At 45.2% G+C, this 144,179-nt stretch overlaps 1 protein-coding gene and 1 long non-coding RNA gene across 4 annotated transcripts; both read left to right on the forward strand.

Annotated features, from left to right (window-relative positions):
• Positions 1-15,858: 15,858 nt before the first annotated feature.
• LOC105614340 (ADP-ribosyl cyclase/cyclic ADP-ribose hydrolase 1) lies at positions 15,859-75,521 on the forward strand. 3 transcript variants are annotated; one of them, XR_009601102.1, is made up of 9 exons: positions 15,859-16,165; positions 45,190-45,319; positions 47,853-47,985; positions 57,355-57,440; positions 61,013-61,086; positions 62,491-62,577; positions 63,239-63,325; positions 72,257-72,977; positions 73,836-75,521. XR_009601102.1 is itself a non-coding variant. In XM_042251892.2 (8 exons), exons 1-8 carry the CDS (start codon positions 15,957-15,959, stop codon positions 72,291-72,293), a joined length of 843 nt encoding a protein of 280 aa, XP_042107826.1. In that variant the 5' UTR covers positions 15,859-15,956; the 3' UTR covers positions 72,294-75,521. The 3 variants fall into 3 exon arrangements, 2 of the variants coding, with proteins under 2 accessions (XP_042107826.1, XP_042107827.1); XM_042251892.2 differs by having other exon boundaries at positions 72,257-75,521; XM_042251893.1 differs by lacking the exons at positions 72,257-72,977; positions 73,836-75,521 and adding an exon at positions 66,512-69,868.
• Positions 75,522-113,428: 37,907 nt separating this feature from the next.
• On the forward strand, positions 113,429-125,040 carry LOC132660025 (uncharacterized). The gene is made up of 2 exons (XR_009601176.1): positions 113,429-113,972; positions 120,684-125,040. It is a non-coding gene; the product is annotated as an uncharacterized LOC132660025 (long non-coding RNA).
• The last annotated feature ends 19,139 nt before the right edge of the window (positions 125,041-144,179 follow it).

Below are 144,179 nucleotides of genomic sequence, written 5' to 3' on the forward strand. Positions count from 1 at the left end.
TTGAACCCCAGCTGCCCAGTTTCACTACCCTCTGACCAAGTGGCCTTGGGTGAGTCACTCATCTTTCCTGGGTCTCAGTCTTCCCCTGCAAAATGGGGCAAGAATCCTCCCTGTCTCAAAGGTTGTTATGGGGGTTGAATGCATGAATGTTTGTAAAGCCTGTCCTGATGTTTGTCTCCTCAAAATTGTCATGTGAGCATCTCAGATCTAACACTTTCCACAGACGTTCTTCTTTCGTTGTTTTCCTCAGCTCAGTGAATGCATCTCCAGCTTTCCTGTTGCTCAAGCCAAAAATCCTTGAAGTTGTCCTTGACCTTTCCCTTTGTGTCTTTACTCTGTAAGTAAATCTGTCAGATCTATCTTCAAAATAAATCCAGAATTCAACCAACTTCCACAGATGTCAACTTGGCTCAAGGCACCATCATCTCCTCTCTGGATGATGGCACCACAGCCTCCTAAAGGCTCTCCCTGCTTCTGCTTTTGCCCCCCCTTAGTTTATCCCCAACAAGCAGCCAGAGTGAACCTGATAAAACCAAGTCAGAAAAGATCACTCTACTGCACTGTTGACCTAAAAGATAGTCATGACCTGAAAGTTGAGAGTTATGTTTTATTCCGTGGGAATGTTTAGGACTTAAGCCTGGGAGACAGCATCTGAAGTAGCCCTAAGAGAACTACTCTGAGGAGGTGGGTGGTGGTGGTGGTGGAGAGGTCAGGTTATACAGAAGTTTTGCAACAAGGGGCAGGCAGTCTGATCATCAAAAGTATTTTGTGAATTAAAGAAAATCAGATATCCCAAGTTAAGGAATTTAGGACTTTTCTATGTATGGGAAGATGCAAGAGTCTGAGCTCATGGAAATCATTCTTTTCCGAACCATCTCAGCTATCTGGGGCCAGCATCCTGTGTTTTTCACATCCTGAGTTCCTCAGTGCTCACCGTAGGCAGTGGCTGCAGCCTGTTGACTGCTGGATTGTGCAAGGATTGTTCTCCTTCCTGGGTGCCCTTAGGGCTCAGAGATTCACATTTGGAGAGCCAGAATTGCTGATGACTATGACAGCCTTGTTTACTGATATGGCAGGAATACTCCAATTCTCAGTACCATGAGTGCCCACCTACCCTATCACACACCATCACACCTCCACATCTCCAGCCTCTTCTCCCACTTCTTCCCATCTTGCTCTCTCTGCACTTAGCATCTCTTATCTGACCTTTGCTCTTCTGTCAACACACCAGGCACTCAGCACTCGCTCTTTTCTTGCCTCTGCTGGGTCTCTGTTTGCTCCGATGTCCTGTGGCTACCCCATCTTCTTCAGATCGTTATGCAAAGCCTGCCTTCTCAGTTGGAAGGTCTTCATTCCAGTGTTGCCACCCTTCCCTTCCTCTCCCAGTTCTTATCTCATTCCCTCCTTATTTTGTTTCCTAGCTCTCATCACTACCTCACATGCCTTGTGGTTTGCTCACGTTTTTTATCCATTATATGTCTGCTCCCTCCCATTAGAATCTAAGTTCCATAAGAATTGAGTTTTTAAATTCCTGTGTGTGTGAGTGTGTATGCTCAGTTGTGACTCAGCTGTGACTCTCTTTGATGCCATGGACTGTAGCCCTCCAGGCTCCTCTGTCCATGGGATTCTCCAGGCAAGAATACTGGAGTGGGTTGCCATGCGCTCCTCCAGAGGATCTTCTCAACCCAGGGACTGAAGCCAGGTCTCCCACATTGCAGGCAGATTCCTTACCATCTGGGCCATGAGGGAAGCCCTTCAACTTATACAGTGGTGTATATCAGCTATTTCTCAATAAAAATGAGGGGGGGGGAGTTAAAAAAATGAAACAGTTCATGGAACATAATAGGTGCTCAGTGACTAATGCATAAATGAATAAATGAGTAAACAAAGAAATATTCTCATTAAAATGTGATATTCATCAAGACACAGTTTTACAAACACAGTTTTGTGTCTACTAGGTATCAGAGACTTGCTAGTCACTGGGATCACACCAGAGAAAAAGATTGTTAGAAATTAAAGTCTAGAGTAGGGCAAAGAGCAACAAGGAAAATGACCCCCCAAATCCCCAACCGACCAAAAAAAAAAAAAAAACCATATAGGAAGTCTCAGGTGCATATAGACGCTTATGACAGGAATGAGAAAGTTTATGAAAGATTCTAGACATGGGGTGTGTAAGCTGTCACCTAAAAATTCACGAAAGGGCAAGTAAGTCGACCAAAGAGGTGGAGGGTGAGGAGAGCAAAGTTGCCAAATCTATTAGGCTGAGGATAGAGCACTGACCGAGGAAGAGGCTGAGAAGTTGATTTATCACAACAAGCAAGCCAGGGCAGTGCAAAAAGAACACACAGCTCGGAGTGAATTAAAGCAATTCACGGCTTTCTGCCAATTCGTGTTGATTCTGATTCATTGAAAACACAGAATAAAGGGTGAATGACGTGGCTGTGCTCAGTTTCAGGATGTGGGAGATGTCACTGTACAGCTTTTGTTTTCACAAGAAGGTGAGAAGAAAAAAATCCCCAGATGAGAGGCTGTGATGTGTTGGACATCAATGGATGTGTGTTTCTGATGTTTGTGATATTCGGCATCTATTCACCCTTCTGATTTGAAAACACGTTGCAAAGACAAATGCCTTCCAGGAAAATAGGTCCATCCTAAGCCCCTGATGATGCTCAGAGTTCATGGCTGCCGTGGATGCATACCCAAAAACGTGTTTCAAGAAGTTCCCTCTCTGGACAACAAATCCTCTGTAGCAACAGGCTGAGTCTGTCAATGCTGGGCCAGCACATAGTCGGAACCCATTAACTATCTGCTGCTTTAGGGTTATCTGCTGGTTTAAAGGTAGGGTTAGCTGGACAGGCTTGAAATGAGATTGTCTGAGTTCAAACCCCTCCTTGACTACCTAACTTTGGCCAAATTGCTTATCTTTCTAAGCCTCTGGTTCCTCATCTATTTTAGTCCTCATGTGGACTAACAAAGAATTTACACAATGGCAATGCTGCGGGGTATTGTACACAAGTATTTGACAGTAATTGATATTGGCAATCACTGCTGAAGGAGGAAGAATAATTTTGTAGTTAACTGTAGCCTTTCCCCTCCCCTCCCATCACCATTGCGCTTTACTCCTCAGATGACCAACAGATGCTTACTGGATGGATTGGTTTTAGCTGTTAAGTCTTTTTTTATTGGTTTCACTGGGTCTTTGTTGCTGGCTCTTCTGCTCTGCAGGAGAGGAACTTGTCCCTCAGAGATGTTTTGTTACTGGCAGAAAAAATAGGATCCTTGGCTCAGGTGGTAAAGAATCTGCCTGCAATACAGGAGACCTGGGTTCGACCCCCGGATCAGGAAGATCTTCTGGAGAAAGGAATGGGTACCCACTCCAGTATTCTTACCTGGAAAATCCCATGAACAGAGGAGCCAGGCAGACTACAGTCTATGGAGTCAAAAAGAGTTGGACATGACTGAGCAACTAACACTCTCTCTCACTTTTAAGTGGCAGAGATCATTCAGGTCTACTTAACCAGCAAACCCATGCTCTTATTGTTGATTTAACTTTCAATCATTATTTTTACTGTTATAACATGATGGTAAAAAAAATATGGGCAATTAAGTTTCCACTTTGGGTGAAAAATTGAAGTACAGTCGACTTACAGGATTGTGTTAGTTTCAGGTGTATAGCAAGTTGATTCAGTTGTATATCTGTATTTTTCAGATTATTTTCCGTTATACATTATTACAAGACATTGAATACTGTTCCCTGTATTATATGGATAATCCTTGTTGCTTATCTGTTTTATACACAGTAATGTGTATCTGTTAATTCCATATCCCTAATTTATCCCTCCCCCTTTCCTTTTCCCTCTGGCAACCATAAGTTTTGCTTTCCATGTCCCTGAGTCCATTTCTGTTTTCTGAATACATGCATTTGGATTATATTCTTTTTTAGATTTCATGAGTGAGTGACATGATATGATATTTGTCTTTCTCTGCCTGACTTGCTTCACCTTGTGTGATCATCTCCAGGTCCACCCATGACACTACAGATGACAACATTTCATTCTTCTTATGGCTGAGGCATAGTCCATCGTAAATACACGCCCCATCTTTATCCATTCACGGGTCGATGGGCACCTAGGTTGCTTCCATGTCTTGGCTAGTGTGAATAATGCAAGCAAGCCTGCGTTCTTAATTGCCCTACACAGGCACTCCTCAAAGCTGGTTTACTTCCCCGCCCTCAGCAATCCAGCACGGTGCTTGGTGTGTGATGGGTCCTGAATGTCCTGGATCGATGGCATTTTTTGAGCCTGAGTGCACCGCACCATGTGTTGAGCACCTAACCTGCCCAAGGTGTGTATATTATCCCAACCAACCCCCGCTTTGACCTGAGCAAGCATTATATTGTGCCCATTTTACTGATGAGAAAACTGAAATTCAAAAATGCAACTTGCCCCAAATCGTACCATGTCCAGATAGTGTGGAGGGAGGGTGGTTCCTTTTTGTGCCTTTGTAATCTCCTTCTCCCAGGGCATAGCAGGATGTCTGGCATTTGTAGCCGAACACCTGACTTGCAGAAAGAAAGAATACAAGGTGAGAGGGTTCATAAATCAAGAGACTTAGCAGGAGCAAAGGATGAGAGGGTCTTTTTAGATATTATTTCCTCAAGTGTTTGTTGCATTTAACAGCAGGAGAGGCTGAAAGCTGAAGTGCTCCCACGTCACTCCTGATTCATCATCAGAAATTGAGACAAAGCAATCTGAAACTAACTGCGGATGTGAGACTCAATTGGTACAATCTCTTTGACTGGCAATACCTTACAAAGTTTAAACGGTTGTGCTGTTTGACCCAGGAAATCTACTTTTAGGAGTGTAACTACTTGGATATGTGAAAAATATGCTAACACAAAAATTACAGTATTGAATGTAAGAAAGAAATGAAAAGCCTAAATGCCCATTGATACGGGTCTACTTAGATAAAGCCTGGTGCGTCCAGGCCCATCACTTCACGGCAGTGCAGTGCAGTTCAGTTCAGTCGCTCAGTCGGGTCCGAATCTTTTCGACCCCAAGAATCACAGCACACCAGGCCTACCTGTCCATCACCATCTCCCAGAGTTCACTCAAACTCATGTCCATCAAGCCGGTGATGCCATCCAGCCATCTCATCCTCTGTCGTCCCCTTCTCCTCCTGCCCCCAATCCCTCCCAGCATCAGAGTCTTTTCCAATGAGTCAACTCTTCACATGAGGTGGCCAAAGTACTGGAGCTTCAGCTTCAGCATCATTCCCTCCAAAGTAATTCCAGGGCTGATCTCCTTCGGAATGGGCTGATTGGATCTCCTTGCAGTCCAAGGGGCTCTCAAGAGTCTTCTCCAACACCACAGTTCAAAACCATCAATTCTTCGGCACTCAGCTTTCTTCACAGTCCAACTCTCACATCCATACATGACCACTGGAAAAACCATAGCCTTGACTAGACAGACCTTTGTTGGCAAAGTAATGTCTCTGCTTTTGAATATGCTCTCTAGGTTGGTCATAACTTTCCTTCCAAGGAGTAAGTAAAGTAAAGTCACTCAGTCGTGTCTGACTCTTTGTGACCCCATGGACTGCAGCCCACCAGGCTCCTCAATCCATGGGAGTCTCCAGGCAAGAATACTGGAGTGGGTTGCCATTTCCTTCTCCAGGGTATCTTCCTGACCCAGGGATTGAACCCGGGTCTCCCGCATTGGAGGCAGACGCTTTAACCTCTGAGCCACTATGTAAGCCAAAACGTCTTTTAATTTCATGGCTGCAGTCACCATCTGCAGTGATTTGGGAGCCCCCCAAAATAAAGTCTGATACTGTTTCCACTGTTCCCCCATCTATTTCCCATGAGGTGATGGGACCAGATGCCATGATCTTAGTTTTCTGAATGTTGAGCTTTAAGCCAGCTTTTCACTCTCCTCTTTCACTTTCATCATGGCAAATAGATGGTAAACAATGGAAACAGTGAGAGGCTTTATTTTCTTGGGCTCCGAAATCACTGCAGATGGTGACTGCAGCCATGAAATTAAAAGACGCTTGCTCCTTGGAAGAAAAGCTATGACAAACTTAGGTAGTGTATTAAAAAGCAGAGCTGACAAAGGTCTGTATAGTCAAAGCTATGGTACTTCCGGTAGTCATGTATGGATGTGAAAGTTGGATCATAAAGAAGGCTGAGTACTAAAGAATTGATGCTTTTGTGCTGTGGTTTAGGAGAAGACTCTAGGGTGTCCTTTGGACTGCAAGGAGATCAAACCAGTCCATTCCTAAAGGAAATTAATCCTGAATAGTCATTGGAAGAACTGATGCTGAAGCTGAAACTCCAATACTTTGGCCACATAATGAGAAGAGCTGACTCATTGGAAAAGACCCTGAGGCTGGGAAAGATTGAAGGCAGGAGGAGAAGGGGATGACAAGGATGAGATGGCTGGATGGCATCACCAACTCAATGGACAAGAGTTTGAGCAAGCTCCAGGAGATAGTGAAGGACAGGGAAGCTTGGCATGCTACAGTCCATGGGGTCACAAAGAGTTGGACATGACTGAGTGACTGAACAACAAGTAAACATTGGAATACCAGGGTCATTTAAATGAATTATGTAGAATATGTGCTGTTAGCCAATGTCTTCCAAATACATCACTATGTACGGAAAACCAGGTCAGGTCCATGCCAGGGCTACACAATATGCTGTGCTTTTTAATGAAACAATGAAAGCTTACCTCTCTGTTCATATGTGTCTGCATGAATACTCTCTATTTATTATACAGTAAGAGGAACATCCAGGGTAGGAGAAAGAAGGACTTTCTTCATTTTTCCCTGGTTCTATTTGGCTTTTATTTCATGTGTATTTATCTTTTCTTCTAACGTTTTTTTCTTATTTTGGTAAAAGTCAGATAATATAAAATATACTATTTAACCGTATTTAACTGCAGAGATTAGTGGCACTGAAAACGTTCATATTGTTGTGCAACTGTCCCCATTGTCCATCTCTCAAGTTTTTTACATTCTTGAACTGAAACTGTACCCATTAAACACGAAATAACTCCCCCATTTCCAAAAACAAATGCTTTGTTAAAAGGGGTTGTTTGTGTGGCAGATCGTAGATGCTGTAATAACAGAAGACTTAGTTCAGTAAGGAATAGGAGTAACTGATTTTGGATCTTGCTCAATATTCAGTATAAAACAAAGTTCACACCCAGGAGAAGGGAGTGGAGGAAGGCAGGGCACAAGGTCAGAGATCAGGGAAATGAACCCTCAGGCAAAACCAGCTTTTCTCACCCCATATTCATACTATTTCATGTAGATCTGAGATTGTGAAAATAACCCTCTGAATCTAGTTTGGGAAGGATGGGGTAGCAGGGGCCAGAAATAAGACTCTGGCCTGAGATTCATTCATTTATTCATTCAGCCAGCAGTTGTGGACACCAGCTCGAGTCCCAGGATGCTGAGAGAATAAGTACTATTCCTGCAGACCTGGCCTTAAGCAAAGCCTGGTCCACTTGAGGAGGACATCTTGAAGAAATTAGCCCAGGACGTGTTCCTGGTCTAGGTGGTCCACACCAGACATTTGGGGCTCTGTATTGTCACTGGCATCTGTGTTCTGCTAGGAAAGTATACAGCTTGGAGACCTAACCCAGTGTGGGAGCTCCAGGGCATTAGGAAATGCTTCTGGAGGAAGTCACCTTGAAGGAAATCAGGAGGAGCTGGCTGGGGTTGGGAGCAGGGGTGGGGAGACGGGTGTTAGCAGGGGTGGGGACGGGGGTGAAGAGGTGATGGCATCTGGGAAGACCCAGTATCGGGGAAGGGCTTGAGTCTGATCCCTGGTCTCGGAAGATCCCCCATGCCGCGGGGCAGTAAAGCCTGGAAGCTGCGACTGCTACGCCGGTATACTGCAGCGACTGAAGCCCATGTACCTAGAGGCTGTGCTCTGCAACAAGAGAAGCCACAGCAAGGAGAAGCCTGTGCACTGCAGCTAGGGAGCAGCCCCCACCGCCTGCAAGCCCACGCAGCAAAGACAGCTCCGTCAGAATAGAAGAATTCTAAAGCATTACAAACGGCTAAGATGTGGATAATAAAAAACAAAAAACAAAAAGCACTAACTATATGTGAAAGGTTTCCATACCTATGTCTCCAGGACTAACCCCTGGCCTGAATGCCAAATGTTCGTATCCCATCAGTTACTTGGTGTCTCCTCTTGCAGTCTAATAGGTATCTCAAACTTAACACCCCTAAAACCAAATTCTTGCTTCCTGCCTTTCCCCCCAAACCAAATCTATTTCACCCCCAGTTTTCCTTTCGCTGTACGTGGCAATTCTGTCTTTTTTTCTGCTCAGTTACTCAGACCAAAATTCCTGGAAGTCATCTTAGACTTTCCTCTTTCTGGTAAAACCTACATCCAACTCATAAGTAAATTCCCTTGCTTCTGCTTTTAAACTACATCAGGAATGCATCTTCCTTTTTTCTTTGCTGCTTCTGTTGCTCCTCTCCTGGTTACAGTCATCATAGCTGGTGTCCATCTTTCTATCTTTACTTTTCTACAATTTGTTCTCAATACAGAAGCCAGACGGAGCCTTTAAAGTGTCATATCTGATCAAGTCACGGAGTGACTTTCAACAGGTTACAAATAAAATCCACAGTCCCCAACGTCCTTCTTTTGTGCTGCAGGGCCATAGGTGACCTGCCTTCCTCCTACCCTCTGAACTTCTCTCCTGGTCTGCCTCCCTCAGCCCTGCATTCCAGTTCCAATGGCCTCCTTGCTGCTCCCAGAACAGACCAAGAGCTTTTCCTGCTGTTGTTTAGTCACTAACTTTTGTCTCACTCTTTGCAACCCTATGGACTGCACCACACCAGGCTCCTCTGACCTCCACTATCTTCTGGAGACTTTTTTGCCTCAGGGTGTTGGCACCTGCTGTCCACTCTGTATGGGAATTTTTTGCCCCAGGAAGTCACTTTCCTTAGGTCTCTGCTAAAATATCAGAGATGCTCCTAGTGTAGGACCTTGAGAAAGTCAAGGCAGTGGGTGCTGGGAAAAGCCATTGGATTAGTTATTGAATCACTACTTTGAGTTCTTACTGCATGCCAGACACATGCCAGACATGTTCCAAGCAACACCTCATGGGCTCTAGAACTGTATCCTGTCAATAGCCTCAGGGAGTAGGTAGGAACTGCTAACATATATCATGTTAGTGTTTATCATGCAGCTCGCTTAACACTTGATAAGTGAAGAAGTAAAGTGAAAGTTGCTCAGTCATGTCTTTGTGACCCCATGGACCATATAGCCCACCAGGCTCCTCTGTGGAGGGTGCCCTGTCCATGGAATTCTCCAGGCAAGAATATTGGAGTAGGTAGCATTCCCTACTCCCGGGATCCCAACCCAAGGATCGAACCCAGGTCTCCCACATTGCAGGCAGATTCTTTACCATCTGAGCCACCAGGGAAGCCCTTGGTAATTATGAGCTCACTCAGTCCTCATAACAAGCCCGTAAAGTAAGTAGGACTATGGTGCCCACTTTACATCTGAAGCACAGAGAGGTCAAGTAACTTACCCCACATTACTCAGCCAGAACTTACACTGATGCCGCTGGAGAGAAGGCTTAAGCAGAACCTTTACAGGAGGCTGAGCAGGTGTTATTTCTCCACTGATCTCCAGTAGCATGTTGGGCACCTACTGACCTGGGGAGTTCCTCTTTCAGTATCCTATCATTTTGCCTTTTATACTGTTCATGGGGTTCTCAAGGCAAGAATGCTGAAGTGGTTTGCCATTCCCTTCTCCAGTGGACCACATTCTGTCAGACCTCTCCACCATGACCTGCCCGTCTTGGGTTGCCCCGCGGGCATGGCTTAATTTCATTGAGCTAGACAAGGCTGTGGTCCTAGTGTGACTAGACTGACTAGTTTTCTGTGAGTATGGTTTCAGTACCCATCTGTGGATATGACTGGTGATAGAAGCAAGGTCCAATGCGGTAAAGAGCAATATTGCATAGGAACCTGGAATGTCAGGTCCATGAATCAAGGCAAATTGGAAGTGGTCAAACATGAGATGGCAAGAGTGAACGTTGACATTCTAGGAATCAGCGAACTAAAATGGATGGGAATGGGTGAATTTAACTCATATGACCATTATATCTACTACTGTGGCCAGGAATCCCTCAGAAGAAATGGAGTAGCCATCATGGTCAACAAAAGAGTCCGAAATGCAGTACTTGGATGCAATCTCAAAAATGACAGAATGATCTCTGTTCGTCTCCAAGGCAAACCATTCAATATCACGGTAATCAAAGTCTATGCCCCAACCAGTAACGCTGAAGAGGCTGAAGTTGAGCGGTTCTATGAAGACCTACAAGACCTTTTAGAACTAACATCCAAAAAAGATGTCCTTTTCATTATAGGGGACTGGAATGCAAAAGTAGGAAGTCAAGAAACACCTGGAGTAACAGGCAAATTTGGCCTTGGAATGTGAAATGAAGCAGAGCAAAGACTAATAGAGTTTTGCCAAGAAAATGCACTGGTCATAGCAAGCACCCTCTTCCAACAACACAAGAGAAGACTCTACACATGGACATCACCAGATGGTCAACACCAAAATCAGATTGATTATATTCTTTGCAGCCAAAGATGGAGAAGCTCTATACAACCAACAAAAACAAGACCAGGAGCTGACTGTGGCTCAGATCATGAGCTCCTTATTGCCAAATTCAGACTGAAATTGAAGAAAGTAGGGAAAACTGCTAGACCATTCATATATGCTGCTGCTGCTGCTAAATCACTTCAGTCATGTCCGACTCTGTGTGACCCCATAGACGGCAGCCCACCAGGCTCCCCCATCCCTGGGATTCTCCAGGCAAGAACACTGGAGTGGGTTGCCATTTCCTTCTCCAGTGCATGAAAGTGAAAAGTGAAAAGGAACTGGCTCAGTCGTGTCCGACTCTTCGTGACCCGATGGACTGCAGCCTATAAGGCTCCTCTGTCCATGGGATTTTCCAGGCAAGAGTACTGGAGTGGGGTGCCATCAGGTATGACCTAAATCAAATCCCTTATGATTATACAGTGGAAGTGTAAATAGATTTAAGGGCCTAGAGCTGATAGATAGAGTGCCCAAGGAATTATGGAATGAGGTTCATGACATTGTACAGGAGACAGGGATCAAGACCATCCCCATGGAAAAGAAATGCAAAAAAGCAAAATGGCTGTCTGGGGAGGCCTTACAAATAGCTGTGAAAAGAAGACAGGCAAAAAGCAAAGGAGAAAAGGAAAGATATAAGCATCTGAATGCAGAGTTCCAAAGAATAGCAAGAAGAGATAAGAAAGCCTTCCTCAGCGATCCATGCAAAGAAATAGAGGAAAACAACAGAATGGGAAAGACTACAGATCTCTTCAAGAAAATTAGAGATACCAAGGGAACATTTCTTACAAAGATGAGCTCGATAAAGGACAGAAATGGTCTGGACCTAAAAGAAGCAGAAAATATTAGGAAGAGATGGCAAGAATACATAGAGGAACTGTACAAAAAAGATCTTCATGACCTGGATAATCACGATGGTGTGATCACTCATCTAGAGCCAGACATCCTTGAATGTGAAGTCAAGTGGACCTTAGGAAGCATCACTACGAACAACGCTAGTGGAGATGACGGAATTCTAGTTGAGCTATTTCAAATCCTGAAAGATGATGCTGTGAAAGTGCTGCACTCAATATGCCAGCAAATTTGGAAAACTCAGCAGTGGCCACAGGACTGGAAAAGGTCATTTTTTATTCCAATCCCAAAGAAAGGCAATGCCAAAGAATGCTCAAACTACTGCACAGTTGCACTCATCTCACATGCTAGTAAAGCAATGCTCAAAACTCTCCAAGCCAGGCTTCAGCAATACGTGAACCATGAACTTCCTGATGTTCAAGCTGGTTTTAGAAAAGGCAGAGGAACTTGAGATCAAATTGCCAACATCCGCTGGACCATCGCAAAAGCAAGAGAGTTCCAGAAAAACATCGATTTCTGCTTTATTGACTATGCCAAAGCCTTTGACTGTGTGGATCACAAGAAACTGGAAAATTCTGAGAGATAGGAATACCAGACCACCTGACCTGCCTCTTGAGAAATCTGTATGCAGGTCAGAAAGCAAAAGTTAGAACTGGACATGGAACAACAGACTGTTTTCAAACAGGAAAAGGAGTCCGTCAAGGCTGTATATTATCACCCTGCTTATTTAACTTATATGCAGAGTACATCATGAGAAACGCTGGACTGAAAGATATACAAGCTGGAATCAAGATTGCCGGGAGAAATATCAATAACCTCAGATATGCAGATGACACCACCCTTATGGAAGAAATTGAAGAGGAACTAAAAAGCCTCTTGATGAAAGTGAAAGAGGAGAGTGAAAAAGTTGGCTTAAAGCTCAACATTCAGAAAACGAAGATCATGGCATCTGGTCCCATCACTTCATGGGAAATAGATGGGGAAACAGTGGAAACAGTGTCAGACTTTATTTTGGGGGGCTCCAAAATCACTGCAGTTGGTGACTGCAGCCATGAAATTAAAAGACGCTTACTCCTTGGAAGAAAAACTATAACCAACCTAGATAGCATATTCAAAAGCAGAGACATTACTTTGCCAACTAAGGTCCGTCTAGTCAAGGCTATGGATTTTCCTGTGGTCATGTACGGATGTGAGAGTTGGATTGTGAAGAAAGCTGAGCGCCGAATAATTGATGCGTTTGAACTGCAGTGTTGGAGAAGACTCTTGAGAGTCCCTTGAACTGCAAGGAAATCCAACCAGTCCATTCTGAAGGAGATCAGCCCTGGGGTTTCTTTGGAAGGACTGATGCTAAAGCTGAAACTCCAGTACTTTGGCCACCTCATGTGAAGAGTTGACTCATTGGAAAAGACTCTGATGCTGGGAGGGATTGGGGGCAGGAGGAGAAGGTGACAACAGAGGATGAGATGGCTGGATGGCATCACTGACTCGATGGTTGTGAGTCTGAGTGAACTCCGGGTGTTGGTGTTGTACAGGGAGGCCTGGCGTGCTGCGATTCATGGGGTCGCAAAGAGTCGGACACGACTGAGAGACTGGACTGAACTGAACTGAACTAAGCAGGTGTTTCTCAAGGTGCTAAGCAGAGGTAGGCATTGCATGTACACAGGGAGGGAGGCAGACTGTCCCTTTGATTATCTCCAGGAAGCAGGTGACGGTTAAGTGTAAAGTACAGCTTGGGAAAGGGAGCCAACCAAGGTGTATAAAGTTCTACTGTCTGCTCTTTGAGTGTCTGCCAAGTAAGGTCAAGGGCTTCCCAGGTGGCTCAGTGGTAAACAATCTGCCTGCCAATGCAGAAGATGCCGGTTTGATCCCTGGGTGGAGAAGATTCTCTAGAAAAAGGCAATGGCAACCCACTCCAGTATTCTTGCCTGGAAAAATCCATGGACAGCGGAGCCTGGTGGGCTACAGTCCATGGGATCTCAAAGAGTCGCGACTGAACGACTTAACAACAAATAAAGACAAAGCGGTGGCTTCTCCCTAGATGAGGAGCCTGGCTCTCTCTGCTCAAGAAGTGAACAGTTCAGTGCAGTTCAGTCACGTCCGATTCTTTGCGACCTCATGGACTGCAGCAGCCAGGCTTCCCTGTCCATCACCAGCTCCCAGAGCTTACTCAGACTCATGTCCACTGAGACAGGGATGCCATCCAACCATTTCGTCATCTGTTGTCCCCTTCTCCTGCTGCCTTCAGTCTTTCCCAGCATCAGGGTCTTTTCTTCACATCAGGTGGCCAAAGTATTGGCCATTCATTCCTTCCAATGAATACTTAGCACCACAGTTCCAAAGCATCAATTCTTCGGCACTCAGCTTCCTTTATAATTCAACTCTCACATCCACACATGACCACTGGAAAACCATAGCATTGACTAAATGGACCTTTGTTGGCAAAGTAATGTCTCTGTTTTTTAATATGCTGTCTAGGTTGGTCATAACTTTTTTTCCAAAGAGCAAGCATCTTGTAATTTCATGGCTGCAATCACCATCTGCAGTGATTTGGGCACCCCTCAGAATAAAATCTGTCACTGTTTTCACTGTTTCCCCATCTATCTGCCACGAAGTGATGGGACCAGAGGCCATGATCTTCATTTTCTGAATGTTGAGCTTTAGGCCAACTTTTTCACTTTCCTCTTTCACTTTCATCAAGAGGCTCTTTAGTTCTTCACTTTCTGCCATAGGGTGGTGTCATCTGCATATCTGAAGTTATTGATATTTCTCCTGGCAATCTTGATTCCAGCTTGTGCTTCTTCCAGTCCAGTATTTCTCATGATATATTCTACATATAAGTTAAATAAGCAGGGTGACAATATACAGCCTTGACACACTCCTTTCCCGATTTGGAACCTGTCTGTTGTACCACGTCCAGTTCTAACTGTTGCTTCTTGACCTGCATACAGAATTTCCAGGAGTCAGGTCAGGTGGTCTGGTGTTCCCACCTCTTTCAGAATTTTCCACAGTTTCTTGTGATCCACACAGTCAAAGGCTTTGGCATAGTCAGTAAAGCAGAAATAGATGTTTTTCTGGAACTCTCTTACTTTTTCCATGATCCAACACATGTTGGCAGTTTGATCTCTCATTCCTCTGCCTTTTCTAAAACCAGCTTGAACATCAGGAAGTTCATGGTTCACATATTGCTGAAGCCTGGCTTGGAGAATTTTGAGCATTACTTTTCTAGTGTGTGAGATGAGTGCAATTGTGCGGTAGTTTGAATATTATTTAGGATTGCTTTTCTTTGGGATTGGAATGAAACTGACCTTTTCCAGTCCTGTGGCCACTGCTGAGTTTTCCAAATTTGCTGGCATATTGAGTGCAGCACTTTCACAGCATCACCTTTTAGGATTTGAAATAGCTCAACTGGAATTCCATCACCTCCACTAGCTTTGTTCATATTGATGCTTCCTAAGGCCCACTTGACTTCACATTCCAGGATGTGTGGCTCTTGGTGAGTGATCACACCATCATGGTTATCTGGGTCATGAAGATCTTTGTTGCATAGTTCTTCTGTGTATTTTTGCCACCTCCTCTTAATATCTTCTGCTTCTTTTAGGTCCATACCATTTCTGTCCTTTAATGTGCCCATCTTTGCATGAAATGTTCCCTTGGGATCTCTAATTTTCTTGAAGAGATCTCTAGTCTTTCCCATTCTATTGTTTTCCTCTATTTCTTGGCATTGATCACTGAGGAAGGCATTCTTATCTTTCCATGCTATTCTTTGGAACTCCTCATTCAAATGGATATATCTTTCCTTTTCTCCTTTGCCTTTTACTTCTTTTCACAGCTATTTGTAAGGCCTCTTCAGACAACCATTTTGCCTTTTTGCATTTCTTTTTCTTGGGGATGGTCTTGATCCCTGCCTCCTGTACAAAGTCATGAACCTCCGTTCATAGTTCTTCAGGCACTCTGCCTATCAGATCTCATTCCTTCAATCTATTTGTCACTTTCACTGTATAATCGTAGGGGTCTTGATTTAGGTCATACCTGAATGGTCTAGTGGTTTTCCCTACTTTCTTCAAATTAAGTCTGAATTTGGTAATAAGGAGTTCATGATCTGAGCCACAGTCAGCTCCCGGTCTTGTTTTTGCTGACTGTATAGAGCTTCTCCATCTTTGGCTGCAAAGTATATAATCCTTCTGATCCAGTCCATTTTAGTTCGTTGATTCCTAAAATGTCAATATTCACTCTTGCCATCGAGGAAGTGAACAGCTGTAGGCTTTTTAAGACTTTGAGATCCTTATTGGTTGAGCGATAGCCACTGAGGCACTTCGAAAGAGGGGGGAGGAGTGGGAAAGGAAGCGAGAGAAAAGGCGAGCGAGCGCTAAAGGGGAAGTGCAGTTTGAGAACCGGGCTAGCGCTCTCCTCCCCGGCCGCTCGGACTCCAGCGGCCTCTTCTACAAGTCGGTCCGGGAGACCCTCATCGGACGCCATGGCCGACTGCTGCACGAGAAAGAAGCTTTGCTACTGCTTTCTTCTGTGCTTCCTGGTGGCGGGGATCATCGGGGGGGCGATCGGAATCCACAAGTGGTACCACTCCGGGCTCAACAGGTGGCACGGGCTAGGCAGCACCGCCGATTTTCAGAAAATCATCCAAGAGCGATGCGACAACTACCCCCAGCAGATCTGGTCGTATTCCAGGTGAGTGGGCGTCTTAGGCGCCCTGCGGGGCTCCACGCGCGGTGGGGACGGCGCTCGGCGGGACACGCTGGGCACAGCTGGGCACAGCTGGACGCCGCGTGCCGAACAGCAGCCGTCTGGATTTGCTGGCAACAAGGCATCTACTGTCCCGAGTCAGCTGAGAGCGCGCCGGGCGGTGCCGAGTAGGCAGTCCGCGCGCCACTCGCTAGAGGTGCGGGCGGCCGGTGGTCCCAGGGAGCCCGCCGAGAGCGCGCGGCTCCTGGCGCGTCCGCTGGGCTGCTGGAACTTGTCCGAGACGCCCTGAGCCTGGCCTTCCATTTGGGGCCGCAGCACTCTCTGGGCGCCCACCACCCGGCGACTGGTTCGGAAAGCCAACGCGAGGTCGGTGAGTTGCTGGCGTTATCTACCTCGCGCGGGGTTTCTGTTCGCCAACTCTTGCCTCCCAAGTCCCCGGAGTGTTGTAGATGACACTGGATTAAGTGGTTTGCGGAGCCTGGGGTCGGGGGAGGACAGTGTCTGGGGGGCCGGATCACCGACATTCATTTCATTCATTAATATGCCAGCCCCGAGATTCTCCTTGTGCGCCCTGAAATAAATGTGACCAGAGCTCCCGGTAACGACAGAAAACAAAGTAATAGCAAGGTTAAAAATTAATATTCTAACGGCCTCAAAAGTGCATCTGCTTTATGAGTCTGTAGGGACCCTGGAAACACCCAGTCTATGGAAACTTTTGTGAAGGTTTCTCCGGCCCTATCCCAGCTAGCCACTAATCTCTCCCCAAAGTGAACCGATTTCCTGACTTCCATTACCAGGGCTTAGTTTCACCCGGAAAACTCAGTTTTGAAATGGTACATGAAGTAGAATAAGCTAGGAAGTAAAAAGATGCTGGCTGGCTGCCTTTTCCAGACTGCCAAAGGCGGGCAGGCTAGCTGTGATATCCACCTGTGTGATTCAAATCAGTTCTGCCTCTTGACCCGGGGCTGGGGAGAGAGGCAATGGGCAGAGAGACCCCTCTTCCTGCCCCCTAGCCTCCCTGCGGGTGCCCATGAGTTCAGGTTCTAGCGCAGCGGCTGAAGTTTCTTACGTGCAAATTGTTCTAGTCCAAAGATTGCCATGGTCTCAAATGTTTGCTTACAATTAGCTAATTGAGAGAAAATGTAGAAGTTGAGCCATTCCTTTAGATTTCAATTAACGTATCAATTAAATCAAGTAAAGTGCTGTGCTTTGTTGCTCATTTCGTGTCCGAACTTTTGCAACCCCATGGACTGTAGCCCACCAGGCTCCCCGTCCATGGGGATTCTCCAAGCGAGAATACTGGAGTGGGTTGCCATGCCCTCCTCCAGAGGATCTTCCCAACCTAGGGACTGAACCCAGGTCTCCCAGGTTGCAGGCGGATCCTTTACCATCTGAGCCATCAGGAAAGCCCATGAACACAGGAGTGGGTAGCCTATCCCTTCTCCGGGGGATCTTTCCCACCCAAGAATCAAACCAGGGTCTCCTGCATTGCAGGCAGATTCTTTACCAGCTGAGCTGCCCTGGAAGCTCAAATCAAGTGATACACAATCTGAAATGGTAATGATAAAAGTGATCATTTTATTTTTACTTAATTTAATAGTCTTTAAATTGCTGTTGTTTGATCATCTTTAGGGCGTTCACATCCATATAGCAAGCAAGATGCCATAGAGACCAGGTGGCTTTTTAGTGCTTGTCAGGATGCCTACTCAATGTTAAATACACACTCAGTATTCAAAACACACAATATCTAAAAGACACATCTGTTGGCGAATGTATATGGATATATATGTATATTTTTTTAAAAATATTAATGGGGATATCTCCTGTTACTATTTTTTGAACATCTTTCCAGATATCTCTCAATACACATACACACACACTTTGTATAAACAGGTTAATAATTAATCTGGTACTTCCTGTGTGCCAGGCACTTAAAAAATGTCAAACCATTTAGCCCTTTCACAACAATCTGAGACATTACTAGTGCTATCTCCATGTTACATATAAGCAAACTGAATTGGAGAGTTTGAGCAAACTGCCCCAAATTTGGCTGCAGAAACTGAACTCTTAACACTCTGCTACCTATGTAGGTTCTGTAGGTAGAGGGACCATAATGCATTGACTGTGTCTGGAACTTTTTGGAAAGAAAGAGGACACTATTAATAATTATGCTGGGCTTAAACAGAACATACGGTCACTTTATCCTTGGGTAGTTTAAGAGCAGGAACTCTGCACACCGGGTTCAAATCCCAGCTCTGTCACAGCATAACTCTGGGCAAATTACTTTCTTTGAGCTTCAATGTTCTCAGCTGTGAAATGGAATGGAAGTGCCTACCACATGCGGGGAATGATAAGAATAAGGCGGAAAGATCCTGATGTATTCTAAACGTTCAACATGCTATTTTTGAGGGAAGTGCAATATCACAGACATCTTTCAATGATAATGAACATGGACCAAGGCCAACATCAAAACAGATGTTCCTTTACCGTAATTGGCCTATAGGTGACCTCTAAAAACCATTTGCTGTTGGTGCAGGACTTGCAGAGCTCATGGTCAGATCAACCCATACATGAGTTCTCCTGGCCACACTGAGATGATCTTCACTGAAAAAGAACAGATTATTCCTAAATCAGAAGAGGAGGTTGCACAAAAGGAAAAGATATCCCAGAAGAAACTGAAAAAACAAAAACTTATGGCCTGGGAATAAATGCTGCCAAAAAAAAAAAAAATTCCAAATAAAAGTAAAAGCAAAAAACAAAAAAAGCAGGTGCCTAAGATTAATTTAAATCACAATCCACTACATCAGTCTCCAATGATGAAAAGTTTTTCTACTGTAATTATCATTGTTTAATTTATAATTGGTCCCAGAGATGTCTCAGTGTCATTACACATCGGTTGTGCGGGTTACGTTGCTTCAGTCATATCCGACTCCTTTGTGACCCTGGACTGTAGCCCGCCAGGCTCCTTTGTCCATGGGATTCTTCAGGCAAGAATACTGGAGTGGATTGCCATGCCCTCCTCTAGGGGATCTTAAGGACACAGGGATCAAACCCCGTTTCTTACGTCTCCTGCATTGGAAGGCAGGTTCCTTACTACTAGCACCATCTAACAGCTAATAGTATTCTGTAGGGTGGAAATAAATATTTCCTGTGTGCGTGTGTGTGTGTGTGTGCGTGTGTGTGTGTGTCGCTCAGTCCTGTCTGACTCTTTGCAACCCCATGGACTATAGCCGGCCAGGCTCCACTGTCCATGGGATTTTCCAGGGAAGAATACTGGGGTGGGTTGCCATTTCCTTCTCCAGGGGATTTCCCCAATCAAGGACTCGAACCTAGGTCTCCTGCATTGCAGGCAGATTCTTTACTCTCTGAGCCACTGGAGAAGCCAGCATTCTGTAGGGTGGATGTAGATATAACACAGGATTGAAGGACAAAGCGCCCACTCTCATGACGCTACCATGCTGGTTGGGGAGAAACATCCTGCAATGAATATTTTTGTGAAATATACAATTTGTGTTATATATGTTATGTTACATATATATGTAGCTACCCAGGTGTCTCATAAAGAATCTATCTGCAATGCAGGAGACGCAGGAGACAGAGGTTCGATCCCTGGGTCAGAAAGATCTCTGCGAGGAGGAAATGGCAACCCACTCCAGTATCCTTACCTGGAGCTTCCCAAGGACAGAGGAGCCTGGGGCCCTACAATCCATAGGGTTGTAAAGAGTTGGACATGACTTAGAGACTAAACAACAACATATAAGTATATTTGTGTACGTATGGGAGTGTTTCTATAGGATAGATTTACTGGGATAAAGGGAGTATTATGCATATTTTAAAATCTGATAAATATTTCTGAATTCTCTCCAAAGTAGCTGTATCATTTTATACTCCCATCACCATCCATCAGAGGTCATACTTTCCCACAATCTTGTCATTGCTGACTAGAACAACAATAGCAACTAATTGTTCCCTGCCTGTTGATGATTCTTAGCATATTGTGTATGGTTATTGGTCCCAGGGACGGGGGAGCCTGGTGGACTGCTGTCTATGGGGTCGCACAGAGTCGGACACGACTGAAGTGACTTAGCAGCAGCAGCAGCAGCAGCAGCAGCAGCGTTGGTCGTTTATATTTTTTTTTCCTATGAGTTTCCTATTCAGATCCTTGTTAATTTCTACTGAGTTGCTTGTTTATTTCTTTCTATGAGAATTCTTCATATATTGTAGATTATCTATGTGATGTTTTCTTTCTCTCTGCCTGTTGTTCTTGTAGCCCTTCTACTTTCTGTTCCCCCAGAGACTTTAACTTCAAGGTCATGGCTCTTTGATTAATAACTTCCTCGTTCTATGTTGCTGAAAGTCTAGCATGCTGTTTCCCTTGTAGTCACACCCTCTCTTCCCTGATGGAAGCTGAGACCATTTCTGCAATCCTCCCTCGCCTCCCTCTCTTGCCTAGACTACTCTCTCCTGCCTTGGTCATTTATAGTGGGCCAAAGCAGCAATTTATGCCAACCGTTCAACTTGGCATTTCTACTCTGATCTAGCTCTTCTTACCTCTGCAGTACTTGGTTCAAACTATGTCTAACATGAAATTGTGATAAGTAATATCATGCAAAACAAAACCATCATAAAAATTATGAGTATAATAATTGCAGCTATGTAAAATTGAGTGTCAAGGAAGAAAGAATATGGCAGTGCTAGGTAAAGGGACTTGTTAGCTACTGATAATTATTACTCCCCTGCCATCAGCAGGCTTATGGTAGGTCTCTTCCCTTATTACTCTTCAGTTTCAAATGATCTGTAATTGGTATCTGGCTTATCTATTGCCATGTAACAAACCACCCCCAAACTTAGTGTCTTGAAACATAAGCCATTTTACTGTTTTGCATGACTCTGAGGATTGATGGGGCTTAGCTAGGTGGTTCTTCTGCTCCTCGTGATGTTGGCTGGGGCTGAAGTCACTGGGGGGCTTAACTAAGCTGGAGTATCCCAAACAGCGCAGACATCACTTCCATGAATGCCATAGTGGTGGAGTCAGCTGAAAGGCTGGTGTCAGCTGGAATGCTGGAAATGCTGAGTTTCTTCTTCTCCATGATGTCTCAGAGCCTTCCAGTCACACCTCTGAAGTCTTGACCCTGTGAATGTGTTTTATTAGCAGCACCCTGGATGTGATCATTGCCTTGAGGCCATTTCTTGCTTTGAAATTCTTTTACTAGGAAAGACTGGGAATGAAAAGCAGGTTTATTTCAAACCTAACAAATCTTGACTTGGAAATGCTTGCTCTTGAATCTGCTTAGAAATGAACAGTTCTCTTTTGGTTTATTTCTCTCTTTCTCCCTGAATCTTTCTCACAGACAGCTGGAAGAAATGAGTTGGCACTGCCAGCATTCTGCCTGGAAATCTCCATGGCCAAAACCCTAAGGTCACTAGGTCTGTTTCTGTTAGTTCCATTATGGCAGGTGACAGGTCTTCAGAGCACAGATTTCATTTCCCCAGCCTCCAATAACAATTTCTGCCCTGCCTGTTCAGCCTTCACAAACAGTCTTCTTGAGGCCTTTCTATTAATGACTGTAGCTTGTCACCCAGTGCTAAATGCTAAAGCCACGTTGTAATAAGAAAGAGAGAGAGACAGAGACAGAGAGATAGCGACAGAGGGAGAGAAAGAGAGAGAAAGTGCTCATTTAACATGTTATTGACCAGAGACACGGCAATGTGCTTTTAAGAGTGATACAATTAACATCACCGTGCAAAGATGTTAGAGCTAAAAACTGATCAAGGGTTCCTCATACACCTTGTGGTTGTTATCATTCACATTTTGCTCCATTAGGTTTTTGTCCCAACCTTATGTATATCATCAGCAAGTTTATTACCATAAAATTTTTTAAAAGGACGCATCATGAAATTTTAAGTGAAGAGGCATTTTTCGGTGAATTTTATGCAGATACTTTCTCTGATTGTCCAAGCAACATAAATACTAGGATCTCAGAAGATGATAGTTCTTCAGAATATACTTCTGATTCAGACGATGTGACTATTAGGCCAACAAAAAGATTAAAATCCTTCGTGATTCAATATTCACTTGCATAACAAATCGCTGGCCATAGGCATTAGTTTCTGCAAAAATCCTCCGTCAATAATGTTTGAGGAATTGGCTCACGTGATTTGGTGTCTGACAAGGCAAAATCTTCAGGGTGGGCAGGCAGGCTAGAGATCCAGGGAAGAGCTGATGCTGCAGCTCTAATCTGAAGGCCTCTGCTGGTAGAATTCCCTTTTCCCTGGGGGAAGTCATTCTTTTGCTTAAGGCTTTCAGCTCACTGAATGAGGCCCACCCAGACCGTGGATGGTCACCTGCTTTACTCAGAGGGCATCCATTTAAATGCAACATGCATCCAGATGCATCTGACTAAATCTCTGGGTACCACGGGCTACAAGCTGACACAGAAAAGGAACCATCATACACATGTTGGACTGCAAGGAGGTCCAACCAGTCCATCCTAAAGGAGATCAGTCCTGAATATTCATTGGAAGGACTGATGTCAAAGCTGAAACTCCAATACTTTGGCCACCTGATGTGAAGAGCTGACTCACTGGAAAAGACCCTGATGCTGGGAAAGATTGAAGGCGGGAGGAGAAGGGGACGACAGAGGATGAGATGGTTGGATGGCATCACCGACTCAATGGACATGGGTTTGGGTGGACTCTGGGAGTTGGTGATGGACAGGGAGGCCTGTTGTGCTGCAGTCCATGGGGTCGCAAAGAATCGGACACAACTGAGTGACTGAACTGGACTGAACATGTGTTTTAGGTTTCCGTTAGGCCAGGCCTCTCTTCCAGGTGCGCTTTCTGTTTTGGTTATCTTTTGCTGCATCAAAAATTACCCTAACACATAGGGGCTTAAAGCCTCAGCCATTTGTTATCTTTCCCAATTGAGTGGCTTGTCTGGGATCAACTGGATGGCCTGCTTCACATGGTGCCAGCTGGGGCTGTAGTCATGAGCAGCTGACTTGGCTGGAACATCTGAAACGTGGCGCTTACAAGATGGCGCCGTGGCCCGTGGTGTCAGCTGGGGTGGTGGCCTTGCTTTCTCTATTCCTCTCAGGGCCCCTCTTCACCTCGTGGTGTCACCATACGATCTCTTTGTGGTGCAGCTGGATTTCTTCCAAGTTCCCAAACTTTCAGAAGAGCCCTTCCTAAAGCTTTAGACCCGTAACCAGCACAGCATCACGTCCACATTGGTCAAGTCGCCCCTACAACCCAGATTCGGGAGGCAGAGAAACAACGCTGCCCACCCCATGCCAGGAGTGACAGAGGTAATGTGGGCAGCTGCACCCTTTATGTATCTTTATGTTAGCTTTTAAATGTTCATTTCTTTATCATCTTTTTTGTTTTTCTGTTACACCTCTTTCTACTTTATTGCTTTTTAAAAAAAAAAAAACTAGATTTTAAGATGTTAAAAATCTAGCAGATGCTTCATGAAATGTACGGTCATTTAGTCTAGAGACATTCTGTTGAGGGATATACCTCGAGGATCTAAAAGAGTGCCTGGGATATAATAAGCAAAAATATTTAGCTGGATTAAATGAGTGATGTACAAGCTAGCAGGGGCTACAGGGGGCTCAGTGGCGAAGAATCCGCCTGGAATGCGGAATACATGGGTTGGATCCTGGTCTGGGAAGATTCCCCTGGAGAAGAAAATAGCAACCCTCTCCAGTATTCCTGCCTGGGAAATCCCATGGACAGAGGAGCCTGTTGGGCTACAGTCCATGGGGTTGCAAAAAAGACATGACTTAGTGACTAAATAACAACAATATATAAGCCAGTATATTACAAATAATAGAAATGAACAAAATCATAATAAATGATTATTTTTGTCCCTGTCCTGAGACAAGCTAGGGTCCTGGCTGGAGGCCTTGTTTGCTTGCTCATGCTGCCGTGTCCAACTTTTTGCGACCCTGTGGACTGTAGCCCGCCAGGCTCCTCTGTCCATGGGATTTTTCAAGCAAGAATACTGGAGTGGGTTGCCATTCCCCTTGGATGGAGAGGGGCTGTTTAACTCATCTCTGCATTCCCTGTGGTCCAGCATGTCCTTCATCACTTTATAGAGTCTTAATCCGTGCTTACTGACTTGAACCTGCTGAAGTCCACACCGTGCTTGTTGATACATAAGCAATGAGAGCCTTAATCAGAGAAGATTCTTCTTTGATCTTTTCCCAGCTGCTAATGATCCCTTCTGTGACCGCATCCACTGTCTTTTCTGATGCCTTTATCTCTAGTTCATCATTTGTTTCAGCTTCTCTTTCCTTTTCAAAATTTCCAATAAGATTTCTCAGGGCCAACACTTCATTTTTACTTCCCCATGCCTCCCATTTTAATGACTTTAGCATTTCTTTAACTTCCACTCCCCATAAAATGTATGAGCAAAAAACTGTACCCAATAGCAGATTCATACAAACTCTCAGTCAAGGTTTTTGTGTATGTGTGTGTGTAGCTGGGGCGGGACATGGAGGATTCAGGAAGGAAGAGAACTTGAGTCCTGCCCTCCGGGTCCTGCAAGGCAGGTTTAGGAGGACTGGCCTGGAAACAGTAACGCGGGACAGTGCGATGTTCAGCAGCTAAGAGGGTTGTACCCAGACGAGAGGGGCCCTGAGGAGGGAGGGGCCGCTTCTCTGCTATTAGCCCTTTGCTGGATTCTCCAGGGCTGTGTGGGATGTACTCAGGTACCCATCAAATGAGAAAATATTGGTACATGAATTGCCACGTACCAAGGGTCACAGCAGCACCACCGAGATTCAGCACACTGAACCCACCCGGAGCGGCTGAATCAGGAAGGGCTTGATGAAAGAGGTCATGCATGAAGTCTTCCTTTAACGGTAGGGTTTCCACAAAAGGCCGTTCCCAAGAGTGTGTATTAACCCTGTTGAACAAAGTCTGGGAGATAGATAAGATGCCACTGCTTGTGGCAGATTGGCCAATCCGTGGACCAAAACTCTCTGATGGCTGCGGGCCCTCGGGAGGATCTCGCTGGTTAGAGGGTCATGCCGGCCCGTGTACAACCTGAACTTTCTCAGCACACGAGACTGTGAGAGGGTGACCGTCCTTGCAAGGGACAGAATGGTAGTGTGGTTTCCCTTTGTGGTGATGGAATGGCCACCTGCTCATCGCCCCTCTTCCCAGTTAGACCCTGAACTTCATCAGTGCACCCAGGGCCTTGGGTTCACCTGTGCACTCTGTGATTATCAGGTTTCCTTCAAGCCTATCTTCCCTTCTGGGCTTCTGAGGCCGGGACCAGTGGCCAGAGAGTCTCAGGTGAGCCCAACTGAATGTGGAAAATGAAACAAGGGTCCGAGCTGCTGCTATGGTTACGAGGAGGGAAGTCAGACCCTAGAGCTGAGTTATCAGTGGAAGGAAGGGTGGAGTGGAGTACATATGCAAATAAGCTGAGTGTGGGGCCTGTGGGGCTTGGGGTGCTCCCAGGATATCTGGGGAAAGGTAGCTGGGGGTGGGTAGAATCTTCTAGAAGGAGGGGTTAATTGCATGCTCTGGGAGCCCATTAGACAGCTGAGTGAGACAGGATAGTAACAGAGGAGAGAAAGAAGGAGAGAGGTCACTTCCAGGCTCTTTGGCCTGGAAGTGACCTCTTTGCTTCTGATGTTGTTCTTAGAAAGGTCGGTGCTGTTTGCAGCTGCCTGCCGCCCAAGCTCCCTCCCTGGTATCATTATTAATAACCCAAGGAAGTGGCCATGAATAAAGAAAACCTTTATTCAGTACCACAGTGAGCACTGACGTCCTCTCTGCTTCCTCCCTTCCTCTTTGGAGGGAAAAACCCTTGAAAAACAGCTGCCAAAATCCTGTTTAGAAATTTCGAGAAATAAAGGTTGGGAATCCATGTGTATGGGCTGTCTGCAGTGCACTACGAGCTTTATCTTGCATCCTGTCGGGAAGTCTCAAGACACACATTGTAGGGATGGAGCCGAGACAGTTATTATAAATGATTGAGTGATTTCCGACAATTAGAGCTTGCAAGGTAACTTGTGGGGTCCTCGTACAAATAAAGATGACTTGCTCATTGTTCAAAAAGCGGGAGGAAGATTCCCTTTTATTCTGTGATCTTGAGCTTCCTAGGTGGCACTAGTGGTAAAGAACTTCCCATCAATGCAGGAGACGTAAGAGACATGGGTTCCATCCCTGGGTCGGGAAGATCCCCTGGAGGAGGGCACGGAGACCCACTCCAGTATTCTTGCCTGGAGAATCCCATGGACAGAGGAGCCTGGCCCGGTGCAGTCCATGGGGTCGCACAGAGTCAGACATGGTGGTTTATCATTATTATTTTATGTGATATTTTTGCTGTGCTGGGTCTTGGTTGCTACACGTGGCCTTTCTCTAGCTGCGGCCAGAGGAGGCTCCTCCCTAGTTGGTGCCAGGGCTTCTCCTGTCGGGGACCATAAGCTCCCGAGTGCTGGCTCAGGAGTTGTGGAAAACGGGTTTAGTTGCCCCCCAGCGTGTGGGATCTTCCCAGACCAAGGATGGAAGTCATTTCTTCTGCATTGGCAGGCGGATTCTTAACCACTGGCCCACCAGGGAAGCCCTGCCAGGTGGTCTTTACCTGCTCTTGGAGTCTGGTTGTTACCGAGTCCAAACTCACCATGATGAATCCAAGACAAGGCCCTGCAATCAGGACTTTATTTGGGAGGCAGCTGACTGAGAAGATGGCCAACCAGCGCCTCAAAAGAACCATATTGTGGGGCCTGGAAGCCAGATTCTTTAATGGATCAGAGATGCGAGGAGGTGAGGAAACTAAATAAAAAGACTAGTCCTTACAAATGTCCCCCACGATGGCAAGTCAGGCAGGGAGCGGTGTTAGTTTCACTTCCTTGCAGACCTTCACAGGTGGGCGGCTCAGCTCATCTCCCTGAGGCCGGCCACTGTGCACGCAGATAATAACAAAACAGGCAAGATGAGGGTTCCAGTCACAGAAACAGATCCAGCAGAAATTCAAAATTAACCTTTCCTGGTTGCAGGGTCCCCTTGTGCAGGGGGTTACTGGCAGGGAGAATTCAGACCCTCACAGGTGCCGGATTGCTCCCCGCAACTTGGTACACAGGGAAGGGGTGCCTGACTCCACCGGACCCTCCTGCTGGTGGGCAGAGTGAGGAAGGGTCCTCACAGGCAAGACCCTGCCCCAGGGAGGTGGAGAAGCAGCGGATGGGGAACCATATGTGAGCCAAGGCTTCAAGGCCCTGGCGCCCCTCCCAGTGTCCTATGGGGCTTCTCTTGTAGAAACACAAAAGCAAAGGTAAAATTTTTAAGTTTCCAGACAGTGACTTCAGAGCATTAAACTCTAAGTGCAGTCTTTCTGAGCCCCGGGCTCTCTGTGACTGTATCAGTGCATGAAGACAACCTTGAAGTTAGTACAAGGCAGAGTGAGGACCGAAACTCATCTCTTTCTACCCTTGGAATCATCAGGCCCATTCAAACGAGGAGGAAACAGAGACAGGGAGTGCTTTTCCCACGGTCGGAGCTGGCTAAATAGTAGAACTGGCTTTTGAACTGACTGTGTAGCTTGGTGCCGTCCCATTCAGTGGTTTCCAAAAGAGGGTGTTCTAAGCAAGTCCGAGGCCAGAAGCAACCCATTCCCAGTGTGTTAGCGTTTCTGCTGTCTCCAGACGGAGGTGTCCTCCTCCGTCATCTCAAAGGTGAGTCATTAGGCTGCTGGGTGAAGTCACAGGTCTCCATTTAGTGAGGCAAGGTCCTAATGTTTGTGCTTTGGGACATACTACGCATTTCTGCAGGTAAGGCAGCAGAGTACCATGTCTGCGCTAGTTAGCAGCCATAGTCTTTGTGGTTTATCTCACGTCTTGAACCATCATCTCTTGGAACTGGGTCAGGAAGGATGTGGTTCATACCAAGCACACTAATCCTGGGTGCCTACTGATCACAGCACGTGGGGGTGAGCCTGGGTTCAACCTCAGCCTGCCGTGTAGATAGATGCTAGCAGTTGGTTAGAATAGTCCCAAGAGACTATTTGGGTGTGACGTCTATTTGTGATTCTGCAGCAGAATCACATTGCTTATCAGTAGATAAGTGTAAAATACTATTTATTCCACCTGGGGATATTCTTTCCCTTCACTTTCAGATATGGATGCTTAAGTGCACTCAGTTCAGTTCAGTCGCTCAGTCGTGTCTGACTCTTTGTGACCCCATGAATCACAGCACTCCAGGCCTCCCTGTCCATCAGCATCTCCCGGAGTTCACTCAGACTCACGTCCATCAAGTCCGTGATGCCATCCAGCCATCTCATCCTGTCTTCCCCTTCTCCTCTTGCCCCCAATCCCTCCCAGCATCAGAGTCTTTTCCAATAAGTCAACTGTTTGCATGAGGTGGCCAAAGTACTGGAGTTTCAGCTTTAGCATCATTCCTTCCAAAGAACACCCAGGACTGATCTCCTTCAGAATGGACTGGTTGGATCTCCTTGCAGTCCAAGGGACTCTCAAGAGTCTTCTCCAACACCACAGTTCAAAACCATCAATTCTTCGGCGCTCAGCTTTCTTCACAGTCCAACTCTCACATCCATGCATGACTACTGGAAAGACCATAGCCTTGACTAGACGGACCTTTGTTGGCAAAGTAATGTCTCTGCTTTTGAATATGCTATCTAGGTTGGTCATAACTTTCCTTCCAAGGAGTAAGCGTCTTTTAATTTCATGGCTGCAATCACCCATTACTCAATCTCAAAAATTATCAACATCCTGCTATTCTTCTTTAATCTGTCTCCTCACATTTTTTTTTTTTTCCCCTAAAGCAGAGGTCCTCAATCTCTTGGATCTAATGCCTGATAATCTGAAGTGGAGCTGATGTAATAATAAAAGACAAAGTGCACAATAAATGTAATTCGCTCAAATCATCCTGAAACCACCCCACTCCGACCCCTGTGCATGGAAAAATTGTCTTCCATGAAACCAAAAAGTTTGGGGACCGTAGCCATAAAACGCTTTCTTTAAACAAATTCCAGACTTCACATTATTTTGTCTGTAAATACTTCAGTCTGAATCTTGAATGAAAAATAACATTAAAAAAATTCAAGCCCATGTAATACCATACTCTCATGTAACAGTCCATGGGGTTGCAAAGAGTTGGACACGACTGAGCGACCTCACTTGTCTCTAGTCCCTGTGGTGAGCGGGCTCAGTCACTCAGCTGCTTCCAGCTCTTTGTGACCCCATGGACTGTAGTCCATCAGGCTCCTCCACCCATGGGATTTTCCAGGCAAGCATACTGGCATGGCTTGCCATGCCCTCCTCCAGGGGATCTTCTGGACTCAGGGATTGAACCCACGCCTCTTATATCTCCTGTCCCTGTATGACCTGCAGACAGAGAGCTAGGTTAAAGTCAGATTAGATTTGGGAGTGGTCAGGAATGCTTCATAGAGGGAGCTGTAGAATTCCTTGGGTATCACCTCAGGAGACACATAATGTCACGTTGTCTTGCATTTAGGGGCGTTAACAAGATTGGCCGTTAACCACCTAATTCATTCATTATAAAGTTCCACTACAACTTTTCATTGAATTAGTTTAGCAGCATTTGATGATTATTGCCAAGATTGATTATTTCCATACTGCTACTGCTAAGTCGCTTCAGTCATGTCCGACTCTGTGCGACCCCATAGATGGCAGCCCACCAGGCTCCCCCGTCTCTGGGATTCTCTAGACAAGAACACTGGAGTGGGTTGCCATTTCCTCCTCCAGTGCAGAAAAGTGAAAAGTGAAAGTGAAGTCGCTCAGTCGTGTCCGACTCTTTTCGACCCCATGGGCTGCAGCCCACCAGGCTCCTCCGTCCATGGGATTTTCCAGGCAAGAGTACTGGAGTGGGGTGCCATTGCCTTCTCCAGATTATTTCCATAGGAGCTGTAAAATGGATGTTTCCTTTCTTTTCTGTCAAAATGCTTTTACTTAGATCCATAGAAAATGTCCTATTTACTGTTCATCTTGGATCCTAATAGCATTAACATAATCATATATTTTCTTTCATATGTATATATGAAATAATTAAATAATTATATGTACATTATTATTGTTATTAGCAAAATGTGTACATATCATTATGATTCTTTTGGTCCTTAGGATAGAGGCTGCATCCCACTAGTGATGAATAGTGATGTATAGTGATGAATAGTCGTGTACAACTGTCTGACACTGTATTAAAGGGACGCCTCTGGTTGCTGGGTTGAGAATAGATGGTAGGAAGGGTCACGGAGGCCATGTAGAAGTTCCTGTAGGTGCTCAGGTGAGAAGTGATTGCGGATTTGGTCTTGATGGATGGGGGTGAGAAGGGGACATATTCTGGATATATTCTGAAAACAGATTTCATGTGATTTGCTATGGGCTTGAATATAGGATATTAGGGAAAAAAGAAAAAAAATCTCTGAGGTTTGTGGGCTGAGTTACCAGAAAAATGCATTTCCCTATATTAACAAGGGAAAGACTGGGGTGAAGCAAGTTGGGCCCGGAACCACCAGTTTGGTTCTGTACATATTAGCTTTGTCCATTGCCACTGAAGTGCAGACACTGAATAGGATGCCGGCTGCTGTGAGTGAGGGTACTGGGGAGGGGTGTGGGCTGAAGATATGAATGTGAAAGTCAACTGTGCGTAGAAATTCAAGCTGATGTTTCATGATGAGGAAGTGTTCATTGTCTTCTTCAAATGGTTCTGACTGGCTAAACAAGATGAAAGCTGAAAATGGACCAATGGATCAATGACTTGACAAGACGGGTTTTAGAGGAGTGGTCATGGGAAAAGCCTGTCATAATGGACTGAAGAAGAAGCAGGGAAGAGAGGAACTGGAAATTGTAAATAGTCAGCTCTCCCTAGGAGTCTTGCCGGAAAGGAGAGCAGAAATGACATGGTGATTGGATGGATAAGCGGGGCATCCAAGATGGGAGAAATCGGGGCTAGTTTGAGAGACAGCTTCTTTGAAGTGGACTGAGAAGTTGTCTAAGTGAAGAATGCGTCTAAATTTCTACAGTTTTCTAAGGTTTTTGACAACCGACCTACCAATATCAAACTCAGCAGCATTTTTAAAGTGACTCACCTTGGTCATTTTTACCCAAAACTTCAACTTAGCTTTCACAGGAAAAAAGTTTTTCTTTTTCCATGCATCCAATTTAATGAAAGGGTATAATTAAAGCAAAAAGGATAGGCATACACCTACTTAAGAATAGGCAAATAAAGAACCAAATGAGTAAAAATTGAAGCTCTTGGGTATCCTAGAAAGTAGCCTAGTCATTGAGTAGAAGGCAAGCAACCTGTGTAGGGAGAGTGACAAATGGTGGTGTTAACACAGAGACTCTGTTAAATATGGGTCCGGTAGAGTTTCTTTTTTCATTTTTGCAATGAATGATTTTAGAAATGGTCAGGCATTGCTTTTTTTTTTTTTTTTTTTTTTTTTGCCATTAAAGATCTTTTTCTTGCTCAGTTTACAAAACTACCAGGACAAACTTTTCTTTAAATGAAGTGTGGTGTAAAGATCTGCCTGCAATGTGGGAGACCTGGGTTCAATCCCTGTTGTCGGGAAGATCTCCTGGAGAAGGAAATGGCAACACACTCCAGTACTCTTGCCTGGAAAACCCCATGGACAGGGAAGCTTGGCGGGCTACAGTCCATAGGGTCACAAAGAGTCAGACCCGACTGAGCGACTGTCACACACACTCATGGTGTAAAGAACAGATGCAAGATGGTGAGGCTGAAACATGAAACTGAATGATGGATGAAATCAAGAATTGCTTTCGTGTGTGCGTGGAAGGGAACGAGTGATTACATTCGCAAGGTTTCATAGTTGACCTGAGTGGAGAGTAGTGATAGCTTATGGTGAACGATGTTGGATTCGTGATCTCCGAAGAAGATTTAGCTTCGGGACCAGGGACCAGGCTTGATCACTCAAGAGCTTTTGTGTAGCAGAGTTTTATTCAAGTTAAGAAAAGGCTCAGAGAAAGCTTCTGACATAGACATCAGAAGGGCATGGAGAATGCCCCCCTTGCTGGTGTTTGCAAGGGAGTCGTATATTTTTTAAGTAATTATTACAATAAATCAAAAGAATGTCTCAAGGTTGTAAAAAATTTTTCTAGACCCACTCCCATAATTTACATTTTAAGATAACAGGATTAGCCAGAAGGTTTTCAGGAAGGAGAAACTGTCCTCAAGCAGGATACATTGTTGTTATGTAATCCTTAGGACAGAGTTTAAATTTTGTTGTGTAATCATCAGTTCCAGGCTTAAAGAAAAAATGTTTTATGTGACTAAGACTAAGGAATGTAGAGGGAAAAAACTTTGTCCTTTCCTCCTCCTTGAGAATTCCAGACCCCTATCTCCTCCTTGGGAACCCTGGACTTCTTATCAACCTGCCTAGGAATTGACTCTCTCTGTAGGAGATCATGTTTGTTTGTTTTTTTTAATATCACCAGTAAATACCTGCTCTGAAACTGGGAGGGATGATGAGAAGGTTGTCTTTAAAGATAAAAGAGAAAGTGAAACCTGAGGTCAGAAGCTTGAATAAGTGCTGCATGAGAATGACATTCCTTCTCCTTGCAGTGACGTTTCTTCTAATTTTAAAAATAAAACATGACCTTTTTAGAACACTTGGAAAAAAAATTTTTTTAATGTAGAGAAGACTACAAAATAAATCACTTAACCCCCAAGTGAACTGAAGTGAAGTGAAGTCGCTCAGTCATGTTCGATTCTATGACCCCATGGACTATAGCCCATCAGGCTCCTTCATCCATGGAATTTTCCCAAGCAAGAGTACTGGAGTGGGTTGCCATTTCCTTCTCCAGGGGATCTTCCTGACCCAGGGACCGAACCCAGGTCTCCTGCATTGTAAGCTTTACCGTCTGAGCCACCAGGGAAACCCGAAAGTGGAATTCTAAATACTAGTGGGGCATACCACAAAAATTAAGGTGATTCACAAAAGTAAGCTGTATACCTGCTTAAATGGATGGCTTCAGCTAAGTAGTTTTATAGATATAATTCAAATTTCCCCTATAATATGACATTGAAAAAATTGCTGATCTGCATTCTCCACCTCCTACCTGAATGCATCTGTATAGCAGAAAGCTATCCACCTCTTTAGTCTCTGGATGTTTTGAAGCAGTTAGTAAAGCTTGATTTGAAGTGATGTTAACAATTCCGCCCATGCTTTCACTTAGCCAGGATCCATACTCACCTTGCCATGGTTGAGATGCTTCTTTTCTCTTGTGACTATCAAGCAAACATTATAAAGTGGTTTCTGTCTTTGGCACCCACAGTTTAAATATTGTAAAATGCATAATAAAATTTCTTCCTTCAATATCTTGGTTTCTCAGAGTACAATTCTGTGTATGATTAGCTTGTCTATAGCAGTAATCGGGAAGGCAATGGCAGCCCACTCCAGTGCTCTTGCCTGGAAGATCCCATGGATGGAGGAGCCTGGTGGGCTGCAGTCCGTGAGGTCGCAAAGAGTCAGACATGACTGAGCGACTCCACTTTCACTCTTCACTTTCATGCATTGGAGAAGGAAATGGCAACCCACTCCAGTGTTCTTGCCTGGAGAATCCTGGGGACGGGGGAGCCTGGTAGGCTGCCGTCTATGGGGTCACACAGAGTCAGACACGACTGAAGTGACTTCGCAGGAGCAGTAGCAAAGCAGTAATAAAATCTCCTTGGGGATTCTTTAAGAGTAAAGAGAGATGGAAAACATACAGTTTTGTATGGAAACTGGGAGAGATTTAAAACTACAGAGGGACGTGTGAGGCTGAGTTCAAAGGTAACTGTTCGTATATGGGGGATCTGGTTTCATGTTTAAATACTTCTTGGTAAAAATTTTTAAAGTCTTGCATTTTTTTTCTTGTCTAGTATGACTTCTTTGTTCCCACTCATATTTCTTTTTGTACAGCTCTTTGGAGCTCCTTTCTGTCTGCTAAACTGGGTGCTATTTCATTCATGAATTGTTGATCTTTAAAATAAAAAATAATTTTAAAGGTTCGGAAACCAAGATTATGAACATATCTGTTTGTGCTGAATGTTGTGCGTTTCGTATTTGACAGCTCTAGTTTTCTTCACGCTTTTCCTTGTTCGATATTCCTTACTCCTCAGTTCATGTATCCTCTCAAGTCTGTTCTTTTAAACATGTCAAATCATGACAATGCTAAACACACTGAAATATCTGTGGAACAAATATCCGTTTACTCATCATGCAGAATTAACTGACAATAAAATGGTTGTCATATTTCCTTCAGATCTTTCCCCCCTAGTTTTCAAAGAAACATGTTAGAGATAAAAATCAAAGTACATCTTCCTTCAATTTTCTTCTTTCTCAGATGCAAGCAATACTTGATTGACCTGTATCTTTCTAGAAATATTTTCTGAATATATGAGCGCATATGCAAATATTCTTTTTTTCTGCACACAATCTTTCATCTGTATCTCACTTTTTTTTTCACTTAATAGTATATCTTGATTATCAATGTAGTTCTGTCTCATTCTATAATAGGGTTCCACTTTATAGATTTACCAAATTCTAGACTTGTATTGATGGACATTTAGGTTGTTTTAAAACTTCCCTGGTGGCTCAGATGGTAAAGCGTCTGCCTCCAATGTGGGAGACCCAGATTCAGTCCCTGGGTTTGGAAGATCTCCTGGGGAAGGAAATGGCAACCCACTGCAGTATTCTTGCCTGAAAAATCCCATGGACGGAAGAGCTTGGTGGGCTACAGTCCATGGGGTCGCAAAGAGTCGGACACAACTGAGTGACTTCACTTTAAACTTTTTAAACTTTTGCAATAGATTGCAAACTATGCGGCAATAAAATCCTTGGGTTTGTAAGACAGAATCCTAGAAGTCAAAATATGTACCACTCTACATTTTGAAAACATGGACACACTTCTCTTGAAGCAATCCTCTTCATGAGGCAATGAGACTTTATTTCCCTGTCTGTTAACTACGCAGGATATTTTCAAACGTTCTGATTTTTGTCAATCTGATAAGGGAAGATGCTACTGCCTTTGAATTCTAGTTTGTATTTGTTTTGCCTTTTTGCCCTGTAGAATGAACTTTGCTTTTTTCCACTTACCAATATGTTTTGGCGATTTCAATTACATTACTTTAGTGATTTATTCATGTTGCTATATGAGCACTAGCTCATTCATTTTAACTGCTGCATAGTAGCCTAGTGAATGACTGTATCCTACATTTATGAATAGATTACCTTTTTCTAAAGGTATACATTTAATATATTTATTTTAAAATTTTTTCTTTTTCTTTTAACTACCACAGATTGTCCTTGTACAATATTGAGACATGTAGAACAAAATACAGTTATTGGAGGAGAGCTGCTCTCCAGAGCTTTGTGTTGGCCTCTGCCACAGATCGACCTGAGTCAGCCACAGGGACACACACGCCCTTCCTCCTGAGCCTGCCTCGCGCCTCCCTTCCCATCCCACCGCTCCAGGTTGTCACAGAGCCCTGGGTTGAGCGCTCTGTTTTACACAGCAAATCCTCCCTTATTCTGTTTTCGCTGACCTAAACCGTGCCGAAACACACACATCTTCTTGTGCCTGTGTTTTTTCTCAGATGTTTAGCTAGAGACAGAATTCCTCAGCCCTAGAGTGCCGTTTTCACCTTTCCTGGGTGCATTAGTTTGCTAGAGCCACCGTAACAAACCACCACAAACTGGGTGGCTTAAACAATGGGAATTTCTTGTCCCACAGTTCTAGAGGCCAGAGGTCTGAAGCCAAGGTGTCAGAAGGCTCGGCTCTTTCCGAGGACCATGAGGAAGCCTCTGTTCTGGGCTCCTCTCCAGTTTCTAGACACCTCAGGCATTCCTTGCCTAGCAGATGGCATTCTCCCTGTGTCTCCACATTTTCTTCCTTCTGTGTGTGTCTGTCTCTAGGTCCAAATTTTCCGTCCTTTCTGAGGACCCTGGTCATAGTGGGTAAAGGATCACCCTTATTCTCACCTTAATTTGATCATCTGCAAAGATCCTACTTCCAAATAAGGTCACCTTCTGAGGGACTGGCAGTTAGAACGGATACATCTTTTAGGGCACACAATTTAGCTCATAACAATGGATATATCAATGAAGATGCTTTTGGTGACAAGAAAAAGAATACTCAACTATAAGAGGTCTAAAACAAGAGGTTTTTAATAGACACACATAACAATATATACAGAAGTGGGGTGGTCCTTGGGTAGGTTCAGCAGCTCACCCATTACTCAGGACCTTCCATTCCTCCATCTCCCTAGGGTGGCTTTCATCCTTGTGCTTCTTGTCACAAGACGGCTGCTGCAGTTCCAGGCATTATGTCCTTATATCGTGATACCCAGGAACAGAGAGCAGGGGGATGGCAAGACTGCCTCCCCTGCAAGTCTCCTTATCAAGGAATAGCATCCTTCCCAGAGCCCTCCTTCAATTGCCTCTGTGCTTCCTCCTTGAACTTCATTAGCCAGAATTGGTGTACGTGGCTCCCCAAACTGCAGAGGAGGCTTGCAAAGTGAGTATTTGATATTTGGAATCTCTATGATAGGAGACTTGCTTTGCCAGTAGGGAAGAAGAGTGAGGGTATTTATTCGGGTTGGAAAGTAAAGTTGTCTGCTACGTCATATATGGCCAAACAGGCCTCCAAATTTGTGGTGTCAATTTCCCTTCACAAAGACAGTGTGAATTTACTTGTTACCAGGCATCCTCACCAGCACTTGGAAACTGTCAAAATGTTTTGCCCATCTTTTGCGGCTCTAATTTTTGTTCCCCTGATTACTAACACAACTGATCACTTTCTTATGTGTTTATGGCATTCTGGTTTTTTCTGTGAAATGCCTAGTTTTATCTTTTGCTTGTTTTTTATATTGAATTTTTTTCTTCATACTGATTGTATAAAGATTCTAAATTTTTATCAGTTATGTGGCTTGCAAATAACTTCTCCCTATTTGTGGTCTGACCTGACTATTTATCAGGTCCCTTGTCTTACTGAAGATTTTAATATACTCATATTATTTTTTATGGTTGTGCCTTTTTGCATCTTTAAAAAAAATGTTTATTTTGGGGGGGAGCCACACTGCAGGGCTTGTGGGATCTTAGTTCCCTGACCAGGGATCAAACCCATGCCCTCTGCATTGGAAGCTCGGAATTTTAACCACTGGACCACCAGGGAAGTCCCTTGTATCTTATTTAAGAACTTATTTTCTACCAGAGGCCGCAAAATGTCACATATAATAAAAAATTTTTTAAAACATTTGATTTCATTAGTGCTTTATACTTTTGGAATGTATTTTTGTGTGTGATATAATGTAGGAGGCTAATTCATTTTATCCCTATAGTTGGATAGTCAGTTCTGTAAGTTCCATCTATTAAATAATCTATTATTTATGAAGGGCTTTATAATGCCACTTTGGTTGTGTATCAGGTTTATTAGTTCATTTCTGGGCTCTAATATGTTTTATGATCTTTTTGTCTCTAAACCACTCCACATTGTTTAAATTACTAATGTCTTGATATTGAGTAGGGTACTTCTTCTGTCTGTTAGTTTACATTTTTTTTTGAAGTTTATGCAAACAGAATTACATACTCCATATTTTTGTGTGATGTCTTCCACGCCTGTGGCATGATGTTTTCTAATTCATCCGTCTTGTACTAATGGTTCCTTCCCTATTATTGCTGAATTGTAGTCCCTTGTGTGTATATACCACAGTGTGTTTATCCATTCATCTGTTGGCTTGTATGTGACTTGTATTCACTTTTTGGATATTATGAGTAAAATTTCTATGAATATTAGTATACACATTACTGTGTAGACATGTGGTTTCATTTTTCTTGGGTAAATCCCCGGAAATAAAATAGCTGAGCCATTGTGGTTCAGCTGTTTCAGAAGCTGCTACACTGTTTCACAAGGTAATGGCATATTTTTATGTGTTCACTATCAGGGTATGAATATTCTTGCTAGCACTGTTATTGTTGGGCTTTTATGTGTTAGCCATTCTAATGGGCTTGCAGTGGTATTTGAATGGTGGTTTTAATTTGTATTTCCCTCATGACTAATGATATTGAACATCATCTCGTGGACTTATTGAAGTATGTATTCAAGTCTTTTGCCAACCTTTAACAAATTAGGTTTTTGTTCTTACTATTGAGTTGTAGGTGCTTTATTTATACTGAATACAAGTCCATTATCAGTTCAGTTCAGTCGATCAGTCGTGTCTGACTGCTTGCAACTCCATGGACTGCAGCACGCCAGGCCTCTCTGTCCATCACCAAGTCCCACAGTTTACTCAGACTCACGTCCACTGAGTCGGTGATGCCATCCAACCGTATCATGCTCTGTCGTCCCCTTCTTCTCCTGCCTTAATCTTTCCCAGCATCAGGGTCTTTTCAAATAAGTCCTTTATCAGATGTGTCCTAAACATATTTTCTTTCACTTTGTAACTTGTCTTTTTATCTTCTTTAATGGAATGTTTTAAGGACCAAAATTTAAAAAAAAAAAAAAAAAAAAAACCTTTATAAGATCCAATTTGTTCATTTTCTTTTATACAACTTGTGCTTTAGGTCTTTGATCAATTTTCAGTTAATTTTGTGTATGGTGTGAAATGAGAGTCAATTTCTCTTTTCTGCATATGCAAACTTATTTGCTATAGTATCATTTGGGCTTCCCAGGTAGCACTGTGGTAAAGAATCTGCCTGCCAAGCAGGAGACTCAGGTTCGATCCCTGGGTCAGGAAGATCCCCTGGAGGGTAGCATGGCTACCCCCTCCAGTATTCTTGCCTGGAGAATCTCCATGGACAGAGGAGCCTGGTAGGCTACAATCCATAGGGTTGCAAAGAGTCGGCCACAACTGTAGTATCATTTATGGAAAAAGCTTTCCCTTGCCTTCTTTGACTCCCTTCCTGAAAGTCAGTTGACCATGTCTTAGTCAATTTCAGAGGCTGTAACAGAATAGCATAGACTGGGTGGCTTATGGGCAACAGAAATTTATTTCTCGCAGTCCTAGAGGCTGAGCATCCAAGACCAAGATGTCAGCAGATGCAGTGTGTGCTGAGAACCCACTTCCTAGTTCAAAGAAGGCCCCTTCTTGTTGTGTCCTCACAGGGATTAAGGAGGGAGTTCTCTGGGTCTCTTTTATGAGGATGCTAATTCCATTTATGACAGCTCCGCTCTCATAAGCTAATTACCCCAAATGCCCCCCTGCCAAATACTATTGCCTTGGGAAACAGGTTTAACTTATGAATTTTGGGGGGACACAAACATTCAATCTATAGCATCAAGTATGTATGGGTTTCTTTCTGCTCTCTCTTCTACTTCTTTGATTTATATCAATTCTATCATGATTCCTACATTGTCTAGATCACTGAAGCTCTTTAGTAAATCTTGAAATCAAATAATGTAAGTCCTCTAGCTTTTTCCCTTTGATTGGTTTGACTAGCCTGTATAATAAAGTTTAGAATCAACTTGTCAATATTTTTAACAAAGCATGCTGAATCTTAATATTGAGCCTTCCAACCCATAAATATGGTGTATCTATTTCCTTGAAATGTTAATCACTCAGTTGTGTCTGACTCTTTGCAACTTCAAGGACTGTAGCCTGCCAGACTCCTCTGTCCATGGGATTCTCCAGGCAAGTATACTGGAGAGGGTAGACATTCCTTTTTCCAGGGAATCGTCCCTACCTAGGGTACCCAGGTCTTCTGCATTGCAGGCAGATTTCTTAGCTACCAGGGAAGCCCTTAGGCATTTGAAACTTTCTCATAGCAATGTTTTGTTTTCAGAGTATATGTTGCATATATTTTGTTAAATTTGTTAATATTTCCAATTTTTGCATTCCTATGGTTTAATATACACATATATATTCTACTTTGATATAATATGTAGTATATAGTTTTCATATAGTACATAATGTATAGTACTTAATATATAGTTTATAGCATAATAGGGGACGACAGGGGATGAGATGGTTGGATGGCATCACCAACTCGATGGATGTGAGTCTGAGCAAAGTCCAGGGTTGGGGATGGACAGGGAAGCCTGGTGTGCAGCAGTCCATGGGGTCACAGTCAGACATAACTGAACAACTGAACTGAACTGAACTGAACTGATACAATATATTACATATCCTGATCAACACCACCTCGACCCAAAGACTTCTCCGTCCTAGTTCATGGCAACTCCATCCTTACAGTGTCGCAGGCCCCAAACCCTGGAATTATTGACTCCTTAAATCACTGCAGATGGTGACTGCAGCCATGAAATTAAAAGACGCTTACTCCTTGGAAGGAAAGTTATGACCAACCTAGATAGCATATTCAAAAGCAGAGACATTACTTTGCCAACAAAGGTCCGTCTAGGCAAGGCTATGGTTTTTCCTGTGGTTATGTATGGATGTGAGAGTTGGACTGTGAAAAAGCTGAGCACCAAAGAATTGATGCTTTTGAAGTGTGGTGTTGGAGAAGACTCTTGAGACTCCCTTGGACTGCAAGGAGATCCAGCCAGTTCATTCTGAAGGAGATCAGCCCTGGGATTACTTTGGAAGGAATGATGCTAAAGCTGAAATTCCAATACTTTGGCCACTTCATGGGAAGAGTTGACTCACTGGAAAAGACTCTGATGCTGGGAGGGACTGGGGGCAGGAGGAGAAGGGGACGACCGAGGATGAGATGGCTAGATGGCATCACTGACTCTATTGACCTGAGTTTGAGTGAACTCCGGGAGTTGATGATGGACAGGGAGGCCTGGCGTGCTGCGATTCATGGGGTCGCAAAGAGTCGGACACGACTGAGCGACTGAACTGAACTGAACTATTTCTCTAACACTACTTATCCTATCTGTTAGGAAATCTGTAATGAATCAAGAATTTATCACATCTGCTGCCATCCTGGTGCAAATCACCATTGGCACTTGTCGGGATTACTGGTCTGGGAGAGCAGCTCAACCCAGAAAGTTGCTCACCTCTCTCTGCCTCTTCCGATTTTCAGACTATATTTAACAAAGCAGTCAGAGAAATGCTGTGAAGGCTAAGTAATGTCACGCGCCTCCTCCCCTGCTCAGCATGTAGTATGCCTCCCCAGTTCATGAGTAGAAGCTCTCTGAGCTCGGCCCAGTGGGATCGCCTTTCTGACCTCACTTCCGTCCACTGTCCACCTTGCTCGCTGCTCCAGCCACACTGGCTTCTCTGCTGTTTCGGGAACAACCAGGCACGAGGGCTGTTGTGAACGCTGTCCCTTCTGCCCAGAGTGCGGTGGGTGTCTGTGCGACTAACTTCCTTGCTTCCTTTGATCTTTTGCTCAAATGTTATGTACTGTCCTCCCTGTTTAACACCCAACACAGACACTTCCTCCCCATGACTTCTGACTCTCTTCTGTTCTATTTTCCCTCCCTCCGCCCCCATAGAATTTATAAACTGCTGGGATACTCACTATCTTTACTGTCCATCAGTCTTGCCCTGATAGAATGGAATCCACCCAGGGCAGAGGGTCTTGTCTATTTTTTCCACTGGTGTATCTTATTTGTTCACAAATGTGCCTGGAACATAGCAGATGCTCAATAAATATTTGCCAGGTGAATGAATAAATTATTTCTGAGCTTTCCTAAGTCTGAAGAGCCTTCTGATTTTGAGACTCTGCTGAGAAAATCCTCACCACCTCAGTGAATGCTGTCAGTCTTTCTTCTCCCAGTAGCTGGCGGTCTTCGCCTTCAGCGCAGGCTTCCAGGAGCCTCAAATTTGAGAATCCACTGACTCCTGCATTGCAGGCAGGTTCTTCACCATCTGAGCCACCGGATCCTAATTCCTATTAGGACTCAGCTTTGTTCTGGGGATAAGTTGGTATTGTTGTTCAGTCACTCCGTCGTGTCCGACTCTTTGCGACCCCATGGACTGCAGCATGCCAGGCTTCCCTGTCCATCACCAACTCCCGGAGCTTGCTCAAGCTCATGTCCGTTGAGTCAGTGATGCCGTTCAACCATCTCATCCTCTGTCGTCCCCTTCTCCTCCTGCCCTCAGTCTTTCCCAGCATCAGGGTCTTTTCCAATGAATCGTCTCTCCTTATCAGGTGGCCAAAGTATTCGAGCTTCAGCTTCAGTCGTTCCAATGACTATTTGAGATTGAGTTCCTTTAGGATTGACTGGGGATAAGTAGGGACATAATTTTAATTTTCCTGAAGGGGGCAGCATTGTCTAGCAGAAAGAGAGAAGTTTGACGGTAAGACACCTGTCCTGCCTGCTGACTGTTGTTTGGCTTTGGGCAGGTTGCTAAGCTCTGAGACTAGGTAGCTCCAAAGCAGGGAAGAGGGTAATCCCCCCCGCCTCCCCCGCCCCCCATACACAAGGAGAGCTGGGGTAATGGTTAAATTGGATGGTTCCACGGAGAGCAGCGGTGCTCTTCTAGCACTTCCCTGCCTCTGGGCACTGCAGACGCCTGCGTGAGTGGGCCAGAGGTAGGAAGAAGGGGCAAGCGGTGAACAGGAGGGAATACTCATGGCGGGAGGGAAGCTGGTCGGGATCTGTGGGAAGGAGCTGAGTGATGGGAAGGAGGAGGACATCTCAGTGACCTTGAATCCTGACACTGGTGCCCAGCCTGCATGCATCGAGACTCTAGGTCAGCAATTAAGGAAGCAAACAGCAAACTGCTATCAGCCTGGGAGCCCAGCTCAACCCAGAAAGTTGCTTATGACAAATCACTTTTTTCAGAAGCTGCTCCTGGAGCTTGTCGGGCATGAACACTGATGAAGCATGCTGATTTTTCAGTCTTCCCTGGTGGCTCAGATGGTAAAGAATCTGCCTGCAATGCAGGAGATGTGGGTTCGATCCCTGGGTTGGGAAGATCTGATGAAGGGAATGGCTACCCACTCCAGTATTCTTGCCTGGAGAATCCCATAGACAGAGGAGCCTGGTGGGCTACAGTCCATGGGGTTGCAAAGAGTTGGACACAAATTAGTGACTGAACAACAAAAAAACCAGTTCAGATTGCTGGTTATCGTCAACGCCTGCCCACCTACCCCTACACAAGAACACCTGTGGTTGAACAAGGTGGGTTTATTGCTCTTTGCAGAACAACTGGACGCTCACCCTAGGGACACACGGGGGAATGGAGAGGCCTCCATCTAAGGATGTTGTGTGCTAGTAGCTTAGTCCTGTCCGATGACTAAGGCAAGAACACTGGAGTGGGTTGCCATTTCCTTCTCCAAAAGGAACTATAGAAAGAAAGAAAGTGAAGTGGCTCAGTCCTGTCCGACTCTTTGCAACCCTTTGGACTATAGCCTACCAGGCTCCTCTGTCCATGGAATTTTCCAGGCAAGAGTACTGGAGTGGGTTGCCATTTTCTTCTCCATCTAAGAATGTTAGAAGGGACTGAAAGGATTTGGACTTGGTTTATGAGATTTTGGCCAAGTTTCAAGGAGGCTGGTTTCCCTGGATGCTGCCAGGAGGCAAAGGGGATGGGGTTAAGCTTTCATGTGCTAAGTCTCTTCAATCATATTCCACTCTTGCAACCCCAGGGACTGTTGCCCGCCAGGCTCCTCTGTCCATGACATTTCCCGTGAGGCAAGAATATTGGAGCGGGTTGCCATTTGCTTCGCCAGGGGATCTTCCCAACCCAGGGATCAGACCCGTGTCTGTTACGTCTCCTGCATCGGCAGGTGGTTTCTTTACCACTGAGCCACCAGGGAAGGCCATAGCGGCTGGGCCTCGCTGATATTCCCTGATTCCTGGGTTCATCAGGAGGAAGGAGCCACTCGACTTGGCCAGCCTGAGGCCAGAAGGCAGAAGACCCTTGGAATGACAGCTTGGCTAGTGCCCCACAGGCACAAAGCAGGCTCAGAGGGAATGAAAAACTGGAGGCTATCCCTCCCTCCCCTGCGTCCAGCTGTCTGATCTGATATTATACTTGGGATGCCAAGTCCAAAGGCAAGAGTTTGTCCTGATGACGATAGCTGAGCTCTGCCAATGGAAACCCACTCCCTGCCCCCACCGAAGGGCTCAGGTTCACGTGCCACGCAAACTCACAAGGGAAGGTCCAGCTCATCTCCTCCAGCAAACCCCTGTCTCCCCTCCATTTCTGCTGCCTTGCCATCCTGCCTGCTCTCCACCAGGGGCTGTTTGGAGGGGGCGGTGGGGTTCGAGTTTCTATTTCAAAGACTTCTCTCCATCTTTGAGGCCAGCACAGGTTTTTTTCAGAATGATTTTTCAAAAAAAAAAAAAAAGTTAGCAGAGGCCGCCTCCCTGCTTCCACCTATCCACCATCTTCCCCTTGTAATTAGGTAAGATTCGGAACCGTTTCCTTGGTCTAAAAGGCCCGCGTGATCTCCTCTCAGTTACTTTTCTGACTTGACTTCTCCCTTCTGCTCCCCTTGTTCTTCACTCACTTCTTGAAAATCAGCAGGTTCTTTTCTGCCTCAGGGCCTTTGCAGTTGCAGGGCCCTCTGCCTGGACCGCACCCCTCCCAACATCTAGTCTTAGGGAGCCATCTCCTGACCAGCCTTCCTAAGGTGGCCATTGCACCAAAATTCCCCACTGATTCCCTATGCTCCTATCATCACCTGTACTTACTTTGTTAGCTTATTTGCTTGCTTGTGTCCGATCTGTCTCTCTGACCAGAGAGGAACCTCACGAGGGCAGGGACCTTGTAGGGCGGGGAGGCTGATGCTCATCCCATAAGGATGCTGTGCACATGAGACGCAATGGTGTGGATGAACCGCTTGGCACAGAGTGACCTTCTCAGTGAGACTTCTTTGGCGTGTGTGTGCGCTCAGTCGTGTCCAACCCTTTGTGGACCGCAGCCCATCAGGCTTCTCTGTGCATGGGATTCTCCAGGCAAGAATATCAGAATGGGTGCCATGCCCTCCTGCAGGGGACCTTCCCTACCCAGGGATGGAACCCACGTCTCCTGCATCTCTTGCCTTCACAGGCAGATTCATTACCGCTAGAGCCACCTGGGAGGCCTTGTGCTCTAAACATATATTTGAAATCTCATTATTCATCTTTTACTTTGCTTCCTGTCTTATCTCACAGAAGCAGAAACTGCCAAGAGATCAAGCAGGCATTCATGAGTGCATTCATTTCCAAGGATCCCTGCAAAGCGACAAAGGAAGACTACAGACGACTGATCGACCTGGCAGATCCCACTGTGCCTTGCAACAAGGTAACTGGGGCCAAGTTATGGATTTAAAAACTGACCATAAAAGCCAAAGGGAAGAGGTCATAATTGGGGTGAAGGAAGAGGAAAACTGGATATTAGGATGTAGGCTTGACTGGTGGGGAGGGAGCTTGTGGGCCTTTGGGAGACCAGGATGTCACAGGGATTCAGGACACCCCGGGGGACAGGAGATGAGAGAGAGGATTGGGGATGTAGAAAGAGGAAAGGAAAGTTGGCCAAAAATCAGACAAAACAAACCTAGCATAAATCCCAACCCAATCCAAACCAAAGTGATCCACCTGATAAAATTCAAAACTCTCCCTAACCTCTGGTGATAGTGATGATGGTAACAGCAACGCCTTTTTGAATTTTCTGAGTGTCCTTTTTGCTTACAAAGGGCTCTCTGAATCTTATCCTGTTACGTTTTCACTGTGAACCTGTGAAATAGGCAGGTTAGGCATCAGTCTTTCCATTTCACCAGAAAGAACACCGAGGCTTCCTGAGTTAGGGGACCAGTGATGACTGAATTTGATGCTCTTGAAAGTACCCAGCTGAAATGCACAAAGTTCAAGATTTAGACCCAGACAGGCCTGCATTTTAATACACTAATTATACTGGGAAAGGTCTCTAACAGAGTGCATCTTTTCTTTTATAAAAGCTTGATTTATCTTAATTTTAGGACAATTACTTTACAGTATTGTGATGGTCTGTGCCATACATCAATATGAATCGGCCATAGGTATACATGTGTCCCCTCCATCGCAAATCCCCGCACCTATGGAGTGTGTCTTTTCTAAAATCGGCGTTTAAGGTGAAAATTCAGTGTGCCCCAAAGCATCTTCATGTAGCCCCGAAGCCTTAAAGCCACAAATTACAGCGTCTCCCCCAACTGTTAGAGCTGCGGTTACCATGGTGCTCTGGTTGGTACAACAAGCACGAGGCCCTTCACAGAGGAGCTGCTCGTAGATTACCACCCGGGAGACGCTGGCTGAATAAGTGATGGGACCACTGACAAGCGCTTGCCTTGTATTGTCTCATTTCGCCTCAGCATCTCAGGGATTCCTTACCATTATAATCGATGGTGGCTAAGAGGCAAGAATCTGCCTGCCAATGCAGGAGAGGTAAGAGACCAGGGTCTCAGAGCAGGGGACTTAGGAGACCAAGGTCTGATCCCTGGGTTGGGAAGACTCCCTGGAGGAAGGCACGGCAATGCTCAGTCTCATGTCCAACTCTTTGTGACCCCCATGGACTGTAGCCCATCAGGCTCCTCTGTCCATGGGATTCTTCAGGCAAGAATACAGGAGTGGGTTGCCATTTCCTTCTCCAGGGGATCTTCCTGACCCAGGGATCGAACCTGAGTCTCCTGCATCACAGGTGCACTTGTTACCATCTGAGCCACTAGGGAAGCCCCCAAGGCTGGCTGCCCACTCCAGTATTCTTGCCTGGAGAATCCCATGGACAGAGGAGCCTGGTGGGCTACAGTCCACGGGGTCACAAAAAGACAGATGCGACTGAAACAACTAAGCACACACACACCATTTTACAGATGGGGAACTCGAGGCTTAGAGATTCCTTAGTCGCCCGAGGTCGGAGAGCTAGTGAGCACTGATGCTGGGTTTTATAAAGGCAGCGAGACTCCAGAGCCTGGCTGCAAAGTACACACTCCACTGCCTCCTACTGAGAATAAACAGATCCATGGAACAGAAGATGGTTCTGAAATCTGACTTTACAAGGGACCTTTACAAGGGTCCCTGACAAAGCTCACTGTGTTTGTTCTTTTCCTCCATTTGTAAGGGGAGATTTGAGGGGGAAAGTGGGAATTATAGAGCTCTTTAAGAAGCAACGAGCAGTTCTCCCAGAAAATGGCATGTAGCAAAAATTGTTTTGCCAAGAACTTCAGGAATTTGGAACTTCTTAATGCCTTCCCCAGATGTGTTTGGAGCTTTAAGAGTTCTAAGATTAAAAAAATTTTTTTATTTATTTAACTTTGGCTGCACTTTTTATTTTTAATTTTTATTCATTTAATTTCGGGTCTTTGTTGCTGAGCTCAGGCTTTTCTCTAGTGCAGTGACTTTTCTTGTTGCAGAGAAGGGAGTCTGGGGGGCGCAGGCTTTAGCAGTCATGGTTCACAGGCTTAGTTGTCCCTTGACATGTGGGATCTTCCCACATCGGGGATCAGACCTGTGTCCCCAGCGTTGGCAGGCAATTTCTTAACCATTGGACCAGCAGGGAAGTCCTATTATAAGATACCGATTAGTGGCTTTCAGGCTTTTTTCCTGCAGTTCCTGCAGTCCAGAAAAATCACTTCACTTTACATTGTGACCTAGAGAACACACACACACATGATCATGCACACACGCATACATACGCACCCTCTCACTCACACACAGAAATTGATGATGCCCACCCTCCTTACTCTTATACAGGTGATTTACATGATGTCTCCCATGTTTTCTTTCATTAAAAAAGATGCAGATTTGATGTTTTTATTCAGCCTAGTAAGTTGATTCAATAATAGATTGTCTTTATTCTTTCCTAGATAGTCTTATGGAGCAAAACAAAGGAGCTGGCTCGTGAATACGCGAAACCGCGGGGCCTGGTGACCCTGGAGGACACACTGCTGGGTTCCCTTGCTGATGACCTCCACTGGTGTGGAGAGCCAGGCTCTCCTGGTGAGATCTGGGGTCATGTGGGGCGGCCCTGGGGAAGCGCAGGGTGCAGGAGCCTGGGGCTCTGAGTGCTCCTTGGGCTGATGGAAGACAGTGTTCTGTAGGCCAGCTCATGTTTTCTAGAGAAAAAATGCCTTCAGGATTTGGGACTGTCCAAGCTTCCTGATTCTCTCCTTCCTGAGGGAAGGTATAGCCTGCTTTGAAATGGTGGTCTGCTTTCTCTAATGGCGCCATTCAGGACCAAAGAATTCTCAGGCAGGAGGAGCCTCCAAGGGAGCCAGGCAGAAGCCCTTGATTTGCAGAACAGCCCCCAGGGGCCACGTGCCGGGCTTCTCTGTCTCAGGATGTGCGCGGCTCTGCCAGAGGTGAGAGGTCCCTTTATCTTCCCAGAAAGACGGAGAACACCTCCCTGCAGGAAGGTATTTCTGCCGAGAAAGTCTGACTGTGCAATGACTTCTTTTTCTCCTCCTCTTTTTATTTATAATGTGGGTATTTTTGCTTTATGTAGTTTTATTCTTTTACTTTATATATTTTTTTCTTAATATTATTTTATTGCTTTTTACTTACCAAGGAAAAAAAAAACTCAGTGTGATGGCTTCTTCAACCTAGATGTCCACTGTTTCCAAATACAAAAAGGATGCCCTCTTTTTCAAAAAAATTATTTTATTTACTTATTTATTTTTGGGCATGCTGGGTCTTTGTTGCTGTGAGAGCTCTTTTTCTTGTTGTGGCACATGGGGCTACACTCTAGTTGCCGTGTGTGGGCCTCTCACTGCCATGCCTTCTGCTGTTGCGGTCACGGGCTCCAGGGTGCTTGGGTTTCTTTGGTTGGGGTCCACGGACTTAGTTGCTCCTTGGCATGTAGGATCTTCTTGGATTGGGCATCAACCCGTGTCTCCTGCATTGGCAGGTGGAATCTTCACCACGGAGCCACCAGGGAAAAAGTCGGCTTAAAGCTCAACATTCAGAAAACTAGGATCATGGCACCTAGTCCCATCACTTCTGGGCAAATAGATGGGGAAAGAGTGGAAACAGTGACAGACTTTATTTTTGTGGTGGTGAGGGGGGTGGCTCCAAAATCACTGCAGATGGTGACTGCAGCCATGAAATTAAAAGACACTTACTCCTTGGAAGAAAAGTTATGACCAACCTAGACAGCATATTAAAAAGCAGAGACATTATTTTGCCAACAAAGGTCTTTCTAGTCAAAGCTATGGTTTTTCCAGTAGTTGTGTATGGATGTGAGAGTTGGACTATAAAAAAAGCTGAACGCCAAAGAATTGATGCTTTTGAATTGTGGTGTTTGGAGAAGACTTTGAGAATCCCTTGGACTGCAAGGAGATCCATCCAGTCCATCCTAAAGGAAAACAGTCCCGAATATTCATTGGAAGGACTGATGCTGAAGCTGAAACTCCAATACTTTGGCCACCTGATGTGGAGAACTGACTCATTTGAAAAGACCCTAATCTGGGAATGATTGAAGGCGAAAGAAGGGGAAGACTACCAGGGTCCAGCCCCGGTTGGATCCAGGGTATCCGAAGTGGGGACAGAGTCGGCAGTTAAAGAGAGATTAATTAGAGATTTAAAGAGAGATTAGAGAAGAATAATGTAGTGAAAAAATAGAGGAGAAAAGAGACTGTATTCCTTGGTTTACATGGAAAGCCAATAAAGCCCCGAGACAAGGGACTTGCACCGTCTACATAGGCTGCAGGCGCCCGCTTGAATAGCGGAGGGTGCCCCACCTTGGGCCCCCTCTCACATAGGTCTTAGAAGCCCAGGCAAAGAAGTAGACACGGTGAGCCTCTATGCTCCAGATGGGAATTTATCCTGAAAAGGGAGAATAAGAAAAGAATGACATGGGAGAGCCAAGCATCAGTGCAAGACCCACAACTTTATTTTCAAAGGCAGCTTATATACCCTAAGTAGTACATAGAGAAATAATGGAATATGCAGAGTTATGCAGGGGCAGCAGTCCTGACCCTTACTGAGACCAGGCTTTCTTTTTGCACTCCTTCCCGTATACAAAAGGTCTCAGGTGATTTACATTATCTTCTGGCCAAGAGGCCTGTTAACATTTTTATGGCTCTTTTCCTAGATAAATGTCTATCAACCAGAAAACTCATTTTCCCTTGAAGTGTTTTTTCTTTAATCTGCATCACCCTCAAAGTACTAAATAAAGTTACATTCCTGTAGAACAAAGGTGCAGTGGGTTATAACAAAGAAAGTACTCAGCTCAAAGATCTAATGTTGCTAATGCCAGGGCTACTACCTGTTTTTTCTACATACCAACTATATCAACAAATAAAAGATATGAAAACTTGGCAGCAAGTATTGGCTCAACAGTGAAACCCTTAATCAGTTCTGTTCTAATGATTTTGACTCCTCAGAAGGCCCTACATTCCTAGGATCTTTAAGCTTCCTGTGCCTCTTGCGGTCGGAAGGCTGTAAACAATCACATGCGTAGCTATTAAGAGTCTGGATAAACCTATCAGGCAGGCTAGAAAGCCATCAGAGAGGTTTTTGGATCGAAACACTCTTATTATGCCCAGGAGACTTATTATCTAAAAGCTCTAAATTAACTTTTTCCAGAAAAAGGTGGTGGGGGGACAGCCCCCTGTTAATGTCAGAGGAGTTGGTGAAAGGCATAATATAGTAAGGCAAACAGATTCTGGTTTGGGGGTAGATGCTCGAGTAGGTCCAGGGAGGTTCCCTCAAGATCCGACTCGCCTTTGCCTGTCGGGTCTCTTCCTCATGACCTTTGCCATGGGCGGGATTCCTCGTGCTGGCTCCCAGCAGAAGATAGAGGATGAGATGGTTGGATGGCATCACTGACTCAATGGGCATGAGTTTGAGTAAGCTACAGGAGTTGGTGATGGACAGGAAGGCCTGGTGTGCTGCAGTTCATGGGGTTGGAAAGAGACGGACACAACTGAGCAACTGAACTGAACTGAACTGAGTCACCAGGGAAGCTCCTTCAATTTTTGAAACTGACGTATAGTTGATTTACAGTGTTCTGCTGGTTTCTGCTGTACAGCAAAGTGACTCACTTAAACTCACATGTGCATTCTTTTCCAATATTTGTTTCCATTATGATTGATCACGGGAGATCATGTGTGGTCCCCCGTGCTACACTGTAGGACCTTGTTGTTTGCCTAGCTTCGATTTTGAGGCTCAGCATATTTGTGTATTTAATGGTGGACATTTCTATTCCTGTTGTTAACTGACAGCTCATATGGATTAATCCTTTTATTGGATGTTTATTGCTTTCTCAAAGAAGTTCGATATAAGTCAACAGTGATTGCTACTATTTATTGGGACTTATAATAGTCCCAGTCATTGCTCTATGTGCTGTATGAATATTTGCTCATTTAATCCTTCAGGACTCCTGAGATGATCCCATTGTACAGATGAGAAGTCTGAGGCCCAGGGCTGCAGAGTGGGTTGTCAGCTAGTGAATGGGAGAGCTGGAGCAGTCCCAGGATTCCTGGCTGAAGGATCTGTATTCTTAACCACATGACATCCTGCCTGTTTTCTGTCACCTATCTATTTTTCTCAGCTTCTGTTTTTCTTTTAATACTGTTTATATTCTGTGTTTTGTCTATAGAAAGGCAGGGAAGTCTGTCAACCCTGTCCCATTTGGCTACTGGGTTGCCTGTTTTGCTTAGGTTTTCCTCAGGCAAGATTGAAGTCTTCTATATTTTCATCTAGTGTGTTTATTTTGTAATTTTCAATTCATTTTTAATCTAGACTTTCCACCCAGAAATATGACATATAAATATGTGTCTCCATTTTTTTTTTCTTTTTGGCTAACTTCCAGTTTTCGCCATATTTCTTGCTTTCCTTTTAAAATTTCCTTTATTGTAAGTTGGGCTTCCCAGCAGCACTAGTGGTAAAGAGTGCACCTGCTTTAGCTTTTGATGGTCATTCATTTAATCCTTTTAGCTTTTGAATGTGTTTCCTTAAAACTTTTTAGTTTTTTTTTTCAATTTACCACTTCAATTCTTTCTTAAAGTTAAAGATATATAAACATCTACTTCTCATCTGTTTACCATTTAGAGTTCTTTATTATTGCTTTCTTTTCAATTAAATCCCATATAGGTCATTTTATTTTGTCAGCTTCCTTCTTCTTTGGCCTCAGGTTTTACTGATTTTAACCTCTTCCTCTTATTTTGTTTGCTGTCTTTCCATTCCTAAATTTATGTTTTAATTGTTCTACAGTCTGGCTTAAATGCTTTTCCCTTATTTTTTGTTACATTAATTTTGCCTTGTTGCTTTGCTTTATTATGAAAATGGTGGGCTGCAGTCCATGGGGTCTTGAAGAGTCGGACACAACTGAGCGACTTCACTTTCACACATTGGAGAAGGAAATGGCAACATTCTTGCCTGGAGAATCCCAGGGATGGGGGAGCCTGGTGGGCTGCCGTCTATGGGGTTGCACAGAGTTGGACACAACTGAAGCAACTTAGCAGCAGCAGTTTCCATTGTAACCTTCTAATTACGTTTTTTAAAAAACTTTTTATTCTGCTTTTTATGTACTTGGTTTCTCTTTATTGTAAAATTTCTCTCCTTTTCTTTTAATCTAATGAGCAGGTGGCAAGGGGGAGATATCCTTGTGGGCAAGAGGTAGGTGACAAACTCAGAAACTTCTCTCTGGATGTGGTTGTGAAGATAAAAAAGCTTTATGTTCGTGAAACCCTATGAACAGGGGCACCGTTATAGCACCTTACAAAAATGTATGCTCACTTCATTATCATCAACATTTTTGCCTCTATTGGAGATGATTCAAATTTATCTTTCAACTCCACAGTATTTATTTACATCTGTACATGGAAAAGGTTTTGTTCTAATTTGTATTTTGTTTTTAATGCATTTAATTATTATGGAAACCCTCAGGATTACTTCCTCATCCCTGGAAGGTTTCTGATCTAGAGCTTTATTTTCTGTCATTGGCGGTCAAGCCCACATCTGTAGTTATGTTAGTTTCCTGAGGCTGCCATAATGAAGAACCGCATTTTTGCTGTTGTTCAGTCACTAGGTCATGTCCAAATCTTTGTGACCCCAGGGACTGAAGCACACCAGGCTCCTCTGTCCTCTACTATCTCCCAGAGTTTGCTTAAAGTCATGTTCATTGAGCATGTCCGGTGATGCGTTCCAACCGTCTCATCCTCTGCTGCTCCCTTCTCCTCCTGCCTCCAATCTTTCTAGCATCTGGGTCTTTTCTAATGAATCAGTTCTTCATGTCAGATGGCCAAATTATTTCAGCTTCAGCACCAGTCCTTCCAATGAATATTCAGGAATGATTTCCTTTAGGATGGACTGGTTTGATTTCCCTTCAGTCCAAGGGGTTCTCAAGAGTCTTCTCCAGCACCAGAATTCAAAAGCATCAATTCTTCAGCGCTCATCTTTCTTTATAGTCCAACTCTCACATGCATACATGACACTGGGAAAAAACCATAGCTTTGACTAAATAGACCTTTGTCAGCAAAGTAATGTCTCTGCTTTTTAATATGCTGTCTAGGTTTGTCATAGTTTTCCTTCCAAGGAGCTAGAGTCTATTAATTTTATCCTTGCATTTGCTCTCTGCAGTGATTTAGGAGCCCAAGAAAATAAAGTCTGTCACTGTTTCCACTTTTCCCCCTTCTATTTGCCATGAAGTGATGGGACCAGATGCCATGATCTTAGTTTTTTGAAAGTTGAGATTCATGCCAGCTTTTTCACTCTCCTCTTTCACCCTCATCTAGAGGCTCTTTATTTCCTCTTCACTTTCTGCCATTAAGAGTGGTATCATCTGCATGTCTAAGGTTGTTGATATTTCTCCTGGCAGGTGGCTCAGTGATAAAGAACCTGCCTGCTAATTCAGGAGATGCAAATTTGATCCCTGGGTAGGGAAGATCCCCTGGAGGAGGGCATGGCAACCCACTCCAGTATTATTGCTGAGAAAATCCCATGAACAGAGGGGCCTGGCAGGCTGCATTCCACGGAGTCACAAAGAGTCTGACACAACTGAGCAACTGAGAGTGCACACACACACACACACACACACACACACAATCTCGATTCCAGCTTGATTCATACAGCGTTTATTATGATGTACTCTGCATATAAATTAAATAAGCAGGGTGAAAATATACAGTCCTGTCATACTCCTTCCCCAGTTTGGAACCAGTCCATTGTTCCATGTCTGGTTCTAACTGCTGCTTCTTGACCTGCATACAGGTTTCCTAAGAGACAGGTAAGGTGGTCTGGTATTCCCATCTCTTCGAGAATTTTCCACAGTTCGGCGTGTCCACACAGTCAAAGGCTTTAGCGTAGTCAAGGAAGCAGAAGTAGGTGTTTTTCTGGAACTCCCTTGCTTTCTCTATGATCTAATGAATGTGACATCAAACAATATAAATTTATTTTCTCACACTTCTGGAGACTAGAAGTCCTTGATCAAGGTGTCGGCTGGGCTGTGCTCTGTCTGAAGGTTCCAGGGGGAGAGACTCTGACTCTTCCAGCTTCTGGTGTTTGCTGGAAAACCTTGCTCATGGATACCCACTCCACCCCCGTCTCCATCCCCACTTGGCTGTCTTCTTCCTGTGCGTCTCCACAGCATCTTCTCCCTGTGTTTGCCTCTGTAACCAAACCTCCCTTCTCATAAGGACCTCAGCCTTATGGGACTAGGACCCACCCAACCTAGCAGCCTCATTTTAAAAAATTAATTATTTTAACTGAAGTAGCAGTCTCTTTGTGACTTGATTGCATCTGCAAACAGCCTTCAACACATCTTTTGGGGGATACATGAGTTAACCTATAATGAGAGGGAAGCAGAAAGATGGGTGCTTTTGTAGGGTCAGCTGTGCACATACCGGCAGAGGAGACAAGAGGCTGCTATGTGTCTGACTTCTGGGGCACGAGAAAGGGTTCTGGGGTCTCTCCACACCCCCCAGGACCTGCTTGCTGGTGCAAAGCCAAGGTGACACCATGCCAGATTGTGCCTTCACTCTCATTCTGCCCTCCGCTGCCATGCCCAATCAGTCCCCATCTAGTCATTTACCTGGCATTCATCCTTTCCTTCCTGTGTCTGTTACCACTGCCTGAATCCAGCTCACTAACATCCTCTCTTTTCTTGCTGGACAGACTGCTCACCCCTGACCCCTTTAGGTCAGCCTCCATCTGGCCATCCCAATGGGATTGCTTCTGTCTCGTACCTAAAACCCGAACAGCTCTCTTTGCCTCTAAGATAAAGTCTGAATTCTGTCTTTCATACACCTGATCATCAGTCCAGCCCCTCCCCATCCCTTCTGCTCTGCCAAGATCATTCTAAACCCCATGCCTGTGCACTGCTATCTCCTCATGGAGCCCCTTTCTCTAGCTCATCTGTCTGAAGACTCCTATTCATCCTTCAAAACCAAGTTCAACATCACCTTCCCTCCTGATGCTGCATACCACCCCCAACCCAAATTGACTTTTCTCTGATTTATTTGATTATAGCAGATCACCGGGGCCTCTGAAGGCAGAACTTTTATCTAATTCATCTCTCTGTCTCCAGGACATAATACTCAATAAATGCTTGTAGTCAAATGCATTGGATAAAGGAAATGTGATATACACACCCAAAATGGGATATTATTCAGCCTTTGAAAAAAGAAAGTCCCGTCATTTGTGACAATATGATGAAGCTGGAGGGTATCATGCTAAGTGAAATAAACCAGACAGAAAAAGACAGATACAGCATGGTGCCACTCATAAGTGGAATCTTAAAAAAAAAAAAAAAAAAGGAACCCATAGAAACAGAAACTACATAAGTGGTTTCCAGGGGTTGGAAACTGGAGGAAATAGGGAAAGAAGGGTAAAATTTTTCATTTATTAGACAGATAAGATCTGAGAATTTAGTGTGTAACATGGTGCCCATAATTGTTAACTCTGTATTATATAATAGAAATTTGCTGGACAGTAGGACTTCAAAGAAAGTGAAAGTTGCTCAGTCATGTCCAGCTCTTTGTGACCCCATGGACTATACAGTCTGTGGAATTCTCCAGGCCAGAATACTGGAGTGGGTAGCTGTTCTCTTCTCCAGGAGATCTTCTCAATCCAGGAATCGAACCAGGGTTTCCTGCATTGCAGGCAGATTCTTTACTTGCTGAGCCACCACAGAAGCCATCAGTTCAGTTCAGTCGCTCAGTCGCGTCCGACTCTTTGTGACCCCATGAACTGCAGCACGCCAGGCCTCCCTGTCCATCACCAACTCCCGGAGTCCACCCAAACCCATGTCCATTGAGTCGGTGATGCCATCCAACCATCTCATCCTCTGTTGTCCCCTTCTTCTCCTGCCCTCAATCTTTCCCAGCATCAGGGTCTTTTCAAATGAGTCAGTTCTTCACATCAAGTGGCCAAAGTATTGGAGCTTCAGCTTCAGCATCAGTCCTTCCAGTGAATACCCAGGACTGATCTCCTTTAGGATGGACTGGTTGGATCTCCTTGCAGTCCAAAGGACTCTCAAGAGTCTTCTCCAACACCACAGTTCAAAAGCATCAATTCTTCTGCACTCAGCTTTCGCCATAAGGACTTCAAAGTTCTCATCAAAAAAAAAAAGAATGTGAGGTGATGGATGCACTAATTAGCCTGATGGGGGAGAATCTTTCCCCAGTATATATGCACATCAAGTCATTATATTATACCCTTTAGGTAGTTTACGATTTTGTCAATTATTTGTCGTTGCAGCTGTTCGGTTGCTAAGTCGTGTCCAACTCTTTGCAGCACATTACACTGCAGCGTGCCAGGCTTCCCTGCTGTGCACTGTCTCCCAGAGTTTGCTCAAATTCATGTCCATTGAGTCTGTCATGCTGACCAGCTCATCCTCTGTTATACCTCAATAAAAAACAATACAAAAAATGTCAGTGTGTTAAGGCAGGTATCCTTCGTAGAAGTAGCACAGAAACTGTGTTCCTACCTTATGTCTGTGGTTCCTCGCTGACAGCTGAGCCTGTCTGGATGGGGTATGTGTAGGAAGACTCTGAGGGTATCTGAGCCTAAGGGTGTGGGGATGAAAGCAGTGAGGGAGGAAATGATCTCAAATTCTTCCTGGAACTGGAAATTCTACTGGGGGCTTGTCTCTGTCAGATGAGCTTTTGCTGCAGTTTCCCAGAATGATGACTCAAAGCTGGTCACTGTGTTCCTGTCTGGGGCGTGGAGGGTAAGCTGAGAACTTGGAAGGGATTCAGGGGGCACTTGGTTAAATTGGGTCGAGAGGCGTCCGTTCTCCGTCCTCTGTCTTGGCAGTGATGCTGCAGAAAGTGGCTCCACTGTGATCCGACAGCCCACAAAGAACAGAGATGAATTACGCCTTTTCTCTCCCACTTTAAGTACTTTTCTGCAAACCATGTCTTTTAGATTTGAACACGTGGTCTTGTCCAGACTGGAAGAAAGACTGCAGAACAAACTATCTTACTGTATTCTGGGAAGTGCTGTCCAAAAGGGTAAGAACCGGGGTGGGATGGGGCAGAATGGGAAGGAGTGTCTAGAGGGAGGGGATATATGTATATTTATGTCTGTTTCATGTTGTTTGGGCTTCCCTGGTAGCTCAGACGGTAAAGTGTCTGTCTGCAATGTGGGAGACATGGGTTCACCCTGGGTCAGGAAGATCCCCTGGAGAAGGAAATGGCAACCCATTCCTGTACTCTTGCCTAGAAAATTCCATGGATGGAGGAGCCTGCTAGGCTACAGTCCATGGGAACACAAAGAGTCTGACACGACTGAGCAATTTCACTGGTACTGGCATGTTGTACTGTGTGAAATCTACCCAACATTGTAAAGCAGTTATCCTCCAGTAAAAAAATTAAAATAAAATAATTCACTTTATGAAGAAAAACAAACAAAAGGGTAAGTACCACACATGAAATTCTAGAATTTGGAGACCAAAGAGCTTAGGAGGTCATCAATCAGTGGTTGGTTTTAATTCACTTGGAGAAGGGAGCATCCCAGCTCCTTTTAGAAACAAAAGTTTAGGGTTCTTTCCTGAGAAAAATGTTCATAAGCACGTGCCCAAAGACTTTCACATGTAATTTGTGGCCATTCATGGAAGGTCTTGGACTCTAGGTGAAGAGTCCTGCTTCTGCCTTTTTCTGGAGCTTTGGCTGCCAGGCACCTCTGGCTCGGTTGAATCCTCTGATCCAGGTATTGGCCCATCTTAGATTCCTGGAACAGTCTTAATAATCTACATTTGCAGACCATTTACTGTGTGCTAGGTGTAGTCCTCAGGGTTTTATGTGGATTAAAATCATGCATCCTCGCAAGAACTCTGTGAAGCGGGCACCTTGAGTATCATACCCAATTTACAGATGACAAAATGGAGGTGCAGGTAAATAAGCATTCCACTAAAGAGACACAGCAAGTGGCAAACGTGGGTGTTTGTCCCAAGATGTCTGACTCCCGATCCAGAATTCACGCTGGGAAATACCATCTTCCCCTCTGTCTATATATTTCTGGCCTCACTCTAAGCTTCTTTTGTGCTTATTTTTAAAATACTTTTATTGATTTATTTTTTTTTTTGGCTGTGCTGGGTCATCACTGCTGCACCCAGGCTTTCTCTAGTTGCAGTGTGAGGACTTCTCACTGGTGTGGCTTCTCTTGTTGGGGAGCACAGGCTCTGGCCGCAGGAGCTTCAGAAGTTGTGGTACATGGGTTTCATTGCTCTGCAGCATGTGGGATCTTCCCAGACCAGGAATCGAACCTGTGTCCCCTGCACTGGCAGGCAGATTATTAACCACTGGACCACTACAGCAGCCCTGTCCTGGCCTTTCTGTGTGCACCTGCCTCAACCCCTACCAGGTGAAATCCTATTCACCCTCTAGCACTTGGTTTTGGTCCTCCTCTGTTGTGCCTTTGCTGGTTCCTCACTGCTCTCCATCATAGGGTGTTTGGGCATCTTGCTCTCCTTCCCTGTTCTCTGTCCATGGACTTTCCTTGGGCGCCCACCCTGGCTGCAAGGCTCCAGCGCTGTGGAGGTGGGTGCGATGGCCAGGCTCACAACTCTCAGTCCCAGGGGCTAAACCCACGTTAAACTCATCATCACAATTCCCTAGAGCTGGATAATGTGAGAAGGGGATGCAGAGATAGTCCCAGGGGGTCTGGGTGGGCCTCCTGGAAGAAATAGTAGATTGCATAGTGCTTTTATTTTGTATTAACATATAGCCGATTAACAAACAATGTTATGACAGTTTCAGGTGAACAGTGAAGGGACTCAGCCATACATATACATGTATCCATTTCCCCCTCCGTAGATCACATACTTTCGTTCATCTTATTTTCCCCAGCATCTAGCGAAGATTCCAGCTCAATCTTTGTTGCCTGAAGAACTACAACCCCATGTTCAAGAATACCCACTTGTTCATTGTTCTCCACTCCTCAGTATGCCCATGCAGCCTTCAAGGCCACCGTCTGTCACAGTTTCTTTCTCCTTGGCATTTTCTGTTGTCTTTCTTCCTTTCTTACTGCTCAAGGGTCTGCTCCCACTGAATAAGAGGTATGGTGTCTACAGTGCGTGGTGTTAGGAAAGCAATGTTACCGTCCTTCTCTGGCAATGATGCTGTTCTTACTCATCTGGACTTCTGCCTTCTGAACCGCCAACTTAGCAGCAAAGAAGCTGAACTTCATTGTTCAGACACAGATTGGAACAATGGCTTCCAGAACTCTGGAGGGAAGCATATGCCCTCTAGTAAGATGTTCAAGCTGGTTTTAGAAAAGGCAGAGGAACCAGAGATCAAATTGCCAACATCCACTGGATCATGGAAAAAGCAAGAGAGTTCCAGGAAAACATCGATTTCTGCTTTATTGACTATGCCAAAGCCTTTGGCTGTGTGGATCACAAGAAACTGTGGAAAATTCTGAGAGAGATGGGAATGCCAGACCACCTGACCTGCCTCTTGAGAAATCTGTATGCAGGTCAGGAAGCAACAGTTAGAACTGGACATGGAACAACAGACTGGTTCCAAATAGGAAAAGGAGTCCGTCAAGGCTCTATATTTTCACCCTGCATATTTAACTTCTATGCAGAGTACATCATGAGAAACGCTGGACTGGAAGAAACACAACTGGAATCAAGATTGCCGGGAGAAATATCAATAACCTCAGATATGCAGATGACACCACCCTTATGGAAGAAAGTGAAGAGGAACTAAAAGCCTCTTGATGAAAGTGAAAGAGGAGAGTGAAAAAGTTGGCTTAAAGCTCAACATTTAGAAAACGAAGATCATGTCATCCAGTCCCATCACTTCATGGGAAATAGATGGGGAAACAGTGGAAACAGTGTCAGACTTTATTTTTCTGGGCTCCAAAATCACTGCAGATGGTAACTGCAGCCATGAAATTAAAAGACGCTTACTCCTTGGAAGAAAAGTTATGACCAACCTAGACAGCATATTCAAAAGCAGAGTCATTACTTTGCCAACTAAAGTCTGTCTAGTCAAGGCTATGGTTTTTCCAGTAGTCATGTATGGATGTGAGAGTTGGACTGTGAAGAAGGCTGAGCACCGAAGAATTGATGCTTTTGAACTGTAGTGTTGGAGAAGACTCTTGAGAGTCCCTTGGACTGCAAGGAGATCCAACCAGTCCATTCTGAAGGAGATCAACTCTGGGATTTCTTTGGAAGCTGCAACTCCAGTACTTTGGCCACCTCATGCGAAGAGTTGACTCATTGGAAAAGACTCTGATGCTGGGAGGGATTGGGGGCAGGAGGAGAAGGGGACGACAGAGGATGAGATGGTTGGATGGCATCACTGACTCGATGGACGTGAGTCTAAGTGAACTCCGGGAGTTGGTGATGGACAGGGAGGCCTGGCGTGCTGCAGTCCATGGGGTCACAAAGAGTCGGACACGACTGAGCGACTGAACTGAACTGAACTGAACTGAACTGAATTTGGGGTAAACGTCTGAGGTAGAACCCTACGGGCAGCTGCTCTTTCACCAGCTGATGTTAAGAGCTGTTGGGGATGGACCTGCTGGGGACTGGCATTAAGTCTGCACGCTGAGGAATGGTGTTTCTGTTTTTAAGTTTGCAGAAAGTGCCTGTGGTACAGTCCAGGTGGTGCTCGACGGGTCGCTCGAGAACGCCTTTAATGAAATGAGGTACTTGTCCCTTTGCCTCCAGTGGGTCAGGGCTAACACAGTCTCCTGCTGGCTCTTTCACCTTTAGAAGAATATACTTTTCATGTTGAACTTCAGGACTGAATATGTGGGCTGCAAAAGGTAGAATGTTGTATTCTATGGTAAGATTTTTGTCTTTCTAAGTCAACACTTTTGTCCAGTTTCTCCGATGTTTAAAATTCTCTAAAGGTCCTTGCACGGGGTCCAGCTCTTCCTCTTAGCTTTTTGAGACCTGCTCTCTCTCCTGTCGGAGAAGGAAATGGCAACCCACTCCAGTGTTCTTGCCTGGAGAATCCCAGGGACTGGGGAGCCTGGTGGGCTGCCGTCTATGGGGTCGCACAGAGTCGGACACAACTGACGTGACTTAGCAGCAGCAGCTCTCTCTCCTGTACAGCTTCCCAGGTGGCTCAGTGGTGAAGAATCTGCCTGCCAGTGCAGGAGACACAGGAGACATGGGTTCAATTCCTGGGTCGCGAAGATCCCCTGGAGGAGGAAATGGCAACCTGCCCCACTGTTTTCCTCTCCATGGGCAGAAGAGCCTGGTAGGCTACAGTCCGTGGGATCACAAGAGCTGGACATAACCGAGTGACTAAAGCACCACCACCCGGCACTCCAGATGCCCCAGATGAATTTTCCTTCTTTCCTCTCTTTTTTTTTTTTTTTAATATTTATTTGGCTACATCCTGTCTTAGTTGCAGTTGCCCGCATGGCATGTGGGACCTTAGTTCCCCAACCAAGGTTTGAACCCACGTCTCCTGCACGGCAAGTAGATTCTTAACCACTGGACCACCAGAGCAGCCCCTCCTTGCCCTCTGTTACTGTTTGAGTCCAGGGGGAGCCTTTGTCCTCTTGTCTTCTTCTGACCCCAAACTTTCGAGCTTTCGGGTGCAAGTGTGAATATTAGGGGCCCAGGTGCTTGTGACAGGAGTAGTGGAGCCTAATGGGGAGAGCCTAGGGCTGGGGTCAGAACAGGACAGAGGGGTCTTTCAACGACACGCGTCTCAAACTCACTGTGCGTGGGGATCGCCTGAGAATTGTTGGGCTGCTGGCTCTGATTCAGCAGGTGGTGGTGGGCAGAGATTCTGCGATTCTAGTGAGCTCCTTACCTCGGTCTAAGCGAGTGTAAGAGAATTGTATCTTCTTGGAATAGCAAGTGTGTAAAGAATCAGCATCAATGTACAGATGAAGACCCTTATTTTGAGAATCTTACTTATTTGGGGCCATCCTGAATAAGTAAAGGTGGCTGATTCTGATGCAAATCATGGGTCACTTCCAAACGGTAGGTTCTAACCAGTGACACCCAGCCCGATGACTTTTCACAGGGGCTGTGGGTGCTCCAACAATTCAGTCTGGGGTTAACAGTGTTCTGTGTCTCTTCTCTCTTAGCATATTTGGACGAGTGGAAGCCCCTAACTTGAAGCCAATGGTTACGCTACAGGCTTGGCTGGTACATGACCCTGGAAAACCTCCCCGGTATGTGTTATTACTCTGTACTCCTATATATTCTCAGGCTTATTTCAGGAATCAGCTCGTGAAAGAATCCAGAGTCACAGGGATGAATGCGCTGAGAAAAGACTGGCTCAGGAAATGAATGGGGCCTTCCTCTACCTGTACCCATCCCAGCATAGCTCAGCTGGTAAAGAATCCGCTCAGCAGGAGGCCCAGGCTCAATTCCCGGGTTGGGAAGTTCCACCGGAGAAGGAATAGGCTACCCACTCCAGTATTCTTGGGCTTCCCTGGTGGCTCAGCTGGTAAAGAATCCGCCTGCAATGTGGGAGACCTGGGTTCGATCCCTGGGTTGGGAAGATCCCCTAGAGAAGGGAAAGGCTACTCACTCCCGTATTCTGGCCTGGAGAATTCCATGGACTAAGTCCATGGGGTGGCAAAGAGTCGGACACGGCTGAGTGACTTTCACTCACTCGACAGTCTCTTAATTGTATCTCCATGGTAGGTCTCTACCTAGTTCCCACCTTTGACTCTGCTGCGGACCTGTGAGCTCTCTGAAGCTCCCTCCACTTCACATCTTCATCTGAGGGCCTTGCCCAGGGCCCGCCTGGCGGAAGAAACCAAGCGACTCCAAGGAAATGCTTGTGAGCTCTTGTTATTTTAACACTTTCTTTTTTTTTTCCTCCAGTGACTCATGCTCTGGCTCCTCTATAACGAAACTGAAGTCCATCTTAAGTGAAAGAAATGTCAGATTTATCTGCAGGGATAATCTCAGGTAACTGATGCTTTCCCGCCACATGCAGACGCTCTTCCCTTGGGCCTTGACAGCGGTCTGGGTAGTGACCTTCAGTGAACTCCGCCCCTCTCCCAGCTTAGCCCGGAAGCCATTTCCAGCCAGTGGCCTTCAGATGTCCACTCCCCAGCCCTGTTCCTCGTCCTTCCCCACGCAAATCACTCTAGCAGTGATTTGCTTCTAAAGGTGACCCAGGTTTGAGGGCATCTTTCCTGCTTTCCCATGTGACAGGCATGACCCAGAGCTCCTGACTTTCAGGGGTGTAGAAGCACATTTTGCCCAAAGCAAAGGATTTATAAAAGCCTTGTGACTTGCCATATCTTTCAGGTGAGGCTTCTTTGGTTGGGTCTCAGTTGTAGATGCCTAACACTTCGTGGCTTACACACAGACACAAACAGCTCAGCTCACACCCAGGTCAGCTCCCTGGGTGCCTAGCTCCTCTAGACACCAACACTCAGATCTGCTCAGGGGGGCTTTAAGCAGACACTCACAACAGACAGGAGGCCTGACTTCAAGCCTCCACATTTATTCTCCTTAAAGCCCACCACCCTTTCCGGGCTTCAATCCATCATCTATAACACTGGAATGGACTGGGTGATTTCTAAGACTTCCTAGCTTGGCCTTCCTGACCCTTGATTTAGAGGGTAGAGGGTATATCCATAATCTCAAATCATAAAGAGCAAACTTTATGGTTTTCTAATTTAAAAATGTAGACTCTTAAAACTGTTTACCTGTAACACATATTTATTGGAGAAAAGTTTAAATTACAGATATATATATATATTTTTTTTTTCTGGTTTTCAAAAATTTTAGTTATTTGTTTACTTTTGACCATGCTGGTCTTTGTTGCCGTGTGAGCTTGTCTTGAGCTGTGGTGAGCGGGCTTCACGTGGTAGTAGCTTCTCTTGCTGTGGCTCCCAGGCTCCAGGGTGTGCAGGGCTCAGTAGTTGGCAGCATGAGGGCTTATTTGCTCCACAGCATGTGGGATCTTCCCAGACCTGGGATCGAACCCATGTCCCCTGCATTGGCAAGTGGATTCTTATCCACTGTACCACCAGGGAAGCCCCGAGTATATGTTTTTTAAAATCACCTACAACTCTGTTATCATAACTGAGACCCCTCACTATTTTTAAGATGTGTGGTCGATATTTAACTCCAGGCAGAGATCTGTGCCAAAAGCATCTTTGGAAACTTTCCCATATATGACAGATAGATACGGGACAGACAGTTCCCATAAAATAGATGCAGAGAAAAACACTTTCTCAAAGAATGTCGAAGCTGAAATGCTTCCCATCACTTCCCTGCCACCACCCTTTCCCCCCAACCGTGTCAGAAAGGCAGGGGAACAGATTCAAGGAACATTCGCTCAAGGCTTTGTCTCTCCAATGACCTGAATTCCCCATCAGCCAGCTGGCTTCTCTCTGGAAACTGCCAGAGAATAACACAAGCTTTCTGTCGCAGTTAGATGGGAAAACAGAACAAAGGGACACCCATAGAAGAGACATGGCAGACATCTGACCAGTCTGAGTTACTCAAAGGTCTTTTGCATTGAGAGAATGGAATACGAAAACCTGGGGCAAGATTAGGGAATGTTAAGTGAGTCATTCACAAAACGCTTTTGTCTCTTTCCTTACATTAACCTTTCACCCTTTTTTTTTTTTTTTAATGAATGGCCCAAACTGTAGGTTCTGGGTGAGCTCACTCATCCTTCACCTTGCAAAAATAATTAAGTATACCTTCCCACCTGGACTTGTGGAGTGGCCTACATAGGAGGCCAGCGCCTGTCACTCAAGCATCAGTTCATGTGGCCTTAAACTTGGGCACCATATTTGAAATCACTGCTGGTTTGCTCCAGCCATGAGGTCATGATATATTCAGCATAACCAGACCCTCAGGGTCCCCTGTTGTATCTAACAGTTCCCTATTGTATTGAACTGTGGTATCTAACAATTTAGTGACTTTGCAAGAAACTTGCTTGTCTCTAGGGGAGCTCAAAGTGAACGTCATTGATATAGATGTCGACTGTAGACTTCTTCCATAGCATTATTTCCTGGAGGGTGAGGACCCTTTTCCCACCTAGAATGTATTCATGTGGGTTTTCTGGGTGGCGCTAGTGATAAAGAACCCACCTACCAGCGCAAGAGACATGAGATGAGGGTCCAGCCCCTGGGTCAGGAAGATCCCCTGGAGTAGGAAATGGCAACCCACTCCAGTATTCTTGTCTGGAATATTCCAGACAAGAATGGACAGAGGAGTCTGGCAGGCTATAAGACATGGGGTCTCAAAGAGTCAGACACAACTGAGCGTGCACACACACACACACACACACACGTATTCACGTGGGGGATCCCAGATCACAATGTTGATGAGGATGGATGACTCTTCTTAGAGCCAGTGTGCCCAGCTGGTCACGACAGAGGGCTAGAGATGAGCCTGAGATGGTCCATCCTAGAAGCCCAGGGTTGCTGCTAGCTACTTCTAAGGCTCCCTCTCTTTCTTGACTCACATTTAACAAAATCAGATTTGACTGCAATTAAAGGAACCACTTTACCCCCACTAGACAACCCCCTCCACTATGTGCCTGCCACTCCCATTGAACTCTGTTGCTTTGTGATTTGATTTTTATGAAAACTAGAGTCATTCACCTGCAGATAGTATAGGAGGTATTCTGTGCAAAAAATCGGAGTCCTCTCGCTGACGGCAACCAGCCCTCTTTTGGAGTGTCTATGACCTCTTGCTGCCTGATGCTTTGACCCAATACTTCCTCAGGAAGTTTTTGAAGAAGAGAAAACCAACCCTCAATGGAAAATATGGGGTCTCTCCTCTTTGGTTGCTGTTTCTGCTGTTTCTTGACATCAGCGGAGGTTCACAGCAGCTCTCTGTGACATGTGTGAGCCAGACATTCATTCCCGTCTCCACATATCATCGAACATCAGTTATCTATTGCTACGGCTTTGCACATGAAATGAAGCTACACTGGGCTGTGGTTTCAGTCCTTCACTCTTGGACTTGACCTTTCTCGGCATTGTCACTGCCGCAGAAGAAACTTGTGTGGGTGCTAAGTGGTCCATGCATACTTTTGCTATTAATGAAGGGCTTTCTTTCATTGGCAAGTTGACCAGGGGGTGTATTGTACTGCCTCTTGACCTTTCTTCTTTCTCATCATAGCCGGGACGAGTTTCTTGGAAGATTCTGAGGATTTATCTTGCGGATGAGTCAGTCATCATGGCTGAGCTCTGGCAGTACAGATCAACACACACGATTCAGGAGACGTGCTGGCAGAAAGTTGGGACTTTGGGGGGAAACTTTTGTCATAAAATTAACACCAGAGATGGAAACCTTTTCCTCCGGGATCTTAAAATAACTTATGCTATTGACATAGTTTTTATCTTGATCTAATAGTCAAGAAAAATTAATTATAATATAAAGTTAGAGTAGAAATTTTATACAGTTTTTAATTTTATTTTTCATATGATTCTTTTATATTGCTAATATGTTGGTAACATCCTCTCTGTTGAAGAATGACCTCTCCAAACCTATTGGCCGGTCAAGAAAAATAAATGCCCAGACTTTTCAGCAAAGGTCACGTATCAAAATGAATGACCTTACCTCAAGATATATTTTTGTATCTTTCCTACAGATAAACTCTAGATGCCATGGCTATGGGTCATGTTACATTCTGTAGGATGTAAGTTACTCCTGTGCTTGTTGTCTTACCTCTAATCCTTCCAACAGCCCTGTGAGGTTGATATTACTATCCTCCATTTGTTAAATGAGAAGAATAAGTTCAGAAAGTTTATATAATTTCCCAGAAGTCATACATTTAGGTCAAGGCAGAGAATGAATTTGAACTCAACTTTATTTCCAAAATTCACGTGCTTGCCCTTTCTAGGCAGATAATACTAGATTGATAGTCCTTATGTTCTCTTCTAATGAATGTATGTTGGATTAAATTGAATACAATAGAATCTGAAACGTGATTTGTCTGCATGGCTTCAAAGCAGGTACATTTTTTCATCCTCTTCCTTGCTTCTCCTCATCTCCGTGTCTTACTCCATAGGAGTCAGTTAAAATGTATTTCTTTGTTCTTGATGCTGACAGTTTCTTTCTCACTTGAATTTTACTTGATTAGTCTTGCTTGGGAATGATCATTTTTACTACTCTTAAAGAACCAACATTTAACTTTGTTGATTTTCTCATTCTACTTATTTGGGTTTTACTTTTCTCTGTATTATATAGAGATAGAGAGATTCTAGTTTCTTTGCATATCCTTATTCAGCTTCTTAAGATGGAAATTGAGATCACTGAGTTTGCAGAACTCAAACTGTGTGCATGTTAGCACTATAATTTTTCTTCTGCGTGCTGCCTTAGCTGCAGCTCTTAAAATTTTTGATATGTCTCTTTTCCTCATAATTTAAAAATATTTTCTGATTTAATTGTTACTTCAAAATGTGTTGCTTAAGTTTTAAACATCCAGATATTTTCTACTTCTTTGTTGTTCTTGTCACAACAGAAGAAGCATTGAGTGGAAAATTGATAAACTCATTTGGAAATCCTTCAGGGAGCCCAGTAGGTTTGTTGAAAACAGCATACATTTTGGAGTCAGACGTTTCTGGGTCCATATTTTGGCATCAGTCTGTGCTTTAGAATGAAATACCTAACCTCTCTGAACTTCAGCTTCTTTGTCACTTAAATAAGGATTATAAATTAACCCTCATCAGAGTGTGGTGAAAACTAAAGAAGATGACAGAAACTGACAGTCTAACACAGTGAGTCATATGTAAGAAGTCACTAGAACATCGTAGATGCCCTTCTGCCTGCCCTTTGACTGACAGTCCAGTTCCCGTCAGGAGTTCTTGCAGCTACCGCCACCGCCACCAGCGCAGGGATTCTTCACCAGCCCGTTCTCCGCCTTCTCATGGGATATGGTCTTGGCTGGACATGAAAATAGATGCAAGGGACCAGTTCTGGTTAAGGTGCAATCTTGCCTCCTGCCTACCTGTAGAACGTCTTCAGAAATAGGTCCCTGCTAATCCACTGGGTAACCCAGCTGTTTTTCTTCTCAAGACTCTGCCTTATTGCTGAGCTAGCTTGCTGAGTTCCGGGTCCTTTAATGTACCTTCCTTGTTTACCGAGATACCCCATGAGGTGGTTCCCTGTGTCAGGAAAGTTTTGTCCTTAACATCTCCTTTCAGTGATGAAATGGATAGAGTAAAAATCAGTTTGTGAGAATCTTCCCCTCAAGAAGACTCGTTTGAGTGCTTAAGGTCACAGCTGGTGGACACCAAAGAGGAGGCTGGTCCCCAGGTTGTCACACCTGCTGCAGAGCGCCCTGAGGGCCCTGGAGGCGGCCGGCGGCTGAGGTGCTATTTGCTCCTCACCACCTTTGTGTCTCCATTAGCATGATGCTTCATCCATGACTCCGCTCTCCCTGTAGTTCTGATTTTGCATCTTTGCTGTTGACCATGCATCATGGGCCTTCCCTGGTGGCTCAGCTGGCAAAGAATCCACGTGCAATGCAGGAGACGCTGGTTTGATCCCTGGGTTGGGAGGATCCCCTGGAGGAGGAAATGGCAATGCACTCCTGTATTCTTGCCTGGAAAATCCCATGGACAGAAGAGTCTGGCGGGCTGCAATCCACAGGGTTGAAAGAGTCAGATACGACTCAGTGACTAAATCGTGTGTCTCTAGCCCTAAGGACTTTTTCCGTAAGTAGATCCTTATATCCCTCTTCTTATAAGTGACATCTCTACCAAACTGCTGATTGTTTATCAAACCTCATATTTCACTCCTAAACCTACTATGCCTTATCTCCCCACTTCATTCCTGTGTGCTCTAGAAAAATCCTGTTACTATCCCAAATTTTACACACCACCATATTCACCCAAAGGCTCTGGGAATGAACCGTAGCCTCCTTTCCCGTTTCCAGCTCCTCAAGGAGCACTATTTTCCTTCTCTAATGGTTTATGACCTGATAACATTTGAGGCACACTTTCCAACACAGTTCTGCTAGTTGGGAGGATACACGTATGCACGTATGCGTGTATATGTATACATGTGTACACACGTTTTTCTCAGTCCATAGGGATGCTGCATTTAGTAGGTCTTTCTTAGTCCTGTTTGTGTTGACCTGTTTCACACCACATCGTGTCTCTAATATACTTGGCAGGCAAAGCCAAGTACATGTCAAATATTTTGGGAAAATACATTCTTTTCGGCTCGACAACTTTCTGTGCCTTTCCACTCTTGTTGGAAACAAGCTCACCGAAGCCTGCACACTCCCCGCTGGAAGAGATGCCTTGGGAGCTGTGCTGACTTACTTCCTGGCATGCAGTTTCTCCTGAGGACCACTCCCAAGACTGTGACTTGGGCATCTCAGGTAGAATCCACATGGTGCAGAACGACTCTGTGTTTTTGTGGCTTTTTAAAGGGCACGTGGTTATTTATACGAATACAAGTCTTGTATGGCAAGTTAAAATTGTATGAAGCAAAATGTTAAAATAAACCTACAGCATAACTTTGAAAGGCATTTGCATTTATTTATTTAATTGGAGGATAGTTGCTGTACGATGTTGGGTTGATTTCTGCCATAGGATAGCTGGAGTTGGTCATAACTATGCCTCTTCCCTCCCGAGCCTGCCTCCCAACCCCCACCCCCATCCCATCCTTCTAGGTTGTCACAGAGCACCAGACTGGGTTCCCTGAATAGCAGCTTCACATAAGTAAAAGATAAGATATTAAAAAAGAGGGAATATGTGTATATGTATGGCTGATTCACTTTGCTCTACAACAGAAATGAATACAACATTGTAAAGCAACTGTACACCAATAAAAATTAATCAAAAAATAAAAAGGTATTAGAAGAAGACAACATTTTATAAATGCAATGCTAGCCTAACGTTTTCCCACAGTTTTTAAATAATGAAGCAATTAATTTCTTTTTGCTACATTCACCATCATTTTTAAAACTTTTTATTTCCTATTGGAGCATAGCCGATTAACAATATTGTGACAGTTCAGGTGAACTGTGAAGGGACTCAGCCACACATATACATGTATCCATTCTCCCCCAAACTGCCCTCCTGTCCAGGCTGGCACATAACATTGAGCAGAGTTCCCTGTGCTATACACAGTAAGACCTTGTTGGTTATCCATTTTACATAGAGCGGTAGTCTTCCCAAGTGGCTCAGTGGTAAAGAATCTGTCTGCAATGCTGGAGTCATGGGTTCAGTCTGCGGGACAGGAAGATTCCCCTGAGAAGGGAATGGCAACCCACTCCAGTATTCTTGTCTGGAAAATCCCATGGACAGAGGAGCTGGGCTGGCCACCATCCATGGGGTCCCAAAAGAGTCAGACACAACTGAGGGACTAAACAACAACAGGTCAACCCCAAGCTCCCTAGCTCTCCCTCCCTGCACCTGTCCCCAGTAACTTACGATATGCCTCTTTCTCATCTGCCTTCCTTCTCACAGTGTGACGCATCTCCAGGCCCATCCGTGGCGCTGCAGATGGCGTTACTTCACATGCTTTTTAACGACTGAGTGATATTCCCTTGTATAGACATACCACATCTTCATCCATTCCTCTGCCAATGGACATTTAGGTTTCTTCTTTGTACTGGCTAAACAGTGCTAGCCATTGTTTGAATATATGTTTTTTATATCAATCCATCAGGGACTCAGTTTCTGGGTGCTACCCCAAGAGGCAGTGGTTAGCTGGCCCTCAGATCACACTCACAAAGCACAGAAGGGTTTGAATTGATCCCTAACACAGTGTTTATCCTTGAACTTAATTCAAATTGACTCATCATGCTTTTTTAAAAAATCATTTAAGCAAAGTGCAAACAGCACAAGGTAGTGAAAACGGTGGGATTAAGAGACAAGTGACCCAGGGAGAAGATTCATTAACATCTGTGACTCTCCAGTTTGGAATATATTTACAACAGATATCAATGAATTATACAAATACTAAATAATAAAGGACTTTGTGGATTTATTCTTTTAAAAACCATTGTGTCTGGAAAAACTGCTTGCCCTCACTTATGCATGGAATCTAAGAAAGTCAAACTCACAGTAATAACAAGTGGAAAGGTGGCTATCAGAGCCGGAGGGGTGGGGAACAGGGCAATGCTGGTCAAAGGGTGTTGTAAACTTCTGGTTATAAGATGAGAAAGTTCTGGAGACGCAGTGACTAGGGAAGCTGAACTCCAATACTTTGGCCACCTGATGTGAAGAGCCGACTCATTGGAAAAGACCCTGATGATGGGAAAGATTGAAGGTGGGAGGGGAAGGCGATGGCAGAGGATGAGATGGTTGGATGGCATCACCAACTCAAGGGACATGAGTTTGGGCAAACTCTGGGAGTTGGTGGTAGACAAGGAAGCCTGGTGTGCTGCAGTCCATGGGGTCACAAAGAGTAGGACATGACTGAGTGTCTGAACAACAACAACAAAATAAATATCAAGTTTTCTCACCACACACACACACACACATACACACAGGTAACTATGCGAGATAATGAATGTGTTAATTAGCTTAATTGTGATCATCATTGAGTAATGTATATGTAAACCGAAACGTCACATTTTGCACCTTAAATATATGTCAATATTTATTCGTCAATCATATCTCTATAAAGCTGGGGGAAAAAACCTGCCACAATTGTCTATGGGGTTGGAGGAAGAATCAAACAAGCTGGAGATGCTCTTCCAAAGACAACATGGCCGCTCGCCAACCCCACCCCAAGGTTAAGTGAGTCAGGCAGCCAGAGAGAGGGTGGATGTCTTGGGGATGGGGGAGGTGGGAATAGATGCTCAGAGGGGTGCACATAGTCTGTTGAAGACCTGATAAGCCCTCACCATTCCTCTATGCCATCAGAGACATCAAAGAACAAATAGTGCTCTTTGCTTTCCAGCAAGAATCTCAGCTTGGAAGTTTGGAGAATCATGTGATGACACACCTTTGCCCTGTTAAGAAACCTCACTTGAGACCTCCCAGGAGTCGATGTGATGAGATAGTGAAATGCGTGACTATTCATAAGGAACATAACTGTGAAACAATGAAATCGTGATCCACTGCAGACCTGCAGAGAAGAGAAACCGAAGAAGGTTCGTCAAACACGTGTATCAACCAGTGACCTTAGCTGCAACAACTGAATACAGCTCCGGCCAGAAATACATTTTCTAGGGAAGCTCAGAGGCTGGCAGGTTTTCCAGGAGGGTAGGAGAACAGTTTGGAAGCCACTTAGTCAAGAGCAACCTTCCAGGGCTTCCCCGGTGGTCAAGTGGTTAAAATTCCATTTTGCAATGCAGGAGATGTGGGTTCGAACCCTGGTCTAGGAACTAAGATCCCAGATGCCACGGAGCAACTAAGCCCACACGCCCCAGCTACTAGGTCCTTGAGCCCCAACTAGAAAATCTGCAACAAATCCCACGTGCCAAACCAAGACCTGCCACAGTCAAATAAATAAGTAATATTTTTTAAAAGGACTTCCCTGGTGGCTCAGACGGTAAAGCATCTGTCTACAATGCGGGAGACCTGGGTTCGATCCCTGGGTTGGGAAGAAACCCTGGAGAAGGAAATGGCAAGCCACTCCAGGACTATTGCCTGGAAAATCCCATGGACAGAGGAGCCTGGTAGGCTACAGTCCATGGGGTCGCAAAGAGTCGGACACGACTGAGTGACTTCACTTTCTTTCTTTTAAAAGGGCAACATTGCAAGGGGCTCCACAGACAGGTCAGGTCGAGGGGTCATCCTTGCCCCAGGGACACTCAGCCGTCACTTTGTCACTGCCAGATGTGGCTGCTGTTGCTTCTGGGGCCAGAAATAAGTGAAGGGGGTGGTGCATGCCGAAGCACGCTGAGCGTGGCCCTCGCCTCCCACGCCGGCCTCAAGTTCACGGTCACCAGATCCAGCTAACGTCGGATCCTGAGGGGCATAGAATGCCTAGACAAAGCTCAGTTTTTCTACTTGTAAAATGGAGTGATTGTGGTGCCCAGCTCTTTGGGTTGTTTGAACTTTAAGCGAGATGATAGCTGCACAGTTCTCAGACTAGCTCTTGAGGTGGTGGTCCGCGGGTTAGGACTTGGAGCTTTCACCACCATGGCCTGGGTCCTATCCCCTGTCAGGAGGCTAAGATCCTGTTAGCTGCATGGCCTATGTGTGTGTGTGTGTGTGTGTGTGTGTATACATATATATATATATATATATATATATATACAGTGCTTGGGCTGGGAGGTGGGAGGGAGGTTCAAGAGGCAGGCTATGAACATATACCACATATACCTATGGCTGATTCATATTGACATATGGCAGAATAAATAAAATAATTTCTAAAAAAAAACAGTGCTTGACACATAGAGTACCATCAAGTTTAGTTTTTTAAATTCAAAAAAATACTGTTGGAACCTGTTTTCATTCTAGAGTAAATTGCTTGACAAGCCTACTTGGTTTGGAAGCTGAGACTTAGAGACCTCATGGACAGGGGAGGAGAGGACAGGGAATGGCTCTCTTGACAACCAGCTGGGTCAGCCACACTCTCTCATCCTAGGTGGGCTTTGAATCATCCTAGGTGGGTACTATTTGCCCACCTGAAAGGACTGGCCAGAGATCCTTCTAAGACCTTTCACTAAGAGCTGGCTTCCACTCTTGGAAGATCTTCCTGACCCAGAGACCGAAATTGTGTCTCCTGCATTGGCAGGCGGGTTCTTTACCACTGAGTCACACACCAAATGATAAATTGACTCATTGATTCACTGATTCATTCAGCAAGCTTTATTAAGCCCCCATTATCTACCAGTCAGCCACAAGAGGGCTTCCCTTGTAGCTCAGCTGGTGAAGAATCTGCCTGCAATGCAGGAGCCCCGGGTTCAATTCCTGGGTGGGGAAGATCCCCTAGAGGAAGGCATGGCAACCCTCTCCAGTATTCTTGCCTGGAGAATCCCATGAACAAAGGAACCTGGTGGGCTACAGTCCATGGGGTCGCAGAGTTGAACGCGACCATGACCAACCACAGCACATCTACCAGTGAAATCACTACGACCCTTCCGCCTCCTCCCTACCTCCAGGACATGGTTTATAGTGACGCACTGGGCTTCCCCAGTAGCACTAGTGGCAAACAACCTGCCTGCCAGGTTGTAAGAGGTGCGGACTTGATCCCTGGGTCAGGAAGACCCCCTGGAGGAGGAAATGGCAACCCACTCCAGTCTTCTTGCCTGGAAAATCCCATGGACAGAGGAGCCTGGTGGGCTACAGTCCATGGGATGGCAAAGAGTCGGACACACCGAGGCGACTTAGCATGCTTGCTGTTTACATGTATGTTTCCTCTACCATCTCCACCTCTATAGCTTTAGAGACAGACAACGCTTTTCCATCACTTTATTTCCATGAACCTAGTCCTTACTGGTTGAAACAAGTATAGCATATTAAAAACCAAAATTATATCATAAAGGATGAAATAAAGCAGATCTTAAAATCAATACAAACAAGCAACAAACTGACCCTAGTGTACATCTTACTGATAACTCAACTACCCAGGCACAAGAGATGAACTCAAGTCTTGTTTGAACATAATATACTGACTGTGCAATATTATTGGAATATAATCTAAGGATGAAAATAACCACAAATCTATCTTTAACTCTAATCAATAGTTTGTTTTGACATGTATGATGTTTTGCAGGTTAGACCAAATGACTGCAAAGAATGAATGTATAAATTGAGAGAAGACGAATGAAGTGTTGAGTTTGAGTTGATGGGATCACTGTGAACTTATACATATTTGCAGATGTAATATTGTTTAGCTATATTGCTATTTTGTCATATTTTAATTTCTCTGAGGTCCTAATTCTACAACATATGTTGAATGCTTGCTATAATCCAGACCTGGTACTCAGCAGTTTACATGAAATATTTCCTTTAGTTTTCACCATTGCACTTTGTGATTTGTACAACTGTTAACAAAAGGTGACAAATTTGCCCACAATAATGGAAGAGTTAGGTGTGATCTGACCCCAAATTGTGCTTATAATCACAGAGATGGGGAAGACAAGTCATAATCTACTCCATTTTAAAGAACAGCATTCATTTTAACACTAAACTTGATCCAATAACTGAAATAATTTTCTTAACAGGAAAAGCTTTGGAATCACCCAATTTGTCAATAAAAGGATTTGTGCTCACTTGGCATAGAGCATATTTTAAGGGGGTTGGGAAGCAAGATCTGGGTTCCAGACCCATTTCTGAAAAATCCCAGCTCCATGACCTGCAAGTACACCAGACCTTTCTGGGTCTCTGTTTTTGCTTTTCTAATTGAAGGAGCTGGAAGACATGTCGAGTCACAGACTCGAACGTCTGCAGATATCGACTGGAAATATAAATTAGTAAAATGCCCTCAGGACCTGTATCCTGCCTGTGCTGGTGGTGACCTCTCAGCTGCACCCCCAATGTTGCCAGGCAAGAGTGCAGGCCTGCGTGAAGTCCTCTGAACTTCCAGTTCCTCAAGAGAAACCAGCAGTCCAGGCTTATGTGACACTTTCCAAATCTTAAACTAATAACTAACAAAACAAAACAAACAAACAAAAAACCTTGTGTCAGAAAAACAAAAAAAACAACCCATATTGGCTCTCAGATCAACACCTTATACATTTATGGATCAGATAAACTCTGAAGTCCCTTCAAGGGGAGTCTTTGTAGAAAATGAAATGGTCGCTCCAGTCATGGAGATGTTCCATGCCTTAAATTGCGAAACTCAAAGTGGATTACCTGGTTGATCTCAGAACTTTGAGGGAGTGGACAAATCCTAGCGCCTTTTGGGGCCACCATCTTCCAGGTGCAATGAAGAGCCTGAGTGTCTCTGGGGATGCAGGGATAAACCCATTACCCAGTGAGCCCCTGGTATATGTCAGGGGCCTTCATGAATCATACCATTTGTATTAGCTGGGGTTGGGCAGAGAAACAGAACCATGAGTAGGTAGACAGATAGAGGAGGAGGTTGTTAGTCATTCAGTTGTGTCTGACTCTGTGACCCCATGGACTGTAGCCTGGCAGGTTCCCCTGTCTGTGGGATTTCCTAGGCAAGAATTCTACAATGGATTGACATTCCCTTCTCCAGGAGATTTTCCCAACTCAGGGATCGAACCTGGGCCTCCTGCATTGCAGTCAGATTCTTTACCATCTGAGCCACATGGGAGATGGTTAAATTGATGGATAGATAGATAGAAGATGGATAGATGATAGATTAGATAGATGGATAATGATAGATGATTAGACAGATAAGTAGATAAATGATAGATAATAAATAGATCACTAAGAGGTAATAGATGGATAGACAGGTAATAGATAGATAGAGGATAGATAGATAGACAAGGATTTTAGGAGGTTGGTTTGTGTGATTATTGCCGGGGTCCAGCCCCGGTGGATCCAGGGTGATTCGAAGGTGGGGGGACAGAGTCGGCGTCTTTGGAAAAATACATATTTAATCACAGATAGACAGAGATTAGAAACGGATTGTGTAGTAGGAAGATTAGTGGAGAAAAAGAGGCTGAATAACTTGGATTACGTGGAATAGTATCCATGCTCCAGATGGGAATTCAGCCAGGAAAACGGGAGCAAGAAAGAAGCGACATGGGGGAATCAGTCTTTCCGGAAACTGATCCGATGTCTTTATTTTTGGGTTTGCTTATATACCTTTTGTTACACATAGGGATGAATACAGAGTCACGTGGGGGTCATCAGTCCTGACCTTTATCAAAATCAGGTGCTTCACATAAAAAAAAAGGTCTTAGGGATATTACATCATCTTCTGGCCATGAGTGAGACCTGCTGACATTTTATGATCCTTTCTTCAAAAAACTTATTTCTTCCAAGGGTGTTTTTTCTTAAACCAGGCACCACCCTCCAAATAAAGTTGCATTCCTATAGGGTGAGGGTGTAGTGAGTTACAATCAAGAAAGGAATTTATTCAACCCAAGGTTAACATGATTAATCTTAAAGGTTAATACTTATTTCTCCTATATGTTAGTTATATTCATTATAAGGATAGGGAACATGGAGATTTAGCAGCAAACATCAGCCCAACAAATGAAAATCCTTTCACCAATGTTCCCCTTAAGATCTATTTAGTCTTAAGATAGTGATAAAGTTACATTTTTACATAGCAAGGACACAGTGATTTATAACAAAGTACAGTGATCTATTACAAAAGAGAAAATCCATTAACTCAAAAAGTCTAGTATTGCTAACATCAAAAACTACTATATTTCCTTTGCTATACTCCAAATACATTGATTAATATATTCCCAGGTGCCTAAGGATATGGAGGCCTGGCGGCAATCATTGACTCAACAAGAAGAAAAAGCCCTATGCTAATTAAGACTCTCAAAATACTCCAAAACTCTCTGTGCTGTTTATGGTTAAGAGGTAGTAAACAATCATGTGGCAGGAGTATGGATAATCCTGTCACACAAGCTAGTCTGTCAGCAGAGAGGTTTGATCTGAGACATCCTTGTCCCACCCAGAGCTGGGAACTAGCAACAATTATTGACACAACAAATGAAAAAACCCTTCACCAATATAATTCCTAACCAACTATACTAATAATTTCCAACTCCCCAAAATAATTTGCCTTTAGTAAGTCTAAAACATCTCATGCCTCTCAGATTTGGAGGCTGTAAACAATCACATGTGGCCGGACAAACCTATACAGGTGGGCTAGATAACCTTCAGAGGAGTCCGTAAGCTGAAACACTCTTGTCACGCCCAAGAATTTTTATTGCCTTGGAGCTGCACGTTTACTCCTTCTCCGAGAGAAACGGTTATGGGGGAGAGCCCCCCGTCAAGTCAGAGGTGTAGGTGAGAGCATAAAACAGACTCTGGTTTTGGGGTTAGATGCTCGGGAACAGGGGGTTTCCTGAGGCTTGATCACGCCTTTGCGTATGCCAAGCCTCCTTCCTCGTGACCTTTGCCATGGGCGGAATTCCTCACGCTGGCCCCCGGCAGATTATGAAGGCTAGCAAGTCCAAAATCTGCAGGGAGGGCCATCAGGCTGAGATCTAGAAGAGATAATGGTCCAGCTCTAGTTTGAAGGTCACCTGCCGGCAGAATTCCCTCTTGTTCAGCAGAGGTCAGTCTTCGTTCTACTCCTCAGGCTTTCAACTTTTCGGATGAGGCTCACCCAAGTTATAAAGGGTAATCTGCTTTACTTATAGCCCACAGATTTCAATGTTAATCTCATCTGGAAAAAAAAAAAAACAAAAAACAAAACAAAACAGCCTCTCAGAGACATCAAGATAATGTTTGACCAAAAGGCTGGACAAAGTGACCTGCTCAGTTCAGTTCAGTCACTTAGTTGTGTCCAGCTCCTTGTGACCCCATGGATTGCAGCACACCAGGCTTCCCTGTCCATCACCAACTCCCAGAACTTGCTCAGACTCATGCCCATCAAGTCGGTGATGCCATCCAACCATCTCATCTTCTGTTGTCCCCTTCTCCTCCTGCTTTCAATCTTCCTCAGCATCAGAGTCTTATCCAGTGAGTTAGTTCTTCACATCAGGTGGCCAAAGTATTGGAGCTTGAACTTCAGCATCAGTCTTTCCAATGAATATTCAGGACTGATTTCCTTTAGGATGGACTGCTTTGATCTCCTTGCAGCCCAAGGGACTCTCAAGAGTCTTCTCCAACACCACAGTTCAAAAGCATCAATTCTTTGGTGCTCAGCTCTCTTTATAGTCCAATTCTCACATCCATACATGACTACTGGAAAAACCATAGCTTTGACTATATGAAACTTTGTTGCTAAAGTAATATCTCTGCTTTTTAATATGCTATCTAGGTTTATCATACCTTTTTTTCCAAGGAGTAAGTGTCTTTTAATTTCGTGGCTGCAGTCACCATCTGCAATGATTTTGGAGCCCAAGAAAATAAAGTCTGTCACTGTTTCCATTGTTTCCCCATCTATTTGCCATGAAGTGATGAGACTGGATGCCATGATCTTTGTTTCTTTGAATGCTGAGTTTTAAGGCAGCTTTTTCACTCTCCTCTTTCACCTTCATCAAGAAGCTCTTTAGTTCCTCTTTACTTGGCGCCATCAGGGTGGTGTCATCTGAGTATCTGGGGTTATTGATAATTCTTCCAGAAACCTTAATTCCAGTTTGTCCTTCATCCAGCCAGGCATTTCTCATGAGGTACTCTGCATATAAGTTAGATAAGCAGGGTAACAATATACAGCCTTGACGCATTCCTTTCTCAATTTGAAATCAATCCATTGTTCCATGTCTGGTTCTACCTGTTGCTTCTTGACCTGCATACAAATTTCTCAGGAGGCAGGTAAGGTGGTCTGGTATTCCCATCTCTTTCAGAATTTTCCACAGTTTTGTTATAATCCACTCAGCCAAAGGCTTTGGCATAGTCAATGAAGTAGATGTTTTTCTGAAATTCTCTTGCTTTTCCTATGATCCAACGGATATTGACAGTTTGATCTCTGGTTCCGATGCCTTTTCTAAATCCAGCTTGAACATCTGGAAGTTCTTGGTTCACATACTGCTAAAGCCTGGCTTGGAGAATTTTGAGCATTACTTTGCTAGCATATGAGATGGATGCAATTGTGCAGTAGTTTGAGCATTCTTTGGCATTGCCCTTCTTTGGGATTGGAATGAAAACTGACTTTTTCCAGTCCTGCGGCCACTGCTGAGCTTTCCAAATTTGCTGGCATATTGAGTGCAGCACTTTCACATCATCTTTCAGGATTCGAAATAGCTCAATTGGACTTCCATCACCTCCACTAGCTTTGCCTGTAGTGATGCTTCCTGAGGCCCACTTGACTTCACACTCCAGGATATCTGGCTCTCGGTGAGTGATCACAGCATTGTGGTTAGCTGGGTCATGAATATCTTTTTTGTATAGTTCTTCTGTGTATTCTTGCACCTCTTCTTAACATCTTCTGCTTCTGTTAGGTGACTTGCTAAGATGATACATAAAGTTAACTATCATACCATTTAGCTTTCACCATGATCAATGAAGTAGATTACTATCCCCATTCTACAGATGAGGAAACTGAAGCTCTGAGAAGTTTAATGACTTATACAAAAAGCAATTAGGGGCAGAGCTGGCCTTCATACCTGTATGTCTGACTTCCAAAGTCATTTCTTCACCCAGCTCTCTCATGATTCTAGATACTTTTCAATATTTGTTGCTTTTGACTGTGCTGGTCTCCGTTGCTGCACAGGCTTCCTGCAGTGGTGGGGAGTAGGGGCTGCTCTCCTGGTTGTGGTGGGTGGGCTTCTCCCTGCAGTGGTTCCCCTTGTTAAGATCGTGGGCGCTAGGCTCATGGGCTTCAGTAGTTGTGGCACACGGACTTAGCTGCCTCACTGCATGTGGAATCTTAGTTCCCGGTCCAGGGATTGAACTCATGTTCTCTGCACTCTGGGGCCCTGACCTTTCCCTGGATTTTGTATCCTTGGAGGCTAGCATCTGTCTGCATATAGTAGATGGTTAATAAATGCTCACTGAATGTCTCCATGGACAGAGGGGTAAATAGAAATGATCTATTTACATATCTGTGCTTCTACCACACAGTTATCTCCTTCAGTTCAGTTCAGTTGCTCAGTCGTGTCCGACTCTTCACGACCCCATGAATCGCAGCACGCCAGGCCTCCCTGTCCATCATCAACTCCCAGAGTTCACTCAGATTCATCTCCATCGAGTCTGTGATGCCATCCAGCCATCTCATCCTCGGTCGTCCCCTTCTCCTCCTGCCCCCAATCCCTCCCAGCATTAGAGTCTTTTCCAATGAGTCAACTCTCTGCATGAGGTGTCCAAAGTACTGGAGTTTCAGCTTTAGCATCATTCCTTCCAAAGAAATCCCAGGACTGATCTCCTTCAGAATGGACTGGTTGGATCTCCTTGCAGTCCAAGGGACTCTCAAGAGTCTTCTCCAACACCACAGTTTAAAAGCATCTTAAGTGAGTAAAAGTCTCTCAGTCGTGTCCGATTCTTTGAGACCCCATGGACTATACAGTCCATGGAATTCTCCATGCCAGAATACCGGAGTGGGTAACCTTTCTAGGAATCTCTTGCATTGCAGGTGGATTCTTTACCAACTGGGCCACCAGGGGAAGTCCAAGAATACTGGAGTGGGTAGCCTATCTCTTCTCCAGCGGATCTTCCTGACTCAGGAATCTAACCGGGGTCTCCTGAATTGCAGGCAGATTCTTTACCTGCTGAGCTAACAGGAAAGCCCTATCTCTTTAAGGACAATAGCTAAAAATATGGGCTTAGAACTTGGACCATTTGACTTTAATGTCCAGCCACCCTGCTTACTGACCCAGGTTCAATGTCTTTGATTGTCAACTATTGCTAAAAATAATTCTGCTAAAAAAAACTCTGTGTGAAACCATGGACTGCAGCATGCTAGGCTTCCCTGTTCTTCACTATTTCCCAGTTTTCGCAAACTCTGCTGCTGCTGCTGCTGAGGTGATAAATGATGAATGACTCATTTTATCCTGGGCCACTAGGGGGCGGTGAAGTGACGTGAAGTCGCTCAGTCGTGTCCGACTCTTTGCGACCTCATGGACTGTAGCCTATCAGGCTCCTCTGTCCATGGGATTTTTCAGGCAAGAGTTCTGGAGTGGATTGCCATTTCCTTCTCCAGGGGATCTTCCCGACCCAGGAATCGAACCTGGGTCTCCCGCATTGCAGGCAGACGCTTTATCGTCTGAGCCACCAAGGAAGCCCACTAGGGGGCGGAGAGGCCCGCAAATCCTCCCTCTCTTTTCTTCTCTGGGTTTTTTCATCTCAGCTCACAGGTATGTTCCCTTTAAATGCCGCACCAGCCCTGAAACTTTGGGGACCAGGGCAGTAGAATGTGAGGGTTTGGTGCTGTGAGAATGCAGGCCCTTTTCCTCGTGAATTTTCACCTAAATTATTTACATCTCAAATGAGTTGAGAGTGAATGAGGAATTAGCATTCTTCAAAGCTATGCAATTCACTCTTCCTAGTAATAGTTGTTATTGTTGTTGTTCAGTGGCTAAGTCATGCCTGACTTCTTTGTGACCCCATGGACTGCAGGATGTCAGGCTTCCCTGTCCTTCACGATCTTCGTGAGTTTGCTCAAACTCATGTCCATGGAATCGGTGATGCTATCCAACCATCTCATCCTCTGGGATCGCCTTCTCCCTTTGCCTTCAATCTTCCCAGCATCAGAGTCTTTTCCAATGAGTCAGCTCTTCACATCAGGTGGCCAAAGTATTGGAGCTTCAGCTTCATCAGTCCTTCCAATAAATATTCAAGGTTGATTTCTTTTAGGATTGACTGGTTTGATCTCTTTGTAAAAGGGACTCTCAAGAATCTTCTCCAGCACCACAATTCGAAAACATCAATTCTTTGGCACTCAGCCTTCCTCATGGTCCAGCTTTTACATCTGCACATGCCTACTGGAAAAGCCATAGCTTTGAGTATAAGGACCTTTGTCAGCAAAGTGACGTTTCTGCTTTTTAATATGCTGCCTAGGTTTGTCATAGCTTTTCTCCCAAGGAAAACCATGAACACTCTTGTTTTCCCTAAAGTCCTTGCTATACTCTTGTTTGTTCCAAGACCAGAGAAAATCGGAAACACTGTTAAAGGGATCTCCACTTTATCTCTGTGGAGAGATCCCCACTTCCGTGTCTGAGGTTACCCCACGTTAGAGCAGGTCAGATGTGCCTTGGCGTGGAATCACCATAATGGACAGACTCATAATTTTAAAGTGTCAGCTTATCTTTACCTCTCGCCCTTTATTCTGGCTTGGCAGAAACTTATAAACTCCTGGAAAAGATTATGTAGCAATATGTCCATATTTCAATTGCCCATTAGGCAGGTACTCTTGTTTGAGTTCAATCAAAAAAATTTTTGCCTGAAAGACATTAATAAAATACACTTACTTGAGTCATGCACAGAAAAAAAACAACCAAAACAAATGTATTTTGGAGACTTAATAGTATATTCTATATTATTAATAATAGAATATATTTTAAATTAATAATAACATAGAATAATATTGACATTGGGTTGACCAGAAAGTTTGTTCTGACCAACTCAATAATAATATATGCTGTACTGGAAGGATTATACAATATCACAATATAATATTATTAATATAATAACTTATAATAATATTTATCTAAAAATTGTGCCTACATTTTGTCCTTTTAGTCTTAGAGTGAGGATATATTGAATTTTCTCTCTGAACTGAAGACCAAATATTCTCAGTTAAGAATATGTTCTAAATAGACATGTGGCCAGGAAAAACTAGAGGATACAATTTTTGAATGACAAATTATAGATTGGATTGATAAAGAATATCAGGGCATTTAGGGTGTGGTCCCAAACTCTCAAGTCCAGGCTTTGCCTTTCTTCATGCCTGTGGTATCTTTCTCAAAGACTTGATGCTGGGAAAATTTTATATTCCTTTTACCATGTTAATCGGAATGTTACATCATGTAATGAGGTCATCAGGAAGTACCTGAAAGTCCCCTTTTCTAGCTTCAAAATGCAAATGATCCAGAAAACACTCAGGCCATTTATTTCAGTATTGGAGAATTAATGACAACTCAGCATATCCCAGATTTTGAAATTTAAAACTTGCTCTTCAACTTCTATCACATTGACACATTTTATTTTTGAAGGTATTGGGCTTTTCAGAGAATAAAGAGAAGATTTGGGGTTACGTGTAACATAAAAATTACAGTAAATGTTTATTGAAATACTTGATAAAATGAACCTTTATTTATGTAAGGTTGATATATAATTTGTATAACTTTGTATTTAATTACAAAACAAAATTTGGGAAATATGCTATTAAGAAAAAGAAGAAGGCAATAAAAATGACTTCTAATTCCATCACCCAGGGATAATTACCATTCTCATATTTTTGGTGTAATGCCAAGCTTCATCCCTGTCAAAAAGTAGGTCCTCAAGAAGTTTTAGTTCACTGACTATGTCCTTGATCTTTATTATTATGAATGTGTATACTTACATATATTTAAAATTATAGTCATATCATGGGACTGTTCTGTAATCTGTTTGTTAACACACACTTCCAAATTATAAGCACACACTTATTATAACAACACTTCCAAATGATAAAAAATGAGTTTTCTGCTTCAAAACAGAAAACTCAGAAATACGTTCATGACTTCAAACAAGTTGATCAGGTTATCCTTGGGAAATAGACTCAAAAGAAGAGGATGTGAGAGCAGAAAGTTTATGAGCAGTGCTCTTGGGATCAACACTTTGGGAGGGGAAACAAAAGAAGCAGTTTTGACCAGAAGGAGAGATGAATCTGCCAGGCAGTCTTAGAAAAGGTCTAGCTGATCCCAGTGGGAGCTGGGATGGTCCTCCTGGGAGTCCCTCCTGGAGGTAAGGGCTGGAACAATGAATGCTGAACAGTCATTAGAGGCGGGTAAACTGGTCCCTTCATCAGAAACAATCCTGGAGCGGACTCAACTGAGAACCATCAGCTTCCAGCACTGCCAGACGCTGGGGAGGTGAGTAATGAGGGTCTAGGGTTTTCAGGGCATCTGACCACCCACTGGGCTATGCCACACCTGCCAGGGGTGGCGGGGCCTTCTTAGCTTCTGTTTATTTGCATGTTCTATTTATTCATACCATCTGCATTCTGTCAATGTATACCAGAAGGGGCATGTGAACAGGTGAGTACTCACCCCCCGCCCCCTTCAGACTGTCTTCTATTTGTGACTATATGGGCTTCCCCGGTGGCTTTGTGGTGAAGAATCCGCCTGCCAAGCAGGAGACACACAGGTTCAATCGCTAGGTTGGGAAGATCCCATAGAGAAGGAAACGGCAACCCACTCCAGTGTTCTTGCCTGGGAAATCCCATGGACAGAGGAGCCTCCAGGGCTACAGTCCGTGGGATGGCAAAAGAGTCAGACACAACTTAGCAACTAAACAGTAACAAGTTGTGACTACAGCTCAAATGCTACTGGCTCGTTCTTTTGAACATTCTTTGTGAGCTTGGTTTTTCTAAATTGTTTCACTCCTGGTTTGCTGAAGGAAGGTGACCATATTGGGCTCAAACAAAAAAATGAAATGGAACTTTCATTTCACACTGGTCAAAATGACCATCAACAAAAAATCTGCAAACAGTAAATACTGGAGAGGGTGTGGGGAAAAGGGAACCCTCTTGCACTGTTAGTGGGAATGCAAACTAGCACAGACACTATGGAGAACAGTGTGGAGATTCCTTAATAAAACTAAAAACATCTACCATATGACCCATCAATCCCACTCCTGGGCATATACCCTGAGAAAAACATAATTTGAAAAGATATATACACCCTGACATTCATCGTAGCACTATTTGCAATAGGCAGGATGTGGAAGTAACCTGAATGTCCATCAGCAGAGGACTGGAGAAAGAAGACATGGCTCATATATACAACGGAATGTTACTCAGCCATGAAAGGAAAGAGACTTTGCTATTTGCAGAAACGTGGATGGACCTAGAGACTGCCATACAGAGAGAAGTAAGTCAGGAAGAGGAAAACAAGTATCGTGCATTAACACGTGTATGTGGAATCTAGAAAAATACTACTGATGAATTTATATGCAGAGCAGAAATGGAGAGAAAGACATAGAGAAAAATGTAAGGACACCAAGGAGGGGAAGGGGGTGGTGGGATGAATGGAGAGATTTAGCGTGATGACTGTGCACGACTAGGTATAAGGTTGTTGACGACTGAGGAGCTTCTGTACAGCACAGGGAACTCTGTTCAGTGCTCTGTGGTGACCTAAACCAGAAGGAAATCCAGTAAAGAGGGGATATATGTATATGTGGGTTTTCCTGGTAGCGCAGCTGGTACAGAATCTGCCTGCAGTGCAGGGGACCCCGGTTTGATTCCTGGGTCAGGAAGATCCCCTGGAGAAGGGATAGGCTGCGCACTGCAGTATTCTGGGGCTTCCCTGAAGGCTCAGTCAGGAAAGAATCCACCTGCAATGCAGGAGACCTGAGTTCAATCCCTGGATTAGGAAGGTCCCCTGGAAGAGGGCGGGGCAACCCACTCCAGTATTCTTGCTTGGATAATCCCCATGGACAGAGGAGCCTGGTGGGCTACAAAGAGTAGGACACAACTGAGTAACTAAGCACATCACAGTGAATTTTAGGGCAGGACACACACAGCGCTTATGGATACATATGGCTGATACACTTTGCTGTACAACAGAAACTAATGCAACATTGTGAAGCAAGAAAAAAAATTCTTATATAAATGGCTGACTCTGATTTTCTTGGGCTCCAAAATCACTGCGGATGGTGACTGCAGCTATGAAATTAAAAGACGCTTACTCCTTGGAAGAAAAGTTATGACCAACCTAGACAGCGTATTCAAAAGCAGAGCGATTACTTTGTCAACAAAGGTCTGTTTAGTCAAGGCTATGGTTTTTCCAGTAGTCATGTATGGATGTATGGATATGGACTATAAAGAAAGCTGAGCGCCCAAGAATTGATGCTTTTGAGCTGCGGTATTGGAGAAGATTCTTGAGAGTCCCTTGGACTGCAAGGAGATCTAACCAGTCCATTCTAAAGGAGATCAGTCCTGGGTATTCATTGGAGGGACTGATGTTGAAGCTGAAACTCCAATACTTGTCCATCTGATACGAAGAGCTGACTCATATGAAAAGACTCTGATTCTGGGAAAGATTGAGGGCAGGAGGAGAAGGGGACGACAGAGGATGAGATGGCTGGATGGCATCATCAACTCAATGGACATGAGTTTGAGTGAACTCCAGGAGTTGGTGATGGACAGAGAGGCCTGGCATGCTGTGGTTCACGGGGTCACAAAGAGTCGGACTGAGTGACTGAACTGAAGTGAACTGAACTGAGGGAAAATTGTTGAGTTTAAAGGGACCTCAACTGCATGAGACATGACAAAGAGGGCTTCGTGTTTTGGCAAAACTACAGCAACGGTCAAGCTGTCCTGGAACGGATAGACCTGCTCCAAGTTGAGAGGTCTGCGTTGTCGCTCCCATTCAAGGCGAGCTGTGAGATCAAAGTGCTCGTCTTCTGCCAGTACAGTGCACACACCCACCCACCAGGTTGCCATGCCCTCCTCCAGGGGGTCTTCCCCACCCAGGGATCAAGCCCACATCTCTTACATCTCCTGCGGGTTCCTTATCACTAGTGCAATCTGGAAAGCCCTCTAATTGTTTACAAGAGGATACATTTAATAGAGGGATTTACTGCACCAGTAATGAAGGAAGCCAGGAAGCAAGATTGAGACTGGAGAAGAATAACCGCTGGAAGCCTTCACTACTGTAAGGCTGGAAAATCAAAGGAAGGAAAACCTATCACTAGATCCTAGGGGCCAGGTCACCTGGCTGGAGATGGGACCAGGCGGGCCTCTTGGGCAGAAGTAGGGAGTCCCAGAGATGACTGACCTGCTGAAGGAAGGGCTACCTAAGCAGAGAGGGTGGGAGGGTAGCCCTCATCTTGCCCTTTTCCTCACCTTCCTGTCTCCATCAACTCCTGCAGCTACTGAATTTGTCAAGAAGCCAGAAGACACTGAAGCCCTCAGGGGTCAGCTTCCCTGCATACAGAGAAGAGCAGGGCAGTGAAGTGAAGTGAAGTCGCTCAGTCATGTCCGACTCTTTGCAACCCCATGGACTGTAGCCTACCAGGCTTCTCAGTCCATGGGATTCTCCAGGCAAGAATACTGGAGTGGGTTACCATTTCCTTCTCCAGGGGATCTCCCCGACCCAGGGACTGAACCCGGGTCTCCCACATTGGAGGCAGACGCTTTAACCTCTGAGCCACCAGGGAAGCCAGAGTAAAGAATTAATCTGAGGGTGAGTAGAAAGTGAAAGTGAAAGTGTTAGTTGCTCAGTCGTGTCTGATTCTTTGCAATCACATGGACTGTAGCAGGCTCCTCTGTCTGTGGGATTTCCCAGACAAGAATCCTGTCGTGGGTTGCCGTTTCCTCCTCCAGGGGACCTTTCTGACCCAGGGATCGAACCCACAGCTCTTATGTCTCCTGCATTGCTGTGGGTTCTTTACCATTAGCACCACCTGGGAAGCCTGATGGTGATCAGGCCCAGTGCAGTCTATCAAGAGGAGGAAGAGGAACTTTGATGGAACCAATCTTCTCCCCATCAATCATCCGAGAATCCCAGTGGTCTACTCAGGGAGGCAGTAACTCCTCAAAGGGATCCAACTCTTTGTCATACTTGGACAACAGGGCCCAGGCTCAGGCCCCCAGGGTGGAAACACTGTTGTTTAAATTTAAATGCTTAACAAGTCCTCAGCAGCATGGTCTTGGTCCAAGCATGTTGGTTAAGGTGGAGTTCCAGTCTTCGGCACGTGCCTGACACAGTGGGCATCTCCATCATGGGACCTTGGCTTGGAACCCAACATTCCACTTCCTCATTCTGAGTTCTCCACTGGAAGCCTAACCTCAGCCAACATCATTGCAACCAACAAATATCTTCTGTTATCACTGAGCCTCAAACAAAATGGTTTTCAACTCTTTATCTCTGCTCTCCCATGATCTCCCTGGCCCATAAGAAAATTTCCACTTTTAACCCAGTAATCTTTTTGCCTTCTCATGCTATTCATGGGGTTCTAGGCAAGAATGCTGAAGTGGTTTGCCATTCCCTTCTCCAGTGGGCCAGGTTTTGATGGAATCCTAGCTGAGCTATTTCGAATCCTAAAAGTTGATGTTGTGAAAATGCTGCACTTAATATGCCAGCAAATTTGGAAGGCTCAGCAGTAGCCACAGGGCTGGAAAAGGTCAGTTTTTATTCCAAGCCCAAAGAAAGGCAATGCCAAAGAATGCTCAAACCACCACACAATTGCAGTCATTTCACATGCTAGCAAAATAATGCTCAAAATCCTTCAAGTTAGGCTTCAACAGTACGTGAACTGAGAACTTCCAGATTTACAAAGCTGGATTTAGAAAGGGCAGAGGAACCAGAGGTCAAATTGTCAACATCTGTTGAATTATAGGAAAAGCTAGAGAGTTTCAGAAGAACATCTGCTTCATTGACTATGCTAAAGCTTTTGATTGTGTGAATCACAACAAACTGTGGAAAATTCTTCAAAAGATGGGAATACCAGACCACCTTGCCTGTCTCCTGAGAAACCTGTATGCAGTCCAAGAAGCAATGGTTAGACCTAGACATGAAATAATGGACTGGTTCAAAATTGGGAAAGGAGTACGTCAAGGCTGTGTACTGTCACCTTATTTAACTTATATACAGAGTATCTTATGCAAAATGCCAAGTTGGATGAAGCACAAGCTGGAATCAAGACCGCAGGGGAAAATATCAATAACCTCAGATGTGCAGATACGTCTCTCTACAATGCTGGAGACCCAGGCTCAATCCCTGGGTTGGGAAGATCCCCTGGAGAAGGAAATGGCAATCCACTCTAAGACTATTGCCTGGAAAATCCCATGGACAGAGGAGCCTGGTAGGCTACAGCCCATGGGGTCGCAAAGAGTCGGACACGACTGAGCGACTTCACTTTTCAGATATGCAGATGACACTACCCTTATGGCAGAAAGTGAAGAGGAATTAAAGAGCCTCTTGATGGAGGATAAGGAAGAGAGTGAAAAAGCTGGCTTAAAACTCAACATTCAAAAAAACAAGATTATGGCATGTGGTCCCATCACTTCATGGTAAATAGATGGGGACACAATGGAAACAGTCATCGACTTCATTTTCTTGGGCTTCAAAATCACTGTGGATGGTGACAACAGCCATGAAATTTAGATACGTTTACTTCTTGGAAGAAAAGCGATGACAAACCTAGACAGCATTATCAAAAAGCAGAGACATTACTTTGCTGACGAAGGTTTGTATAGTCAAAGCTATGGTTTTTCCAGTAGTCATGCACGGATGTGAGAGCTGAGCAATAAAAAAGGCTGAGCGCAGAAGAACTGAGGCCTTCAAACTGTGATGTTGGAGAAGACTCTTGAGAGTCCCTTGGTCAGCAAAGAGATCAAACCAGTCAATCCTAAAGGAAATCAGTCTTGTCTATTCACTGGAAGGACTGATGCTTAAGCTGAAGCTCCAATACTTTGGCCACCTGATGCGAAGGACCAACTCATTGGAAACGACCCTGATGCTGGGAAAGATTGAGGGCAGGAGGAGAAGGGGGCAACAGAGGATGAGATGGTTGGATGGCATCACCGGCTTGATGGACATGAGTCTGAGCAGGGAGATAATGAAGGACAGGGAAGCCTGGCGTGCTGCAGTCCATGGGGTTGCAAAGAGTCAGATGCGACTCAGCGACTGAACAACAACAAAATTCTACCACGCAAGATTCTCCCTGTTGTATCGCTGGAATTTCAACACTCACTCACACACACACACACACACACACACACACACACACACACACAGAGTCACACAAACACATTTTGGAAATTTTGTCAGTTTTGAGGAGCCTCATCTTGTATTCTCCTCTCAGCTGTGCTAGTCCCTGTTTTTGTGACTTAAGCGAAAGGGAAAGTGTTAATCTTTCAGTCGTGTCCAACTCTTTGCAACCCCATGGACTGTAGCCCTGGGTCGGGAAGATCCCCTGGAGATGAGAATGATAACCCACTCCAATATTCTTGCCTGAGAAATTCCATGGATGGAGGAGCCTGGTGACATACTTTCACACTTTTGTGACTTGGGGTAAGGTAATTAACTCATCTGAGCCTTGACTTTCTCAAAATTTAGTGGCTTGCACAATTACCATTTTCTTGTCCCAGTTCTGAGCAGCTTTCAGCTGGAACAGCTCGTGTGTGCCCCCATGGGGTCTCAGTATGGCTCCCCTGGGACCTCAGGGTTCAAGACGGCCTCACTCACAAGGCCAGAGCATTGGCTGGAGTAGCGGGAACGGCTGGGGACAAACCAGCATCAGTGGGCTTCTCTCTTCCTATAGTGTGGGCTGAAGTCACTCACATGTCTGGAACCTATAACCTAGATTTCTTTCTATGGTTGGTTGGGTTCCCCTCTGAGTAAAAGAAGAATCCATGTGGCTCCTTAGGGTGTAGGCCCACAAGTCCCAGAACATCACATTGGCTAAATTCTATTTGTCAAAATTGTTATAGCAGGCAGGTAGCTAGGGATGGGCAGAGAAGTGAGGCAGGGGCCAGGTGGCAGGAAATCACACATCTTGCAAATGGTGGGGATTGGGAGAGTCCATAGACAGACAAAGAAAAGCAGGAAATTCTAGACTGACAGGAAGCCACACATTTTGGGTGATAAGTGTCCAAGTAGCAGACAAAGAAAGGTGGGGAAAGGTGGGCATCTCCTAAGTCCAGTGTAACCTGTTGTTTATTATACTCGAGAGTGAAAGAAAGTGAAAGTGAAAGTCACTCAGTTATGTCTGACTCTCTGCGACCCCCCTGGCCTATACAATCTATGGAAGTCTCCAGGCCAGAATACTGGAATGGGTAGCCGTTCCCTTCTCCAGGGTATCTTCCCAACCCCCAGATCCAATTGGGGTCTCCTGCATTGCAGGCTGATTCTTTACCAACTGAGCTATGAGGAAGCCCCAATAAGGTTAGCAATAAAATTAGCCTTGCAGATAAGAAGTACCCATTATGTACTGATGCCATGAGCCTTCTGATCTGAGCTTGACTGAAGTGACTTAGCACATGTGTTAGTTATTAGCCACTCAGTCGTGTCCAACTCTTTGTGGTCCCAAGGACTGTAGCCTACCAGTCTCCTCTGTCCATGGAATTCTCCAAGCAAGAATACTAGAGTGGATTGTCACTGCCTTCTCCAGGGCATCTTTCCAACCCAGGGATCAAACCCGCGTCTTCTGCATTGCAGGTAGATTCTTTACCATGGTGAACCCCAAGGGAAGCCCGCAGACACCGTTAATCAATCACAAAGTTTCTAATGAGCTCCTCTTGCATTCTTACCATTTTTCTCAAGACTAGGCTCTAAACAAGAATCATCAATCTAAGTATTTAAAAAAGAGACGAAACCCATCTACCACACTGGCTTATTTCCTGAGGGGTAGGAGGGATGTGAATATTTTGAATACACTCCCCAGGTCAATCCTGACATATCCTGCCCCCTCCTGGTGGAGACCACTGCCTTAGCCTCTTCATTTGGCATAGTACCCTCAACAGTGACTTTCTAACAGGAACAAATTCTCACATCACTTTCTCAAGCAAACAGGATTTGGGTCTCACAACTCAGGGGAAAGGGGATTCAACTGAGACTCAAAGAAGTTGAACAGTCTGTTCAAGTTCCATTAGTGGGTTAGTGGTGGCTCCAGTGTCTTTTTACTTCTCACCCAAAGTCTCAGAATCATAGACCCTGGAAGGTGAAGTGACGCCATCGGATCTAAGCCCTTTGCTTCATGGATTAAGACAGAGTCCCAGAAGATTGAAGGTCTTTCTGCTGGTCAGAGCCTGGTTGGCTACGGTCTATGGGGTCACAAAAAGTCAGAGGTGACTGAAGCAACTCAGCATGTAGCCACTGGCCATGCCCGACAGCAGAGGTTAACCTCAGTGCTAGAACCCAGGGTTCCCTGTTTCTAGGGAACTGCCCTTTACTTCCATTTCAGCAGAGCTAAACATTGCCACTTGGCTGACTTTAGACTCCTGGTTCATCCATTTGACTGATCTGCCCTTTGAAATTAAGTAAGGAAGGGGGTGAATTCTCACAGAATCAGACTCACAGCCCAAAGCAGTTCCTGTACATTAAGTTTGTTACAAAAGCTGCAAAATATTTAAATTAGTCTTTATGTTTAGAATTTGCCTGTCAGGCGGGATTCTAAAGATTTGGAAATATGCTGCTCTGACAGATTTTGTTATTGCCTTTGATTTAATATTGTCATCAGAGGTATTTCATGCAGAGTCCCGAGATGTTTTGCGGAGTGAAATGTCTAAAAAAAATCTGATATATTATTTCTGGATAAACGTAACCTCACTAGCTTCTTGAATTTATCTAATCAATGTACAACCTTATTTACCTAATTAATTTATTTTACTTGCCAGCTCCAGAGCATGCGAGCTCAGTAGGTGAGATGCGTGGGCTTAGTTGCCCCACAGCAGGTGGAACCTTAGTTCTCTGACTAGGGATTGAACCCATTTTCCCTGCATTGTAAGGTGGATTCTTAGCCACTGGGCCACCAGGGAAGCCCCAGACGTACATCTTCTTAATAAAGAGATTTCCAGAGCTGGAAACTGTGTCTTAAGAACAATGAGACAAGGAGCTGTTGTTTTAAAAAATATATTTTTAATTTATTTGGCTACACCAGGTCTTAGTTGTAGCACATGGGATCTTCAGCCTTCACGGCTGCATCCAGGGTCTTTAGCTGCAGCAGGCAGGATCTGCTTCCTCCACCAGGGATCGAAACTCCCCTGCATTGGGAGCAAAGAGTCAGCCACTGGGCCACCATCCCAGCTGTCATTTTTTGAGTACAGCTGGGAACCAGAGGCTCATCTATGTTCACTCATTCAGCCTCTACAGAGTCTGTGTGAGATGAGTGTTGTAAAGTGGAAGTGAAGTCGCTCAGTTGTTTCGGACTCTTCGCAACCCTAAGGACTGTAGCCCACCGTTCCCCTCTGTCCATGGGATTTTCCAGGCAAGAATACTGGAGTGGGTTGCCATATCTGCCTCCAGGGGATTTTCCCGACCCAGGGACCAAACCCAGGTCTCCTGCATTGCAAGCAGACTCTTTACCGTCTGAGAGTCTGTGTGAGATGAGCATTGTAAGCCCCCGTTAAGTACAGATGAGGAAGCTGAGACTCAGAGTGGTTTTCCATCTACCAGCATCTGTATTGCACACTCACTATCTGGGTAACGCCACAGGTGATATCAGAAGCCAGTCATTTTGTGACCAGCTTCTCGACTCAGCTTGCCTCTTCAAGCACATTTTCCTAGACATTCCCCTCTGTTTTCTACAACCTCAATTTTTTTGATCTTTGTTACATTATTCTCATCAGCACGCAAACATACAGTCAATTTCACCATTTAACAAAAACAGGCATATAAATGCAAAAAAAAAAAAAGAAAAGCTGTTGTTGTTTTTTTTTTCTGCCTGCATTGGTGATTTCATTTCTCAACTCCCCTTTGAAGCAAAGTTCCGTGGAAAGATTGATTATATTGATTGCTTATTATTCCTTTCTTCCCGTTCTTTGACCTTACCCCACCTGCTTTTCGGTCAACACTCCACCAAGAGAGGGCTCAGTGGTTGTGGCATCTGTGCTTAGTTGCCTCATGGCATGTGGGATCTTCTTGGACCAGCGATTGAACCCACGTCCCCTGTACTGGCAGGTGGATTTTTCACCACTGAGTCACCAGAAGGCCCCAGGTTTACAGCTTGGGCTTCCCAGGTGGCTCAGTGGTAGAATCCAAGTGTGACAGAAGAGACCCTGGAGACTCGAGTTTGATCCCTGGTCCAGGAAGATCCCCTGGAGGAGGAAATGGCAACCCGCTCTGGTGTTCTTGTCTGGGCAGTGGGCAGGAGGAGCTGGCAGACCACAGTCCATGGAGCTGCAAAGAGTCAGACGCAACTGAGTGATGGAGTACACGTCTCTACCAAGACAGCTCTGGCCACGTGCCCAGGGGTGCCAGTGCTGAAGATCCCGCCTGCCACTGCGGGAGGTGTAAGAAACTCGGGCTTGATCCCTGGGTTGGGATGATGCCCTGGAGAGCACAGCAACCCACTGCAATATTCCTGCCTGGAGAATCCCATGGACAGAGGAGCCTGGCGGGCTGCAGTCTATGGGGTCGCAAAGCGTCGGACACAACCGTAGTAACTTAGCATGCATGCGTGTTGCTACATCCCCTGGCCCTTCACCTGTGTTCACCTTCCTTGGCATTTGACACAGTCCTGTGAGGAGGGTGACGTCAGCACGTGAAGCGCTAGTGGGGTCATGACCCGGGGAGCAGCTGTACTGCACCGCAGTCAGTTGTTGGGTTGTACCCTATGGTGTTGCTAGATCTTCAAGGCTTTTTTGAGAAACAAAGAGGGAAGGCATTTAGATTTTTATGCTAAATTTTTAGAATGCTTGTGACTAATTACAAATGTTAAGAATACTGTGCAGGACTTTGAAACCACATGTCAGCTGGTCTCCCTTTCTTACCTTAGCACCAAGCTCAAGTACCTGCAGAAAAATCTGTTCTAGTTTCTCTTTAGACTCAAGTCCCAGAGACATGTGTTGGTAGTTTTAATATTCTTTTCTTCTTCCTGGTTTGTATGTATCGTGTGTGTGTGTGTTCATGTTTCTTTTTTGGAGGAGAGTGGCTTTTTATTACAGTATAACATACATACAGAAAAACAGTTAATCATAAATATTCACTGTGAGGAGTTTTTCACAAAATGAGCATGCTTGGTTAAGAAACAACTCTTTTTACCACCCTGGAAGCTTCCTTCACACAGCTTCCAGTTCAGTTCAGTCACTCAGTTGTGTCCAACTCTTGGTGACCCCATGGACTGCAGCAGGCCTCCTGTCCATCACCAACTCCCAGAGTTTACCCAAACTCATGTCCATTGAGTTGGCAATGCCATTCAACCATCTCACCCTCTGTCGTCCCCTTCTCCTCCTGCCTTCAATCTTTCCCAGCATCAGGGTCTTTTCAAATGAGTCAGCTCTTTGCATCAGGTGGCCAAAGTATTGGAGCTGCAGCTTCAGCACCAGTCCTTCCAATGAACACCCCAATGAACTACCTCCTAAGGATAACTATATCCTGCCTGTTGCAATGAAAAGGAAAAAAAGAGGAAGGAGTTTTTCTTTTTGCCTTTTCTAAGAACAAAGAAAATAAAGAGAACAGTGAGCAGGCCTAAACATTCCTTGTTTTTTTTTTTTGTTTTTTTTTTTTTTTTTTACTTCCAGTTCAGTTCAGTTCAGTCGCTCAGTCATGTCCGATTCTTTGCGACCCATGAATCACAGCACGCCAGGCCTCCCTGTCCATCACCAACTCCCGGAGTTCACTCAGACTCACGTCCTTCGAGTTGGTGATGCCATCCAGCCATCTCATCCTCTGTCGTCCCCTTCTCCTCCTGCCCTCAATCTCTCCCAGCATCAGAGTCTTTTCCCGTGAGTCAACTCTTCACATGAGGTGGCCAAAGTACTGGAGTTTCAGCTTTAGCATCATTCCTTCCAAAGAAATCCCAGGGCTGATCTCCTTCAGAATGGACTGGTTGGATCTCCTTGCAGTCCAAGGGACTCTCAAGAGTCTTCTCCAACACCACAGTTCAAAAGCATCAATTCTTTGGTGCTCTGCCTTCTTCATAGTCCAACTCTCACATCCATACATGACCACAGGAAAACCATAGCCTTGACTAGATGGGCCTTAGTCGGCAAAATAATGTCTCTGCTTTTGAATATGCTATCTAGGTTTTTTAACTTTAACTGCTCCTAATTCTGCATGTCTGTAACTAAGTTTGCTTTTCTGGCCCCTAACACTGCAGGAGCTACAATTTACATTTTCTCCTTTGACTCTATACTAAAAACATCCCCTCCCTGGTGTTTACCCTTAAAACAGCTTTCCCCTTATAGTCGCATATCAGAAAGAAAACCTCAGAGCCACCTAACTGCCAGACTCAATTACTGGATTACTGCTGAGAGTTTATGACTGTCTTTGAAACAATGAAAGTGGAAGAAATCAAGATCCTGTCACCTTTGTTCCTCATCACTGACTCCTGACTAGGAGCCCTTGCCTTATATAAGCCCCTCCCATCACTTCATGGGAAGTAGATGGGGAAACAGTGGAAACAGTGTCAGACTTTATTTTGGGGGGCTCCAAAATCACTGCAGATGGTGATTGCAGCCATGAAATTAAAAGATGCTTACTCCTTGGAACAAAAGCATATTGAAAAGCAGAGACATTACTTTGCCAACAAAGGTCCGTCTAGTCAAGGCTATGGTTTTTCCTGTGGTCATGTATGGATGTGAGAGTTGGACTGTGAAGAAAGCTGAGCACCGAAGAATTGATGCTTTTGAACTGTGGTGTTGGAGAAGACTCTTGAGAGTCCCTTGGACTGCAAGGAGATCCAACCAGTCCATCCTAAAGGAGATCAGCCCTGGGTGTTCTTTGGAAGGAATGATGTTAAAGCTGAAACTCCAGTACTTTGGCCACTTCATGTGAAAAGTTGACTCACTGGAAAAGACTCTGTTGCTGGGAGAGGTTGGGGGCAGGAGGAGAAGGGGGCGACAGAGAAAGAGATGGCTGGATGGCATCACTGACTCAATGGACTTGAGTTTGCGTGAACTCCGGGAGCTGGTGATGGACAGGGATGCCTGACATGCTGCGATTCATGGGGTTGCAAAGAGCTGGACATTACTGAGCAACTGAACTGAACTGAGACTCCTCATGGAGGGGGTTGGAGGCACGGTTCTTCATTCATGAGCCTACAGTGTTCCCCTCTCCACTGGCTGAGAATAAAAGTCACCTTTCTATTTCCTCCCAATTCTGTCTACATGTTTTTCATTTGGCTTCAGTGCGCAGAGAAGGCCAAGATTTTGGCTGGCAACATGCTTTCCTGCACCGTAGAGTCTTTTTTGTCTTTTTTTTTTTTTTTCTTCCTTAAAACAGTGGAATTGTAGAACATACTTGCTTTTGTGTTTGGCTTCGTCATCTCAACTGTTTGAAGGTCATCCGTGTTGTTTCATGTTGTAAATTTTTTCTTCTTAATTAGTGTATAGTATTTCATTGTGTGAATAGACCATGATTTATTTGTGTATGCTACTCTTGATGAGTAGTATTTGGGTAATTTCCAGTTTGGGGTTGTTAGGAATAATGCTGCTACCTTCTCACACATGTCTCTTAGTGGACCTGTGTATATACTTCGCCAGGTATATATTTAAGGTGGATGGCTGAGTCATAGGTTAGGCGTGTGTTCAGCATTAGTAGTTCCTACCAACAAAGTTTTGCAAAGTGACTGTCACAACAGACACTCTCCCAGTATGTGAGTTCTGGTTGCTCCATGTCCTTGCCAACACTTGGCGTTGTCTAGTGTTTCCATTTTAGCTATTCTGGTGGGTGTGAAGAGATAACGCAGTGTGGTCTTATATCTGTTTTGTTTTCCTTTAAATTTGGGTGCTATGGCTATTATTGTCAGGGGTACCTCTATATAATCTATATACTACTTAAGGAGCTCATTTATTATAAATTCTTTAAATAACTCTCAACTGCTTTCAGCTCAGAGGTTAAAGCATCTGCCTGCAATGCAGGAGACCTGGGTTTGATCCCTGGGTCGGGAAGATCCCCTGGAGAAGGAAATTGCAACCCACTCCAGTATTCTTGCCTGGAGAATCCTATGGATGGAGGAGCCTGGTGGGCTACAGTCCACGGGGTCAAAGAGTTGGACACAACTGAGTGAGTGACTTAATGACTGCTTTCAGGGTAGAGCTAAAACTCTATAACCATTTTTTCCCACTATAAATCCTAAGTGCTTTCATTCAAGTCACACTGAGCATCTCTTCATGCTTTTTTCTCTAGGTTTTTCCTCTTTCATGCTTTTTCCCAGATTTGATCTTTCTGTGTGTTGTTCTCTCTGCCTGGAACCCCATTCTCTGACATCACTGCCTGACTAATTGCTTCTTAGCCCTCAGGATTCAACCCAAACTTTACCTCTTCCAGGAAGCCTCTCTTGACTTTTATAACTTAACTGCTTATACTGTGCCAAAATGGTCAATATGCTTATTAACATCCATCAGTTCTTCATGAGTAAAGGCAATTTACATGGTTGTCATAGTGTATGAGCAGCAAGTGCTTATTGAATGAATGAGTGAACAAACCAGAGCATCAGTAAGAGAGATTTAGAAAGGGGAACAAACTTAGAGATTTGATAATGGTATTTATTCAAGAGGAACTTCTAATAATAATAAAAATTATTATTTTTTCTTCAATTCTCTTAAGCAAAGCATTGGTTCTGGAGAGCAAGGCAACACATTCTTCATTCAATTCAATTCCAGTGTTGAAAAGATGCTTCAGGCTTATGCAAAAATGAGTTCCTTTAATCACAGAGGTTTACTCAGGAAGCCACAGGGAAAGTGATTAAAGCAGATGAGTCACTACTGGGTTTAGTGAGAAGTTGTTTCAAACCTGCCCTGAAGGTCTGGTGGGTGGGGAGATTTGCTTCCTTTCAGCTGTCTTCAGGTTCAAACATGGTCAATATAGGTTTGATCACTTAGTGTATCTTTCCAGATCTCATGTATAGGGAAGCTCTTATAATCCAAGAATCGCCCAGGGAACAATAGGCCACCAATGCGTCATCTGATTCGTCTTTCAGTGTCGTAGCTCTGTGATTCTTAGTGAACAGTAGAACATTGATTGGCTCCAGACTTGAAACATATCGATGGACAGAGCATTGACAGATGAGCCAGACTTAAGCACGCTCTTCTGAAGCAGTGAAATAAAAGAGAAAACCTTGAACCCACTGGTTGAGAGAAAATCACCAGCTAGTGGATCTTATTCATTGTCTTAAGAACGCAATATTATTTCAAAATTATTTTCTTACTCTCAAAAGTAAGATGAAGAAATTAATGTATAATCCTACAAAAATGCTTCTGTCCTGTGGGAGACAACTCACTCCCACCACGTCCCTCCCATTCATACAAGCTCCACACAGGGAGGGACCATGTCTCCATTTCTGTATTCCCAAGGTGTACGTCAGTGCCTGCATTTGATAGGTGCTCGATAATCACTTGAATTAAATAGATTCATAACCCATACATTTACTGTCTCTGATCGTACATTTTTCTTTTGCCCTGCAGCAACTTTGATGTACAACCCAACACTTTTTTACATTGGTTAAGAATTATCGCATTAGCATCAGATGTAGATTTTACTGAAGGGTTTTTAGGAGAAATAGAAAGATTTCCTTACAGAGACTATAGCATCTCATCACCTAGGTCCCCATCAAACACATACTTCCAGTCTCTCTCTCCTTTTTTTTTTTTTTTTTTAAATTTTGGGCACTGTATTCTCTCTCTTCACACCTCCCTCAGGGGTCCATGTCTCCCAAGGAGTAAGATATGAGTCCATAAGAGACACTTTTTGGTTGTATGTGTAATGATTTTAGACCATTCCCAGAAAGAGCATAGCAGCACATCTTGTGATAAGAAAAATATTCCCTTTACATTTTATTCTCAGTCCAATTACAGCAAAAAGAATGATTTCAGTTTGCTGCTATCGTATCGTCTTTTTTTCCTCCTAAAGCCCATCTTCCTTCTTTTATTTTCTTTTATCAGAGAGAAAACAGGACTCACTCACATGAGACAGGGTTTCTAGCTAGACATTTTGTTGTTGTTGTTGTTGTTGTTCTTGTGTGGCTTTCAGGATCCTAGTTCCCTGACCGGAGATAAATCCTGGGCCCTGGCAATGAAAGCGCCAAGTCCTAAGCGCTTGACTGCCAGGGAATTCCATCTAGCTAGGCTGTAAGAACTTGAATTTCTTCACATTATATTTGTTTTCATAATTACTTTCTGTATATATAAAGTTATATTAGCTTTTAGTTTAATGCACGGAAATAAGCCTTCCTTTTAAAATGAATTTAAATTTAAAATTGAATCAATTTAAAGATAATGGTAACTGATAGCTGGTAACTTTAGAAAAGTAGAAAATAGTCATATTTGAGTTTTGGGGAAATGACATAAACCAAGTTGGATTTGTTGTTATTGTTGTTTAAAACAGAAATTTGGGTTTGTGCTCTAGCTAAATTTTGTGTCAACTTGGTTAGGTCCTCGTACACAGGAAGTTGTTCAAACATTACTCTAGATATGCTGGGAAGGTGTTTTAAACACATGGTTAAGATTTAAATCAGTAGACTTTGAGTAAAGCAGATTACTCTTCACAGTGTGGGTGGGCCTCATCCAATCAGTTGACATTTTTGATAGAAAAAGATTGACCTCTCCCAAGAAAGATGCCATCCTTTGGACTCAAACTGCAGCTCTTCTTTGGGCCTCCAGGCTGCATGCCTGCCCTGAGAATTTTGGACCCACTAAGCCTCCACCATCATGTGAGCCATAGTCATTAACCCTTGAGTCAGCATTTTGCTTTAAAAGACAAGGGCATAGGGGCTTATACACACTTTCAGAGATGGCCTCAGAAAAGAGATCCATCAGGAGAAAGCAGGTAAAAAATAGGGGAAATGTATGTGGACAAAGAAAGACTCCACTTGGGTGTCAGTTTTTAGAAAGTCCCTGACAGCATGCAAGGCACACACACACACACACACACACACACACACAAACACACACACACACACACACACACACACCCCAAACACATACTCACAAAACCCAGGTCTAAGATTAGTTAGCTATTAGTATTTATTCTCAGGGCTTCCCTTGCAGTTTAGCTGGTAAAAAATCCGCCTACAAAGCAGGAGACATGAGTTCGATCCCTGGGTTGGGAAGATCCCCTGGAGAAGGGCGAGGCTACCCACTCCAGTGTTCTGGCCTGGAAAATTCCATGGACTGTTTTATTTATTCTCAAGTACTTTTTCTTAGAAAATACCACTGAAATAACTGGTTGATCAGTCAATCCAAATTTCCGTCCTGATAAGGTCTTAATAGAGTCTCAGAGCAGAGAAAACAAAGTTAGGATATTCAGACATTTATGGGTTTGGGGTCTGGTTTAAGGTGGGCCTTTCAATGCATGGTCTTGATTAGCACTGGGCAAGGATCATATCATAATCACATAGGATTAATGGACATAATGAGGCGGGGGTTCCCGTGCACAGGTTTAGAGGAGTCTTGCTATTAACAACCTACTGAAATGTCAAGCAGTCTGATGTTCTCTTAAATTGATTTGACCTCAGGAAGTTCCTGACCCAAGGAGTAAGATCATTTGCAACTTCTTATCTTCCTGGGCAAACAGATGTCTCCTGGATGTCGAGATGGTGACGGCACAATTTGTTTTTGCCACTCCGCAACTTTGAAGCATGACTCAGCAGTTTTTTCCATTCATAAAGAATTTGTTGCTTTGCTGTACAATGATTTTAGTGAGAGCTTCTTTTAAGGCACAAAAGAGCAAAAGGTTTGTCTTGTAAAGTCATGCTGAGGAAGACAGAGAATATGAACGTCAGGTCAAGGCTGACAGCTCGTGGGCATACATAGGCTTGGTTCCCACGATCAAGACCCCTGATTACAACTGACAGAAAAAAAAACAACCCAAACTGGGTTCTCAGCACAAAGAGATTCCGCTGACTCATGAAACTGCAAAGATTCCAAGTCCAGGCTTGTGTAGAAGGAGGGGCTCCCATGATTATATCATATACTATGAATCTACGATCAGAGAACGATATCCCACTATCGTATTTCTCTTAATTTCCAAGTCTTCTGTCCCCTGTGCTGGCCTCATTCTCAAGCTCATAAAGTGAAAAGAAAGTGAAGTCGCTCAGTCCTGTCTGACTCTTTGTGACCCCATGCTTCACTGTCCATGGGATTTTCCAGGCAAGGATACTGGAGTAGGTTGCCATTTCCTTCTCCAGGGGATCTTCCTGACCCAGGGATTGAACCCAGGTCTCCCACACTGCAGGCAGACTCTTTACCATCTGAGCCACGAGGGAAGACCTCAAGCTCACAGGGACAGAGAAAAGGGATACAGTAGGTGATTAAACAGTTAATCCCACAAGGGGATTGTAAGTAGAAAACTATATGGGAGACCCCTGTAAATCAAGTTACTCAGGAAAGCAGGTTTGCTTAACCACAAAACCAAGCAGGCTCGCTTAGCAAAAAAACCATGGGACAGAAGCATGAGGCATGCCCCCAGACAATAAAGCAGCAGTGACCTGAGACCCGCATCCTGCCCAGAGAGCTCGGTACGGTAATGCTTCCTAGTGCCTGCTCTCTGCCCACATGAAACGGGATAATCTGTGGACCCAGCTTGACCATGCTGGGACAAGAAAACCCCCCTGCTCAACCAGGAGGAGGAGCTGACGACGGAAGCATAGTATCTGCTCAAGAAGGATGCAGGGGGTCCTCTGTGCTCCACTCTTCCTTTGATTATAAAGCTGTTACCAAGTTCCAAGGGCCTTGCACCCTCTCCCCTGCCCGCAATAAGCCTCATAAGCACCCATGCTAGTAAATCATTTCTCATCCGTCGTGTTGCCTCTTGCTGAATTCTACCTTTGCTGAAACATAAAGGGCTGTGGTACTGGAGCTCTTTGGAGCCCCTGAAGTGACACCCAGTGGTTTCAAAGCCAATTCTCCCTTTTCAAGGGGAACCTGGAAAATGATGGATGGATGTTACTTTAGAGAGAGGGCTCCAGAAAGCCTCTAGGAAGAGGTGAGTTAAATCAGCCATATGAATATCTAGGGCAGGATTTCTTGGCAGAGGGGAAAGCAAGGAGCAAAGACCCCAAGTGGGGAGTAAGTCTGAGGAGTGTGGAAATGCAAGCAGGCCCTTGTGGACCGGAACAGGGGCAGCAAAATAGAGCAAGGAGTCAGAGCTATTAGAAATTAGAGATGAGACCAGAGAGAGAAACAGATTATAGAGGGATTCACAAGCCATGGAGACGAGGTTGTATTTTATCCTGCCTGTAAGGAAGACTGGAGGGTACTGGGCAGGAGAGTAATGGGTCGGTTTTATGTTTTAAATTATGCTCTGGGTGCTAAGAGGAGAATTACTTGGAGGGGGCAAAAGTCCAATTAGACAAGGTATGAAATGATGGTGGTTTGATGGTAGAACCAGCAGGGCCCCTGTATATGGATTTGAGGTAAGACTAAAGGGGAGCAAAAGATCAAAGAGGGTCCTAGGTTACGATCCAAATAAATGGATAATCATGAGAGTCATCTACAGATCTAGGGGCCTGTGGGAAGGAACCAGTTAGGAGTCAAGTGTTCTTGACATGCTTACTTTGAAATGCCTACTAGGCACCCACATCATGTGTCAAGCAGACACTTGGACCCAGAGGACAGAGTGGTCTTAGAGGCTTTGGGAGGCAGGCACGTAGATGACAAGAACAGGGGTCCCAGGACTGACTCTTGGAACACTTCAGGAGAGAGAGGTTGGAAAGAGGAGATGAAGACAGCAAAGATGACACAGAACAAGCAGTCTGTAAGGTAAGGCAGACTCAGGGCGTGATGCCCCACAGCCTGGAAAAGGGAGTATTTCCAGAAAGATTGACTAACTTCCTGAGAGTCTGGGCCAGACGAGCTCTGAGAACTGGCAAACGGAAATGAGTGCTGTGCAGCTTAGATCTGCAAAGCGCGTGTATTTCCTGTGGACTGAGGGTATTGTGCTTGGAAATCCCTGTTCCTGCTAATGATGGTGGAAGAGGGGGTTAGCAAGGCAGTTAAAGGTTGCTTTCTCTTCTGGGATTTTAATTATTCTCTTTGGAGTTGCCTCAACCTCTATAGGGTAGGAAGTTCAAACATAAGACTATTCATGAGGGTATTTTCTCCCTCTCTTCAGGGGTTTCCTCATGCCTTAACCTCAAAAAGGCACCTGGGGACAGAAGGCAGTGCGTGGAGCTGGGTGGGGTCCTGGTCCTGGGTCTTTGCTACTGAGTGTGGCTCCTGCTGGCTGGTTCCCAGTCCCGGCTCTGTTCCTGACCTCTGGGCCCTGTCACCGTCATCCCTGTCTGCATCCCTCACCCACCAGCTCTCTCAGCATCTTGCGGTCCTCTTCCTCAGAATGGGGGACCACAGCAAGAGAGGTGATGGCTCTCACTGCCCTCATATGCCCCTCAGCCATTGGCTCTGGGAGGCAGGTACAAGGCTCAACAAAGGCATTCTCTCGGAGTCTCGTGATTTGCCTGAGTGATGGCAGCCCCTGCTTAGATTAGCTCCAAGCCCGAGCAGACGCTTCTAGTCTCCTTCACTCCCCTCCGCCCTTGGGGCTTTACCCCCCGGGGCAGCCGGGATACTTGGTTATGACACCTTTGTCCCATTCCTCTCATACTGCTTCCTCCTTCACGGGGGCACATCATTCACATCAGATCTGGGGTCTTTCCTCCAGCAGGTGGTGTGATCCTTGGAGGTCCAGGTTAGATAAGTAACAGGGAACATTTCCAATACAGAAAAGCCCTTCAGAGCTGTTTGTTTGTTTGTTTGTTTTTAAGTTTGGTATTTAACACAACTGTCTTCCTAGGAGCAGTAGAAAGTCAACTTCGAGAGTCAAGGCTAAGAAATGATTTCTAATAGGCTAGGATTCCAAACCAGTCACTCCTAAAGGAATTTCTAATAAGTTAGGATTTCAAACCAGTCCATCCTAAAGGAAACCAGCCCCGAATATTCAATGGAAGGCCTGACGTGGAAGCTGAATTCCAATATTTTGGCCAGCCTGATGGGAAGAAGTGACTCCTTAGAGAAGACCCTGATGCTGGGAAAGATTGAAGGCAGGAGGAGAAGGGGACACCAGAGGACGGGATGGTTGGATGGCATCACCGACTCAATGGACATGAATTTGAGCAAACTCCGGGAGAGAGTGAAGGACACGGAAGCCTGGCGTGCTGCAGTCCATGGGATCGCAAAGAGCTGGACACGGGTGAGCAACTGAACAACAACAAGGAATTCAAAGCAGAGGAATCCATCTGTCCAGCGTTGCGTGGAGCCACAGGCACCATGCTCTGAAAGGAATGAAAACCACAATGATTATCAGGCCCGCTAATTTAGCTTTGGTTGTGCTGGGTCTTCACTGCTGTGTGAAGGTCCTGTGCTCCGCTTTTCTCTAGTTGCCTTGAGCGGGGGCTACTCTTTAGTTGCAGGCTACAGGCTTCTCATCGCAGTGGCTTCTCAGGGGCTCTAGAGCACGTGGGCTTCAGGCCTAGTGGCTCCCAGGCTCTAGAGCACAGGTTCAGTAGCTGTGGTGCACAAACTCAGTCGCCCTGAGGCACGTGGGATCTTCCCAGGTCAGGGACTGAGCACAGGCAGGCTATTTTCATAACGTTTTTGTCTGTCCCCTTCCAACACCCCTTGGTGTAATCTCATGAATAGCATTGCTTTCCCTTCTCATGTGACTTTCAGCCATGTATGAGCAGTTTGTCTCTTGTTCAAACTTCTCCGAGTGTCCATTCCAGTTCTGCTCCTCAGAGAATTCTTGCACAGCTGGGGGAACCTCGAAGCTCTCATATGCACAGATTCTAGGAATCAGAACATGGACATCTTTGGGGGATGCGGCATTCTGCCAACCACAAGTTCACAGGTATGTGGCATCCTATCAACAGTCCCGTTAGGATACAGTTGGAGGAAGGGAGGTGGTTTAGGACACGAGTTAGGACAACAGTCCCTCTACTAGTGAAGCTAAGTTTCAGAGGGTATAAATTTGAATTGGAGAGGGAAGCCATTGCCAAACCTATGTGTCTTCCTGGGTGTGTGTGCCAGGATTGGGGTGAGGGGGAAGCAGATAAGAAATGTAGCTGCAGGGCCCCACCCCAGTGATTCTGATTGATTAGATCAGAGTTGGTGGTGCTGTACTAGGTTCCCCTTCCCGGTGCGGAAGGGTGTGAATTATACTTCCCCAAGCTTGTGACCCTGCCTGTGAGAGACCACGGGTGGATGCTCCTTTTCTTATTCCCCTACTGAAATCTGGCCTCGCAAGGACACCTAGGTGGCCGAGTCATTTCCCAGTTGGTCAGCAGTCACCACCAAGGACGAAGATGCCAGGGAGGGTCAAAATGGATGCTCTTCCTCAGGTGTATGTTCCTGACAGATTTCCTTCCTTTAGGGAACAGGGGTATTATTCATCCACGTCACCTGCCCAAAAAGAGGAGAGCTTCTCTGGTGGCCCAGTGGCTGGGACTCCACACTGCTAGTGCAGGGGACCTGGGTTCGATTCCTGATCAGGGAAGTGGATCCCACAAGTTGCAATTAAAGACCTCACATACCACAGCTAAGACTCAGCACAGCCAAATAAATAAATGAAAGTTTGAAAAGAGAGGATGACAACAAGGGCTACCTGCAAATCATTTGTGGGCAATATATAGTACTTCAATTATACGAATAAATTTCATTAAATTTTTTAGTTGAAAAGGTAATAGAAATTGAAAAAATGCAAATGTGTATAAAGTAAAAAAGATAAGCCTCCCTCCTTAGTTTTCCTCTTCCCCCAGATAGTTGCTATCAGTTTTTTTTGGTCCAGAAATATACACAAGCATATTTATGTAGACATGTCTGCTTTTCTCTTATGCAAATGGAACAATCTTGTGCACACACCATTCCCTATTGTGCCTTTCCCCCTTGGACCTGATTTCATATTCAGTTCAGTCGCTCAGTCGTGTATGACTCTTCACGACCCCATTGACCACAGCATGCCAGGCCTCCCTATCCATCACCAACTCCCGGAGTTTACTCAAACTCATGTCCATTGAGTCAATGATGCCATCCAACCATCTCATCCTCTGTCGTCCCCTTCTCCTCCTGCCCCCAGTCTTTCCCAGCATCAGGGTCTCTTCAAATGAGTCAGCTCTTCAGATCAGGTGGCCAAAGTATTGGAGTTTCAGCTTCAACATCAGTCCTTCCAATGAACACTCAGGACAGCTCTCCTTTAGGATAGCTGGATCTCCTTGCAGTCCAAGAGACTCTCAAGAGTCTTCTCCAACACCACCGTTCAAAAGCATCAATTCTTCAGCACTCAGCTTTGTTTATAGTCCAACTCTTACATCCATATTAGCACGAGAAATTGGCTGCATGAGATCAACTCCTTTTCAGAACTGTACGCCTTACAGGGATGACTGTGACTGATCTTGACTCTTCCATATTAATGCCTTTTTAGATTGTTTCCAGATTTTGCTACTACAAACACTGCCATAATAGCTAGACTTGCATACATGTCATTTCCTGACCATCAGAGTCTAATTTAGGGCAAATATCTAGATACAGATTTGCTGGGTTAAAGGGTTTGTTCATTTCCAAGTCTGATTCAGTACTGGCAAACTTTTATGAAGAGCCTGTGGAGATTTACGACCAGCAACAGATTGTGAGAGTGTCTGTTTCAAAACGCTCTCTTTTGTACCTGCTCTGAGGCAATCCGAGTTTCATTTTGGAGACTCTTTTAAAAGATGCCAGTTGTCCCAGTTCCAGCTGTATGGGTGTGGGGGAAAGGGTACCAGTCTAAAAACTGGAGCAACTAGATCCTAGACCTGCCTTTGTAATTCCCTAAAAGATCTCTGACCAGTTACTTATTTCTCCTGCGATCCAGGCTTCTTATCTGATGACAGGTCTCTGAAATAGACAAGTGCTGACACCATGATCTCAAATCTGTGATTGCCAACTGACACAGCCACACACCATGTCAGTGGTCATTCACCACAATGTCCAAGAGCAGCTCAATCAATAAGCTCTGATCAAGTCCCATTAAGAGCCAAGCTCGTGTGTCACATACCCTGTCAAATACAAGGTATAAGGCATGTAGCAGCTGCTGCTAAGTCACTTTAGTCGTGTCCGACTCAGTGCGACCCCATAGATGGCAGCCCACCAGGCTCCCCCATTCCTGGGATTCTCCAGGCAAGAACACTGGACAAGGTTGCCATTGCCTTCTCCAATGCATGAAAGTGAAAAGTGAAAGTGAAGTCGCTCAGTAGTGTTCAACTCTTAGCGACCCCATGGACTGCAGCCTACCAGGCTCCTCCATCCATGGGATTTTCCAGGCAAGAGTACCAGAGTGGGTTGCCATTGTCTTCTCCAGATAAGGCATGAGCACTCACCTTTTGAGAAAGATGGCTACCAAACCTCAAGGAAGTGGTGAGCCACAAATGATGACATGTGATCAAGTGTCACACTGGGTGGCATGGATAACAAGGGTCGAGAGATTGACATCAGGCACTTAGTGTCAACACGAGGTTCTTTGAAATGTGCCATTTATGTAAGATATAAAGATAAGTAAAAACTTACCTGGCAGCTGTGGTGGGAAGGAAGCTGGGGCATAAGGTGCTGTGAAAGCACCCCCCCACCCCCCGACATAATGAAACATCACGCTGGAGCACAGGAAACACTCCCACACCAAATGTGGGTGTGCCTTATCTGTTGTTCACACAGTGGCTGAAAAACAACAGTGAACTCCCTGTCCCCACCAGCAACGTGTCTTCATAGTAGCTCCTGTCTCAGGTGGAGCAACTCTACTCTTTCAGTTTGGTAAAACCTTCCGTTGCCTTTGACTCCTCTAGTTCATGACTCACGTCCAGTCGGTCACCATTTCCTACTGAGTCTATCTTCAAAGTGGATCCAGAATCAAAGTCCTTCTGTCCGGCTTCACTGCTGCCACCTTGGTCCTGGGCCACCATCGTCTCTCAACTGCACAGCTATGAACGCCTCTTACCTGGCATTTTGCTTCCACCTGACTCCTCACATGTTACTCTGGGGTAGAATGATCCTGTTCAAATGAAAGTCAAACCATGTGATACCTTGGATGGCTTCCGATGGCACCCAGGGTGAAAGTCAGGCTTTACAATGACCTGCAAGACCCTACGTGATGTGACGAGCGGCCCCTCTTCCAGACCTCCAACCATCCCCTCCTCACTCCTCACTCCTTCCCCTGTTTCCAGCCCTACTAGCTTCCCCCGTTGCCCCAGTTACATGCCAGTCTCAGCACCATTGTGCAGTGTACACCCCCTGGCTAGAAAATGCTTTCCTAACACAGCAATAAGCTCACACCTCTGCTATCTTCTCAATGAATCCTACCCCGTGAGAAACGGCGTATTTCCTGCCATATCAGAAAACAGGAAGGTCATCAGCAACTCCAGCCCTCCGATGTGAGCTGGTGAGCCCTAAGGGAACTCAGGTAGGAGAAGAATACCTCCGATCCAGCAACAATCAGACTGCAGCCACTCCCTAGGGTGAGCCCAAGGGAGCCCAGGAATTGAAACGCACAGGATACTGGCCCCGACAGCTAAGATGCACATGAAACGAATGAGTTCAGTGAGCCCAGACTCTTACATCTTCCCATACATAGAAAAGTGCTAAAGTCCTTAACTTGGGATATCTGGTTTTCTTTAATTCACAAAAACATTTTTGACATTCATACTACCTGCCCTTTGTCACGAACGTCTATATAACCTCTCCCTGGCCCACTTCCTCTGGACCAGTTCTCTCAAGGTTACTTGAGATGCTGCCTCCCAAGCTTAAGTCCTAAAAATTCCCACCAGATAAAACGTAACACTTAACTGTTCAGTTCAGTCACTCAGTCGTGTCCGACTCTTTGCAACCCCATGGACCGCAGCACGCCAGGCCTCCCTGTCCATCACCAACTCCCAGAGTTTACCCAAACTCACGTCCATTGAGTTGGTGATGCCATTCAACCATCTCATCCTCTGTCATCCCCTTCTCCTCCCGCCTGCAATCTTTCCCAGAATCAGGGTCTTTTCCACTAAGTCAGTTCTTCACATCAGGTGGCCAAAGTATTGGAGTTTCAGCTTCAACATCAGTCCTTCCAAAGAACTGTTAGGCTGTGAATATTTTTAAGTCAACATCCAAAAGCCCTATTTATAATTGCAATCTGCTCCCACTACTTTGGCACTTTCAATCCCCTTATCATGCTCCACTTTTTCTCATAGCACTGATTTTACTGTACAATTAAATTATTATTTTCTTACATTTATTGCTTATTGCTTATCTCTTCCCACCCTTCACTAGAATGTCAGCTCTACGAGGGCAAGGCTATATGTCTGATTCTTAGGAGAGTGTCTGGCTCATAGAAGGGCTCAATGGATGTTTGTTAACTGAATGCCTAAATAAATCAGACGGTTTTTGGATGTGCTGCTATGAAGGCCAAATGTTCTGGGCAGTTATCATCAAAACGGTATTTTCCTTTGTCCTATCTTATGTCCCCTGAAGGAAAAAATGTTGCCTGGCATATCAGTAAACAAAGAATGGCGCAACCATCAAGCCCGCACTTCACAACCTCTCAGACACTGGGCACTGAGGGAACTCAGGACAGAAACAGGATGTCTGCCATCCAGCTGTCAGCCGCTGCAGTCACCACCACCCCCTCAACAACGCACCTTGAGGAGACTCAAGATGAGAAAACACAGGATACAGGCCCCAGATGGCCGAGATGTGCATCGAAGGAATGATCTCAGTGAGCCCAGACTCTCGCATTTTTCCATACATAGAAAAGCAGATATCTGGCTTTCTTTCATTAATAATCTTGGTTTATTAATAACTAAGGGCTTCTCGACAGAGGATGAGATGGCTGGATGGCATCACTGACTCGATGGACATGAGTCTGAGTGAACTCCGGGAGTTGGTGATGGACAGGGAGGCCTGGCGTGCTGCGATTCATGAGGTCACAAAGAGTCGGACACGACTGAGTGACTGAACTGAACTGAACTGAACTGAACTGAAGGGCTTCCTTGGGAAGATCCCTTGGAGAAGGAAATGGCACCCCACTCCAGTATTCTTGCCTGGAGAATCCCATGGAGGGAGGAGCCTGGCGGGCTACAGTCCACGGGGTTGCAAAGGGCTTCCTTGGTGGCTCAGATGGTTAAGAACTGCCTGCAGTACAGGCAACCTAAATGTCCATCAGGTTCAAGACCTGAGTTCTATCCCTGGGGCAGAAGATCTCCTGGAGAAGGGAATAGCTACCCACTCCACTATTCTTGTCTGGAGAACTCCATGGACAGAGGAGTCTGGTGGGCTACAGTCCATGGGGCCACATGTTGTCGGACATGACTGAGGGACAAACACATTAATAATTAATACTCATTTAATAATCTTTTGATGTTCTGACTATCTGGTCTTTGTAGCAAAAACTCCTCTATACCTTATCTTCTCCTTTACCTCTTCAGAGGGGTCACTCAGAGAGATCTGAGAGTCCTGTCTCCCAGGCTTGAAGTTCTCAGAAAGTCTGCTAAATAAAACATAATTCTCAACTTTTAAATTCTGCAGTTCTTTTCAGTCCACATTCCTCCGCCCACCAAGCTGGTGTGTTCAGTGACAGCTCCCTGCTGGATGCTAGCTGATCCATCACGGAGTAAGAGAGGCGGAAAGGTGCAGCGTTTGCACCAAGAGCTTTGCCTTCTGGCTCTGTTGCTTACTGGTTGCTTAAACCATCATCCCGGGAGCTCAGTTTCCTCATCTGCAAACTGGAGGCAATGATACAAATCTCTTCGAACTGTAGTGCTGGAAAAGACTCTTGAGAGGCTCTTGGGCTGCCACGAAATCAAATCAGTCAATCTTCAAGGAAATCAGCCCTGAATATTCACTGGAAGGACTGATACTGAAGCTGAAGCTCCAATACTTTGGCCATCTAATGCAAAGAGCCATTGGAAAAGACCCTGATGCTGAGAAAGATTGAAGGCAAAAGGAGAAGGGGACGACAGAGGATGAGATGGTTGGATGGCATCACTGACTCGATGGACTGAGTTTGAGCAAACTCCGGGAGAGTGAAGGACAGGAAAGCTTGGCATGCTGCAGTTCATGGGGTCACAGACATGACTTAGGGACTGAAAAATAACAGGCAAGAAGATTAAATGAGATAATAATGTAAAAAGCATTTCAAAAAAAAAAAAAAAAAGCATTTCCACAGGATACCTGATGTTTAGTAAGTACTCAAGAGAACACCCAACAGGGACTTCAGATCTTCCCTAGCTCTAAGGGGAAATTAGGTGGGGGTAGCCTGGCAGTCACACCTTCCTTCCATTGTCTCCACATCTAGGTGATATCCCCCAGGTTTCCAGTTCTTTCTCTGTGCAGTCACCTCCCCTTGACAATCTTTGCCAGCCAAGGGGAAAAAAGCCAATTTTGGTCTCAAGGGGAGAAAAAAAAAAGCTGCCTCAAGGCCAAAATGCCCTGGTGAGGGAGGCTCTCTCATTTTGCCAGCCCCAAGCCACCCACTGACCCCTGGCTGCTAAGGAATTAAGGTTCCTGAGTTTTAAAGGAAAGGGGCCTTTAAAATGAACGGGTTGGGCGAGAGCACGCCAAAGGTGAGAGTCTAGGCCTCCCGGGAAGGCTGGCAGCCCTGTAGGTTTGGGAGGGGCCGGAAGAGCGCTCCAGAGCATCCCAGGGGTTTGCTGCCAGGTGCCCCCGTGTACCTGGCCAGCGCTGTGGCCGTGCTGATTGGCCCGCGCGAGTGGGGCGACATCGGGTGATGGGGTGGGGCGGGGCGGGCCGCTCAGCTGGGTGTGTCCAGCCCCTGCTCGGGTTCCTTTCCCAGGGTGTGTGTTTAGGCAAGTGTGTGAGCCACCAAGGTCCCCACTGTTGCCAAGTGGGTGACTAAGTCAGCCCTGGGTGAGAAAAAGAATGTGCATTTAGAATGATGCAAGTTTCCTAACAGAGGGAAGTTTGCCTCCAAAGATCCAACTCTCCCCGCAGCCTTGTCCCTTAACAAGAGGCGGTTTACTGACCACTGTGTTGAGTACTTTCCCTGCCCTGGGGCTCACTGGATTCTTACAACAGCCCTGAGTAGGAGATGCTTTAATTCCCATTTTATAGATGGGGAAACTGAGGACCAGAGAGGCTCAGAACTGCACACCCACTGCAATCAGTCAGTAGCAAAGTCAGGTTTATAGTCCATAGCCCTTTGCCTTCAAGGGGACAAACGATCATCCTGCCCTTTTTATTTATTTTTAAAATAGCACCGTTTTTTGTGTTTTGTTTGTTTGTTTTCACCATACCGGATCTTATTTGTGCAACATGGGATCTAGCTCCTGCACCAGAGATTGAACTCCAACCCCGGCACTCGGAGAGCGGAGTCTTAGCCACTAGACCAGCAGAGAACTCCTTGTCCTTTATTTTTAAGAGAATGGTAAGTCTCTACTAATAAAACATCTTCTCTCCTTCAGTGAAATGTAGTTGACATAGACCATCATATTAGTTTCAGGTGTATGACATGATGAGCAGATATGTGTCTATTGCAAAATCACCACCACAATAAGTCTGTTTAACATCCATCACCACCCATAGTTCGGATTTTTTTCCTTGTGCTGAGAACTTTTAAGAGCTACTTTCTTCAGCATCGTCTTCCACATCGTAGGTGGTGACAAGAAGACCACACACCTCACCCTCCACCTTCTGAAAACTAGATTTATCCTTCTATCCAAACTTGTTTTTTGAGAATTCCTTAGGTCACTGGAATCAGCAAGTCAGAAATTCAGAAAGGGTCTTCACTGCCCATCCCTCCTGACTGCTCTGAGGGCGGAGAAAGCAGGCTCTCTAAGTGCCCTGTCAGCTGGCTCACCCTTCATTATGTCTTGGGTGGGGAATGGGGGCTTTCCTTGGTAGCCTGGGAGACCCTCCTAAGCCCTCCGCCCACCCCTCCACTGCTGCCCCCAGCCCAGGCTCCAGCCCCTCCAGGCCTATCTAGTCCTTGTCACGTCCCTCTGGGTGGGCTTTGACCCTACTCTGTTGACTCTCAGTCTCAGTGGTCAGAATATCTGATCTCAGGACCTCTTCACAATCTTCAAGATTATGGAGACATCCCAACAAGTTCCGTTTCTGTGAGTCATAGTTGTTAATATTTACTGTATTAGAAATTAAAAATAAGATTTTATACCATTTTTTTAAAGTATTTATTTATTTGGCTACACTGGGCCCTAGCTTGCAGTACATAAGGTCTTTCACTGGGGTGCATGGCTTCTCTTGTGGGCTCAGTAGATTTGGCGAGTGGGCTTAGTTGCCCTGTAGCATATGGGATCTTAGTGCCCTGACCAGGGATTGAACCCTCATCCCCTGCACTGGAAGACAGATTCTTAATTGTTGGATCACCAGGGAAGTCCCCTAAAGCATTGTTTTGAACAATAATAAACCCACAACATGTTAATAGAAACATTTCTATGAAAAATCACTATATTTTCCAAAACAAAAGATAATTAGAAGAATGGCATTGTTTTATGCTTTTGAAAATCTCTTTCCTGCCTGGCCAGAAGCCAGCGGGCTCCCCTCGTCTGTATCCAGTCTGTCACGATATTATGCAGCCTCTGGAAACCCCAGCTGTCCACTCCCGAGGGGTGTGTGAAAAGACATGGCATCTTAGTGTGGTAGGTCAGTAGCTTTGACTTTGTGAGCCCCTGAAAGCATCCCAGGGAATTCTCAGAAGTCTCCAGACCATGGTAAAGGCAGCTGGCCACTTTAAAAATTCTTTGCCTTGTTTTGCTTTGTCCTGTACTAGTTGTTTTTCATTTCAAATTCATTTTCTGCCAGTTATTTCTGCTTGGTGCCAAAGTCTAATAGATAAAGGCTGCCAGTGACCTAGATATCCAATAATAGAACCAGGCAACTTCCTACACTGAACCAAACGGAGCCATTAAAAATTATTTTTTTCTTATTGTAATTCAGTATCTTTTCAATCACAATGAAATCAGGTGATAGTGATTACCCACAACCTTATATGTCCAAAGACAATCATTGTTAATACTTGTGTAGATACATTGACCTTAGACCTTAGACCCAGGAGGGCTCCCTGCCTGTGGCAGGCAGAATAACACCCCCCACATCTCAATATATTCTCATCCTCATGCCTAGAACCTTAAAATATATCACCTTACTGGGCAAAGGGACTTTGCAGATGTGGTTAAGGTCAAGAATCTTGAAATCGGGAGAATATCCTAGATTATCCAGTTGTTGTTGTTCAGTCACTGCTGCTGCTGCTGCTAAGTCGCTTCAGTCGTGTCCAACTCTGTGCGACCCCATAGACAGCAGCCCACCAGGCTCCCCTATCCCTGGGATTCTCCAGGCAAGAACACTGGAGTGGGTTGCCATTTCCTTCTCCAGTGCATGAAAGTGAAAAGTAAAAGGGAAGTAGCTCGGTCGTGTTCGACTCTTAGCGACCCCATGGACTGCAGCCTACTGGGCTCCTCCACCCATGGGATTTTGCAGGCGAGTACTGGAGTGGGTTGCCATTGCCTTCTCCGTGTTCAGTCTCTAAGTCTGTCCAACTCTTTGTGTCCCCATGGACTGCAACACGTCAGGCTTCTCTGTCCTTCACTATCTCCTAGAGTTTGCTCACACTCATGTCCATTGAGTCAGTGACGCCATCCAACCATCTCATCTTCTGTCGTCCCCTTCTCCTCCTGCCGTCACTCTTCCCCAGCATCAGGGTCTTTTCCAGTGACTTGCTCTTCTCATCAGGTGGCCAAAGTATTGGAGCTTCAGCTTTAGTATCAGTCCTTCCAATGAAGTACTGATAATTTCCTTTAGGGTTGACCTCCGTACAGTCTAAGGGACTCTCAAGAATCTTCTCCAGGACCACAATTTGAAAGCACCAGTTCTTCAGTACTCAGCCTTCTTTATAGTCCAGCTCTCATGTAGAAGGGATGTTACAACGTAGAACCTCTCTAAAGGCAGAGCTGAGACTCTTGCATCTTGTCCTCAAGCAAAGCTATATCCATGTCTGTGCAACCCCAGAAGATGCAGCTTTAGCTCTCTTCCCTGCCTCTCCCCTCTCCCTCCTCTTTACCTCTCTGTCTCCCTCTCCAACACCCCCCAACCTTCCCTACCTCCCTCTTTCCCTCCTTCCTGCTCCTCCCTCTTCCCTTCCCCCTCCTTCCTTCACTTGTCCTCTCTCCATCTGCCTCAAGGGGCAGAGGGGATAGATTTGAAAACTAGCAGCTAGCCCATCACGGTTGACCTGGCTTCTTGGGAATGTGCTGCTCTCTAGAACTCTTTCTTGAACACCTGCCCATGTTAGGTACTAAGCTCAGGCCTAGAGAAACATAGGTGAATAAAATACTGTTCCAACTTAGACTTACAGGATTTGTGAGATCAGAAGGGACTCCAAGGAGCCAATAAAGGAGCACCCGCTGTGATCAAGACACTGGGTGCGCAGAGGTGAAGCCAGCTTTCCTCTGCCTTTGGGAAATTATAGCTAAATAAATCCTTGCAGGAAGCTGTCATAACAGAGACAGAAGGGCACTTGGGGATCTTCGATTTGCCTGGGGAGTCAGGAGTCAGGAGAGGAATTACAAAGAGCTTGAAGCTCTGTTTCTAAAATGAGCTAACACCCATGAGAGGAGGCTCTGTCATCCACTCCTCTTAGGAGCATTATGCTGGGGTGCTTTTCAAAAGTGGAGGCTTGGCACAGCCCGCCAGTGTGTTTCCTGGATGGCCTAGTGGTAGAAGGATCCACCCTCACCCTTCAGGTGAGGACAATGCTAGAGGTGTAGGTTCAGTCCCTGGGTGGGAAGATCCCCTGGAGTAGGAAATGGAACCTGTTCCAGTATTCCTGCTGGGAAATTCCATGGACAGAGGAGCCTGGTGGGCTGCATACTAGTCCATGGGGTAGCAAAGAGTTGGACACGACTGAGCAACTGAGCACACACGCACACACACATGTGCACTGGTGTGCAAACTACAAGCATCCCCTGACTCAGGAATCCACCAGATAGGCATTGAGTCTAGGAATTTACTGGTAAAAGTTTGCTCAGGTTCAAGTGTGATGGTGTTCCCTGCAGCCTTTGTCTGTAACAGTGAAATATACCAAGCAAGGGAAAGCTGGTGTCTCATCACTGTTGTTCAGTGGCTAAGTCATGTTCAGCTCTTTGCCACCCCATGAAAAGTAGCATGCCAGGCTTCCCTGTCCTTCGCTATCTCCCAGAGTTTGCTCAAACTCATGTCTATTGAGTCGGTGATGCCATCTAACCGTCTAATCCTCTGTCACCCCCTTCTCCTCCTGTCCTTAGTCTTTTCCAGCATCAGGGTCTGGTTTCATTCCTTTCCATGTCTGTTAATTACCAAGAAGATGCTTCTCTGCTTTCTGGATGGGGAGTCGTCCTCACCTCCTTCCCCACTAGGGGTAATAAGGTTCAAGGATGAGTTCTTTCCTGAGGTGACATGAAACATACCTGCTTTGTTATTCAGTTGCTAAGTCATGTCCGACTCTGTGACCCTGTGGACTGCGGCACATCAGGATTCCCTGTTCTTAAATATCTCGAAGGGTTTTCTTGAACTCATGTCCACTGAGTCAATGATGACATCCAAACATCTCATCCTCTGTTGTTTGCTTCTCCTCCTGTCCTTAGTCTTCTCCAGCATCAGGGTCTTTTCCAACAACTCAGCTTTTCGCATCAGGTGGTCAGAGTATTGGAGCTTCAGCTTCAGCATCAGTCCTTCCAATGAATATTCAGGGTTGATTTCCTTTACATAGACTTTGGTGGTGTTGTTTAGTTGCTAAGTCACGTCCAACTCTTCTGATTCCACTCCTCTGTCCATGAGATTTCCCAGGCAAGGATACTGGAGTGGGTTGCGTTTCCTTCTCCAGAGTATCTTCCTGACCCAGGGATCAAACCCACATCTCCTGCACTGGCAGGCGGATTCTTTACCCTGAGCCACCTGAGAAGGCTTTGGGTTCTGACAAACTTCACTGCAAAATGAGGACACACGGAAACCCGTACTAATTCTCTGTTTCAGGACCTATCAGATGGTCAGTGACTCACCTCTCTGCCCTAAGAATTATTTGGATTTTGTTAATCCAGTGAGACAGAAGTTTCAGGACGCCCAGAGACGGACACTAGTCACTGACCCTTTTCCCCATCCAAGATAAAGCTATGCAACCGTTAGATATTGCCAACATCACTTCCAGCCCTCTGCCCATGGTGAATGTCTGAAAGGGTAAGTTTCATTGTTATTCAGAAATAGTAAGGTACACAGGCCAGGCGATGACTGCCATTGAAAATTACCGGCCAGCCACAGTTCCCAGGGGAAGGGGACGCATCACACCATGTAGGGCCACAGCGGGAAGCACCAAGGCTGGTCAGGAGGCAGACAGTGGGAGGAGAACATGGCAAGAGCCTGTACTGGGGTTTCTGTGAGAAGCTATGGGCAAGGCAGGCTTAGCATTAGCTGCTCTGACTGATTTCATCAGGTTCTGCAGAGTAGAGACTGTCCTGGGTTGTCTGGTACCCAGCTCTTCCTGGGGAGGGGGGGTGGTGCGGAGATCAGAGCAGGGGAATGTTGGCCTGGCGTGTGAGAGTCCTGTGTGAGCCCAATAAGGGAGATGTTGGTGGTGTGGGCTTTGGGTTACTAGGTTTGCATTTGAAAGGAAGACTTGCAGCTGGATTGTTTTCCTCCTTTTTCTTTTTTCAAATTAATTTTATTGGAGTAGAGCTGCTTTACAATGTGTTCATTTCTGCTATACAGCAAAATGAATCCACTGTCTTATACAGACAGGCTTCCCTTTGGGACTTGCTTCTCATCCAGGTCACCACACAGGGCGTTAAGTAGAGTTACTGGTGCTATACAGTATGTCTGCTTTAGTCATCCATTCTACACATAATATCCACAGTGTACTAAGCATGTCAATCCCAATCTCTCAATTCCTCCCACCCCCACTTCCCACCTTGGTGTCCATACCTTTGTTATCTATGTCTGTGTCTCTATTTATGTGTTGGAAATAGGATCACCTATGGCTCATACGGTAAAGCATCTGCCTACAATGCAGGAGACCTGGGTTCAATCCCTGGGTTGGGAAGATTCCCTGGAGAAGGAAATGGCAGCCCACTCCAGTACTCTTGCCTGGAGAATCCCATGGATGGAGGAGCCTGATGGGCTACAGTCCACGGGGTTGCAAAGAGTTGACATGACTGAGCGACTTCACTTTCATACCATTTTTCTAGATTCCACATATATGTGTTAATATATGATACTTGGTTTTTTCTTTCTGACTTACTTCACTGTTGTGACACTCTGTAAGTCCATCAGCTTAGATCCATCTCTAAGTCTCTGTGAAGGACCCAGTTTCGTTCCTTTTTATGGCCAAGTAATATTCCATTGCATATATGTACCACATTTTCTTTATCCATTCCTCTGTCTATGGATATTTAGGTTACTTCCATGTCCTGCCTATTGTAAATAGCGCTGCAGTGAATACTGGGGGTATGAGTTTCTTCTTGATTATGGTTTCCTCAGGGTACATACCCATGGGTGAGACTGCTGGGTCATATATTAGTTCTATTTTCAGTTTTTAAGGAACCTCCATACTGTTTTCCACAGTGGCTATACCAATTCACATTCCCACCGTCCGTGCAGGAAGATTCCCCTTTCTTCACACCCTCTCCAGCATTTACTGTTTGTAGATTTCCATCTCTAGAAATTGGCTGGTCCTGGGAATAGAAGTGTCTTCTGGGCAGCAAGGCCCCAAGATATCAAAACGTTAGGAAATACAGAAAATAATAAAACATGATTAAACAGTGGGTGGTATCCAATCATCCACTGTTGGCTCAAGAATGGGCTCAGGGCAGTTGGTCTGCAATGGCCAGCAAAGCTCGTGACCTCGGGCAGGCGGTCACCTTTAAGGTGCAAGGTGTCCTGAGCCCTGTTACGCCCTCTGTGGACCAGAGTCCCAACTTTCCCCAGTCATCTGCACCAGAGCAGCTGGGTTGGGTGTTTGTTTTTGTCTCTAAGAGAAACACAGCACTCAGCCGGCACTGTCTCCCCAACAAGAGGGCTTTGTGTAGGAGCTTCTGCACACGGCACATTTTCTCCTTCCTCTTAACCATCCTGGGTTTGTTCATTTATTTTCCAGGAAAAGGACACGCAGAGGTTGGTGGACTTGCTTCAAGCTTCTTTAGTTCTACTTGCTTCCCAAGAAGAGGAAGGGCTTTGTCACAGGCCCTTCTCTAGGATCTGGGGGAAACTTTAGAGACCCAACTGAGGTGAAGACAGGAGCTCTCTTCAAGGCTTTAGAGATGTGGGCCTTCTCCATGCCCAGGATATGCTGGGGATGAGGAAGAGTCCAGCCAGCAGCTGTGAATCAGGACAAGGAGGAGGAAGTGATCTCAACATCATTCGCTGAATGGACACTAGTCATTGATACATTAGGTCACTCATTCAACATTGCTTTGTTTATTTATATATTTGCAAACATGGGGACGTCCCTGGTGGTCTAGTGGCTAAGACTCCACGCTCCCACTGCATGGGGCCCAGGTTCAACCTCTGGACAGGGAGCCAGACCCCACCTGATGTAACTAAGAGTTCACATGCTGCAGTGAAAGACCCCGCATGCTGCCAGGAGGATCAAAGACCCCACGTGCCCCAGCTAAGACCTGGCCCAGCTAAACAAACAAATATTGAAACCAAAAATCCCCTAGAAAAACAAAAACCACGATATTTGTTAGTTGCTTTATCATTCTAGGAGGAATATTACTTTGCCAAAAAATGTCCTTCTAGTCAAGGCTATGGTTTTCCAGTAGTCATGTATGGATGTGAGAGTTGGACTATAAAGAAAGCTGAGCATTGAAGGATTGATGCTTTTGAACTGTGGTGCTGGAGAAGACTCTTGAGAGTCCCTTGGACTGCAAGGAGATCCAACCAGCCCATCTTAAAGGAGATCAGTCCTGGGTGTTCATTGGAAGGACTGATGTTGAAGCTGAAACTCCAGTACTTTGGCCACCTGATATGAAGAGCTAACTCATTTGCAAAGACCCTGATGCTGGGAAAGATTGAAGGCAGGAGGAGAAGGGGATGACAGAGGATGAGATGGTTGGATGGCGTCAACGACTCAATGGACATGAGTTTGGGTAGGCTCTGGGAGTTGGCAATGGACAGGCAGGCCGGGTGTGCTGCAGTCCATGCGGTCACAAAGAGTCGGACACAATGGAGCGACTAAACTGAACAGAGCATATTTAGTTTTATTTGGAATGCTAATTCTACTTATATGGCTGTGACACTGGGAGCTGAATTTCCCTTTCTATGAGGGAGAAAGATCCATAGGAGACCAAGCAGGGACATCCATCCTCTTTCCCAAGTGCCTGGAATCCGAGCACTGGGGTGGAGAACCGGAGAGAGTTGCAAATCCCCCGGCCGTCAAGTTCAGTGGATTCTCCCATGGATCCAGGCCAACATGTTTCTGTCCTAAATGACAAGGCAGAGCCAAAAGGAAGAGGGAAGATGTCTGCCAAGAAGCAAGAGGAGTGCCAGCAGAGGTGGGAGGCCTGCTTTGTCTTCTCAGAGTTCTCCAAGAAAAGATTAAGTCATAGATTAGCTGAAGCCATAGTTCTCTGCTCTGTAAAGGGTGTCAGGGAGAGCGATGGACTGAGATGGAGAAAGCTGATGGCTGTCTTCACCACCTGTTTTCCCTTCTAAAGAGGAGGAGTTCCAAGAGGGCTGATCCTCTGCTAGGATGGTGATGGAGACTCTGACAGGCTGATGGGGAACACTAACTTGCTCTGCAAAAAGAAAAGAAAGAACATTACGGATATTGGAGGGGGTGTTAGTACCCAGGACAAGAAAGTGAAGCAAGCTGTAGTAAGGGCACAGATGAGGGAAGAAGAGCTTTGGAGAATGGGGCTTGGTAACCTTGGTAGCCGTATTTTTTTTGTGTGCGATGCAGGACTTTTCCCAGATGCCCTGTGATATCTTCAGTAGAATGTGGACCTTTCACTAAAGGGATGTTTCAGGTTGACCTTTTTGGGATACAAATAAGTGTTGCATCTTTCTCTGAGTTGGGCACAGGGGTGATATCAGAAGTAGACAAGTGGCACGCTCATTTCCACTCCTTTGGCCAAAGCAAGTCCAGTGGCCGCATCCAAGGTCAAGTTTCATTGACTCCATTTGTTTCCTAAAAGGAAGAGTTGTTCATGTCTGTCTCACCCACCAGGACTGGAAGTGTCTCTGCAGTCACTCTTGTCCATTTCTGTGCCTCCAGAGCCTCGCACAGTGCTAACACAGAGTAGATAGTCCGTGAGTGTTTATTGCATAAAATGTCTCTGTAAAATTGCCTCCTCTTTCCATCAGCACGATCTGAAGTCCAGGCTGCCCCTGGATTGTTTCAGAATCTTTTCCATGGCTGCCACCTTTTCGGGTTCTCCCACTGTAAATACACCCTGCACTCCATCCCCTTTGTCTTTGCTCCAACACTACTTTGATTGTAGTCTCCATTGACTTATGGAACTTGAGCATTTCCAACCTTCCTTCTTAGGAAGTTTTTTCTTTTTTAAATTAATTTATTTTTAATTGGAGGGTAATTGCTTTACAGTATTGTGTTGGTTTCTACCAAACATCAAAATGAATCAGCCATAGGTTTACCCATGTCCCCTCCCATTTGTCAGGAAATCTTAAAGGCTCCCAATTATTAGACTCATGCCTACATTCTTCATCCTGAGGTTTAAAATCACATAGGGAGTTCTAAGGATGGAGAGGATTCAGGAATAGAAAGAGTTCTTATAGAACATTCAGAGTGATACAGTTATTATTTTTTGCGGGAGTCATTATTTGCAATTTTCTCCCATGCAGATATATTATAAGATGACATTTCCCACCCCCTTAAACTTGGGTGTGACCACTGGACTTGCCTTGACCAAAAAAGTGGAGGTGAGCATGTCACTGAGTAGCAGCTCTAACGGCCACGCCTGGTTTGTCACGCTCCCACTCTCCCTCGAGGAAAGTGGCCACGGCACCCCATCAACCCACGTCCTGGGAGAGAACCCCACAGGAGACACGCCCTGAGCCGATCTGTGATAAACAAAGAGGAGGAACTGTTACTCCCATCTGTAAAACGAGAGCCGTTCCTGTCTTGTTTGATAGAGGAGGAGAGGAAGGTGAAAGGCTGAATCACTTGCTTGTTTCACTCAGCTACGCAGGAGTAGAACAAAGAGCTCCCCAGTTCTACTGGGAGAGCTCACCTCTTGCCACCCACCCCAGGAAGATGCATAACTGGGGGTAAAGCACAAAGGCTTTGTCATTAGGCAGACCTGGTTCAAATATCAGTTTTGTCATATACCAAGGTGTCCTGCAGATAGTGACTGCAGCCATCAAATTAAAAGATGCTTGCTCCTTGGAAAAAAAAAGCTATGGCAACAGCTTTCCTATACAGCTAGATAGTGTATTAAAAACCAGAGACATCACTTTTCCAACTAAGGCCCAAACAGTCAAAACTATGTTTTTCCAGGAGCCACGTATGGATTTGCGAGTTGGACCATAAAGAAGGCTGAGTGCCAAAAAACTGATGTTTTTGAATTGCAGTGCTGGAGAAGATTATTGAGACTCTATAGGACTGCAAGGAGATGAAATCAGTCAATCCTAGAGGAAATCAACTCTGAATATTCATTGGAAGGACTGATGCTGATGCTGAAGCTCTAATACTTTGGCCACCTGATGTGAAGAGACAACTTATTGGAAAAGACCCTGATGGCGGGAAAGATTGAAGGCAAAAAGAGAAGGGGGTGGCAGAGGATGAGATGGTTAGATAGCATCACCAACTCAATGAACATGAATTTGAGCACACTCTGGGAGATAGTGGAGGACAGAGGAGGCTGATGTGCTGCAGTCCATGGGGCTGCAAGAAGTCACACATGACTTAGCAACTGAACAATAATGACATCAAAGGAGTCTTTGTTCTCCAGCTATAAAAGGGCAACAACAATCTGTCTCATAATTCTGTGGAAGGATGATGAGAAATGGGATTTCCTGCCGTATCAGGAAACAAAGGATATCATAGTCATCAGCAGTTAGTCACCACAGATGGTGAGTTGGTGAGCCCTAAGGGGACTCTGAAGGAAAGCATATCTGCTATCTGGCAACCCTAACATGCAGCCACTCCCTATGGTGAGCCCCAAGGAACTCAGGATATGAAAATACAGGATAGCGGCTCCAGAGAGCTGAGATGCAATAGCAAAGGAATGATTTCGATGAGCCCAGACTCTTGCTTCTTCCCATACCTAAAAGAGCTCTAAATTCCTTAACTTGAAATGTCTAGCTTTTCTTTTATTAACAATAATCTTTTGATGTTCGGATTGCCTGCCCTTTGTTGCAAAACGACTATATAACCTGGCTCCTCCCACTTCTCCTCCTTGGAGCAGTTCCTCAGGATTATGTAAGATGCTGCCTCCCAGGCTTGAAGTCCTGAAAATTCCCATCAAATAAAATATAATTCTCAGCTTTTAGGTTGCGAATATGTTTTTAAGTCGACAGTGAAATAAACTAGGGTGGAGACCCGTGACAGGCATGCATGAGGTCACGGAAGACGTGGAAGAGGTCAGTTAGCCTTGTCTCCTTCCCGTGACCTGGCTCTCCTCTTTGTCATCTGGATTGACCACAGCCATCCTCACCTCTGAGGTCTGGCTCATTCTGTTCCCTCCCCATCGCCTCCTTTCTCCCCTCCAGAAGCCCAGTTGAAGTCCCACTTTCTCCATGCTGCCCCCTTCCATATTCCTGCTCACACTCTCCTCCCCAACCATGGGACTTCTGATGTTTAATCAGCCTTATGTATTTAACTGTTTCACAGATGAGTGGGTTTTCTCCCTAGTGAAAGCAGACACACCCTGAGGCATTGACCAGCTTCACACTTCTTGCATCTTAGCCCTGCCCCAGCTCAGTCTGTTATTGGGTGAGTGGTTTGGGGCACTTCCCTTCACATCCCTGAGCCTAATTCCTCCCCTGTGCACATGGGGAGTCACTGGAGGAGCGCTGAAGGCACTCCTGCTCAGGGACAACACAGTTCAACTGGGCTGAGCCCTCAAACAGGAAGTGATCCACAGGAATCACTGGGCCCTGAGCATCTCCATGGAGCAGGCATTGTAGCAGTGCCTTGCACTTTCTTAATTGTCAGCAGGACCTTATGACTTGGGATGTTGACAGATGGAGAGCACAAAATTTGAAGACATTCTATAACTTAACTGGCAACAGTCAGTTGAGAATGATTTCTTATTAATAACTAAATATTTATGTGTGAGAGTCTGTGCTAGGGATTCAGAGAGGTGAATAAGGCAGAAGTGGTATCTGGATTCAGGCTTTCCAGGTGGTGCTAGTGGTAAAGAGCCTGCCTGAGACCTTATGCAGGAGACATAAGAGACATGGGTTTGAAGCCGGGGTAGGGAAGATCCCCTGGAGGAGGGCATGGCAACCCACTCCAGCACTCTTACCCAGAGAATCCCATGGACAGAGGAGCCTTGGGGACTACAATCCATAGCGTTGCACAGGGTTGGACAGGACTGAAGCAACTTAGCAGGCATGCATGCATGGTATCTGGACTCATGGAGCATACAACCCAGCAGACAAATAAGATGTTCAACTCAATGATCATTCCATCAACCCTTCTCCATCCCGTACATCCCTGTATTATTATATTCCATGTACGAGAAGCACCATCATCATTGTACTGACCTTTATGTCAGCACCTTCCATGAATGGTCACCAGGAAATTCTATATATACTGTCTCATTTACTCCCAAAAGCATTCTGAAGAAGGTGTATTATTATTGTCTTTTGATGTTCTTTAAGTGTGTAGAATAGTGCAGAGGCCAATTAAATTTTACATGAATAAATTGCCATGTCAGAGGAGCTTCATGAAGGTTTGCCTGTCCAAATGGGAAATGTGAAGAAGCCAGAATCCAAGCAGTGAGTGAGTTTTGAGCCACCCTATCACTCCTCAAAATAAATACGAATTCTTTATTTTCCCTATTTACCTTCACTCCCCGCCCCCCCCACCCAAATGACCACAATTCTTGTTTTGGTTTTTTGCATCTTTTCAGCCAGCCATCTTGTAGGTGACTTCTCTGGTTGATCCAGCCAACTGCAAGCCCAAGAAGTTACTATTTCCAGAGACAAGGCATGAATAATGGAGACCACAGTTCACGGAGATGTTGATCAGAGACAAGAACCCTTTCTTCAACTCTCTCTGTGAGTGATCAGACCCTTAGTCACTCTGGGAGAGAAATCCAACTGAAATCCTAAAGAAATGCCTTGAGAAGAAATCTGACTATATCTCCCAACCAAGAGACAAAGCAAGACACACAACCACAGTAACCTCTTATAAGTCAAACTAAATGAGCTAATAAAAATCAGTGCTATTAAGATGTCCAGTTAATCTAAACACAAATATTATTGGTTTCTAACCTCTCTGATTCTAAGCCAGCAACTCTCACCAGAGGGGCCTTTATCCAGCATAATGTGGTTGGGGTTTGGTTTTTAAGTGTGCAGCTGGGAAGTCAGTCTTGGGGATTTCCTTACTGCTGATCATTGCCTTGTTCAGGAGGGCTGGAGCTCTGTTGGATGAGCTCATGTTTCAAACCTTGGCCATCTCATGCACATTGCTCTGATCTTATATACTTATGGCACCCAGCCATCCACGCAATACTCAGCAATGAGCACACCCATGTATCAGACACTATCAGATATGAGCTCCCAGCTAACCAGTGGGGTTTGAGGGGATGGATACACATTTGGGCAATTAGAGTTCAAAGGATGTTTGGCTTTGTTCCCTCCTGATCTCTCTGCTCTGGACTCCATCAGTCCAGATTCTTCTGAAGAATCATCAGTTTCTCTCTCTTCTCTGCTTCTTCTCTACCAGTTCTTTCTCAAACCTCCTTCATATCATAAAATTCCAGTGAGCTGGAGGTCCTCCAAGGTGTCATCTTATCCATCTCCCCTGATCCAAAGTTCTAAGTAATCTGCATTCTCTGTGTGTCCTTCACCTTCACCTCATTCCTCAACCCCTGACAACACATCCACCAATTTCAGTTATAACTGCTCTTTCAAAAGTCACCTGTTGCCGTTGTTCAGTCACCCAGTCATGTCTGACTCTTTGTGACCCCATGGACTGCAGCACGCCAGGCCCCCTGTCCCTCACCATCTCCCAAAGTTTGCCCAAGTTCATGTCCACTGCATTGGTGACGCCTTCCAGCCATCTCACCCTCTGACTCCCTCTTCTCCCTCTGCTCTCAATCTCTCCCAGCATCAGGGACTTTGCCAATGAGTTGGCTGTTTGCATCAGGTGACCAAAGTACTGGAGCCTCAGCCTCAGCATCAGTCCTTCTAATGAGTATTCAGGGTTGATTTCCCTTAAGATTGACTGGTTTGATCTCCTTGCTGTCCAAGGAACTCTCAGGAGTCTTCTCCAGCACCACAGTTTGAAGGCATCAGTTCTTTGGTGCTCTGCCTTCTTTACCGTCCAGCCCTCACCACCATGTATGACTGCTGGGAAGACCAGAGCCTTGACTGTATGGACTTTCGTCAGCAGAGTAATGTCTCTGCTTTTCAACACCTTGTCTAGTTTGTCATAACTTTCCTGCCAAGAAGCAATCATCTGATTTCATGGCTGCAGTCACCATCTGTTGTCATTTGAAAGCCCAAGAAGAGGAAATCTGTCACTGTTTCCTCCATTTCCCCTCCTATTTGCCATGAAGTAATGGGACCGGATGCCAAGATCTCAGTTTTTTAATATTTAGTTTTAAGCTGGCTCTTTCATTCTCCTTCTTCACCCTCATCAAACGGCTCCAACAACCTCTTAATCCAACCGGCAGACATGCTTGTCTTTTTCTTTCTACTGTGTCTAATGCTGCTGATCACTCCAAGAAGCTGCATTCTCCTGGCTCTTGTCTTCTCAAACCTTCCTCCTTGCCTGTCTCCCTGGTAGGTGGCTCTTCCTCTTCTCACCTCTTAGATCTCACGCTCCCCTGACAACTTGGCTCCCTTCTACAGACACCATATCTCCCTGGAACTTCTTGTTTACCCTCATCGATTTAACTGGAATTTGCCTACTGATGGCCTTAGTATCTAAACCTCTGGGCAGAGACTACTCAATGTGCTATGCTGTGCTGTGCTTAGTTGCTCAGCCATGTCCAGCTCTTTGCAACCCATGGACTATAGCCTACCAGCTGGCTCCACGGGATCTTCCCAACCCAGGGATCGAACCCAGGTCTCCTGCATTGCAGGCGGATTCTTTACCAGCTGAGCTACCAGGGAAGTTTGACTAATCAATATTTGGACTCAAATTAGAGTGTAAGCTAGGTATCTGCACTCTGCTGTTCCATAAACAGTTTATATTCAACTTGTTTCAAACAAAGCTCACTCATTACCATTCTCTAAACGTGCTTGTTGTTCCTTCTATATATGTATTAAAATCTCAGTTGCTGGTCCAAGTATTCAGTCGGTCATTCAAATGTGTGTCCTGGTTTTTGTCTTCACTGAGACCCATCAGTTTCTTTCACCATTGAAACAACCTAAACGTCTAATGCCAGATGAATGGATAAAGATGCGGTAAGTATAAATAGTGGAAAATTCAGTTCAGTTCAGTCGCTCAGTCATGTCCGACTCTTTGCAACCCCATGAATCACAGCACGCCAGGCCTCCCTGTCCATCACCAACTTCCGGAGTTCACTCAAACTCATGTCCATCGAGTCGGTGATGCCATCCAGCCATCTCATCCTCTGTCATCCCCTTCTTCTCCTGCCCCCAATCCCTCCCAGCATCCGGGTCTTTTCCAATGAGTCAACTCTTCGCATGAGGTGGCCAAAGTATTGGAGTTTCAGCTTCAGCATCAGTCCTTCCAAAGAACACCCAGGACTGATCTTCTTTAGAATGGACTGGTTGGATCTCCTTGCAGTCCAAGGGACTCTCAAGAGTCTTCTCCAACACCACAGTTCAAAAGCATCAATTCTTCGGCACTCAGCTTTCTTCACAGTCCAACTCTCACATCCATACATGACCACTGGAAAACCATAGCCTTGACTAGACGGACCTTTGTTGGCAAGGTAATATCTCTGCTCTTCAATATGCTATCTAGGTTGGTCATAACTTTCCTTGTAAGGAGTAAGCATCTTTTAATTTCATGGCTGCAATCACCATCTGCAGTGATTTTGGAGCCCCCCAAAATAAAGTCTGGCTTGGCCATAAAAATGAATGAAAGTGGGTCATTTGTAGAGATGTGGATGGACCTGGAGACTGTTTTACCATACAGGGTGAAGTAAGTCAGAAAAAGAAAAACAAAGGTTTGCATATTAATGCATGTATGTGGAATCTTGAAAAATGGTACAGATGAGCTTATTTCCAGGGCAGGAATAGAGACACAGACATAGAGAATGGGCATACAGACACAGCGGGGGTAGAGGACGACGGGATGAACTGGGAGATTAGGACGGACATGTACACGCTACCACGTGTAAAACGGATGGCTAGTGGGGACCTGCTGTGTAACACAGGGAGCTCGGGTCCGTGCTCTGTGGTGACCGAGAGGGTGGGATGGGGGTGGGAGGGAGGTTCAGGGGGAGAAGTGTATATGAACATACAGCTGACTCACTTCATGTACAACAGAAACTAATGCAATCTTGTAAAGCAATTATCCTCCTAATGAAAATGGATAACCAATAAGGACCTACTCAATATTATACAACAACCTAAATGGAGGAAAGATTTTGATGAAGAATGAATGCGTGTACATGGAGAACTGAATCACTTTGCTGAACTCCTGAAACTAACACAACATTGTTAATCGCCTATACTCCAGTGTCACAGCCAGCAGCAATCTCTGGAGTCCAGATGTGAATGAGGGCTCCGCAAACTATGATCCACCAGATGCCGCCACCTCCCCCACCCCAGCCCCACACAGTGGCAGTGATTGCTGAGGAGCTGAGGAAATGCAAGAAGTAGCCATTTGCCACTCCTTAAGGTGAACAAGGAAGCAGGATTTGGCCCCGGAGAGCTGAGGCGCACACGAAAGGAAAGAATTTAGTGAGCCCAGAGGCATGCTTCTTCCAATACACAGAATGCTAAATTCCTTAAACTGATACCCAATCTTTGATGTTCAGACACCCTGCCCCTTTGTTGCAAACTTGCAACCAAGTCTGTATAGCCTGACTCCCGGTCCTGCCTCCTTGGAGCAGTTTTCTCAGAGCTACTGAGATGCTGTCTTCTGGGCTCAGAGTCCTAAACATTCCCACCAAATTAAATAAACATGTTGTGACTATGTTTTTTTCAGTCGACAATTTAAAGCAAGTTGATACTGTCTTGATCGTCATGAAGGCATCCTTGTGTGACTATTTCCCCTGAAAGCACCGAGTCATGAGACGCCAGTCTGGTTTTTCTAACTGAATTCTGAGAGCTGTGAGATCCATCCTGACGCTGGGTGGGGTGGCGTTATCAATGGCCCCCCTATCGTACCGAAAGTGTCATCTCCAAATTCACATACCAAGGTCATAACTTTTACTGCTGATATTTTAAAAATTAGTTACTTCTTTCACATTAGCCTGGATCATGCGGAAGTGCTGTTTTGCGGGTCAAAAATGACACCACGTTGGCAATTTCACAAGATTCCGTCTCATACAAAACACCGCAAACCAACTTTGAGAGTATAAAGGGTCCAAAGGTCTCTCTTCCATTCTAATCCCTGCATCCTCTCCCCAAGGGCAACAGCTGCTGCTTCGACCTGCAGAATAATTGCAGACACTTTGAGAACTATTTTACTTGCATATTAATTGATGAGCATATGGAAGCATGGCCTGCACCCTTTTTTAAAAATTTATTTTTAATTGAAGGATACTTGCTTTAAAATATTGTGTTGGTTTCTGATGTACCTCAACATGAAAACAGTATTTCTTTAGGTGAATCTCTTAGAAATCTTAGATTTCTTAGACTCTTTAAATCTAAATCTAAATCTCTTAGATTCTTTAGTTGAATCTCTCATTCGACTAACTTGTTCATGTTTTTAATCAGATACCTATGGCTATGTCAGTTCTTTCCAGTGTTGTGCTATTATGAACAATACCAAAATGAACACACACACACACTCACACACACACACACACACACACACACACACACACACACACACACTGCTTTATTATATGCAAGTATATGAGGCCTATATCTCTATGTGTTAATCACTCAGTCATGTCTGACTCATTGTCACCCCATGGACCGTCACCTGCCAGGTTCTTTTGTCCATGAGATTTTCCAGGGAAAAATACTGGTGTGGGTTGCCACTCTCTTCTCCAGAGGATCTTCCTGACCTAAGGATCAAATCTGGGTTTCCTACATTGCAGGCAGATTCTTTACCATCTGAACCACCAGGGAAGCCTGCATCTCTGGAAGGGAAATTTCTATGCTAAAGAGCTGGTGTTTTTAAATATTGAGAGATATTGACAAATTCCTCTTCAAATGGGTCGCGCTAATATGCCTTCTTCCCAACAGCATGTGTCTGTGGTCTACACTTTACACTAGTCAGTCTCGTACCTTCCCTCATGATGTGCAGATAATTTTAAAATCGATCGGATATTATTATTCCTCTTATTTATTTATTTATTTTTTGGCCTCTCTATGAGGCATGCGGGATCCTAGTTCCCCAATCAGGGATCCAACCCGAGCCTTCTGCACCGGAAGCACAGAGTCCTAACCACTGGACCCCCAGGAAGTCCCTTGCAGGTATTTTTGAAGCACACAGAGCTTGTGTTCGTTAAGAAACTTCAACTAAAATGGCGATGCTCAGAGTGCTGGTCATCGGCATATTGGCCCTCAGACGAGCTCCCTGTATCAGTGATTGGTGTGGGGGAAGGATGCAGTGTGAGAGCTGAAGCAAATTCATAGCCCAGACTCTGCTGTCCACTGACCTCAGGTTAGGACTGGCTGCTGGAGCAGAGGGGCTGAGTGGGGAACCTGGGGCCTTGCTCACTCTTGTGGACAGAAAGGGAAGAAGACGAATGAGTTTTCCTTTTTCCCTTTCCTGAAAACAAAGAAGATAAAGAGAACAATAGCAGGCCTGAACATTCCTAGTTTTCTGTTTGTTTGTTTTTTACATTTACTGCTCCTATCTCTGAATGTCTGGAACTAAGTTTGCCTTTCTGCCCCCTTACTCTGCAGGAGCTGTGATTCATACGTTTTCCTTTGACCCTATGCTAACTACATCCCCTATCTGGTGTTTACCCTTACAACACCCTTCCCCTTGTAGTTATATATCAGAAAGGAGGCCACCGAACTGTCAGACTCAATTACTGGCTAACTGACACCAGTTTCTAACTGTCTTTGAAGCAATGCAAGAGGAGAAGAAACCAAGTTCCTAACACCTTTGCTCCTTACCAGCGACTCCTGACTGCAAAAGTGAAGTCGCTCAGTCGTGTCCGAGTCTTTGGGACCCTGTGGACTGTAGCCCACCAGGCTCCTCTGTCCATGGGATTCCCCAGTCAGGAATACTAGAGTGGGTTGTCATTTCCTTCTCCAGGGGATCTTCCTGACCCAGGGATCGAACCTGGGTCTCCCATATTGCAGGCAGATGCTTTACCCTCTGAGCCTAAACCAGTGCCAAAACCTGACTGCAAGCCCTCATCTTATGTAAGCCCCTAGACTCCTCATGGGGTTTGGGGGGGCACAGTTTTTGAGGCACGAGCCTACTGTGTTGCCCTCTCCTCTGGCTGAAGATTAAAGCCACCTTTCTATTTCCATACACTCTGTCTCGTATTTTTTAATTCGGCTTCAGTGGGCAGAGAAGGCCAAGATGTTGGCCGGCAACACGCTGTCTGCTTTTGGTGGCGTCTCCTGCAGGCACTGACCCTTTCTTGGGTGGGGAGGGGGTGTTCTGGCTCCAGGTGGGTGCCCTGGCCCTTGGGCTCTGCTTGCTTCACCTGTTGCCTTCATCCCTCCATCCCAGGGCTGCTCGTGGGAAGCTTCTGGCTCTCGGACTCTCTCACTCTGCTTTCTTTGTTCTTGCAGCTTTTCCACTCTCCTTGTCTCTGGCTCTCTGTTCAAAATCACCTTTATTGAACTCTCTGCTTCGGCTTTGTGTGTTTCATATTTTTCCCCTGCAAGGGACACTGAATGGATGCAGCCCCGGTTGACAAAACTGAGAAGTTGCCACCTTCTTAAGCTGATGGTGGGAATGAAAATTATTGCAGAATTTGTTTTTGGCAGGCAGCTTGATAATATCGCCCAGGAGCTTTAAAAACGAGCCTGCTCTTGCCTCATGTTTTGGAGATATGTGTTGAAATATTTATGAATGGAATGATATATGTCTGGGATTTGCTTCAAAACAAGCCAAGGGAGAGGATAAAAGGAGATTGGCCCTGAGCTGACAGTTGTTTAATCTGGGTGAAGGGTGCTTACATGTTCGTGACACTCCTTGCTTTACTTATGAGTGTTTGCATATTTCAGTAAGAAAAAGGGTCTTTCCAAAGCAAAACCTTGGACCTTGCAATCTACTTTCTAAGAATTTATCCTAAAGAAAAAACCTTCTAAACGTTAAAAAGGAAAGATAAGGAAAAAATTCTAAATGTTAAAAAGAAAAGATTTATCATTAGAGATGGTTTCTACGAGCATTGTTTATAATAACAAACAGTTGGCAACAATCTGATCTTCTGCCGGTGGGTTGGTCCTATCCTAAGTTACATGACCCACTGGAAGTGGTTTAAGCTTAGAAAGAGTTTTGTTTCAGAAACAAGCGTAGTGTCAAAGATCTTCATGACTATTTTTTTTGTTCATGATAATTTAAGTGAAAAAACAAGTTATAAGCATGTGATAATAGAATTGAATTAAAATTATTTTTACATGTGTCTAAAGGAGGAGGTGAGGGGTATGCACACAAGTATGAACAGTGTCACGTGGATAGGATTGTGTTCTTTCTTTCTTTTACTTATTCACACTTTCTGGTTGGTTTGTTGTATAATAGTTCTTATTATCATGTACAAGTATCAAAAAGTAAGACTTGTGACCTACTAAGCACACAAGTATTACTTTTGAATTGTCAGAAATGAATGGCACATCCTTTTTTCCCTCTCTCCCCCTTCCCTCTTTTAATGTCCGCTTTTGAATGGACCCTGCCCACACACTGCTATATTTAAAATGGATAGCCATCAAGAACTTACTGTATAGCACAGGGAACTCTGCTCAATGTTACATGGAAGCCTGGATGGGAGGGGAGTTTGGGGGAGCATGGATACATGTATACCTTTGCTGTCCACCTGAAACTATCCCAACATTGCTAACCGACTATACCCCAATATAAAATGGAAAGTTTAGAAACGCAAGCAACCAAAAAAATCAACACTACCCGTGCCTGAAGGGTTGCATGCTGAAGCTGAAACTCCAATACTTTGGCCACCTGATGCAAAGAGCTGACTCATTGGAAAAAACCCTGATGCTGGGAAAGATTGAGGGCAGGAGGAGAAGGGGACGACAGAGGATGAGATGGTTGGATGGCATCACCGACTCCATGTACATGAGTTTGAGCAAACTCTGGGAGAGAGTGAGGACAGGGAAGCCTGGCATAGGTTGAGGGGGAAAAAAGGAAAAAGAAAAGGGGATGCCACGGGAAACGGGAATGGTCATAAACCTTCCCCGCTGGGCTGACACTGTGTTTACCCGTGATCAGGAGCATGGGGGACGGGATGTGGATGACATAGCGGCGCTATCTGCCGTGGTCCCTTCACACGCCCCTGGCCGCCCTGCCCTCGTCCCCTCTTGCTGGTCCCCATCCACTGGACTGCTGGACCCCTCCTGGCCTCAGCCCCAGCCTTGCCCTCCCTTCCCATTCCTGCCGCCCATCCTGCAGCCCCTCAGGGTTTTGACTGATAACTCGTTTCAAGAGATGCTCCCTTCTCACGTACTGTCTCAGCTGCTGACCCATTTTTGGCCACATCATCTAATACTAAGGATAAGCAATCAAGCACTGAACTGTGCACAAAACTGCTCTAAGGACCTTCATAAGCAGCAACTCATGGAATCCTCCAATATTCTGTAAGAATAACAACACCTGCCCCTTCCACAGCCTGCCCCACTGGCCCCAATCCTGCTGATAAGAGGCTGAGAGAATCAAAGAAATGAAATGACTTGCCCAGAATCCCACCCTACAGGCACTGGGGGGGCGGGGGCAGAAGCAGGGTTCAAACCCAGGTCCCTGCTGTTTCTGCTACACAGTGGGTGCCTTCGTGTCTGTAGTGATGCCGGGAAGGCTGGACTCTGGAAGTGGCCTCAGCCTGGTGCCAACTCTCACAGGCCAGTGCTGAGCCTCCCTGTAGCCTGGTTCCTTATCTGTAGGACAGGCGTGACAATAGGGCCGTGCCATGCTCCGTTGCTCCAGTCATGTCCAACTCTGTGGACTGCAGCCCGCCAGGCTCCTCTGTCCATGGAATTTTCCACGTAAGCTTACTGGAGTGGGTTGCCACGCCCTCCTCCAGGGAATCTTCCTGACCCAGGGATCGAACCCACATCTTCTACATTTCCTGAATTGCAGGTGGATTATTCACTGGTGGCTCAGATGGTAAAGCATCTGCTTGTAATGTGGGAGACCTGGATTCCATCCCTGGGTGGGGAAGATCCCCTGGAGGAGGAAATGGCAAACCACTCCAGTGTTCTTGCCTGAGAAATCCCATGGACAGAGGAGCCTGGTGGGCTACAGTCCATGGGGTCGCAAAGAGTCAGACATGACTGAGCAACTTCACTATTTACCACTGAGCCATCAGGGATGCCCAACAAAAGGACAGCGGTGAGGATGAAATCAGAGGATGAAATGGTGCAGAGAAAGCACTTTGAGCAACGCCCTTCAGAGTGCAGCCTTGTTATGCATCACAGCTCTTCTCAGAGCTTGAAAATCCCTGAGCCGCCCACCCCCGAGATTCTGATGTCATTGATAGGGGAGCAGCCTGGATTTCTAAAACCCCTCTCCTCCAGATGATTCTAACCTGCAGCCAAGCTTGGGTCCCACTGCCAAGCACACAGGAAGCGCCGAATAAATAATAGATGCTTTGTCCTGTCTGGTCACGCCCACTTCAGCTCCTGGTCCTGCTTGGCTCCCAGATTCTGAGGTCTCCAGCCTCAAGCTTCCCTGACAACAAGGCTGTCCATTCTGGGGTGGCCCCACTGGGTTTCTGGGTTCCTACGGCTCCTAGGCAGCCCTAGGGTGCCCTCGGGCTTCAGGTACTTGACTTAGAGCTAACCCTGTGTCCAGTTTCAAGAAAAACAATTCCAGAACACTCATGCTAGAGGGAGGGGTGCAGAAGGAGAGGCTTGAGGGGCCCTAGGTGCTCTGGGGGCCCTCCTGTGAGAGGAGGGGCCCCCACCTAGGCTGATTTCAATGGGGCTGCCACGTGTCTTTGGAAGCCAGTTCTGACAGCATTCAGCACAAGAGTGCCACTCCCAGGTCACATGGTGACGTGGTAGCCAGGGTCTGGGATCAGGCCTGGGTTTGCAAAACCTGATTTTAGTCAAAATTGCCTAAATGGGAAGGAAACCCAAAAGAGAGGGAATATATGCACACATACGACTGATTCACTTTGCGGTGCAGCAGAAACTAACACAGCATTGTGAAGCAGCCACGTTGTTGCTGTTGTTCAGTTGCCCAGTCGTGTCTGACTCTTTGTGACCTCATGGACCGCAGCACACCAGGCTACCCTGTCCTTCACCATCTCCCGGAGTTTGCTCAAATGATGCCGTCCAACCATCTCATCGTCTGTTGCCCCCTTCTCCTCCTGCCCGCAATCTATCCCCGCATCAGGATCTTTATCAGTGAGTTGGCTCTTTGCATCAGGTGGCCAAAGTATTGGAGCTTCAGCATCAGTCCTTCCAATGAATATTCAGGACTGATTTCCTTTAGGATGGACTGGTTTGATCTCCTTGCTGTCCAAGGGACTCTCAAGAGTCTTCTCCAGCCCCACAATTTGAAAGCATCAATTCTTTGGAACTCACTCCAATAAAATGTTTTTTAAAAAATTGCCTTTATGACCTCTCTGTGGTTGAGTACCAGAAAAAGTCACTGGTTTGAATTTAGAGCCAAGTAATATGTGTAACTTGAAACACTAGGAGACCAGGGACGGCTGAACAGCAGCAAGCTCATTCTCCACGCCGTGCTCAGCCTCGAGCACCCCGGCAGGTGGGACTGTCTGTAGAATTCACACCTTTGCACTTGTCTCTCCCCACCCCCTCTGCCCCCAGCAGTATGCATGTTGTTTCAAAAACCTGAGCGAATTGACAATGTGCTATGACTTCTTCCTAGTTCAGTTGTTCTGTCTCAGTGATTTTGTCTCCAGGAGACATGTGACAACCTCTGGAGATAGTTTTGGTTGTCACGACTCGGGGAGGGTTGCTGCAAGCATCTAGGGAGTAGAAGCCAAGGATGCTATAACCACCCAAAATGCACAAGACAGGAAATCTCACTTGTGGAGTGGATGCAACTCCTGGGCCCCTCTCCCAGCTGGGATCCCAGACTGCTGTTAACAAGGAACTTCCCAGCACGGCTCTAGTCTGGATATGACTGAACAAACCTGAATCCAAGCAGAGGAAGTCTATCCAGACTCCGGTGACTTAAGAGGTTTGACTTTGTGGGCACACCAGAAATTAGGATGTCTGGGAGAAAAAGCAACATACTGACTATTCTTGAAAGTCTGACTGTAATGCGGATTCATGCCTCAACCTTCAAGAGTCTTCAGCTGGAGAAATATGAGCCAGACCCCAAATCAGAACACCGTCTCCTGCCCGGAAAACATGGCCTGTTCGTTCTTAACTGTGAGGAGCTATGGGCACAATTTACTTATCTGTTAGATTCCATGGGCTTTCCAGGCGGCACTAGTGCTAGAGAGCCCATCTGCCAACGCAAGAGGCATAAGAGACATGGGTTCAATCCCTGGGTCAGGCAGATCCCCTTAAGAGGGCATGGCAACCCACTCCAGTATTCTTACCTGGAAAATCCTATGGACAGAGGAGCCTGGCAGGCTACATGGGGTCACAAGAGCCAGACATGACTTAGTGACTCAACCCCCACCACAATATCAAAACCACATGAAGTTAGGTTAACATATGACAAAGACTTTTTACAGTTGTTTGCAGACTCAGTAACGTTTCAGTTGTTGTTCAGTCGCCCCTCATGTTCGACTCTTTGTGACCCCACAGACTGTAACAGCCAGATCTGCCTGTCCATCACCATCTTCCGAAGTTTGCCCATGTTCACGTCCATGGCATCAGTGATGCCGTCCAGCCATCTCATCCTCTGATGCCTTTGTCTCCTTCAGTTACACTAAAATAAATCCTTAACTGACATGTTTGATTGGACGGACTGCTTGTTCTAGGCAACTGTTACATTACCTTGTTCAAAAGGATAAGGCCTAAGGAATTCTAATGTCTGCTAACGCACGCGTGCTCAGTTGCATGCTCAGTTGCTCAATCGTGTCCTATTCTTTGTGACCCCCATGGACTGTAGCCCACCAGGCTCTTCTGTCCATGGAATCTTCCAGACCAGAACACTGGAGTAGGTTTCCTCCTACAGGGATTGAACCTGCGTCTCTTGCATCTCCCGCGTTGGCAGATGGATTCTTTTACCACTAGCACCACCTGGGAAGCCCCTACTATACACATGCATGGAAAAAAATTATTTAGAGACTGGGCTCCTGATGATCCTCAGGTATTCACCCATGAAGGCGTTGCTGAATGCACTGACACCTGTGCCGAGGAGCTCATACCATTAGAGTTACTATGAGGTTCACGTGCCAGTTTCAGGCATTGCCTATTGTTTTTGGAGAGGAATGTTAGCTGCCTCTTTTCACTGGAAATTATTTGAACTTTCATAACTATACCCACTTTTTGACAGATTGAGATAAAGCTGCCTCTTGAGAAATCTGTATGCAGGTCAGGAAGCAAAAGTTAGAACTGGACATGGAACAACAGACTGGTTCCAAATAGGAAAAGGAGTCCATCAAGGCTGTGTATTGTCACCCTGCTTATTTAACTTCTATGCAGAGGACATCATGAGAAACGCTGGGCTGGAAGAAACACAAGCTGGAATCAAGATTGCCGGGAGAAATATCAATAACCTCAGATATGCAGATGACACCACCCTTATGGCAGAAAGTGAAGAGGAACTCAAAAGCCTCTTGATGAAAGTGAAAGAGGAGAGTGAAAAAGTTGGCTTAAAGCTCAACATTCAGAAAACGAAAATCATGGCATCTGGTCCCATCACTTCATGGGAAATAGACGGGAAACAGTGGAAACAGTGTCAGACTTAATTTTGGGGGGCTCCAAAATCACTGTAGATGGTGACTGCAGCCATGAAATTAAAAGACGCTTACTCCTTGGAAGAAAAGTTATGAACAACCTAGATAGCATATTCAAAAGCAGAGACGTTACTTTGCCGACTAAGGTCCGTCTAGTCAAGGCTATGGTTTTTCCAGTGGTCATGTATGGATGTGAGAGTTGGACTGTGAAGAAGGCTGAGCACCGAAGAATTAATGCTTTTGAACTGTAGTGTTGGAGAAGACTCTTGAGGGTCCCTTGGACTGCAAGGAGATCCAACCAGTCCATTCTGAAGGAGATCAGCCCTGGGATTTCTTTGGAAGGACTGATGCTAAAGCTGAAACTCCAGTACATTGGCCACCTCATGCGAAGAGTTGACTCATTGGAAAAGACTTTGATGTTGGGAGGGATTGGAGGCAGGAGGAGAAGGGGGCGACCGAGGATGAGATGGCTGGATGGCATCACTGACTCGATGGACGTGAGTCTGAGTGAACTCCGGGAGTTGGTGATGGACAGGGAGGCCTGGCGTGCTGCGATTCATGGGGTCGCAAAGAGTCGGACACGACTGAGCGACTGAACTGAATTGAACTGAACTATACCCACTTTTTGACAGATTGATATAAAGCTACCAAAGGACTGCTGTATGGATCTACTTCTTTTACTTGGGAGCCCTACTTATTACAGAATTCCATCCACTATTGTGAATTGACAAGCAATTTTTTTTTCCCTAAATCCTGTGATGTCTTTTTAAAGATAGCCCCTCAATTTGTATGTATTGTAACCTGTGATGTAGAAATGACCTCTATGTACCAGTTAGGAAACCCTTTTTCTGGATGCCTAACACTTGTTGAATAATGAACTGGTTCCATATTGGGAAAGATACGCCAAGGCTGTATATTGTCACCCTGCTTATTTAACTTATATGCAGAGTACAGCATGGGAAATGCCAGGCTGAATGAATCATTAGCTGGAATCAAGATTGCCGAGAGAAATATCAACCCCCCTCAGATATGCAGGTAATACCACCCTTATGGCACAAAATGAAGAGGAACTATAGAGCCTCCTGATGAAGGTGAAAGAGGAAACTGACAAAGCTGGCTTAAAACGCAGCACTCAAAATATGAAGATCATGGCATCTGGTCCCATCACTTCATGACAAATAGATGGGGAAACAATGGTAACAGTGTCAGACTTTATTTTCTTGGGTTCCAAAATCACTGCAGATGGTGACTGCAGCCATGAAATTAAAAGATGCTTGCTCTTTTGAAAAAAAAAAAAAAAGATATGACAAACCAAGATAGCATATTAAAAAGCACAGACATTACCAACAAGGGTCCGCCTAGTCAAAGCTATGACTTTTCCAGTGGCCATGTATGGATGTGAGAGTTAGACTATAAAGAAATTTCAGCGCCGAAGAACTGATGCTTTTGAACTGCAGTGTTGGAGAAGACTCTTGAGAGTCCCTTGGAATGCAAGGAGGTCAAACCAGTCCATCCTAAAGGAAATCAGCCCTGAATATTCATCGGAAGGACTGATGCTGAAGCTGAAACTCCAGTACTTTAGCCACGTGATGGGGAGAACTGACTCATTGGAAAAGACCCTGATTGGGGGGAAGATTGAAGGAAGAAAGAGAAGGAGATGACAGAGGATGAGATGGTTGGATGGCATCACCAACTTTATGGACATGAGTTTGAGCAAGCTCTGGGAGTTGGTGATGGACAGGGAAGCCTGGTGTGCTACAGTCCATCAGGTTGCAAAAAGTCAGACACGACTTAGTGACTGAACTGACCTGAACATTTGTTGATCTTTTATATTGGAAAAGTGTTAGTTGCTCAGTTATGTCTGACTCTTTGCGACCCCATGGACTGTAGCCCACCAAGCTCCTCTGTCCATGGGATTCTCCAGGCAAGAACACTGGAGTGGGTTGCCATGGCCTCCTCCAGGGGATCTTCCTGACCCAGGGATTGAACCTGAGTCTCCTGCACTGCAAGTGAACTCTTTGCCTTCTGAGCCACCAGGGAAGCCCACCTTTTAATTGGGAGAGGACCACTTATTACATTCCCCCATGAGACCTTGGGTACTGTGGACCCAAATGTTATTCCCTACTCTTTCTATTCTTGACAGTAGCTTCCCCTTAGAATCCTTATGTAAGATTTTGCAAGGAACCAAAGAATTACAAAATTTCATCCATAAATGTAATCATACCTTGACAGAACATTCTGTTGTTCCTACTATTGCTGCCAATAAGTTAATGGATTTAGGAGTTGATGGAGGGACATTTTCTTTACTAAATCCCCTACTGCTCAAAAATGGTTTTCTGCTTTGTTTAACCCATTACTCCTTTCTTCGATCAACTTATTTCTATTGATTATCTGGAATTGTTATTTGACTCATACAATTAAGAATGCTTGTGATAGAGACTCACAGACTTAAGAGAACAAATTTATGGTTGTTGTGGGGAAAGTTGGGGGGAAGGGATAGGTAGGGAGTTTGGATGGACATGTATACACTGCTATATTTAAAATGGCTAACCAACAAGGACCTACGGTATAGCACTGGGAACTCTGCTCACTGCTGTGTGGCAGCCTGGATGGGAAGGGAGTTTGGGGGAGAATGGATACCTGGGTATGTATGGCTGAGTCCCTTTGCTGTTCACTTGGAACTGTTACAACATGATTAATTGGTGATACCCCAATACAAAATTTAAAAATTTACAAAAAGAAGACTGCTTGTGTTATTTTGCCTTGTTCCTATGCTTTTCAACCTAAACAGGTTTCACCGAAGAAGTATATATGGGAATTGTGAGTGGGCAGATGGTATATAAAACAGTGACATGGGGGGAGATAACCCAGGAACCAGGTGCTGGGCTGAGCCCCAGAGCCCTCAAGCGGTAGAACCCAAGGAGGGGAGGGGAGGACCCTAGCAAGTGAGCTGGAAGGCTGGTAAAAAAGCTCCAAAGCAGTCCTAAAGAGCCAGCTGTGTCTTCACTTCCTCCTACTCCTCGGAAAGTCCTTCCATTCAGGCCACAAGTATGAAATGCTCAAGCGCCATTGGGGAGAGCGTGGTCCTTGGGAGTAGATTATGATCAGTCAGGGTGCCTTTGACAGTCAGACCTTTGGCACAGCAGATTCCAAGTCTTGTGCAACCTACTTTTTCTTTCTCTCTTTTTTTTTTTTTTGGTTGGAAAACTTTTAAGTATGTTTTATTATTTATTATATGTGCAACCTTCTTAGAGCATTGTCTCCCTGTCTCTTCCCTCAGTCAATTGCCTTATTCATTCATTCACTGATGTAAAATCTTAAGGATCTGTCGTGTAAAGCCCATGCTCTAGACTTTAATTAAGTGACGTCTTCTCGGATGGATATTCTCAGACCCATTTTATAGATGGAGAAACTGAGGCTGAGACAGAAAAAATGACTTGTTTCAGGTCACACACCTAGAAACTCACATTTTCTTTTACTCTGACGTCTATAGTCTTTGTTCTTGCCTTCCTTTCTCTCCTCTTTTATTTACTCAGCCAAGATTTTTGGAGGGGTTCTTATGTGCTGGGCTGGGCTCTAAGGGCTGGGGCTGTAGTGATAGACAAGATGGAAATAGCCTTTACCATGTTATTACCCACGTACCCAACTACCCGATGAGAAGTTCTTCCAGGATAACCACCTCAAACTCACCAGCCCCTGACATCCGGAAGGAATCTTCTCTGCCCTCGGCATCCTGACACCTCACTTAGCAGGCCTCCAAATGAATATTTTCTTGTGTATTGCTCACGGAAGACGTTTGAGTGAGAGATCGCCAGTAGGCATTCAGCATGGCGTGTTATGAGAATCAACCCCGTAGGTGATGCCTGCCTTTACGTTTGTCAGCCCTGAACACTTTGCCTGCTCTGCGTGTCCTCCCAAAAACGAGTTAGGAGGGAGGCCCGTGCAGAGGTGTCTGGGTAGGAGACCAGGAGAGATGTGCTGGATTCCGGAGGTTCAAGTTGGCACTGGTTTTGTCGTGGTTCACTGCAGCACATAGCCAAGCCGCTGCAGGGAAGAGCTCCGCTTTCTTTTCTTCTTCTTTTTTTTTTTTTCTTTTTCTGCTGAGAAGTAGTTTTATAAGGAATGGGAGACGTTCCCATGACTGAGCCGCTTTAGGGGATGTGCGCATGTGCGCGCACGCGCACACACACAGACACACACACACACACACACACACACACACACACACACACATGCAGGCTCCTCCACTTCGAGAAAATGGGCTGTGCTGTGCTAAATCGCTTCAGTCGTGTCCAACTCTTTGCGACTTCCCTGGACTGTAGCCCACCAGGCTCCTCTGTCCA

The sequence above is a fragment of the Ovis aries genome, chromosome 6 (assembly GCF_016772045.2).
Source record: "Ovis aries strain OAR_USU_Benz2616 breed Rambouillet chromosome 6, ARS-UI_Ramb_v3.0, whole genome shotgun sequence".
Classification (NCBI taxonomy): domain Eukaryota; kingdom Metazoa; phylum Chordata; class Mammalia; order Artiodactyla; family Bovidae; genus Ovis; species Ovis aries.

What these genes read in the sequence shown, in the direction of transcription:
- LOC105614340 (XM_042251892.2), top strand. Translation starts at nt 15,957, where the DNA reads ATGGCCGACTGCTGCACGAGAAAGAAGCTTTGCTACTGCTTTCTTCTG. An exon ending in CCACTGTGCCTTGCAACAAG is followed by an intron (nt 45,320 to 47,852) that starts GTAACTGGGGCC and finishes ATTCTTTCCTAG; the next exon opens with ATAGTCTTATGGAGCAAAAC. An exon ending in ATCTGCAGGGATAATCTCAG is followed by an intron (nt 63,326 to 72,256) that starts GTAACTGATGCT and finishes TTTGCTTTCCAG; the next exon opens with CAAGAATCTCAGCTTGGAAG.